This window comes from Kogia breviceps, chromosome 5 (genome assembly GCF_026419965.1).
Source record: "Kogia breviceps isolate mKogBre1 chromosome 5, mKogBre1 haplotype 1, whole genome shotgun sequence".
Lineage (NCBI taxonomy): Eukaryota > Metazoa > Chordata > Mammalia > Artiodactyla > Physeteridae > Kogia > Kogia breviceps.
Genome location: NC_081314.1, coordinates 67128784 through 67262145, shown reverse-complemented (window position 1 = coordinate 67262145; position 133362 = coordinate 67128784). Strand labels below are relative to the sequence as shown.

General features: G+C 51.7%; 10 protein-coding genes, 2 long non-coding RNA genes and 2 other non-coding genes across 51 annotated transcripts in view; 5 read left to right on the top strand and 9 right to left on the bottom strand.

The window, feature by feature from the left end:
• Positions 1-3711, top strand: part of THPO (thrombopoietin) — an 8150-nt gene extending 4439 nt beyond the window's left edge. For 2 of the 3 annotated variants that reach the window (XM_067034151.1, XM_059063757.2), the window contains one exon: positions 1-2404. This exon is cut by the window's left edge. Coding sequence is in view for 1 of the 3 variants with exons in the window: in XM_059063758.2 (XP_058919741.1) it covers positions 3248-3370 (123 nt within the window). In the remaining 2 variants the exon portion in view is untranslated. Of the gene's footprint in view, positions 2405-3247 lie in introns of those variants that run through there. The other variant, XM_059063758.2, reaches the window with a different exon arrangement.
• Positions 3162-8942, bottom strand: POLR2H (RNA polymerase II, I and III subunit H). 2 transcript variants are annotated; one of them, XM_059063774.2, is made up of 5 exons: positions 8572-8942; positions 5499-5582; positions 5321-5414; positions 4440-4523; positions 3162-3527 (listed from the first exon to the last, which is right to left on the bottom strand). In XM_059063774.2, the coding sequence occupies exons 2-5, from the start codon at positions 5545-5547 to the stop codon at positions 3410-3412; spliced, it is 345 nt and encodes a 114-aa protein (XP_058919757.1). In that variant the 5' UTR covers positions 5548-5582; positions 8572-8942; the 3' UTR covers positions 3162-3409. The 2 variants fall into 2 exon arrangements, with proteins under 2 accessions (XP_058919757.1, XP_058919754.1); XM_059063771.2 differs by lacking the exon at positions 8572-8942 and adding an exon at positions 7057-7847.
• A 121-nt stretch (positions 8943-9063) lies between these two features.
• CLCN2 (chloride voltage-gated channel 2) lies at positions 9064-23014 on the top strand. 7 transcript variants are annotated; one of them, XM_059063712.2, is made up of 24 exons: positions 9070-9272; positions 11518-11674; positions 11821-11952; positions 12296-12424; positions 12511-12644; positions 12750-12827; positions 12917-12995; positions 13098-13223; positions 13321-13405; positions 13487-13588; positions 14457-14541; positions 14679-14834; positions 15219-15288; positions 15528-15638; positions 15844-16057; positions 16370-16503; positions 16734-16906; positions 17033-17147; positions 17365-17438; positions 17671-17730; positions 17873-17911; positions 18084-18188; positions 22202-22288; positions 22420-23014. In XM_059063712.2, exons 1-24 carry the CDS (start codon positions 9198-9200, stop codon positions 22612-22614), a joined length of 2715 nt encoding a protein of 904 aa, XP_058919695.1. In that variant the 5' UTR covers positions 9070-9197; the 3' UTR covers positions 22615-23014. The 7 variants fall into 7 exon arrangements, 6 of the variants coding, with proteins under 6 accessions (XP_066890245.1, XP_058919695.1, XP_066890241.1 ...); XM_067034140.1 differs by having other exon boundaries at positions 9072-9272; positions 12917-13007; XM_067034142.1 differs by lacking the exons at positions 22202-22288; positions 22420-23014 and adding an exon at positions 18868-19015 and having other exon boundaries at positions 9113-9272; positions 12917-13007.
• A 603-nt stretch (positions 23015-23617) lies between these two features.
• On the bottom strand, positions 23618-31620 carry FAM131A (family with sequence similarity 131 member A). Of its 5 annotated transcripts, XM_059063750.2 has the most exons (7): positions 31384-31620; positions 30110-30170; positions 28959-29101; positions 26682-26775; positions 26265-26447; positions 25989-26105; positions 23618-24687 (listed from the first exon to the last, which is right to left on the bottom strand). In XM_059063750.2, the coding sequence occupies exons 4-7, from the start codon at positions 26749-26751 to the stop codon at positions 24212-24214; spliced, it is 846 nt and encodes a 281-aa protein (XP_058919733.1). In that variant the 5' UTR covers positions 26752-26775; positions 28959-29101; positions 30110-30170; positions 31384-31620; the 3' UTR covers positions 23618-24211. The 5 variants fall into 5 exon arrangements, with proteins under 5 accessions (XP_058919733.1, XP_058919731.1, XP_058919737.1 ...); XM_059063748.2 differs by lacking the exon at positions 30110-30170 and having other exon boundaries at positions 31384-31576; XM_059063754.2 differs by lacking the exons at positions 30110-30170; positions 31384-31620 and adding an exon at positions 29763-30077.
• Positions 31621-32216: 596 nt separating this feature from the next.
• On the bottom strand, positions 32217-50490 carry EIF4G1 (eukaryotic translation initiation factor 4 gamma 1). 16 transcript variants are annotated; one of them, XM_067034128.1, is made up of 34 exons: positions 50320-50470; positions 49443-49499; positions 49127-49220; positions 48749-48835; positions 48209-48229; positions 47451-47627; positions 47122-47221; positions 45932-46044; positions 45031-45123; positions 44766-44832; positions 43646-44467; positions 43302-43390; positions 43023-43209; positions 42797-42930; positions 42513-42668; positions 42176-42364; positions 41791-41988; positions 41435-41581; positions 40986-41222; positions 40673-40777; positions 40398-40557; positions 40094-40194; positions 39362-39464; positions 39021-39123; positions 38573-38796; positions 38311-38429; positions 38013-38185; positions 37582-37707; positions 37343-37424; positions 35688-35786; positions 35441-35575; positions 35234-35315; positions 34956-35096; positions 32217-32845 (listed from the first exon to the last, which is right to left on the bottom strand). In XM_067034128.1, the coding sequence occupies exons 3-34, from the start codon at positions 49184-49186 to the stop codon at positions 32661-32663; spliced, it is 4815 nt and encodes a 1604-aa protein (XP_066890229.1). In that variant the 5' UTR covers positions 49187-49220; positions 49443-49499; positions 50320-50470; the 3' UTR covers positions 32217-32660. The 16 variants fall into 16 exon arrangements, with proteins under 16 accessions (XP_066890229.1, XP_066890230.1, XP_058920290.1 ...); XM_067034129.1 differs by having other exon boundaries at positions 42176-42361; XM_059064307.2 differs by lacking the exon at positions 48209-48229 and having other exon boundaries at positions 42176-42361; positions 50320-50490.
• On the bottom strand, positions 40274-40349 carry LOC131757880 (small nucleolar RNA SNORD66). Its single transcript, XR_009336030.1, has one exon. It is a non-coding gene; the product is annotated as a small nucleolar RNA SNORD66 (small nucleolar RNA).
• On the bottom strand, positions 43514-43593 carry LOC131757881 (small nucleolar RNA SNORD66). The gene has a single exon (XR_009336031.1). It is a non-coding gene; the product is annotated as a small nucleolar RNA SNORD66 (small nucleolar RNA).
• A 4023-nt stretch (positions 50491-54513) lies between the features above and the next one.
• Positions 54514-63499, bottom strand: PSMD2 (proteasome 26S subunit ubiquitin receptor, non-ATPase 2). The gene is made up of 21 exons (XM_059064257.2): positions 63176-63499; positions 62671-62727; positions 62127-62291; positions 60870-60991; positions 60480-60704; positions 60042-60200; positions 59744-59888; positions 59502-59562; positions 59104-59250; positions 58835-58941; positions 58510-58637; positions 58203-58290; positions 57555-57717; positions 57326-57427; positions 57015-57160; positions 56691-56774; positions 56310-56478; positions 56123-56217; positions 55767-55893; positions 55004-55122; positions 54514-54855 (listed from the first exon to the last, which is right to left on the bottom strand). Exons 1-21 carry the CDS (start codon positions 63308-63310, stop codon positions 54673-54675), a joined length of 2727 nt encoding a protein of 908 aa, XP_058920240.1. The 5' UTR covers positions 63311-63499; the 3' UTR covers positions 54514-54672.
• LOC136794249 (uncharacterized) lies at positions 62696-66307 on the top strand. The gene is made up of 3 exons (XR_010840705.1): positions 62696-62837; positions 64451-64610; positions 65661-66307. It is a non-coding gene; the product is annotated as an uncharacterized lncRNA (long non-coding RNA).
• Positions 66308-69061: 2754 nt separating this feature from the next.
• On the bottom strand, positions 69062-101463 carry ECE2 (endothelin converting enzyme 2). Of its 5 annotated transcripts, XM_059064268.2 has the most exons (20): positions 100029-100275; positions 95569-95852; positions 82448-82534; positions 81965-82100; positions 81543-81758; positions 80965-81089; positions 80700-80846; positions 80480-80545; positions 76494-76682; positions 75645-75787; positions 75247-75361; positions 73863-73973; positions 72825-72923; positions 72628-72705; positions 71782-71885; positions 71493-71603; positions 71300-71367; positions 70928-71118; positions 70726-70821; positions 69062-70015 (listed from the first exon to the last, which is right to left on the bottom strand). In XM_059064268.2, exons 1-20 carry the CDS (start codon positions 100222-100224, stop codon positions 69839-69841), a joined length of 2739 nt encoding a protein of 912 aa, XP_058920251.1. In that variant the 5' UTR covers positions 100225-100275; the 3' UTR covers positions 69062-69838. The 5 variants fall into 5 exon arrangements, with proteins under 5 accessions (XP_058920251.1, XP_058920241.1, XP_058920246.1 ...); XM_059064258.2 differs by lacking the exons at positions 95569-95852; positions 100029-100275 and adding an exon at positions 82804-82964 and having other exon boundaries at positions 82310-82534; XM_059064263.2 differs by lacking the exons at positions 95569-95852; positions 100029-100275 and adding an exon at positions 82804-82964.
• Positions 91774-93193, top strand: CAMK2N2 (calcium/calmodulin dependent protein kinase II inhibitor 2). Its single transcript, XM_059064269.2, has 2 exons — positions 91774-92154; positions 93048-93193. Exons 1-2 carry the CDS (start codon positions 91986-91988, stop codon positions 93116-93118), a joined length of 240 nt encoding a protein of 79 aa, XP_058920252.1. The 5' UTR covers positions 91774-91985; the 3' UTR covers positions 93119-93193.
• Positions 100851-106043, top strand: ALG3 (ALG3 alpha-1,3- mannosyltransferase). Of its 4 annotated transcripts, none has more exons than XR_010840704.1 (9): positions 100851-101193; positions 102843-102942; positions 103040-103187; positions 103297-103457; positions 103949-104069; positions 104493-104698; positions 104839-104936; positions 105509-105651; positions 105795-106043. XR_010840704.1 is itself a non-coding variant. In XM_067034127.1 (9 exons), exons 1-9 carry the CDS (start codon positions 100851-100853, stop codon positions 105955-105957), a joined length of 1464 nt encoding a protein of 487 aa, XP_066890228.1. In that variant the 3' UTR covers positions 105958-106043. The 4 variants fall into 4 exon arrangements, 3 of the variants coding, with proteins under 3 accessions (XP_066890228.1, XP_058920027.1, XP_058920026.1); XM_067034127.1 differs by having other exon boundaries at positions 104839-104916; positions 105508-105651; XM_059064043.2 differs by having other exon boundaries at positions 101018-101230; positions 104839-104916; positions 105508-105651.
• Positions 106044-106119: 76 nt separating this feature from the next.
• Positions 106120-118299, bottom strand: VWA5B2 (von Willebrand factor A domain containing 5B2). Of its 3 annotated transcripts, XM_067034126.1 has the most exons (21): positions 118169-118299; positions 117972-118053; positions 117148-117293; positions 116893-117063; positions 114786-115005; positions 114449-114606; positions 113793-113924; positions 113434-113558; positions 112881-113036; positions 112350-112460; positions 112061-112269; positions 111860-111971; positions 111225-111410; positions 110182-110353; positions 109785-110098; positions 109078-109267; positions 108620-108976; positions 107539-107676; positions 107355-107438; positions 107037-107257; positions 106120-106950 (listed from the first exon to the last, which is right to left on the bottom strand). In XM_067034126.1, the coding sequence occupies exons 3-21, from the start codon at positions 117284-117286 to the stop codon at positions 106402-106404; spliced, it is 3744 nt and encodes a 1247-aa protein (XP_066890227.1). In that variant the 5' UTR covers positions 117287-117293; positions 117972-118053; positions 118169-118299; the 3' UTR covers positions 106120-106401. The 3 variants fall into 3 exon arrangements, with proteins under 3 accessions (XP_066890227.1, XP_066890226.1, XP_066890225.1); XM_067034125.1 differs by lacking the exon at positions 117972-118053 and having other exon boundaries at positions 117148-117357; positions 118169-118281; XM_067034124.1 differs by lacking the exons at positions 117972-118053; positions 118169-118299 and having other exon boundaries at positions 114774-115005; positions 117148-117380.
• An 11942-nt stretch (positions 118300-130241) lies between these two features.
• On the bottom strand, positions 130242-131177 carry LOC136794248 (uncharacterized). The gene is made up of 3 exons (XR_010840703.1): positions 131098-131177; positions 130923-130959; positions 130242-130326 (listed from the first exon to the last, which is right to left on the bottom strand). It is a non-coding gene; the product is annotated as an uncharacterized lncRNA (long non-coding RNA).
• Between the last annotated feature and the right edge of the window lie 2185 nt (positions 131178-133362).

Sequence of the window (133362 nt, the reverse complement as noted above, 5' to 3'; positions counted from 1 at the left end):
AGTCTCTCAGAAAAGCAGTTCCTATGCAATAGACAAAACTGAGACTGTATAAAGACAGAATAAACGAGAGGACCCAAAAGCTACCTGCAAAGCGAGGGGAAGATGTTCTTCTCATGGGCAAAAGATCCCCCCTCCCTGAGAAAAAGCTAACAGGAAGCTTTGGAGAGCCTTACACCCCAGGTAAGGCTGTGCAGACGGGTCAGTCAGACAAGATGAGACCTGGATGTGACAGCTGAGCAAACAGCCAGCACTTCAGCAGCTCAGCAGGAAGCTTCACCAGGCGTGGGTTCCTGCCTCCCTCCTGTGGAGGTCAGGGGGAAATGCAGGAAGTGGCTTGAGTCAGTCTCCTAGAGCTCACACAGCAGGAGGGACAAGCATAAGTCAAGTGCAAGTTGAAGGCTCATTTCCCAATTCCCAGAAGTGTATAGTATCTAAAAATCAACCCTGTGTGACACCATAAACTCTGCCAGGGGATCTCTAGAAAAGAAGCCAGGCTGATGGGGCTTTCTGAATAAATGCCACCATGGTGCTTGGGAAGCAGAGGTTTATATTGCCCCAAGCACTCCATTGCAAAGGTCAACAATACCTCCAGAGGTGTCTGTAGGAAAACTAATGGAAGCTCTTTCCTCTCCCACCTCAACTCCCCGAAGGACAGGAAAAGTTAGCGTGTAGGTAGAGGAGCCAGAAAGCTAGGGTTCCAAACACTACCACAAAGCCCCAGGATCATTAAAGGCATTCCAAAACAGTAGAATGAAAGCCAGTATGTAAGGAAACTTATGCACATTATCTTTTTTAACACTCACACATCCTCTATAAGGTAGGTATTATCATCTCTGCTTTACGGATGAGGAAACAGGCTCAGAGAAGCCCGGCAAGTTCCCAATGGTTTCACAGCCTGTGAACAGGAAAAGAAACACCCTAGGATGACTTAGTCTGCAGCCCATACATTCCCCAGTGTGTTGCACTGTCCAGTATATCAGTCAGTGACTCTACTTATTGGAAAAAATTTCCAAGTCCTTAGAGAGTACACATCAATAGTTAAAGAGTTCTGAGTAGAAAACCAAAGCTCTTGGTGGGGTGACCAATTTAGGCATCTCCAGGTGTCTCCCTCCCACCACCCCATGGACAGAACAGTTGCCATGGAGAAAAAGTCAACAAACGCACAAAGCTCAGAAGTGCCATCCAAATCTCAGACGGTGTCAGTTTCCGCACGGGAGAAAATCAGTTCATCCACACTACAAATTCCAGCATGGAGTCAAGAGAATAGTAAGTGGAAATTTTAACTTTCTGAAATATTAAAGTAGGTTAAAGTTAATGATCAAATGAAATATTTTACGGCACATGAAAGCCAGCACCCAGTACAAGAGGTGCCAAAGGGACCAGAGACCAAGAATGAAGGGTTTTCAGACAGCTGAGAGACAAAGATGGCAAAACTGCAAGAAGTATGTAGCCAGAAAGTTCCAGGCATCCAGTACTGGCATTTGACTTACCCTGGGGCAAACGTAAACAACCCATGGGCTTCAGTGGGAACTAACTTGCCTCTACTGAGCATCTAACCCATTCCCAAATCATTCTATCTGGCTGATTCAGTCCCTTCTTCCCTTTACAGAAAAGACAAAAAACTGTTACAACGAGGACGCTCTTATGTCTATTCAACTGTACACCAGTTCTCTTTCTTCTGCCACCCCAGGGCAGCTAGGACAGTCTGCTACACTACCCCGCAAACTATTAGCTACCCTGCAAACTGTTATCGGTAATTAGGTTCTCCCTCTCCAAACTAAACCCATCCTTCTCCAACCCCTACAAAAAAAATTGACTGCACGGAAGAGGTTCTAGGATTTTATAAAAATTCATTGCAACTCCCACTTCATCTCCTAGTTCCCTCTCCCCTCACCCCCACCCCACAGTAAAGCAAAAGAAACACCTTTTCCTCCCCCCTGCAGAGGCCATTCATTTTCAACCCATTTCCCTAAATACTATTACTAACACCTCCTGTGAAGACCTGAAAATGATGGGGAAGGAAATACCCCAGGCATCCCAGCAGGAGGACCAACTCCCATGGCAAAACCGGGAGATCAAAAGAGACAACTACTTAATACACACTTATGATCCTTCTGGATTGTTACCCTGAACTTCCCAGGGGAAATCAGAGTCCCATGTACTGTCTGAGACCTCAAATGTCAGGCTGAAGACCCAGCTCGATGCTGGAGTCCTTGTAAGCATCACCATTTCCTCAACTTTGTTCTTCCCCCACTGATAAATTAGTGACTGCAGTCAGACTGCTGTATTGTCCCAGGCACTGGCACTGAACTGCCAAACCTCATTGGTATTGCTGCCCTGTCTACTTCACTGGTCTGTGAGGCAGCTCCCTGTTCAGTGTCACTGGTAAAAACCACCACCACTTACCCTCCCTCCAGGTCACCGCTAGAATGTAAAGCAGAGAGCTAACTCCTCCACCTGCTTCCACAACCACCAAATCGTTCTTCCTCTCATCTTCAGAGTTGTGTCCCATGCATGTGTTGAAAAGTGTCACCTCAACGCTTCCATAAAAATGACGAACATTTCCAGGCTATGCAAGCAACTCATTCAAGTCAACGTGATCTGACTTCCTGAGAAACTGAAAGTGTTGGAAGAACACAAGCAGAGCTCCTTGCCTATTCAGGATTCTATGCCAAATGGGTGGTGCCCTCAGGAGCCGAAAGCACAACACTCTCTCTCTCAGACAGAAAATCACATTGGAGGATAAATATTGGGGTAGTCAGTCAGGAGACAGAAATAACCCTGAACCCAGATACCAAAATGTTGGGATAGATCCTACATTGACATGTGATCATCTGGCTGTGGGCCAGAAACATAATATACCATAGGCAAACTGGACAAAATGATTTTAAAATAAATGGAAAAAACTTTGTTAAAAAAGAGGGGAGGGCTTCCCTGGTGGCGCAGTGGTTGAGAGTCCGCCTGCCGATGCGGGAGACACGGGTTCGTGCCCTGGTCCAGGAAGATCCCACATGCCGCGGAGCAACTGAGCCCGTGAGCCATGGCCGCTGGGCCTGCGCGTCCGGAGCCTGTGCTCCGCAACGGGAGAGGCCACAGCAGTGAGAGGCCCGCATACCGCAAAAAAAAAAAAAAAAAAAAAAAAAAAAGAGGGGAAAAGGGTTTGAAAAAGTAAAGTTTAATTTAAAAAAATCATATACATAAAACAACTTCTGATTCATTTTAAGCTCTCCCACTGGGTCTTTTGCAGGCAAGTCAGTTTCCCATTGAGTCCAGACCTCCTAAAGATGCACCCACAGTGGACAGAGAGCCAGCCCCTCCTGAACAGGTGAACAACAGCAACTGCTACTCGGGCTTGAACGAACGTCCATGATCTGCATGACTAAGCAGCAAGGCTGGCTCCCTGGGTGGTTCAGAAGGCCAGTTTCTTCATCAGCAGATAAACTCGGGAATCCACTTCAAATCCATGCAGATTGTTGGCATCACCCTGCAGCCTCATGAGCAGGCCCCCATAGGACACGTAGGCAGAGCTGAAACAGAAGACCCAGTCCCATGAGTCTGAGCTCCAGAGCAACTGTTACTCAGCAGCTCTCCAACCCAACCTAAGAAAAAAAAGGCATCCTTCTAGAGTTTTGTCATCAGGAACCAAACTGTTCTTTATATCGGCAAAGGTGGAAAATACTTCATGCCCAGAATAAAGGAAATGGTCAAATCAATTAAGATATGTCCACTTACTGAAATGTTACATAGCTATTAAAATGCTTAGGAATAGCTTAAAATTGACATGGGGAAACATGTTTTACATAACATTAAGCAAACAGAACAGAACAAAACATTGTAATAAACAACATGAGTTCAAAGAAAAAAGTACACAGAAAAAAAAAAAACCCTAGAACATTCAAGAATGTTTATGTAAAAGATTCCCTCTGGTTATAGAATTATAGGTGACTTTTTTCCTTCTTCACGTTACTTCTCTGCTTTTCAAATTTCTTAACAAAGGCACATGTTGTTTTAATAAGATTTTAAAGAAAAGAAAAAAATAGTTGGGCAGAGAAACCAAAGAACTAGGGATTGGATTGCAGAGTAGCAAAACACACACACACACACACACACACACACACACACACACACACACACACACACACAAAGGCCTAGCAGTTTAATCACTTATGCTGCATTTAGTTCTTGGAGAAGTAACCTTCCTTGGCATTTCACACAGCTAGATTACCAGGCCCTGAGGTCCTGACAGAGGGCAAAGTGAGCAATCTACATTTCAGACTGAAAACTGTTGCCAAAACAGTTTCTTTCCGGGTCCCACCTAGGTCTGAGGTGCGTGGGGAAAGAAACCCAGGAAGCCTGAGCATAGTCCAAATTTTCAGAGCACAGTCCAAATTCTCACAAAAGGGAGGCGGCGAGGGCTCTCACAAGAAAGTGGAACTTACAGGCGTGTTGCTGCTTCAGTAGAAGTTTCATCTCCCTCAATCCTGTACACTTTCCCATACATTACATACTCAAATTGGTCAGCCCTGTGGAACAATAGTGGCAGTTATTCTTAAATGTAGTTAACAACAATAAGAGGCCCTTTAAAAATGGTAACTGGTAACTAAGTGCCAGCATCATAACAGGCACTTTGCAAACATAATGTCATTTAGTCCTCAGAGTAACCCTGTGAGCTGGGAATGACCATCGATATTTTACTGATGAGAAAACAAAAGTTGAAAGAGGTTAAGATTGGACTTCCCTGGTGGCGCAGTGGTTAAGGATCCCCCTGCCAATGCAAGGGACACAGGTTTGATCCCTGGTCCAGGAAGATCCCACATGCTGCGGAGCAACGAAGTCCCATGCACCACAAGTACTGAGCCTGTGCTCTAGTGCCCACATGCTGCAACTACTGAGCCCCCGCTCCCTGCAACTAGAGAAAGCCCAGGAGCAGCAACAGAGACCCAACGCAGCCAAAAAGAAAAAAGAAAAAAAGAAAGAGGTTAAGGTTATTCAACAAATAAGTGGTAGCGCTGAGTTGTGAACTGAGTGGGGCTCGAAAGCCTTTCCATCACACCAAACTCCCTCCCAAGACACAAGGCCAACAGAGCCTAGGTCATTCAGTGGTCATTTCCTCTGTCATCAAAAAGCCACAACTCACACTGTAATCACTGCTTTGGATAAACACCTGAATGTCTGAATTCTTAAGTGCAGCAATTTCCTTAAGGTTACATACATTCTGCCGATAATCATTTATTTTATGAATTAAGTAAGGGTCTTTCTATACCACTTATCTACTTAGTCCTCAGGCATATTTCAAGTACTCCCTGCTCCACTCCCTCACCTGGAAGGCCTATCATCTGTAGGGTTGTATTCACCATCATCCAGAGTACCATCTTCATACAAAGTACTGGCTATGACCAACCGGAACTTGTCACCTGAAAAATAACAGCAGCATCAGAGGGTGAAGAACAGCTGAAATGGCAAAAAGCCTCCTGCTGTTGTTTATGTTCAATACTTACCCAAGTCTACAGGGTAAATCTGAATGTTTACATCTAATATGAGGTCCATCTTGAAAGATTCACTCTCACAATGCAGTCGAGACACTGGAGGGAAATAGGGAAAGAGTGGCAGAGGTCATTGCCTGGCCCAGGGCAGACCCTACAGTGCAGGGCAGACTCCTACTTTGTGGGGGATGGATGCAATAGAATACTCAATCTAACCCAACCTGTATCCACTGGTCTCTCATAGACGTGCAGGCTCAATCAGAACCACAAATGCAGGGACTTCCCTGGTGGTGCAGTGGTTAAGAATCCGCCTGCTAATGGAGGGGACACGGGTTTGAGTCCTGGTCTGGGAAGATCCCACATGCCACAGAACAACTAAGCCCGTGCACCACAACTACTGAGCCTGTGCTCTAGAGCCCACAAGCTACAACTACTGAGCCCACATGCCACAACTACTGAGCCCTCGCACCTAGAGCCCATGCTCCGCAATGAGAAGCCACCGCAATGAGAAGCCCGCGTGCAGCAAGGAAGACCCAACACAGCCAAAAATAAATAATTTTTGTTTAAAAGAACCACAGGGCTTCCCTGGTGGCGCAATGGTTGAGAGTCCACCTGCCGATGCAGGGGACACGGGTTCGTGCCCCGGTCCGGGAAGATCCCACATGCCGCGGAGCGGCTAGGCCCGTGAGCCATGGCCGCTGAGCCTGCGCGTCCGGAGCCTGTGCTCCGCAACGGGAGAGGCCACAACAGTGGGAGGCCCGCGTACCGCAAAAACAAAAACAAACAAACAAACAAAAAGAACCACATATGTACGAAGGAAAGGGGACACAACCTATAGCAAGCAGATAGAATCCCCAAAAAAGAATCAAAGATCCTCTGGCAACAAATAATATTCAGGTTCTAGGCCTACCTAGGTGGTTAAGAAACAACCTGATTTGGGGCAAGTTATTCATTCATCCAAAGGTTTTGTCTTTCTGTGCCAGGTGCTCTGCTAGGGGGATTATCAACTTGTGTAAGAACTGGGTTTTGTCCCAAAAAACATCCCAGTCTCTAGGGAAAAGAAGAGACACCAAGGACAATTATTGATCAATGACAGAATAAAGAGTTGTCCACCAAGCAGTCAACTCTAACTCCGAGAGGATTTCACAAAGAGCTAAAGACTGAGGGCAATGGGCTCTGAGGTCGGATTATTCGCGGTACAGCCTTGGGTGGGTTGCTTAGTCTCTCAGAGCAAAATGGGTAAGACACCACCTACCTCATGGAGGCTCTTGAAAGGAATAAGTAAGATAAAGTGTGTGTAAGGTGCACAGTACAGCGCCTAGCACAGAGTGGGTAGCGATTAGAAAGATGCCCGGAGAAAAGGCCATCCAGGCACCGGGCACAGCTTGTGTGAAGCCAGGGAGAGCGAGGAGTCTCCGTTTCCTCATCAGTAAAATGTTTCCTGAGAAAGGTCCCTACACCAAGACCTGCCGGTAGGGGTAGGCTACGTGAAATGGGTGGACTAGAGGCCCAGGGGCGTGTCCCCGAGGAGATTAGCCCCTTCCCCCAAACAGCCCCTCCAAATTTTACTTACCTCGGTCAAACTTTTTGCCCTCCGGGTCAATGTCTTTTACATCAAAAATATCCTCAAACAGTATGCCCGCCATGGTGAGGGGGCCACGAAAATAGGGTAGGGGCTGAGCGCGCGACCACGACGACTAGGGGTACGCGAACCCCCTCGCGTGGAGGAAAAGAGAGGAGAAAGGAAAAGGCAGCGCTTGAAGAGCGGCGGCTAAGAAATAGAACAACGCGTGCGCACGGACAAGCAGGAACGCGGCCACTTCCGCCACATAGCTCTCGGGGCTCCTTAACTTCCGCCCCGAACGATTCTTTCTGAGAGGCAGCAGTATTAAGGGCGGGTCTCAGGTCCAAATAACTCCGCCCCGGGCGGCAACACGATAGGTCCCACCTCCGGCCGAGGCGGCGTCTTGCCGGCTCTCTCCAGTGGCTCTACTGCGCCCTCTTCAGAAGCCAGGTCAGGAAGACTGGAATGCTTGGGGGCCTACCCCAGCCCGGGACCTTGATCCTTGGCCCAGAGAAGCCTGGCCCGAGCCCTACCGTGCAGGTCCGCGTGCCCGCCGAGGGCACAGTCCGTGCGAAGGGCGAGCGAAGCAGAACCCCGCCCCCAGGGCGCTGGCCCGGCAGGGCTCAGGACCCAGCCCCTCCAGCTGGCACCTAGGCCGGCCCGGGCCGGCTCGGCCCAGATGGCTGTCACCTGAGCCAGGTCCGTCCAGTTTGGGAATTTGCCATGATGTCACACCATGGGAAAGAGGAAAGCCTGCACCGTCCCCACCTCTACTCTCTTCCCTCACACTGCCCCTTCAGCAGGCGTTAACCCCCACCCACTGCCCTCCTTGTGCACTGCCCCTTAAGCTCGGTTCTGCCCTTTCCCCCCCGCCACGACCCTCTCCTGGACAAGCTCTCCTATGTGCTCCTTCATCCTGACACTATCCTCTCCTACGGATACCACCTCTTCCTTTACATTGCCCCTTCCTCTAGGGTGCCGGCTCTCACACTGCCCCCTTCCTGGACACTGCTCCCTCCTCCTGGGAACCCCCGCTGCTCCCACGTGCCCCTTCACCCAGGTGCTGCCTCCTCCGGCACACTGCCTGTTTCCTGGGCACTGGCCTTTCCCCTGATACTATCTCTGACACTGCCCATCCACCTGTGCTCACCCCACCCTCTGCTCTATCCTTCTTCGGACCCTTACAGAGAACGCAGAGCGCCAGCAGGCCGTTCCCCCTTGGCGGCTAGACGTCAGCAGCTACTCGGATTTCTCCTTGGACCCTGCCAGGGAGAAGCGACCTCTGTCCCCCCACGCCCGACTCCCAGGCACCTAGACCTCCCTTCCCTCTGGCCTCACCCCTTCCCGTTCCCTCCCCACCTCCACCCACGCACCAGCCGAAGGCCAAGTTGCTCCAAGTGCACCTCCCTCGGGGAGCAGCGAAGAAGGCAATGAGAAAGGAAGGGAATGAGAGAGACCGAGGGTCCCAGTTCCAAGCACCCCCACTAGCGTCCCCCTCCGAGTCCCCCCAGCTTTTTTTCTCACCCTCGACGGAGTGGAGGGGCCCTGCCAGGCCGGTCTGAACCCTTGGCCCCTGCGGAAAAGCAAGAGAGGACGCCGCTCCTGAGAGATTGGGCCTGAAAGTCTGATTTAGACGGCTTGGCAGCCCCCGGCCCCAGGCCCTACAGAGTCCCGGCGAGTCCGGCCCCTGACGGCCGGACGCGGAGAGCCACAGACCCCGCCCAGCCCCTCCACGTGCCAGTGGACCCGTCCCCGCCCTGGCCCGGGCGCCGCTCTCAGCCACCCGCCTCGGCAGAGACTGGGCCCGGGCTCGCGCGTTCCAAGCGCCCCCTGCCGCCTCTCCCGAGCCCGGGAGGCGGCCCCAACGCGGACCCCGGCCGCGCTGGGCCGGCTCCCTTAGATGGGCCGGCTCCCTTAGATGGGCCGGCGGGCGGAGCAGCTCGGAGGGCACCGCCCTCGGCCCGCCCGCCGAGGAGGGGACGCGAGCGGGAGGCTGCGCCAGCGGCGCCCGCCCGCGGCCCGCCGCACTCTGCACTCGGCCGCCCGGGCTACGGGGACGGGACGGGTGTGGGCGTGGGCTCTTTGGGCCGGGAGGCGAGTACGGGCCAGAGCCCGAGCCGCGGCGGGAGGCCAGAGGGCTGTGAGCGGAGATGGCGGCGGCGGCGGGGACGGCGGCGGCGGAGGAAGGGATGGAGCCACGGGCGCTGCAGTACGAGCAGACTCTGGTAAGTGAAGCCAGCAGAGCCCTGAGGAGTGTGCTCCCGGACCGCGCTGCTCCTGGTTACCCGTGGAAGCGCGAGGACGGGGCCGGGGGCCGGGGGGGGGGACCTACACTAACCCCGCCCCAGCCCTCTGAGCTGGGGAAACTGAGGCTCGAGGGCCTGAGAGCCTGGAGTGCTAAAGGGTGGAACGCTGCATGCAGGTTTCTGGCTGAGGCTGGGGACCTGCAGACGACAAGGACTTCAGGTGCCTGTTCCAGGTGTCCTTCCCTTTACTCCCCCAACCAGCGTTTTCTTTGCTCCTCCCCACTGCCACTTGGGTCCAAGTCTCAGCCCCTACTACCCCTTCCCAGCACCACTCACATGCTTGAACTTTCTCTCTCTGCACTGTATCTCCACCATCTGAGACATTCCTTCTGTCTCCACTATGTGCATGGCACTGCTAGGATGATCAGACGCAAACCCAGCCCCGGCCCTTACCCCTAGGAGCTGGCAATCCAGCACTGGCAGGAACCCCTCAGTGGATTCTCTGGAAAAATGTGGCCTGCCACCCTGGGGCACAGGAGCCTTACGGGAGGATGGGTCAAGCAGGAGTTGGGACCTTTGCTCATCTGACTCTGGGTGTCCAGCCCCACCACCACTCCAGGGCTGTCTTTCAGCGTCATTAGAAACAGGGGTCCTGGGGATCTGCGCCGACTCACAGCCACCACTGCAACTTAGTGTTTGAGAAACCTTTTGCCTCTGCTTGTGTCACTGGGGTGGGGGACCCAAACTCTAGGGAAGGGAGTGGGCCTTGTAACTCTTTTTTATCAGCGTGGGCCGGAATTTGCCCAGGAAGAAGGCAGGGAAGGAACTTCTCCAGGAGAAGGGGGCCCGGACTGTATCTGAGGCTGGGAGGGGCCCAGTTACAAGAAAGAGTGACTGGATGAAACAGGATGACAGGAAGAGGTGGCAAAGGTGAGGGTGGAGCGAGGGTAGAGGGGTAAGCCTCTGCACAGGGTGGGATGTGTCTGTCAATCTGCGTGGGGCACTGGTCTAGCAAGCCAGGCACCAGCTACGTCTCCATCTCCTTCGCCCCCGGTCTCTATCTCTGGAATGAGTTCTCAGGGTCAAGCTCTCTCTCCCTGGCACTCTCTGCTCCAGCCTCTCCCGCTTGTCCTTCCGATCCCTTTGTCTTTCTCTCACTCACTCACCTCCCCCTTCTGCCCTGTCTGCCTCTTTATACTCTAGTCTCTCTCTTTTCCTCCTCCCTTCTTCCCCTCTGGTTTCCTTCTCTCTCTTCTCTGCCCTTTCCCCTGGACTCTCTTTTCCCCCTCTTTCTCCTCTCCCTGGTTCCCTCTCGTCCCTTTCCTGTGCTCGCGCTCTCTCTCTCCCTCTCTCTCTCTCTTTCCCTCCCTCCACCGCCCCCCCAGCCCCAACAGGAGCCCTTTGTGTCCCGAAGCTCTGCGGGTGGCAGCCGGAACCTACTCCTCCCTGCCCCCCAACACACACCCAGCTTGGCAGGTCTAGCCACTGCTCGGCCACTCTCCGATCCCATCACCCCAGCATTCACGGTCACAGTCCAGCCATCAATTTCTGCTATCCCCCAACCCACCACTGGTCTCAGGGCAGCTCCAGAATGGGGCTGAGGCCACCAAGCACTCTTTCCCCACCCAGAGAGGCTTTCCACTCCCAGCTGGGCTGGCAGGCTGGTGCGGGGTGGGTGTGGAGAATGGGGACAAGGGGATTAGGGTGGGTGGGAGGGTGCAGCTGAGTCGGTTCCAGGCCAGAGGCCCAGCAGGAATGTGATAAGGATTGGGGCCCGCCTGTTCCTAGGCCCAACGCAGCTGCCCCCGGTTCCATGAGGCCCTTATTGTTACCCATATGCCCTTGACCATCCCCTATTCTCTGACCTTCCCTCCTCCCACTTGCAGACTGCCGTAGGTTTTTCCATCTTTTCCTCCTCTGGGGCCTTCCCTCCCACTCCTCCTCAGTGCTCTGCACCTCCCCAGGCTTGTGAGAAGGGGACCGATTATTCTGCCACCCCCAGAGCTGTGTCCCTGTACCTTGGCTGTCCCCATCACTCCAGCCAGGACAGCCCCCACGATCTGCAGTGTGCATTGTTCCCACACCCCAAGCCCAAGTGAGAAGTGTGGGTTCAAGAAGGGGTATATAATGTGGGGACTGGGAGAAGGGGAGTTGAGGCCCCAGGAGCCCTCCCTGCATCCCCACTCGGCCCATGTCTGCTGACCCCCATTTCCCTATTGCTCAGATGTATGGCCGGTATACTCAGGACCTTGGGGCCTTTGCCAAAGAGGAAGCTGCTCGGATCCGTCTGGGAGGGCCTGAGCCCTGGAGGGGTCCACCTTCCCCTCGGGCTGCCCCAGAGCTTCTGGAATACGGACAGAGCCGTTGCACCCGATGCCGTAGTGAGACCTGGGTTGGGGCAGGGGACTTGGCTATGCTGTGCTGAGGGGGTCCGAGACCATTAGTGCTGCCTGGGGCGGGGTCGGGGGGGGACAGGGGTAGGAGCACTTTGGTGCCAGCCTCCCCTTCTTCCCTTCCCTGCTGCCAGTCTGTACTGTACACTGCCATAAGTTCCTAGTGTCCAGGGTTGGTGAAGACTGGATCTTCCTGGTCCTGCTGGGGCTCCTCATGGCACTGGTCAGCTGGGCCATGGACTATGCCATCGCTGCCTGCCTGCAGGGTGAGGACAAGGGCTGGTGGGGAAGGGCTAGGGAGAACCAACCTGCCTCCTCTATGCCACACTTGTCCATTGACCACTTCCCCTGGCCAGCCTGACTGCCCCATCTTCAGGCATAATCACTGCCACTCCCATAGGCCACAACTTGCTGCCACCCCTGTCCAACTGACCCTCTTACCTATAGTGATCTTTGTCTCCGTGCATGCCCTCTAGTCCCCTCCCTACCCCTTGTGCCTGTGCTCTGTGTGATATTCCCTGGGACACCTTGTCACACAAGTATGTCCAGTGGCCAGGCGGGGACTGGGTGTGCACTTCAGAGCTCCAATGGCACATCCTCTCCCCACAGCTCAGCAGTGGATGTCCCGGGGCTTGAACACTAACCTCTTACTCCAGTATCTGGCCTGGGTCACCTACCCTGTCGTCCTCATCACTTTCTCTGCCGGATTCACACAGATCCTGGCTCCTCAGGCTGTCGGTACAATAGAAGAGAAAGAGAGGGCGGAGATGGGACCTCCTGAAACCGGCACATCAAATGACTCTCCTGGGATTGTGCCCTTCCAGGGTCTGGCATCCCCGAGATGAAGACCATCTTGCGGGGAGTGGTGCTCAAGGAATACCTCACCCTCAAGACCTTCGTAGCTAAGGTTATCGGGCTGACCTGTGCCCTCGGCAGTGGGATGCCCCTTGGCAAAGAGGTAAGTGCAGGTTGGGGAATAAAGGAGTCCATCAAGTGGAGGAAGAAGCCAGGCCAAGGTCAGGGTGTGCCCCGCGCCCATTCACCACCTGCCCCCACCTCCCAGGGCCCTTTTGTGCATATCGCAAGCATGTGTGCTGCTCTCCTCAGCAAGTTCCTCTCCCTGTTCGGGGGCATCTATGAGGTAAGGGGGACCTTGGGGGAAGGCAGAGGGGAGGGATGGGCTGCTGAGCCCACACTGACACCAACTCCCCTTTCCGCCACTCTCGCTAGAACGAATCCCGGAACACAGAGATGCTGGCCGCCGCCTGTGCCGTGGGAGTGGGCTGCTGCTTTGCGGCACCCATTGGAGGTGGGCAGTCAGGTCAGCCCCAGCTCTGCCCTTGGGTCTGAGACAATAGGCCAGGCCCAGGCCTCAACGGGCGCTCTCCTTGCCCACACCCCGCCCCCGCAGGTGTGCTCTTCAGCATCGAGGTCACCTCTACCTTCTTCGCTGTGCGGAACTACTGGCGGGGCTTCTTTGCTGCCACCTTCAGTGCCTTCATCTTCCGGGTCTTGGCAGTCTGGAACCGCGATGAAGGTGGGGGGACCTGGGGCGTGAGAGGAGCCCTGAAATGGCTCAGGTGGGGGCCTCTGAGGCTACAGCCACTTCGCTCTGTTACTCTGCTCCCCTTCAGAGACCATTACGGCTCTCTTCAAAACCCGGTTCCGGCTTGACTTCCCCTTCGACCTCCAGGAGCTGCCGGCCTTTGCTGTCATTGGGTGAGGAGCTGAGGTGGGTCAGAGAGGAGGAGGTAAGAGAGGGGAGACCTCCTTTCACCCAGGTGCCTGTTCCCTCTCCAGTATTGCAAGTGGCTTCGGGGGAGCGCTCTTTGTCTACCTGAACCGGAAGATTGTCCAGGTGATGAGGAAGCAGAAGACCATCAACCGTTTCCTCATGAAGAAGTGAGTTGATTCTGGGGCACTTTGGGTTGTGTGAGGGTCATGGCCTGGGGGAAGGGGGGTGACAGGTGAGATGGCAGATAGTGGCCCAGTCAAAAATAGGCACTCAATGGCGTTTTCCAGACTGACTGAACAGTTTGACTTTTATTTGAATTACCGGAAAATTGGCACTTTGGGATTTTTAGTCAGTGGCAGGGGGCATTTTGGATCAAAGGCTAAGGCTTCCTGTAGGCCCTTGGCCTGGCCCAGATAGCAGTGCTCCCTGGAGAATGTTTGAGTCTTAGTTCTTTCCTCATGGAGCACAGCTCTCTCAGTTGTGAGCCTGAGGATTGGGAGTGGGGAGGCCTGAGACGTGACTTCTGTTGGGACTGACGTCCTTCACGGAAGGGGCAACCAGCTGAACTTGCTCCCTTTGGCACCTTTGGTCAACTTCATGAGTGACCGCGGCTTCCCCCAACACCGACCTTCACTCTTTTTTTTTTTTTTTTAACCTTTTTATTGGAGTATATGTTGTGTGACCTTCACTGTTAAGTCACCTCAGAGAAACAGAGGCAGAAGAAGCTTGAGCGTAAGGGGAGGCATCACGGTTCAGAGGTGTCCAAAGAGGGCTGGGGGGGATTTCTGCTGGTGCTATGCACTTAGGGAGTCAGGAGCCCACAGAAAGGCATTTGGGTTCATTGTAACCCTGGATGGCCATCACCCTCAGAGACATCGTATCATGAACGGCAAAGGGGGCCTTCTTTCAGAACTGTGTGCTTTTATGTAAGAGCCAAGGCCCTTCTGTGACCTCAGCGCTGAGGTATGTGAGGGCACCCAAGCCTATCACCGGTCTGTAGTAAGTATTTGATGCTATGACATCTACATCTCTTAGACGCCTGCTCTTCCCGGCTCTGGTGACCCTGCTCATCTCTACTCTGACCTTCCCCCCTGGCTTTGGACAGTTCATGGCTGGACAGGTAACCCCAGGCAGAACAGGAACTTGTACTTTCCCTTGGGATGCATCCCTTCTAAAGCCAACAGTCCCTGCTCTCCTGTGGGCCCCTTCCCTTCATCCTGTCTGTCCCCCAGCCTGAGGCACCCTGTTCACCTACAGCTCTCACAGAAAGAGACACTGGTCACCCTGTTTGACAACCGGACATGGGTCCGCCAGGGCCTGATGGAGGAGCTTGAGCCACCTGGAACCTCACAGGCCTGGAACCCGCCACGCTCCAATGTCTTCCTCACCCTGGTCATTTTTATTCTCATGAAGGTGGGGCTCCTTACATATGTACAGCCGACATAGACTTACTAGGTGTGGGGCACTGTTCTGTGCGCTTTCCGTATGTTAACTCCTTTAAGCCTCACAACAATGCTGTGTGAAAGGTACTATTAGTACCCCTGTTTTAAAGATGGGAAGTTAAGGCACAAAGAGGTTAAGTAACTGGCCCAAAGTCACACAGCTAGATGGCAGGGTGAGGATTTGAACCCAAGCCACCTGGTTCCTGAGTACTCCTTTCCTTCACCTCTGTGGGATTCCAAGATAGCTGGGAAGTTTGTGCCTGACTGATAAGCAAGGTAGGCTTCTGGGGTGGAGCTGGGAGCTGCCTGGGGCCAGGAGGCGCCTCTACCTGTTTGAACGACCTCCTGCCTGCAGTTCTGGATGTCTGCACTGGCCACCACCATTCCAGTGCCCTGTGGGGCCTTCATGCCTGTCTTTGTCATTGGTGAGTCCTCAGCTGCGGTTCTCCCAGCCTGCACCCTCTGGCTGCCCCCTGGCTGTCCCCTGTCTGCCTGGGAGCGGGTTTTGGTCCAGCCCCTCCTCCCCAGCCCCCGCCCCTGCAGGGCAGTCCCCTGCACTGAATAACCCACCGGCCCCCTCCCCTACCTTCTAACCCTCTCTCTTCCTAGTGTCCCTGCCCACCCCCTCCACTACCTGTTTCAATTCCCACCCCCCTCCCTGAAGGAGCAGCATTTGGGCGTCTGGTGGGCGAAAGCATGGCTGCCTGGTTCCCAGACGGGATTCACACGGACGGCAGCACTTACCGGATCGTGCCTGGAGGCTATGCAGTGGTGGGTGAGTGCTGTCTTGGAAAACCCCTGGCTGGGCCTCAGGGCCAGAGGCTCTGGCGCCCCCTGCTGGCAGAAAGCAGGCTTCTCCCGGCTGCAGAAGCCCACTCCCCAGGATTGTACTAGGCAGCCCAGAGGGTCCCTACAGGACTGGGGGGTGGGGTCATCTGGGGCCTGGGCACCCTGAGGAGACTGAGGGTGGCTGTCCCCAGGAGCGGCTGCGCTGGCAGGAGCAGTGACACACACAGTGTCCACGGCCGTGATCGTGTTTGAGCTCACAGGCCAGATCGCCCACATCCTGCCTGTTATGATCGCCGTCATCCTGGCCAACGCCGTTGCCCAGAGCCTACAGCCCTCGCTCTATGACAGCATCATCCGAATCAAGAAACTGCCCTATCTGCCTGAGCTGGGCTGGGGCCGCCACCAGTATGGAGGACTGGGTGACGAGGGGGGAGCGGTTGAGGGGCAGAAGGCACTCTAGGACTCCCTCCCACCCACCTCCAGCAAGGTCTTCAGCCAGTGAGGCTGGGAGACCAGCCACCCTGCTCCCTCCTGGCCAGAGCTGCCCTTGTCCACTCCCTGGGGGAGCTGTGGCTGACCCACCCCATCAGAACGAAGGCAGTAGGTACACCTCGGCCCTTAGCCCTTGTCCCCATAGGCTCTGGGGCCTGGGATAGTAGTGCTCCGGGCTACCCTCCCCATGCTGACAGCAAACCACGTGCCTCTCTCTGCCCTTAGGCAGTACCGGGTGCGAGTGGAGGACATCATGGTGCGGGATGTTCCCCACGTGGCCCTCAGCTGCACCTTCCGGGACCTGCGGTTGGCACTGCACAGGACCAAGGGCCGCGTGCTGGCCCTAGTAGAGTCCCCTGGTGAGACCAGGAGTGGGCCCAGGTGCTAGGGTCATCTGCCTGGGTCGCTGCTCAGAAAGGGGGAGGGGCAGGAGCTCAGGACCAGTTTCCTTGGTTCCAAAGGCAGTCAGCTAGCAAACCCAGCCAGGGTTTCCCTCGGGAGTGTGGTCTGTGTCTGGGTGTGAGAGAAGGTCAGAGGGGTAGGAGGGCCTCACCCCCAGCTCCTGAGTCCTCCCACCTGCTCTATCCAGAGTCCATGATCCTCCTGGGCTCCATCGAGTGCTCACAGGTGGTGGCATTGCTGGGGGCTCAGCTGAGCCCAGCCCGCCGGCGGCAGTACATACAGGAGCATCGGGCTGCCCGGACCTCTTCACCCTCCGATCAGGAGAGTCCCCCCAGCCCTGAGACCTCCCTCCTCTTCCAGGTGAGGGGAAAAGCCCCATGGCAGGGGCACCCAGACTTCCTAAATGTCATTGTGTAGACTGTTTGGGAGGGCGACTTAGAGGTGGTCCGAGGCCATGGGCTCCCCAACCCCTTCCTGCCTGTGCAGGTGAACACAGAAGACTCGGGCTTCCCTGCAGCACGGGGGGAGACTCACAAGCCCCTGAAGCCTGCTCTCAAGAGGGGGCCCAGCAACACCATGAACCTCAAGGAGAGTCCCACAGGTGAGCCCATCTGCTAGCACGATGGAGCCAGAGACCAGCCCCGGAGACACACTAGGGTCCCTGCCCAACCTTTTTACTGGAGCACATCCCAGCTAAGAGGCTGCCCAGTGGGGCCAGGAGTGGAACCAGGACGCCTCTCCCCTTGCCCTCCTCACCTCTCCTGGTCCTCTCCAGCAAGGATGACATTGCCCTCAGGGCCTTGTGTTTGGGAACACAGGGAACATGGAGCAGACAGGCATTGCCCTCAGAAGCCTCTTCTGTGGCAGTCCGTCCCCCGAGCCTGCTTCAGAGGTGAGTGGTTAGAGCCTCTCCATCTGGCTCTTTCTCTCCAGCTCTCTCTCTGACGCTGAGACCACCTGTCCGTTAACCCTGCAGTGCCTGCCTCCACTCTCCCTGCCCTTCTGCCCTCCTGGATATCATCTGTCCCTGTATTGTGCCCTTCCTCCCAGCCTCACCACTTTCCCTCACCTCCCTCCTCCCTATAACATCAACTCCTCTTCTCTCTGGTTTGGTGCTAACAAAGTTGGAGAAGTCGGAAAAATGTGACAAACGCAAGCCGAAGCGGGTCCGAATTTCCTTGGCGGTAAGTGCTCCCTTTCTTCCTGCAGCTCAGGAGCACTAGACAGGGGGGGCCGGGGTCTAGGCAGGGTAAGCTTCCCCTGAGCTGGTGAGATACACCACCTCCCCCAAGTCCCTAGCTGTCAACCTTCCTTCCTCTCTCCTAGAGTGACTCGGACCTGGAAGGCGAGATGACCCCTGAGGAGGTAAGGTGTGACTGGACTCTGGACTCTTCTTCCTGAGTGTGTTCAGTCATCATATTGGCTGCTGTCCCCATGGGAGGGACCATGGGGTAGGAAAAAGGGCAGGCCAACTTTCAAGGAGGTGAGAGCAGCTGTTGGCACTTTCTCCCTAACCCTCCTAGTCTTGTCCCCTCAGATTCTGGAGTGGGAAGAGCAGCAACTAGATGAACCTGTCAACTTCAGTGACTGCAAAATTGACCCTGCCCCCTTCCAGCTGGTGGAACGGACCTCTTTGCACAAGGTAGGGCCAGAGGCCCAGGGCCGCCTTGGCTCTCAGGAGCACAGGGTGGGGAGCTAAGTTCTCCCACAAGTTTGGACTCAAGCCAGTGGGGAAAAAAGAGACAGCAGAGAGTGGGCTCTGTGCTGAGATGTTTTTCAAACACATTGCTTCAAACGATGGGAGGCCAGGAGCAGGGCCCCTTAGCTTCTTCCTGCCTATGGTGAAGCCAAGCATCATTTTTCTTCAGCTCAGCCTTGCCCCCAGGGAACTCTGGACCAAAGCGGCAACAAAGACAGGGCTGGAGCTGGGTGGAAGCCAGAAGGCCTCTGACCCTCTAGAGTCAGAGCTAGGCAGGAGGCTGCCAGCGCCTGACAAGGCTGATACACCCACGCTGAAAAAAATGGGTGAGAAATAGGCAGGATAAGAAAATCTAATAAACAAGCGAACAAACATCCAAGTAGGATTGGGGACACTGCAGAGAAGAGATAAACAAAGATGAGAAGTGCCTAGTGGGGGGCTTGGAATGTCAGACCCCAGAAAGCCTGACTCAGTGTAGGCCAAAGGAAAACTGGTAGAGACACAGGAAGATAGCTCAGCAGAAGGGCACAATGGCCTGCATAAATGCAGAGAAAACTGTAGTGCAGACAGGTTGGCGGTGGGTGAGGCTGGCGCTAACGGAGGGCGGGGGCTCTCTTTGCAGGACTGCCTCAGCGCCCCCCCAGAATGGCGCAGCCTGCATCATTGGGCATCTTCAGGCCTCTAAGCGAAGGCAGGGAGTACAGGCACACCCAGCAGGCTGCCTGGGCAAAAACCAGGAGGGTTTAGCTAAATTGTTGACAGATTTAACGTGCAAGCCTCTGAGCACATTAGACAGGGGAAGGGGAGGAATTTTCCCAAGGTCTGCGGCTTCGGCAGCTAGCTTAGACACAAACTGTGCCCAAGAGCCAGCCTAGTGCACACAAGCAGGGCAGGAAGAATGGGGGACAAAAACAAAAAAGCAAAAGGTAATAAAGGAACATATAAGCCTTTGGGTAAAGACATCGGATCAAAATGAGTGGGGAACTGCAGTGCAATTGCAAGAAAAGAAGAATAAGGCCTGTGAATAATACATTTGGCTTTTATTTAAAGCCTTTCTTCCTAAGACCTCTAAAGCGTTTCCATCACCTTACTTAATCCTCAGATATCACACGATGATGATGATAATACTGACACGTTTTTTCTAGTGCCTGCTACATGCCAGGCAGTGGGCTAAGCTCTTCACATGTTTAATTTAATCCTCACAACCACCCTGTAAGATGGGTATTGTAATATTCTAGTTTTTCTGTTCTAGTTTCTCTGAGGACATTGAGATTCAGAGAGGTTAAGCAGGTTGCCCAAGGTCACACAGCTAGTAAGTAGCAGAACTAGGCCTGGAATCCAAGATGGTCTGACCCAAAAGCCTGTGGATTTAACCGTTTTAATACACAGGGAAGCTGAGGCAGTGAGGAGGTTACTTGCCCGAGTCAATATAGCAGAGTCAGGCCCAGAGGCCAGATTTCCTGGCCCCAATCCCAGGATTCTTTCGGAAGGTGAAACTGACCCTCTCCCTGTCAATTCACTGTTCCCAAGCCCAAGAAGTATGGGCCCTCCGATGGGCTCCCTGGTGTCTAATTAAATGAAAATGAAAAAGAACAAAGTAGGTGTTTGTTGCAAACTTAAAAATCAGAGGAAGAAATGAAGCCTTTGAGGAACCAACTAACAAAAATACAAAGAACTGAAAGTGATAAGAACATATAAGATGAGAATTCAGAATGTCCTTGTAGGCCTCGGGAGTCAGCAAGTAGTAGCCCAGTGAAGTCCAGGAAAGGAACACGCAGAGGGAAGAGGAATATACTGGAGACTATTTAGGAACCTATGCAACTGGACGTCCCCGTACCATCAGAGTGCCTCATTCATTCAGGACCGCCTGCAGAGCAGCAGTGGGTGGAGGGGGGAAGCTAGAGTGCCAGCGGGCTGAACCCGAAACCTTGTCACATTTCTTAGCCTCTGTGCCTCACTCTCCTTCTCTGTAAAATGGGATCGTTGTGCCAACATAGGTTTTTCTGAGGATTAAAGTTAATAACATGTGAAGCACTTAGAACAGTGCCCAGCACATAGTAAGTATTCAATATGTTAAGAATTACTGCTACTACTTATACTGAGAGGTGAACAACAGGAGACTTTTAAAAGATGGTGTCGTGAGGGAAGGGCTGAAGCGTGGAAGAAATGGATGTTCTCAGAAAAGAATGTGATTATCTGAGGCTGGAAGCTGGGGTGCCTGGCAGCATCTGAGGCTGGAAAGACAGGCTGAGGCGAGTTTGGGAAGGGTCTTAATGGGCCATTCTGGGGAGTCTGGGGTCTAACTCAAGTTTGGGAAAGCTCTTAGGATGGCAGAGCCAAGTTGGAGGGAAGGGAGGCAGAAAGCAGAACCCATTAGGATGTTGCAGCCCTGTCTGGTGAGGATGGTGAGGAGGTTTGGGGGAATGGCCAGGATGTTCAGAAAGTCAATCAGTAAGGCTTAGTGGGACAAGTGGTTTGCAAATCTAAAAAGCATATAGTCTGCCAGAAGCTTACGCTGATTAGGATGGTGGAGAATAGAAAATCAAGCGGAACTATTTAATAGGATCCTTGGGAGAAGCTGAGAGGGATTATTAAATGATAAGAAGGCAAGGCTAAGGGATTATTGAAACAGGAAGTATAACGATATGTTTCCCTCCGAAGTCTTGTGAAGAAATTAAAGATAACTTGTAGCACATAGGATTCAAGTTAGATATGAGGAGGAACTTGCTAACCACATAACAGTTAAGACATAGGCATGGAATGAGCACAGAAAAGTGTATTTTAAAACTGAACTTTTATCTCCTTTTATAATGACTGTCATGTCTTAGATGGAGAATTTAGCACTGTATAATAAAACATTTTTAAAGTGTTAAGATGATAACAGTGAGTTCTGAGTAAGTGATACTCAGGAAGCTGGGTTATTAATGCCCATTTTGATTCAAATATTAAGCCAAAAGGCTTACAAGTAAACTCAAAACAGTGCGATAAATGATGGGCCAAAAATTCCAGGAACTGCTGAGTCAGTAGAGTGTTTTTCAAGACATCTGGCCCAAGAAAATCCACTTAGAGCACAAGAGGAACTGCCTGACAATTTCTGAACCCTTGGTGATTACATTCGAAAGCCTGGGGGGAGGGCCCAAAGCAAGAAAAACATGGGGGGATGGGCGTGAGTGTTGTCCCCCTGGACTGCAAGCTACATCTCAAAAGGACCCGGGGTGCTACTTGGGCCCCAGAAAAGGCAAACTGTTTGAGAGATGTAGAGTGCTGCAGGCCAAGATTGGAGGGGTACCAAAACCGGCCAGCCAACTGAGAGCCAATGGGAAGCGTGTATCAGCCACAGAGGTGAGTTAGAGGCAGAGGATTCAGGGCCAATACCCCTAAGGGGGAGTGGGGTGCGTGTGGAACTCTGGCCCATGACTAATTGGACAGCTGCATGGGACGACTGGGGCTGTGCTTCCTCCTTCTATAATGTGATGAAAAGTGAGCTGGGCCTGCAAGGCCACTTCTTCCTGATGACCTTGAGCGAGTCACTTCAGCTCTGACCCTCATGTTGCCTCTCCTGTAGAATGGGTATCATACTTACTTCTCAGGACACTACTGAAGTTAAATGTTAATGTAGGAAAGACCTAGCCCGGTGCCTGGCCAATCATCTGATGTCGTATTTCAACAGTTGTTCTCTCCTCTGTCCTCCTTTCTAACGTGGCACAAAGAAGCCTTCCTCTGTCCCTTGCTCCATCAATGTAAGCAACATAAAGATTCCCACTATCAAGTTTCTGAGGGCTGGTTACAGAAACATTCTATGGTTCTTTTTCCTCCAGTGGTTCTGTCCCCTTCCTTACCATCCATCCTCACCCCTTCTACTGCCCCCGACCACCTTGTTCTGGGTCCCTCTGGCCTGTAATCTAGAGCTGTCCCCTCACACATCAAGTCCAATGTGTTTTCTCCCCACCCCGCAGACTCACACCATCTTCTCACTGCTGGGAGTGGACCATGCTTATGTCACCAGTATTGGCAGACTCATTGGAATTGTCACCCTAAAGGAGGTGAGATGATAGTGACCACTTCCACTTCCAAAAAGGCTCAGAGGCTTATGTCCAGCCACCTGGGGAAGTGCTGGGGAGGAGTCTGAGCAGGGAGCTCCAAGTCCACACATCTGATCCTCTCACCTTTCCAGCTCCGGAAGGCTATCGAGGGCTCTGTCACAGCACAGGGTGTGAAAGTCCGGCCACCCCTTGCCAGCTTCCGAGACAGTGCCACCAGCAGCAGTGACACAGAGACCACCGAGGTGCATGCACTCTGGGGGCCCCGCTCCCGCCACGGCCTCCCCCGGGAGGGCAGCCCTTCTGACAGTGACGACAAGTGCCAGTGATCCCCTTAAAGGGTGGCCTGGGATGGCAGTGGCCATGGCTGTCGGCCCAGATCCTGCAGCTCTCCTGTTCCTTCTGCCTTGGGAAAACAGGAGCTCCAGCCCCGCTTCCAGACCTGGGGTGCTAGCTTCTCCTGGCTCATCCTACCTGAAATCTGACCCAGTGCCCACCTGCAGCAAGTGTTCCAAGGGCAGGAAGGTCGGTACTGCCCTGACAGGGTGGGGGTGGGTTCACTTGACCCCTGCTCCCCCTTTGAGGGAAGGGGTAGAACTAATATGGGTTTATACTGGAACCTCCTGTGACCAGATGTATATAGAGATTTACAAAGATTTTTATATTAATTTAATAAAACAAATTCTTAAATAGAACAAAATAAACACCTAATGAGCCACTTCTATGCAGAATGCCTGTGCCCACCGGCTCTTGTTCTTACCTTGGGCCCTCTCACCTGCCAAAGCCTACAAGGCTCCAGATTCAGCAGCCACCCACCCCCTGACAGCCATAAAACTCCAGAGCCTGCTGTCCGTGGAATGCAGGGTCTGCAGAGGCCACCACCACCGCTTGCTGATCAACACACTGGTTGGGGCGCAGTCCCCCAGTAAGGTAGCTTTGACCTTTTGTTCAGCCAAGAAAGGCACTACCCCCTTTCGTCCCCAAGGAGAGACGCTCCCTCAAGACTGTCACTCGTTGGCACCATTCCTGCTGACAGCTGCCCGGCCACCCGTGTGGCCCCCTTGTGGCCCTCTCTGGAAAAACACCCAAATCATGGCTCCGTGGCAACCAGAGCCATCCCTTCTTCCAGCTCCACCCTGAAGAGAACTCTGGAGTGAATGGGGCAGCCCCCGGGCTGAGAGTCACCAGGACCCTGCCCATGTGTCCTACAAGTAGCTGGGAAAGGGCCCAGACCCCGCCAGGGAGGGCAGGGAAAGGGCCGAGAGTACAGGCTTTCATCATTCCAGTGCCTCCCAGAGAAGATCCGACTGAAAGAACAGACCAAGACCCCTCTTTAGGAAAAAGAAGATTTAGAGACGATGGACAGGTGAAGCACAGCATGAGCCCAGCTGGGCGAGGGGCCCTGGGGGGGGACAGCTCAATCCAGAGGCTCCAGGAGGGTCAGAGCCAGCCCCCCACCCCGGGCAGGGGCAGTTCTGTCAAGCACTACACATGGACTTGGAGGTGAGGAGAGAAGCAGAGGAGAGGCAGGGGGAGGGGTGGGGAGGCAAGGCTCCCTCCCGCTCCACCCCACACAGCCCAGTCACAGCTGCCCCCGTAGGGATTCACATCACCCGAGGGGGAAATGTGCACGTGGTGGTTTTGATTTAAGAACAGGAACATCACTGTCTGCCACAGCTGTAGCCATGCCCCAGGGGCCCCGGGCAACCCCCGGCAAACCCCAGGAGTGGGGGCAGAACATGCGCCCCCAGCCTGGCCCCTGCCTCCTCTGAACACTTTCATGCAAACACACAATGGAGGAGTGAGTGCTCCCAGGAGCCCTCCAGGCTTTGGAGCTCTGCTGGAAGCCTCGCCCGTGCTTGGGCACAGAGGCTCTGCCCCCAGCAGCGGCCAGGGGACACATGCCACCACCGGGCATGATTTGGGTCACTGTTCCTCTGGCTCCACCTCATCCTCGTCTAAGGACACCACCCCAGAAGAAGCTACGTCAGAGGCTTGCCGCTGCCGTTCCCAGCTGCTCGCTGGCGGCAGGCAGAGCGGCTGGCAGTCCTTGCAGGGGGCTGGCTCCTCCTCAGCGGGAGAAAGGCAGGACTCTGTGAGGGGCGAGTTGTAGAGCGAGTCCTGGGCCTCCAATAGGCCCAGGCTGCGGAAGGCACTTTCCCGGCTGTGGGGCAGTTTGGCGAGGAGCAGCTCGTCGCCCAGCAGCTGGGAAGCCAGGCGGGCGGGGGAGCCCAACAACCCATCCTCCAGGCTGCACAGACTAGAGCACAGGGTCTCTGGGGACACGGTCTGCGAGCAGTCGCTCTCGGGTTCCACGGAGCCCTGGCGCATAGGCCGGGAGAATCGGTGGCCGGTGAAGAGGTCCTGGAGGTGCGGCCCCAGGGGCAGCTGCCCAGCCATGTCTGCAGGGGAAGAGAAAGAAGACAGCCCTGCTAGACCCACTTCAATTGGCCAACCTGGAATGGAAGCCGCATCCTCTCAGCTCCACCCTCACAGGAGCTGAGTAACTTGTAGCAAGTCACTTAACCTCTCAGTGCCTCGATTCCCTTAATGGTGAATTGGGGGTTATAAATTTACAGGGTTCTTAAGAGAACAACAGACTCTGGTACACGGTATGAAACAAAATATGCAGGGATACCATACATGGTGCAGGTTGTTCACTGCACAAGGGGAGCCTGTCCAAGGCAGTGAGTGAGGGCTGAAATTCAGCCCTCTCTCTACCCACCAAGCAACATGCCCTAGCATGGGTCTGTGCCCACCAGATAAAGACATGCCTTTTTCTAATTTGCACAAAGATTCCACATAGGCTAGTAGTGGCCTTGGATAAATGTTAGTTATTATCATTATACCAGGAGTCAAAGCAGGCCTGGAACTCAATTAAACAAAAACGCTTGTGGTTCAGGCATCCAAATCAGTCCCCTCTAGACCACAGCAGCAGTCTCCAATCTGCTCTAATGTATTGCCCACCTTGGAGAACTTGTTAATTAGCTGGAGGGGTCGGGGTGGGTGGAGGCAATCTTCAAAGGCAAAGAGGTGGGGGGGGGGGTGGCTGTGAGGTTTGAGCCCAGAAGCTACAGAGAAAGTCAGCCATGTGGTTCAGAGAATGGAAGATGAAAGGAGGGCCTCTGCACAGCTGCACGGCCCCCCACAGGGTCCCCTCTGCATGCCCTGGCCCAGAGAAAGGTCCACAGGCAGGCCTTGGCTGGAAGGCAAGGATGCTGAGCTGGAGCCAACGGCCCTGTGGGCAGTCCAGGCCCAGCAAGGCTTCCTGTTTGCCTGGGGCCCCAGCCCGGTGAGGAGCTGTGCTGCTGCACTGCAGCTCCTCTGCGCTGCCACAGCCAGCCAGAAGCAGACCCTCTCAGAGAGCAGCTGCAGAGAACGTATCAGTGAGGTCTCTGGGCCTTTTTTTTTTTTCAGGACTGCAAAGCCCAACTGCACAGACAGGCAGAGAAGGCTCAGCACCTGTGGAAGAGGAACCACCCTATTTCCAACTGCTGACTACCCAACCACAAGCATAGATAGCCCTCCTACCCCTTGAATGTCAAGGACTGCCTGGACAGAGTCTGTCCCTCTCCTGTCCCCTTCCACAGCTTGAGGACATTCTGGATCTCCCCTTCCAAAACAAAGGCCAAGCTCTGAATCACAAGGCCTATCAGGCAGTTCCACCCCAGCTGGCAGCACTAGCAATGGGATGTCCCCTCACCTGAGTCAGTTCCCCCAGCAAAGTCCTCATCATAGGATTCATCGGTGGAGTCCTCACCATCCACTGATGACCATGCCCGGAGCTTGGCTTCTGCAATGGCGAATTGCTCGGCCACTCCTGAGAGGAAGGACACAGAATTTGTTTAGCAGAGAGGATGAACTAAGACTAGGACTCAGCTTGGACACAGAAGAGGGCAGACACAGGGGGTGTAGAAAGACTCCAACCCCCACATCAGGCCCAAGGAGAGGCACACGAGCATCCCTACGCTAAACCCACCTGCTGCAAAGCGAGCCTCTTGTTCACCCTCACTGAGGTCTGAGTAGGAGGAAAAGGCTGATTCTAGGGCAGCGGGCGAGTCACTTGGCTTGCTCCAGCCCTTCCACTCAATGAGGTGAGCCACTCGGCCCTGGGCCATGGCAGTGGGCTTGGTCACGTGGTCCTTCACTACCTGGGAAATACCTGAAGGTGGGGCAGAGTGAGGAAAGCTGGTAAGGGGAAAGACCAGGGAGCATCTGGGAGGGAAGTGGTAGGGTCCACATGTGCCCTTGGGTGGGAGGAGGGGGCTGGGATTCATCTGAGAAAGAGAGGAAAAGGGAGATCCCAGCAAGAGCTCACAGGATACAGTCCCCAAGGGCATGTGCAAAAGGGCAAAGAAGGGACCAAATGGCCAGAGGCACGGGAGGGGGTGCATACCATGCAGGGAGGATCTGGCCAGCGCAGCGATCTCCTGGATAGTTAGGGCTCTTCGGGACTTGGGCAGCATCGCGACTGTGTCTCCAACATTCACCTTGGGTGACAGCATCAGAGGGTGAGTGCCCCTCTGACAGCAGTGTCCCCCAGATGCCCAAACTCCACCCAAGGCATCAAGCGGATGTGGGAGCCGAGAAGAGATGCCAGCGCATCTCAGATGTCCCAGTGGCTGCTGGGATATGTAAGAGGGTAAGAAGCCAGGATCAGCAAACTGTGTCCTCCCAGGGAGCAACAGAGACTCCAGCAGGACCAAAGAAGCAGAACTGCAGCTAACCCTCCACCGTCCCAGCTTGCAGAGGGGAGGGAAGCAGGTTGGCAAGTAAACGGAGTGGGGCCTTTAAGAAGAGCAAAGAGGAGGGGACGAGGGTATGGGAAGAGGAACTTCCTTCAGGTCCTCTCCCCCTTGCCCCTCTCCTCCTCTGTCTTCTGACCCCCATTCTAGCCGTTTCTATAGCCTATAAGGGCCACAAATTCAGCATGACCAAATCCAAGCCCAACACCTTCTCCCCATATCTGGCCCTGCTTCCAGACTGCCTGACTTTGCATCACCCCACCATTTGCCCATTCAGCCTGGCTCCAAAACTCAGCTCTCCCCTAAGACTTGCTTACCTGTATCTGTCATTAAGACCTAATGATTCCATCACCAAACCGTCTCTTATACTACCCTCAACCTTTCCACCCCCACTGCCACTGCCCTTCCTCAAGGGCAAGCCCTCAGTGCCCTTTGCCCAGATTAGCACAAGTGGTGGTCCCCCCACGTTCCGACTCACGCTGAGACTTGGAACACGCTGTTGTCTCAGCCCGGGATGTTGTGTATGTAAGTGTTCCCCTCCCCACTTCCCATGACTGTCTGGCTCTTTCTCATCTTTGGGGTCTTGGCTGAAATATTACTCTCTCAGAGAGCCTTCCTGGCCACCCTACCAGTAGTCCATCCTCCCTCTGTAGTCTGTAACAAGTCACCATCCTCAATCAACGTACCCTGTGTGTGTCATTATGGTCTATTTCCTGTGTTTCCTTATTTCTTGTTGATCTTTAGCTCTTTGAGGAATTTGGCCTCTCTTGGTCACTGCTGCACCCTTGTGTTTAACACGGTGCCTGGTACACAGTAATCTCTCAAAATACATAGGCTGAATGAATGAGGCAAAGTATAAATGTAAACAAGTAATTTTCCTGGAGTGCAACTGGTCACAATATGTCCCTATTTAAAATCTTTCCTGGACTCCTCCAAGGCCCAGTGAAGCGCAAGCTTCACAGTCAGGCACTGAAGGAACCCACTCCGTGAGGCCCTGGCCTCCTTCCAGGCCTGCTTGGAATCCACCACTGATCTCCTCTGCCCAGGAAAAGTCCACTTCCCCACCTTCCCTCCAGGCAAAGGAACGCAGCTTTCCCCTGGGCGAAGAATGCCGTCCTTGCCTGACAAAATGCTCCCTACCATTTAAGGCCTGACCCTCAAGTGCCACCTCCCATTATGTTTTCAGTCCAGTTTCTCTCTCTGTCCTCTTGGATGCCTGCAGCCCCACCTCAGCGATGCCCTTGCATCTCTCCTGAGGGATCTTGGGATGGCAAAAGCCTAAGTCTGATTCACCTGGGTTCCTACCTGCACTCTACCCCTGGCTCAGCGCTCCTTGGCAGCCCAGGGAAACGTTTCCCTCAATGAATGAATGAAGTCAGAGGCACACGCCCCCTCCTCGGCATTGCCTAGCTCTCCTCTGCTATGTTCCCACCCCTCAGAAGAGGGACTCCACCTGCCCCTTGACCTCAGGCCCACCCTGTCCCTCCCCTTCAGTACCTGGCTTACAGGGCCCCCAGGGTGGTGCCGGCAGCTTCTGGCCAGGACTGGGGGGAGGAGCACCTGGTGGGTGTTTCCTGGCTCGCCCCCCTCCCACCCATCGCTCCCCCCAGCCACCGCCATCCTTGCCTGCGCTCGCGCAGCTGCGGCCCAGGCCCAGAGAAAAGGTGTATGTCTCCCTGGCAACCCATCACCATGCAACAGGGTCTCCAGGGATACGGCCCGGGATGCGCTGACGTCAGGGCCCAAGGCGCAAGCAAGCCCGCCCGCTGGCACAGCGCCAAGAAGAGCAGACCGGCATGGGGGCGGCCTTGGGGCCCCGCCGGCCGGATAGCGCCTCCGCTCGCTCGCAGGAAAGGGGAGCCAGGAGTAGGCTGGCAAAGCGGGGGTGGGGCACACTCTCCCCACTACCAACACCGGGGGCCCAGCACCTCTGGCAAGTCCTGGCTGTCCACTGAGGAAGGGCGGGAGGACCGGCTCCAGCCTCGGAGGGTCCGAGCAGATCCCAAGGAAGATAGAGAGAGGCCCCGAGGAAGTTCGATCCACTCCACAGCCCACGCCGGATCCGAGGCCACTGAGGGGTGGGGGGAAGGCTTTTCAGGGGGGCTCCCACTTCTGCCGAGATCCCCATTTTCATCCGGGGTTGCCGTTCCATTTCTCCATACCACCTCCCCCACCTCCCAGAATATAAGCATCCACCTGGAGCGCTCTGCAAGTCTGAAAGCCCCCATCCCACAGCCCTGAACTTCAAGCCTCCGGGGGCCCTTTTGTGGCAGCCACTCCCCACCATCCTCCTCAAGGTATATCGTGCCATCAAAGCCCTAGGTATGAAACCTAAACTTTGATAAATTCGGAATCTTTTCAGGTTTCTCAGCCTACCCATGCCTCTTGGAAAGCACACCAGTCTTCCACCACCATCACCACCACCACCACCACCACCACCACCACCAACTTGGACCCTTTACAGGCTTGCTCTGGTTCCTTCCTCTCGCCACAAGGCACAGCTTGTGCACAGCCCTTTACTCTTCTTTTCTGACAAACCCGTGATTTTTTCTGACTTTCGCCCCAGTCCCCTAAGGCTTTTTCCTAATGCCCTGTCTGGCCCCAACTTGGTTGCTCCTATTTCAGCCTGGTTCCCAAAATCTAAGCCAGAGTAATTTTCCTCTTGCCACATAAGCATCCTACTCCTCAGCTTCTCATCACCTCCCAAATCACATCTGCGTCCCTGATCTCACCTCTGCGACTTGTCTGACAAGTCCATCGTCCTCCAGGCCCTTCACGCTGCCACAGAAACATTTTGCCCAGCACAGAAATCATAGGCATGCTGGCTGTGTTGATGCAGAGAACCAAAAGCCCAGAACTGCTCCAGGCTCAGCTCCCAGTTCTATTCCTATTTTGGCTCCGGATGCTGAGCCAGTCCCCTCCCCACTTGGAACCTGTGCCTAGTCACATAAGGAGAACACTTCTGCCTCATGGCTTTGAGGAGGTGGGAGTGCCAGGGCCCAGCTGAGCTCTCTGGAGCTCAGGGAGATGAGGCTCATCCCCTAGACAGTGCCAACAGGCAATGTACATAACAACTGACCTTTAGCTGGAGCAGCCGTCTCTGTCCCTGAGCCTCAGCCAGCTGGTGGTCCCCAGAAATGCTACCAACCAGAAGGAAGACACAAGGTTACAGGCCATCCCTGGCCGCCAGCTGTTACCTAATCAGGGCTCTTGAGGCTAGTCATGAGGTCAGCCAAACTCTCCTGACTAAAGGAGGGATGACTTCCTGAACTCTAAGCCTTAGCAGGGCCAGAGGAATCACAGCAGCCTGCTGCTTCTCAGCTTCAAAAGTCATGAGATTAATTTAGGACTACAAATCCCAGAATTCCTCACGGGAACCCAAGTAAAGTACAAATCTCAGCTAGAGTCTTAGCTCCAAAGAACCTCAAGTACCACACATACTAAGGCCTGTGTGACTGACCGCCTGCCCTGAAAGCCCAGGACCCATTCCAAACCCAGCCCTCAATGTCACAAGCTCCTGCCTGGCCTAAGGCGTGGAGAAATCCATGACACTGGAGTTAAGTAGGCTGGCCCACCTCAGACACTAGAACTAAGGCCAGGCCCCAGTGTGCACCACCATTTGTGGGAACCAAGGCCCAAGCAGGGATCAGCAGTTGTGGGAAGGATGCCCTGATAGCCTCCCTTGGGCTCCTGTTTCCCTCCACAGGGTAGGGTGATTTTTGTTTCCGTTGGGAGTCGGGTAAGGGAACTAAAACAGTTTTAAGAGGTGAGAGGTGATCAGGTGCTCACAGGTGCCCCCAAATGGGGCCTCAGTCCGCTTCATCAACCTACAGACTCTAAAGCGGGTAATAAGTTTAGTCAAAAACTCCGTGGTAGGGAGCATGGCCAGCGTTTCCAGACTACCTCCTGAAGGGGGTTGGGACACAGCTCGGAGAAGCAGGTTCCCAGCACAGGCCCACTCCCAGGACAGTGAGAGGAGAGATGTAGGCAGAAGGGGGTGATCGTGAGTGGGCGTGCAAGGCCAGTCGCCACGGGCTGGAGAGGGTTGACCAGCCCCTCTCTAGGCTGTGAGCCTCCTGCCACCCCTCAGCGGTGGGGAGGCAGGCGGAAAGACCACGAGTCCACCCCGCAAAGCCCAGAGACAAGCAGCAGGCCTTTAGGAGCGAGCCCGAGTCGGCTTAGCCCCCTCACGGCTCGGCCCGCTCCCTCCTCTTGCCGGGCCCGCCTCCCCAGTGCAGGCTCCTCCCTCTCCCAACACCAGCCCCCTCCTCAAGGCCCCCACCCCCCCCGCGGCCCGCGCGCCGGGCAGCCGCAGCCAGACTCCCCAACACCGGCCCGGCCTCCGCCTCTTACCCTGACCCGCCGGGCTCCGAGAGCCGATACAGCCCATGGCCGGGCACCCAGGCACGCTAGCCCGCGCTCGGGGCCCGGGCCATCGCCTTGCAGAGGGTCGGGCCGCGGCCGCCACCGGGGAGGGGAGAGCCCGTGAGAGGGGAGGGGGTGGGAGCCGCGCGTCCGCCAACGCTCCCGGGAGAGGGAACCGGGCTGGTGACGTAAGCGCGGGGGCGTGCCCACCCCCGCGTCACCACCCAAAGCGGGCGGGGCAAAGCGGACGTCACAGCCACACAGAGGGGGTCTGAGGCCGGGTCTGGGGCCGAGTCCGGGGCCGAGTCCGGGGAGAAAAGCTCGTCCTCTGCTCCCAGACCCGACTGCGGAGTGACTTGAAGGCAGGAGGGGTGGGGACCGAAGGAACGGGGCACGAAGACTGACTGGGCCCGTGCTACCGGTCATACTGCATGGGGACAGAAAACCTCATTGTGTCCAAGGTTCTCATCTTTTCAAGATGAGACCTTGAAGCCATAGGTTTCAGCTATAGACGGCCTGAAACCCAGGGCCTTCACACACAGGCGTCTGCATCACACTCTTGTAGAAGCGGAGACAGGCAAGTGTGTTCTATGAAGTACCCCACAGCTGTGTTCCCCTTCTCCCCTCCTAATCAACAGTGAGCCTTACCATGTCCACTGTGAGGGCCAACCCTCCAGGAAAGAGACTCCCTAGGGAAGAGTCAAGAGGGGTGCCAAGTTACAGGGAACAGTGCTACAGTGTCAGCTCTGGAAAGGAGGCTGCCCATCTACCCAGACCCCTTCTCCAGAGGGAGCAGGCCATAAAGCAGAGAGGCAGTGAGCTTAATTGAATTCATGTTTAATAATTACAGGCACCGTGCCCCCCCTTCCCCCTGCCCAGGCAGCAGCAGGGGTGGTGCAGGGGCTGGGGCGTATGCCCCCAGCAGCGAGGACGGCAGTCCCAAGAGTGATTTTTCAGAAAATAAAAAAGGACCAGGGGCAGGCGGTAGTGCCCCCCCCCCCAAGACACACCAAATTTCAAGACTTTATATATAATATATCTCTGTGCCCCAGGGGGAGGAGAGGGACACCTGGCAGCATCCTGGAGGGGAGCCCCACGCAGCCCCAAGCCATCCTGCCTCTTCAGCCACTTTATTAGCTCAGACAACATCGCACTACAGGCACCCACTGTCGCCGCCGCTGCTGCCGGCCCCCCTTGCAGTCCAGGCGGCTGGCTTAGCCATCCGAGTGTCCATGGGGCTCCAAAGACCCCGGCCCCACCCACCCTCAGTTGTGGTCAGACTCCTCCTCCTCCGCCTCACGAAGCCACTTGAAGAAAGCTGTGACAGATTTAAGGGCCACACCCTTGCCCTGCTGTTCAGCGGGGTCCTTGCTACTCTCCCAACTATAGAAGGCGTCCTCCTTCACCACGTCCTCATCGTACAGCGCATCAAAGAACATCCGAAGCAGGTCTGCAAGCAGGCAGGACAGCAGTTACAGGCACACTGCCCACAACCACTCCAACCCCCTCCCAGGGATCCCTCCCCTAAGCTCCACTGCTGAGATAAGGCCCTGACCCACCATGCTGACATTTGTGTGTCTGGCCATTCCAGAGTGACTAGGTCTCTGACAGGATGCTTATCTCATGATCTAAGAGACTGATGTGCAAGAGTGAGTCACTTGGCCAAAACTTAGAAACCTGCACACACACACCCTCAGATCCACAACTACTGCCTACGGACAGCCTCCCACCCCCATCCCACAGCAATGGCAGCAACAGATCATTTATCTCAAGCTTGTTCTCCAAATCCCATGCACACCCATCCCAGGGACCCTATACAATAATCCACTCTGCCCTGTATTTTCAAGCCCAAGTTTCTCCCATCTAAACACAAAAGGCCTCCTTTACAACTGCTATCTCTTTACAGCCCAAAAGATCTGTCTTTTGACAAGAGATTAGTTGAATTCAAAGATTTTTGTCTACACTTGCTGTTTTCTTTTCCTCCTGATTCAGGTATTACTCTGTCCTTTCCAATCCAGATCCTGCCCCTGCTGTACCAAATACTGTTTCTGCCAGGGTGGCCTCCATGTTTTCACACTCCAGAGACCCTAATTTTCAGATCTGCTCCTATGGAATCCGGGCGCATCTAGCATTACTGACCACTTCCCTCTCCTAAAATCACTCTGTCCTTTGTTCATAGGGTCCTATCCTCCTTTGATCTCTACCTGTGGGACCTCTACCTCCTCAAGGCTGTATCCCTTGGGCAATCCTATACCCTCTTGTGACTTCGTGTTGCCCTGTGCCAGCAGTTCAAGAGATGGGCCTCCAGCCCTCACCTCTTCCTCTCCAAATGAAATCAGATACCCAGCTGTCTACCTGACTGACATCTCTGATAGCCCCCACCAGAACCACAAACTCAACGTGACCAAACTCAACTTGACCCAGTGTTCCCTACTGCCCAGTGAATGGCACCCCTCACTATCACCTCACCTGCTGAAACTATCCTGGGAGTCATATATGACTTCCAATCTCTCATCACCTGTCCCCCAGGTCAGTGTGTGTCTTTAATCTGCCCACTCCTCTCCCATCTCCATTGCCACCAGTGAGGCTGAGTCACTACCAACACACCCCTGATCTGCTGATCCCGCCACATTCACATTCACCCCACTCCAAACCACTCTTCCCACTAATGGCCAGGATGATCTAAAAACTAAAAAAGAATGTTTTAAATCCTTGCTTAAAATCCCATAAAGGCCTTTTCCTGTCCTTAGATTATAGCCCAAAACTCATCCCAAGGCTTACACAGCCCTGCATGACCTGGCCACATCCATCTCTCCACCCAACTTGCCTCACATACAACTGGTTGCTGTGCTCTCCCACACTGGTATTCCTTCAACAGTTTTTACCTTGTGTCATGTTTTCTACCTCAGGGCTTCCCTTAACACACAGTCCCTTCTTGTCACGTCTCCCCCTCCCATTTGTCATTTAGCTCCCATGTGTCAATTCCCACTCATTCTCTGACTAGGTAAATTCTCCCAGAGAGTACCCTTGCAGGACCCATTTTCCAACATTCATCTTGACTCCAGGCCAACATGGGAACTATGCTTGACTTAATCACTGCTAATATCCCAATGTCCTGGCACATACTTGTTTGCTAAATGCATTAACCTGAGGCATGTTAACCTAAGCCTCAGTCTCCCAATATGGAAAAGGGGGGAACACCATCTACCCTAAACAATAGTTGTGAGGATTAACTGAGGCAAAGAAAAGCAGCTCAGCCCTGTACCAGGCAGAGGGAGCACAGGATACTTGGAAAACATTACCATTTATCACCTCTGCTCTCCTGGCATCTAACAGTTGGCTAGGCACAAAACAGGTTCTCAATTAACCTTCAAGGCCGAGTCTTGCACTTGTAGGTAAGGAAACAAACAAATGTTTGTTGCAGGGGAAAGGACTCAACCATCAGGATATTTTGCTCTCCAGTGACCACTCACTTCTCCTGGATTGAGACCCTTTCCACAACTGCCCCTACTACCTAGCAGTCCCTCCAGTCCACCCCATCCCTGTGGCCTGGCTCTTACTGGGGGGCTGTTCTAAGGTCACTACAAGGGCCTGGAGGGCATAGAGCGCCTGCAGCTCCGTCTGCTCATCACACAGGTACTTCTGTAGCAGTTTCGCTCGCGCTTTCAGCACCGCAACATCCACTCGGAGAGGAGTCTCAACTACAGGGAGGAAAACAGGGATAAGTGGAATAATGCACCCTCAGCCTAGTTCAGAACTGGAGACAAAGACCAAAACCTCCCTCCCTCCATATCTGTTGGGCCCACCCTTGCCCCACCAACTCCCTGGCTCCTCTTACAGATAATTGCAGAGTAGCAGACTGTTGTCATGAGAGCTCGAACTAATGTGTTGGATGCTACCTGCTCCTCATTCACGTTGGCCTGTGCAAAAGAAAGACAAATGACCCATAAGTTCTGAATTATGCCTGGAAGGCTCCATTCTTGCTGCCCTCACTTGCACTACCTTCTCCTTTACCTCTCTCCCCCAATATCCAGGAGAAATATACCTCTATCCAGTCAAACACCCGCTGGTTACTGCTGCCCTCCTTCAGCAGCTTCTCCAGCTGCTTGTTCAGCTCCTCAGAGGACAGCAACCTCTGGCCAAGGGCTTCTGACTCCTCTCCCAAGGTATACTCCACCTTCTGCAAGCAAAAAGGCCCACAGTTGGGAAGTAAGCATGTCATGTGAGATGAGGGAAGAGGAAAGGACTGGCTGACCCCAACTGCTAGAGTTAACTTAAGTCCAGCTGCAAACCTGTGCAGTGACAAAGGCACCGACATCCTGGCCTTCAGGTAAAAATTCCTTCCAGCTGAGTCCAGCCTCTCGCCACAGCGTCCCCACCTTCTTGGGACCCTGGAAAACATAAGACCAACTTAGCGACTCTCTTTCTCTCCAAGAAGCTAACAGCTCCACAAATGTCATCCAACCAATGCCTACTGAAAGCCCACTAGGTGCCTGCTAGCAGCTCAGGATGCTACCGAGGTACTGAATGGAAACAGTGCTTCTACGCCTACGGTCTAGTAACGGGCACAAACATCAGTCAAATAATCACCCCAAGTCACAAGAACTCACCCACCACCATGCTATGAGAGCTGGGGGATGGCCTGAGACCTCTAGGAAAATGTCAATTAGCTGTCACAGGATTCTCAAAGAATTACTGGACCACAAAAGGTAAACAACCAAATGCAAATATCTCATCCTAGCCTTCCACACGCATCTACATTTTTTCTAAAATACCTTAGTTTTTCATTATTGCAAGTAACAAATGCTTATGGGAGAGAAAAACTTCTAACAAGTGTGCCTATTTGGTTCGCAAGTCCAGAAAATTTTTAAAGCAGATGTTAAGTCCCCACCCCCAACCCAACACAAATCAGAAATCTTCACGTAAACGGCAGTTTGAGTTCATTTTCTGTAAAGGGCAAGAGATTCTGAAGCCATCACTGTTTTACAATAACAGATATTCAGGATGACGCCATCAACCCTTGACAAAATTACTGTACTTCATGGATTTTAAAAACGCCCATTTTAACACCACTAAAACTGAGTTATCTCACAGTTGGCATATTACCACATTTAAAAAATACGACCAAGTCTTTTCTTTCTCAGCAGTGCATAGATAAGATGTTGTAGAATCTATGGCACCTTAGAGTCAATGAAATACATAAACAGTTCCATATGCTTTTTCTTTTAAATTATTATTTTACATTTCTCAGAAACTATCCTGGTACATATTTCTACCTAAAACAAGTAATATAATGCTGAAAGAATTCCTCTTGATTCAAAGACTTACTCCTCTAAGTTCCAGATAGCTGACCTCTTTTAAAAAACTGCACTTCCCAACATCTCATCACTACTAAGTACCACACCCAACTTGCCTTTCCCATCATTTCACCTTTCTCCTTGCTAATCAAAATTAGTTTTAACAAAGCGGTTTCTGTCATGAACGTTACCAAATAGACACCCCTTTGCAACTTCTTAAGGCACTCTTAAGGCAACTTCTTAAGGCACTCCATTTCAGCTATTTTATTTCACACTTTACTTCACACTGTTGTTGTCATTAAGCTATCATTTTTCTTTTCCAACTTGTTTCCTGTGTTTTTATTCACTGCTGTGTTCCCAGTGCCTAGTATACAGTAAATGTTCTAAAAGATGCTAGATGAATGAATGAGTGAATCAATCAAGGGCCTAGGGCCTTAGATTCTCATTCTCCTCCAGCTTTGGCCAGAACCTACAACAGGCACTGGTCTGAGGGAGAGTACCAGCCTCGACATTTCCTCTCCCAGGTACCCACACAGTACTACCATCCCACCAAAGGACTATGAGGCTTCAGAGTCACTGCCAGCACCCAAAACCACATGGTGGGAAGAAAAGTTTTCAACACACTACCTCTGAAAGGCTCTCTCACTCACCATGCTTTTGCATAGGAGTCCCAGGATCTCCAGCAACAGGGAAGCAGCTTTGCCCAGGGGTCTCAGAGGTTTTGTAATCTCCCTACAAGAGAAAAATCCAGTGTTGATAGCCTTCCACGCCCTCTCAACACACTATCCCATCCCTCCTTAAATCCGGGGGTCTAACTTGCCATACCTCCCCTCCCTCTCCCCTCTTCTTCTGCTTTTACTTCCCCTGAATTCCACCAAAGGGGACTAACCTGAACAGCTCCCCCATGGGCATCCCACCTTCATGCAGAATGGGCGTTACCAGTTCTGCTAGGTAGAGCCACACATGAGGGATGTCAATTTCCATGTCTTCAGCCAATTCCAGGATTTCATATAGCCTACAAAGAGAATTCAAAGTCATCTAGGAGAGACAAGCTGCACTCCTACCCTCCTGCTGGGGCAACAAAGGCACGGCTAAAGGATCAACCGTGGAGCACTTCAGGAACATTTCCTAAACATGGGGCAATTATCTCAAATTAAGGCCATCTTCTTATCCTTAGATGGCTCACCCCCAACCCCGCCAAAAGTTATGTTGACCAGGATGGCTGAGGAGCCTACATTCTTATCTAAGGTTCCACAGGTCCTACAAAGGAGGGAAATTTGTGGGTATGTAAAAGTGGGAGGCCCACCAAGTCAGTCATACCCTTGGTAGTACTGAGCAGTGGAGAGGTGCCCGGCACAGAGCAGCTGGTGCAGCAGTCGTCCCATGTGCTCACGGGCAATGGCGCTGCGCTCCAGCGTGGACTCGATGCCGTGCCGCACAAAGATGAAGAGCAGCGAGGGCGAGGCCAGCTCCTGCACGCACTGAACCGCCTCCTGCAGGGGCGCAGCACATAGAAGAGAGACCAGTCACTGTTTGGCCCAGACCCTACACCCATGCCTGTCGGCACAGGCCCCTTCCCGCCCACCCTGCCGTCACTCAGACCACTCCCACTGCTTACCTTCATGTCATTGAGATGGAGGTACTCCTCAATAATGGCCCTGGATTTCTTCTCCAGCTCCTCTTCAGAGAGCGCAGCCTTCGGGGGACTCACAGCGGGCAGGGCGGCTTCTCGCTTCACTGAGCGAAGAAAAACAGATCAGACATTCTTCAGTTCCAGTCTTCCTAGCAAACAGGGTCTGGAGCCCTGAAGACACTGTCTGGGTACTAACTAGTCCCAAACCAGCCCACACCCTTCCCTTCCCCACCCCACAGCCCCTTACCAGCATCCCGCCCGCGGTCCCGATCCTCCGTGAGGCTAGCTGCCTTGCGCAGTCCCTCAGGCTGAGAGGGCCGCTCTCTACTCCGTTCCTCCACTTCCTTGCTGAAGCTCCGCTTGGTGGCGGGTGTCCGTGCACGATCAAGCCGGTCACCTCCCCGTTCACTCCGCTCTAGGCGGTCTCCCCGGTCCCCAGCTTTCTCACCTCGTTCCCGGCTCAAGCTACTCCTGGAGGAAAGACCGGCACATCGACTCTCACCTGTACTGCCCACATGCGCTCATTTAACTATCCAACATGCTGAGCAACTGTCAGGCCTTGTTCTTGTCATCAGGTATATGCCCCAATCTCAGCCAAGAGCTCTGAGCATTACAGGTGTAAGGATTCCTATAGCAGCAGTCAAAACCCAATCAGTACTCCCAGTGTGAAAACAAAGACACCGAGACAACCTCACCTCTGTACCACACGTCTGTTATCTGTGCTTTCTGTAGGTACTGCTTGTTGAAGGGCTGAGAAGCGATTCAAGGTACTAGTAGCTGGACGAGCAGCTTCTGATGCTGGGGAGGGAAAAAACCCAGATTAAAACCTATTTCCGTACATCCTATCTCCTACTCGCCAATTTAGGATGCTTGGTCCTAGTCCTGACACTAGAGTAGTTCAGTCCCTAGTGCCAAGTACACACTGCCTGTATTACCTAACTAACCACTCTGTAATGAAAGCCCCCGGTACAGAGAAGAAGCTGCCCTCAAGAGAGCTGATTCCTAACCACCCAGCTCTTTACAGTGGCCTCCATACCTGCATCGGAGGGCTTGGCTCCTGAGCCTCCACTGCTACCCTTGCCCCAGCTCAATCGCCCTCCAGGTGCAAACAGCTGGTTGTTAGAATCAATGGAGCCAGGCTGAAGAAGGAAAGGGAGTGAGAGTCACAGGTCTGATCCAGCCAAAGCCCCCGCCAGCCCTCACCACACACAGCCGTAAGGGGCCCAGACCAGGGGCCAGGCAAACTTTCCCTGTAAAGGGCCAGACAGTAAATAGTCACTACAGACCAGGCAGTTTGAACTATTCAACTCTGCCGCTGTAGCACAAGAGCAGTCACAGACAATACTTAAAAGGGATGAGTGTGGTTATATTCCAATAAAACTATGCACACTGAAATTTAAACTTCATATAATTCCTATCACAAAGTATCACTCACTTTTTGGTTCTTTTTCAACCATTAAACAATGTAGAAAACTCCCATTCTTAGCTGTGGGCTGTATAGAAGGAGGGAATGGCTGGATTTGGTGTGCATGTCAGGGTGCTGACCACTAGTCCAGACCAATGTGAATACATCCCCTAGAGTTGGCAGTCCTGTCTCTAGCAACCTAACCAGCTAGTCTAAGGGGGAAAATTGAGCTGTCACCTTCCCAACTTCAGATTTAATCCCCTCAGTGAGAGGATTAAGATCCAAACCTGTGCTTAAGGCCCATCTGACCCCTCTTTATCCTCCCATCACTGACATCAGCCCTTCCAACACACATACCCCTACCTTCGTGATCTTAGTGAGTCGTGAGGTGTCAATAGGGCGGCTGCCCTTGCTGATGGGCACTGTGTTCCAGCCACCATCATCCACAAGTGGAAGTCCACGACCTGGGACAAAAAGGAAAGCATACTGGAATGACGGGTAAGTCCCAAGAACCCTGTTCCCGAGGGCTGCCCCCAGCCTCCCTTCCTCAGATCCTCAGTTCCATCATGGGGTCTCAGTGGCCCAGACACGTGGCACTAACAAGAAGTCATCAGTGGAAAGCACAACCCCTCACACTGTCCCTCCTCAGTCCCAGCCTCAAACTCACTGATGGGTGGGCCTGGAGGGCCACCCCGACGCTTGTCGCTGCCCTTGGCCATTAACTGCTGCACTTTTATGTGCTCCCGATGCTCCTCCATCTCAGCTTCCTTGTGGATTTGGTCAATCGTCTTGGGACCCTGGTCCCCTCGACGCGGCACCCAATTGCTCTGTGGGGACAGGCCAGTCACGAGGTAATTACATCAGACAGGGCCAGACTAAAGTGTCAGGAACTGGGACTGTGGGGTCAGAGGCAGCAAACAGTGGGAAAGAGGGGACACACACCCGTCGCAGATCCAGCACGTCTTGCAGCATAAAGCGGATTCGGGATGAAGTCTTCTTTTCCTTAATGATTTTTTCCATCTGGTTGAAATATTGATCCATCCGGGGCTAACAAGAAGCAAAGGGATCAACTTCAGGAACTTCTAAAACTTCACCTCCAACTACAGGCCATGCCCCTCCTCAGGCCTTCAGCTCCGCCACTGTAGCTCAGTGGCACACAGTGCCACCCAGACACAACAGCTGGGAAGGGTGTGTCAGTGGACCACAGACCCCACGCGCTTCAGCCTGTCCTCTCCCATACCCCAGGACCCCCTACCTTGGCCTTTTCAAAGTCCAGGTCTTTGCCAATGGTGGTGAGCAGACGGCAAAGGCATTCGAGGGACTCTTCATCATGGTTCTTAAGTAGTTTAACCACACAGTCGTGCATGATTGCCTCTGTTAACATCTTCAGCTTGAACAACTCCCCGATAAACTTGATATTCCCTAAAGAGCGCCGCCGGGCTATGTCTCGAGCCTCTTCCAGCTCTTCCTTCAGGCGTCCCCGTTCCTCTGCCTACCAGTCATGGGACAGGGACCACATCAAAAAGACAGCCAGCCACTCAGCTAAAACTGTTCTCTCTTCCACTATCTAGATTCCTAAACTTAGCAGCAAGCACTCACGTTCTAAGGCAGAGAAACCCCCAAAACACCAATATCCCCACCCCCACTTCTGCAGCTGAGCAGCATCTGGGTGAGCAGTGGAACTGGGAATGGAGTTTCTCTCACCGTAGCAGCTTCATCCATCTCTTTTTGCTTCTTCTCAAAAACCTCATCGTCATCTTTGTCTTTTTCAAACTCCTTCTGACATCGGTTTAACAACAGTTTTCGGAAGTTCACAGTCACTGCTGGCTTTTCTGTAGTGGGCACTTTCAGCTGTATGTCAAAGAGAACGCCACATTCAGACCGGTCCAGGGCAGGGAAAACCCTCCAAAAGTCTTCAACTACCTGACCCAGGAAGACCTCTGGCCCTGGTTCTGCCACCAACAGCACAGGATAGAGGAGAACCAAGAAGCTGGACTCAGAATCTTAGGAAGAGAAGTGGGAAGCTAAACCACAAGGTTTAGAAAACAGCGGAAACTAACCGCCATGAGGCAGCGGCACATGTTGGCATAGGCCACGGAGAAGTTGGGTTCTGAAATGGCCTTCTCGAAGATGAGGTCAATGACCCCTTTGAGGCGTTCCTCGGTGTCGATGGCTAGCTGCGTCACCTGCTTCATCAGCTGCTGGAACATCTGGGGTGTCAGCTTATTCAGGATGGAGCGCACCCTGCGGAACAGGTCCTGGAGAGGAGAGGGGACAGAGAAGACATAGAATCCAGTGAAGTTTTCAGAAGAACAGGGGCTGCTGGGAGGGATGGAGAAAGTAGATACTAGTGATGAGAATGGACAGAGGCAAAGAGGGCAAGGCTGGCTCAGGGGGCAGACCTTGCAAAGAAGGAATGGAGACCAAACCACGACTTGCAGGTACCTGGGTTTTGCTGCCATCAGTGTCCTCCTCCCCTCGGTCCTTATCAGCCGCTGTCCGCTTGCTACTGGGTTTCCAGGCCTTCTCTGCTTTGTTCAGCTTTATATCTTCAGTCATTGACACCGTGGCAATGATCTTGCGTGGTTCCTTTCGGGAGCCCTGCTGAGATCGCCGGGGTCCCAGACCAGCCTGCTAAGCAAGGAGCGGGGACAAGAGAAGCCACGGAACTAGTCAGCACGACCTACTACCACTACCGCACATCTCCAGGGCAGACTTCTCCCCACCCCCAGTGAGAAACAGGAAGCCAACACCCCCAACTCCCCTTGCCAGTCCCACTCACCGGCCCTCGGGGCAGCTCCCCACCTGGCCCACCCCTCGGGGGCCCGCGGCTAAGGGCTGGTCGGCCAAGGTTGGCAAAGGATGGGGTGAAGTCTGGGCCACAATTTATGCCTTGAAGTCTAGCGGGATCCAGTGGCCGCAATGGTGTTTTATTGGCCTGCGAAAAGGACAGGGAAGGTATGAGAAACAGGCTAGGGCTAGCTACTGACCACTCTTTCAAGACCTCTGGCTCCTCCCCAGCCAGCCAACCTGCCCAAACTTACCCTCTCCCTTAAGCCCACCAACCTTATCCAACACCACATCACTGATATGGGGCAATCCCTCTGGCTTCTGCATACTGGCAAAGATGAACTGAAAGCCAAGCAGGAACTCACGGTCATAACGCTTTTTCTCCTCAAGGTTTAGAGGCTTCCACTGATCTGCAAGGAAAACAGGATGAACCAATCACACTGCTTTCTCCTGGGGCCCTGATAAGCATACTCAACCCTTCTCAACCCTTCCTTCTGCATACCTGACTTATATTCATACTTCTGTTCCCCCGGCTGGATGTTCTCAGCATTTTGAATCTTGTCTTCCTTTGAGTCCCAGGTCTCGTCTGCTTCCTCAGGTCGCGGGGGCACACTGCTGCCCTCAGGCTCTGGGCTGGGATTGTTGCCTACAGGAGGCTGATTTTCTACCTCTGGTACTCCTGGGTTCACCTGTAACCATTGGACATTCCATTTTGGTTGCAGTGTGACCACTGTTCCATACCCAAACTTTGCCCTTCTTCCTCCGCTTTCTGCTCCCTTACCTCCTTGAAGGCATCTAGAAGGTCTCCTACAGTCTCCTTCTTATTGAGCTCCTTAATTTTCCGTCTCCTCTTTGGCACAGATACTGCCACTATTTGGGGGGTGGGGGGAGGAGTGAAAATAACTTAAGTAGTACCCCCAACCCCTCGGAAAAATAAAAAGCAGCCACTGTACGATAATCCCTTTTTTCATCACACCCTCTCTTGACTTAGAATTCCTTAATCTAACCCTTAAGAATTCCATTACAGGGCTTCTATGACCCAGACACAATGGCACAAGAGGTCATCAATGAAGAAAAAGAACCACACCCAGCGTGCCCCACCTCTACCATCCAGCCACACCTTACCTTGGGTGGCTGATGCCACCTCCAAATTCTGGGACAGGTGGGCTGGGACAGGGGTGCTCTCTAGGGGGAGCGGTTCCTCTCCTCCCTTCTCACCCTCAGCTTCTCCTTCCTCTTCCTCTTCTTCCTCTTCCTCCATGTCCTCCTCCTGAGCAGGGGAAGCAGCTGGAGAAACCACAGCTGGAGTGGCAGAAAGGACGGTGGGGGGAGCCACCGATGCTGTAGCCTCCTTGGCCTGCTCCTCTGGTTCACTGACTGGGCTTAAGTCCACAGCTGGTGGCGAGGGGGCTCCGTTGAGCAGTTCCTCAGGTTGGGCAGTTGGAGCAATGGGCATGGGGGATTCAGAGGGACAAGCCGGGGGAGGGAGAGGGGCAAGCTCTGGGCTCGACTCCAACTCTGGTTCCAAATTCTCAGATAGGACCGTGCCATTAGGCTCAGGAAGAATTTCCACCTTGTGAGATGCCAGGGGGGTGGGAACCTGGAGAGGACTGGAAGAGAACTCAGATTCTGGAACTGGTTTGCTAAGTGTCACTTCTACTTCCAGTATGGGTTCAGCGAGGGGAGTGGGTTCTGGAGAGAGGCAATATGGCTCCCCAGTTTCAGGGGGCACGGGGGTTGATTCTTCTACAGACGTCTGTATCATCCCCGTTGTCATAGTGTCCCCAGGAATAGGGAGGACTGTGAGATTAGGCTCAGACCCGGGTTCCAAGACTGGCGGTGGTGATGGGGTCGGAGAAGGTGACGAAGGCTGGGATTCTGAAGGGCTGTGCTCTGGGCCAGGCAGCCCTGGCCGCTCCCCAATGATTGCTCCCTGCGACCGGTCATCTGCACCATAGGAAGAACGAGTAATTAGAGGCAATCCTTCACTGCTATTGCTCTTCCTCCTCCCAGCCAAGCATTCCCAACCTAACAGCCCCCTATACACACACCAGTCTTCTCCCACCTAGGTCTTTTCCATTCTCACTCAAAATCCCATCTACCCTAAAATCCGACTACCTGACACCTAAGTCATTTTTCTCTGGCATTTCGACCAAGAAACAGTTCAAGTCACTCCACTTCCTTGGCATTTTAAATGTTCACACTCCTTTTCCCCATAAAGGCTCTGCCCCACCTGCTTACTTACCTGGCCGGACAACAACAGCAACCTGGGGTGTCTCCCCATTAGCCTGAGGCTCCAGACCACCTCCCGTCTGCAGGACACAAAGGGTTACCAAGTTTGCCCTGAAGAGTCCCACAACCCTTCTTTACTAGAGCCATTTCTACTTTAGCCGCCTAGAAATCCAGGAAAGCAGGGAAATAAATCCCTTAGTTGAAGAAAAAGATCCAGGGACCTAGGAGTCCAGGCCAGAACAGCCATCCCAGCCAGAGCATCACTCAAGGAACAGTACCTGGGGAGGGGTGGGTGTGGAGGCAGTGCGGGCCCCAGACATGATCTCCTCCGTGATATCCTTCCCTCCTTGATTTGGGTCTCGAATTCGGATCTGGGGTAAAAAAAGCTACAGGATGAGTGGGAAGCAGGAGGAACCCACCTCTCCACCCTGCCCTACTCCTAGGACTCCAGGCCAACCCCCCACCCCTCACTGGGAAGCAGGCAGGTGGGTGCCAGAAACCCCATGGCTTAAGGGTTCTACTGTCAAACCATCAGCTGCTCTTGTAGTCTCGTCTTGGCCCCCACCCCTAAGACACCCTTGAGCTCACAGAGCAGCCACGTACATCACAATGCCCCTCCCTCCCTCATCCCTGCCCAACCAGAAGTCCCCAAGAAGTGGCTGCATGCCCTGGGGCCCAGGACCCCCATCTAGCACCCATCCAGCTCACTTGTGGCTAGTCTGCTTGATCTCTGGGGGCAGGGACCAGATCCAGTGGGTGGAGCCAGGGTGACTCAGCGGCTTCCCCAGCCCTGGCACCCTATTCTGGGCACCACGCCCAGGGCTTGAGGACTGAGCAGAGGCGGAGGCCTCAAGAGCTTCCAGGACTGGGGGGGTGGGGCCACAGAAAGCAAACCATTTCCAAAGCAAGCCACCAGAAACCCAAAACCAAACTTAGATGTTATGGACCTAGGACCCAGGTCTCTAAGGAATTTCCCCACCAGACACTCCAATCTTCCAGTAAGCTTCTTCTACACGGAAACCTTAGCACCTTACAAAGAACCTAAGCACTTCGCAGATCCCCATTCTCTGCCTACTCTCAGCTGAAGACCTCCCTCAATTTCCTGCTCCCTGACCCACAACGTGCCTGACCTTGATTCTCCCTTTCCCAGATATCCTAGAGCCCCCTGCTGCTACTCACCGTCTTCCGCTCCCTCTTGGGAGCAATCTGGGGTGGCTGGTTCATCAAAACCGGCGGGGGAGCCACACCAGTGGGAAATTGCTGCACACCCTGGGCTGGGTAGTAGGCGCCAGCTTGGGGGGCGGGAGGGACACGGAAAGGAAGAACAGTGGCAGGGTCAGAGCCCAACCACATACAAATGCCTGCTTGAACACCTCCCACCCCCTGGAGAACCTCTCATCACCCACAGCTGGCCCCTCACCCTGCCCCACCCTCCTCCCCAAGGGAATGAGGTATCTATCAAAGCTGGGGAACCAGTCTGAACTGCGTTTACAAGAATTCCTAACACTAACACACACACCCCTTGTAGGCAGGCACTTCTTCCCCACCACACACCAGCTACCAGGACTATGTCTGCTCCTCTTCTACCCCGTAAGGTAACACGTATGCACCCCACCCCCAGCAAAACACACACATACACTCTGAGAGAGCAGCAACTACTTAACCTGAAACAGAATCAGGTCTTTGGCTGGGAATGATAAAAACAGATTTGCCAACCCTGTTCCATTCAACCTGAGTCCAATTCCAGTCTCCAGCCCTTTGCTAAGGGGCAAGGAAACAAAAAGTAACATTATGAACCAGGCCCAGGATGAGAAAAATTCCTTAAAGCAATGGTCTCCAAAATGGGATACATTCTTTAATATCATCCATAACCTCCACTTGTTTCTGACAAGCAACATTAAGTGCTATTTGTCTAAATTATGCATACGTATAACAAACAAAAACATACATTAAAAGTACATACTCAAAATTTTTCCTGATGGTCAAAAAATTTTGGAAACCACTGCCATAAAGAACAGACTAATCCTTTCCTAGAACATAAATGAAAAACAGCTACAGAAACCTCTCAGATCCATGTTACATGGGCTCCCCCCAACCACGGAACGAGTGTCATAGGGAATATTTACTAACAGGCCTTCAAACTAGTGCTTAAACTGTATTCCTTGACGTGGGGAGGACTCCAACTCTCAGCAACAGTATAAGATCCTCTCCGCACCACCCCCCAACACCAGTTACATATTAAGCAGCAATCCCTGCTACCCCTATCATTTTTAGACCAAGAAACAAGCCTGGGAAGGGTCTTAGCAATTAGTAGGTGAGTTTAGATGCTCCCTGGGACTCACTCTCATCTGACTCCCTCCCCTGCTTACCGTAGGTCCCAAACTCTGTAGGGCTTGCACCCGGATAGAAGCTTGGGGCTCCCGGCTGCACAGGATACTGCTGTGTCGGGACAACATATGTGGAACGCCCCTGGTGGAGGGGAAGGGGGAGAAGGAGGGGAGAGGAGTTGACGGAGCTACGAATACCATATCAGACTACAAAGAGAATATAAGGCAAGACAAGACAAGCCAACTCTAGGCAATGACCAGAAGAAAGTCCCACCTCTGGAGGAGATGGGACTGGGGGGGGTCAGGGTAAGGAAAGTGGGGGATGGGGTACAAGGTTGTGTGGCCTCCAGCCCCCAAGCCTCCAGCCTCACCTGTCCAGGGATGTAGTAGGCCCCCTGGGAGGCTGGGTAGGAGATCTGGGAAGGGATCATCATTACTTGGGATCCAGCAGGGTAGACATGGGCAGCTGGGCCAGGGCGGGCGGGGGCTGCACTCTGCACTCGGGAGGCTGCACTGCTCGGGGGCTGGGCCCGGCTAGGGTAGAAGTGCTGTCAGGAGGGAGGAAGGCAGTTGGCACTGGGAAGGGGAGGAAGTGGACAGCAAAATGGCCATTCTGCTATGTCTCTAGTCTGGAGAGAAGTGCCAGGGGCTTTGGAGCATGGGGACCAACACTTCCAAGATTCACCTGACCAACTGATGTTTAAGTGGTCTCTTGTACTCACAATGTGCCCTCCTAACTCAGATACACACTTTGCACTCTGCATATTTACTCCCTCTCTGCCATGCATACTCATGTCACCTCCTCCAGTCTATCCTTCAGCAGAGGCTTCCTAACACCCAGATGCATCATGCCTAAGTAAAGCCTTTTTCAGCAACATACTCCCCAGCATGCAGTGCTCCACCCTAAGGTACTGAGGAGCTAACCGCTAACATGCAAGTCTCCCAGTTCCCAGATACGCGCTATGCAAGATTTAGCCCCTAACATGCATTGGTCAGCCTTAGAATGAGGACCTGGACAGCAAACAAGTCCCCACCCTGAGGAACCCCAGTCCTTGTCTCTAGCCCCTGACTAGGGTGGAGGGTAACGGTGAGACCAGGAGAGAGTCCAGGATTAGCAAAGGGGTATTACCTGCAGAGACCTGAATCCTCCCTGAGAGCACATGGGGACAGGAAAGAAGAGAATTATCCCCAAGGTGAGGGGAAAAGATTAAGGAAAAAAGGAAGGACGCAGGACAAGAATGCTCTCCCACTTAGTGAGGAAGAATTTAGGGAATACAGAAAGGCAAGAACCAGCTGGAGTGTTTATCTTCCCACAGTCCAAAGAGAAAGAAGGGATGGGGAATGGAGCTATGGCAATCTCCCAGTAGAAGGAGGAAATAGGAAAGCAGGGCCCAAAGAGTTGGCAGCAGGGCCCAACACTGCCCCCAATTCTTAAGGCACCAGGACCCCTAGTAATGCCATCCCCACCGACTACATACTAACCGAGGGGCCAGCCACCGTTAAGTAATCAACAGTGCGAAGTGCAGAGCCCCATGAAAGAACACATAGCAACTGTCAGGAAACTGGGGCAGGTACAGGTCCTCCGTAGTTTCCATCCTAGGCCCAAACTGGCCTAAGCTTTACGTGGCTCCCACCCATGCCCCCTACTCCCCTCCCCACAGCCCCTCACCTGGCGGGGCTGAGAAGGCGTGTTCATTTGTGTCGCTTGAGGCGTACTGAACACCACCGGTGCTGTCTGCCCCGGGGGAAACGCTGGCTGAAGGGGGGAGACCAGATTTCAGCAAGAGGGGAAACCCAGGTGGGGCAGAAACTCAAGCTGGTGAAGGGGGCAGATCTGTGGCAAGAGCCTCAACGGTCCACATATACCCTCCCCATTACAGCCCCTGGGAACAGCCCAGGGGCCGTGTCTCAATTTGGCAGCAGGAAGCTGCACTTTGCCCTGACACAGAAAGGGGTGGGAAAATCCAGAGGCTGGAACCTGTTCCTGACCCGGCTGCCTGGTCTCCCCAACCTGCACCCCAGTCACTGCTAATTCCTCCCTAATTACCTGTGGGAGTCCAGGGGATGGGGCAGGTGGGGGGCCTGTGGGCTGTGGAGCTTTGTTCATTTCATTTGGTGCCACATCAGGGTCCCCCCAGCACCTGTTGGGAAAGAGAGGAGCTCAGACAGGGGAAGGGACCCAAGCTGAAGGCAAATGGAGTGGGGGAAGGGCTGAAGCAAGGCCTGGGGCCCACAGCGAGCCCCGGAGGCGCCAAGCGGGTGAAGGAGCATTAAAGACCCAGCTTATGTCCCCACCAACACCCTGTCAAACCCACACCGCCTCCAACCACCCCCCTGACCTGCTGAAACAGACCCTCACTCACCCCCTCGGTTAAGAATAAATCCACGGTGCGGCCTACAGGTTCTGGGCATCCGAGGGCCTGGGGTTGGGAGGTGAGGGGTATCAACCTGGCTCCACGGGGCCCAAGACCAACCAGACCGGAAATTCCAGGTCTCGCTGGCACCAGGCTCCCGGATCACAAACGGAGCTAGCAGCTTCGGCCGTGGTGTCCCCACCCCCCACCCGGGGACACCGGGTTCGCGGCCTGGCCCGGGGGCACACGAGGCACGCCTGCCGCGGGTGACCGCGGGGGCACCCGCGCGGGGCCAGAGACGAGGCCTGCCGCTGCCCAGGAGTGGAGGCCAGGAAGGGCGGCAGTCGGGCCGTAAAAGGCCAGGCGGGCGGCGGCCGAAGAGGAGCCGGTTTGAAGCAAGTGAGGGTCGGCCCGGAGGGCGGGCGGGGCCGGGGGCTCCTCCCTGCCCGCCGCCGCCGCCTCCTTCCCCTGCGCCCTCCCAGCGCAGCGCCGGCCAGTGCCAAAGAACAACGTGTCACTTCCCGGCGGCCGGGCCGCAAAGGGGGGAGGGGGCGGCGGGCCGGGAGCCGCGGTGCCTGCGCCCGCGGGGCCTCCTCGGGTCAGACCGAGGTGGCACTTAGCGGCCGGGAAACCCGGCGCCCTCCCAGCCCGCGGGGACCGCATATTCCGGCCCCGCGCTCCCCCACCCCCACCCAGCAGCCAGGCCGGCCCAGGCCGGGCACACGTGGGCCAGGGATCAGGCCCTGGCGGGCCGAGGCCCGGGCTTGGGCCACGGGGCCAGGGCGCCGGGGCGGCGGCGCAGGGTAGCCGGTCCGGGCCCGGATGGCGGCGGATGCGGGGGGAGGGGGTGGGGGGGCCGGGTCGGGCCCGGACATGGCGGCTTTACCTTCAGTCTCCTTCAGTCCGCGCGGCCGAGCCCCACGCAGCCGCACAGACGTAGTCCACAACCATTTCCGGCTCCCCGCACGGATCCCGCTCGGCGGCCACCGCTTCTCCGCAGGCGCAGCCGGCGACCCCACGTGACCGGCGCAGAGGGTGGAGCTTCGCCCGGCGCCGCGGAGCACATGGGATTTGCCCCGCCTCGTCATGTGACAGCCACTGCCTGCCCAGTGTCCCCTCCCGAACTTTGGAACTTCCCAGACCGAGTCCCCTCTGCGTCTCTGTTCTGCGGTTCTTTAGTTCATTCATACTTCGAGCAAACATTTATTGACTGCATACTGTGTGCTAGGCGAAGTGCTGGCTGAGGGCTGAGAACACTGAAATTAAAGACTCAGTCCTGCGGAAGTAAATCATGGACAAATACGGAAAGAAATACGAATTAGGCAGCTTTGAAACAATGTAAATTAGATCATTGAAAGACCTATTAAACTGAATGTTACACTAAAAGGATTGAAACATTCTAAGTAGGGAATTAGTATATTTGTTTCTTATAGAGATCGGCCACTCCCAGGGAGGGACTAAAACCAATCACGGAAAGTTCAAATAGTGATGGAAGAAGTAATCCAAGACCTCTCCCTGCCCGATAGCCAAGATTTTGAACCGCCAGAAGGGACACACTAGAGCCACATCTAGTTACTCAGAGTCAGCCTGGATTTTTATCCAAACTCTGCCATTTAACTCCCCTGGCCATGTACCTACTATCTACTTACTTAATACCTGTTGTAAAATGGGGATATTTGAAACGAGGCAGTCTGGCTCAGTTCTGGGCTTTTACCCACCGTGCTTTCACGCTATTGGATTGTGAGGATTAAAGGAATTAATTTTTGTGAAAGTGCTTAAAACTGTGCCTAGGTATCTAGCTCTGTTTTCCTCTCTCTCCTCCCCACCCCCCTCTCTATATACAAACACATATAATCTCAAAAGAAAACATTTTCTTTGCACCAATGATGAACTGGTCACTCAATATATGACCTTTGTGATCTCACTTAATCCTCACAATTTCCTACAGAAAGGGTTGTATTATTATTCCCATTGTATCTGAGTAACTGAAACTCCAAAGAAAGGAGAGCAAAATAGACACACAAAGGAGGAACCAAAAGGAGAATGAAAATGCAGATCTAGCGTGTTCTGTTACACTCTTCACTTGACTTCTGTGACTTTATCATGTATGGCTGGCTCCCTTCTCTACTCTTCTCATTTCTCTTTCTCCCTAAGCAAACTAATAAATAAAAATCCGTTACTTCCTGCATGCCAATTCGTTCCTAGCGCAGAAATCACTCTCGAATTCCAGTCAGAACAAGGTATTACCTAAAAGACATCTTCACTTAGTCACCCCACAGGCATCTTAAATTGTGTATGCCCAGATAGAAATGTTTCATCTCTCCCCACTGGATAGAGTCCTCCTTTTGCCCCCAAGCATGTTTTGCTCATATATTCTTTTTTATGAATAAGTGCCTAACCAGAAAATTTGGGATTCATCCTACTTTCCCTCCCATCCACATGTCTCATCAGACATCAGGTCCTATTGGTGTTTGAATCAAAATCAAGTCCTGTTGATTTTATCTTTAAAAACACTTCTGCCCTTCCCCCCTCCCCATTTCTACTGCCATAATTCAGTTCATTTCCCTTGCCTGGTCTCCAGGCCTCCATGGTGAGCTTTCTCACCCAGATAGCTAGCTGACCATGACACTTTCCTGCTCTCATTCATTGGTCCCCATTGAGAGACACTGTCAATTTCTTCACACAACAAAGCTCTTCTAAACCTCATCAGCCTGTGTCTCTATCTCCTACCACAGTTTCCCGTAGTTCTATACACAGCCAAACCAAACTATCCATGGTTTCTGAAAACAAATAGCTTGTCTGCCTCTTGCTTTTCCTACTCCTTTAGTTATATCCTGCCTTCTTTTCCTCTGGATAAACTCATCTTTCTCCAAGAATCAGTTTCCTCAAAAATCTCCCCTCACTTACCCAGGCACTTAGGCCCTATTTCAGTGATCCTAGAATAACTTGTTCACACTCCAGTACAACACAATTGTTTTCTTTTTCATTATATAAGCTTTGTGAGGATTTGTTTTTCTATATTTGCATATCCACAAACTTAAATAATGTCCAATGCAGAATAAGTAAGTCTCCATTGATATTTATTGCTGTGACATTAAATGTGAAAGGTTTAAGAGCCACTGTGAAATTTTCTTACTCTAAAGTACAATCACTGACTTGGATAGAGAATTATCCTTTTATGTTTTTCAGTTTACAATCACTTTCTTTGTTTCATGTTTTAAAACTTTATTTAGGTATGTTATAAACTGCACATGTTTAAAATGTACATGGAATTCCCTGGCAGTCCAGCGGTTAGGACTCTGTGCTCTCACTGCTGAGGGCCTGGGTTCAATCCCTGGCTGGGGAACTAAGATCCCACAAGCCACACAGCCCAAAAAAAAAAAGAAAAAGTACAAGTTGATGAGTTTTGACACATATATTGACTATCATCACCACTACTACCACAATCAAGATACTGACCAATTCCATCACTCTCAAAAGTTTTCTTCCTTTGGAATCATCTTTCTCTTCACTCCAATCCACAGATAACCACTGATCTGCTTTGTGTCACTAGAATTGTATATAAATGAACTGATAGAATATGTACTCTGTGTTTTTATTTTTGTACTTTAAAAAAATCTGGATTCTTTCATGCAAAATAATAAATTTGACATTCATTCATGTTTGTTGTGTCACTTTTTTTTTGGCTGCCCTGGGCGGCTTGTGGGATTTTATTTCCCCCGACCAGGGATTGAACCTGGGCCTTCAGCAATGAGAGCACAGAGTCCTAACCACTGGACCACCATGGAATTTGCTTTGTGTCACTTTTTCTTGAGGAATGTTCCACTGGATGGAAATCACTTTCTAATTTCTTAACATCACCACCATTAGAAATCAGGTAAGACAATTACTATATCCCCGATGTAGAGATAACAGAGGCTTATCACACTGATTTGCTTAAGACAGTTCCCATTAAAGGGGCTTTACAGGTCTGCTGACTCCCAAGTCCAGCATTTCCACCTTCTATACAGGTTTTACACAGGCTGCTAAATGAGACTAGAGAGAAGACTATGGAGATACTCCATCCAAAGTTGCTGCTTCTCCAGCCTAGCCAAGAGCTTGGACTACCATGGGGTCCACAAGTCTCCAGAACTACAGAGACTGATTAACAGTGAAAAGGGCATGGGCCTTGGAGTCAGATGGACTTAGATTCCAATCCTGGCTCTACTACTTACTATGTGATCTTGAACAAGTTACTGAACCTCTCTGAACTTTACATTCCTCACCAAAACACAGGGATAATACCTACCTCCCAAAGTTGTTGTGAGGTATGTAGAGCAATTATTCTTTCAACATTTATTGATGATCTATTAGGTGATCCTCCACTGCATCCACAGGGGTCTAGGCCCCCACCAGCAGTGTAGCTATACTCATACCAGTCCCACCAGGAAGGAGCACTACAGAATCAAGAGTGATTACAGTCCAGGAAGGAGGCCATTTCTTTCCCATTGCTCTACTAAGAGGAAGGTCAGGATCAAGCTTTCTTGCACCGTTCCCGCAAGGACAGCCTAGGGGTAGATGTTAACACGATCATATCTCTCAAATAGCAGCCTCTGCAAACGGACAAGCGGGTCATACGAGGTAAAGATGTCCATTTCATTCAGTAGCACAGAAGTCAAGTTAGGAAGAGTGGAACTAACTCTGCTGCCTCTTAAGAGAAGGGATCCTTAGTCCAAAGCCAGGGAATGATGGGCTTGAGGTGGGTGTGCGTTGGCAGGTGGGAATAGGGGGGATGTTTGGGATCTACAAACCCCTTGGAAAGTTATTTGTATAAGTAAAAATTTGTGTACATACATCTCTTAGAAAGAAGATCCATTACATGTATCAGCTTCTCAACAGTTCATGCCTCTAAAGATGAACCACTGTTCTAAGATGATTAGGAAGGAGGGGAGAAGGAAAAGGGGCTTAGTTTTTTCCATTCTTGGCAGCCTCCCTGCTAGCCCAGGCTCAGAGTTGCTACAAACAATACCCTCTCACATCCACTCCCCACCCCAGTCTGGCCTCCAGCCACAATACCCCAGAAAAGAGACACAGAGGGACCTCGGGGATAAAGGTCTTTATTCAACAAAGTTGTCTCACTCAGTAACAAAAGAACAGGAGGTAACAATTCCCCCAAAGGTTTGGAGCAGTGTCCACCGCTGACGGAAAGAAGCATGACCCGCTGACATATCAGCTGCAGCTCAGAGCCTCTGGTGACCACTTAGAGATCATAGTTCGGGTTCTTCCGAAGGATAACAAAACCTTCTAGAATAGGGGTGACGGGAAGGAACTCCTCAGTGGCCAATTCTGCCCGCTCCCCGTGAGCCAACAATACTGGGGTTGTGTGTGTCTGGAACCCTGTGATGGTCTTGGGCTTGCCGGCCTGGCCCACCACATCCACTGCCTGTGGGATGAGAAGACTGAGATGAAGGGACTCTGGATAGGAGTACAGCAGCAACCCAGTGCCCGTTCAAGTTTCAGAGAAATGGTACCTCTGCATTCTACAAGCTCTAGAATACAGCCTGAGCCCTCCCCTCTGCTCAGCCTCTCACCTGGCCCACACGGACAGACACTGGCAATGGCCGCAGCTCCTCATCGAATGTGACCAGCATTCGGGGCTGCATGGCAGCCACCAGCCCATATAATACATAGTGCGACTTGCCTAAGATGACTGAGGGAAGAGCACAAGACAAATATAGTTAGTGGCATGCCTGAACCTTGGGACCCCACTCCAGCCCTGACTCTTTAACCCCTCAGTTATATAACTGAACCCACAATCCTCCCCTCATACATCCTACGACAAGCTGAAGATGCCACCCCCATACTCTGCCTACAGGTTGCAGACTTGATCATCACTTTCCCCCAGTCACTCAGAGGCAAAAACTGGGCTCAGTTCTTCATCTTCAAAAGAAAATCTTTTTGGGTCAGATCAAAAGTGTGGGATAGGGCTTCCCTGGTGGCGCAGTGGTTGAGAGCCCGCCTGCCGATGCAGGGGACACGGGTTCGTGCCCCGGTCTAGGAAGATCCCACATGCCGCGGAGCGGCTGGGCCCGTGAGCCACGGCCGCTGAGCCTGCGCGTCCGGAGCCTGTGCTCCGCAATGGGAGAGGCCACAACAGTGAGAGGCCCGCGTACCGCAAAAAAAAAAAAAAAAAAAGTGTGGGAGATGAAAGTCTCAATGAGGCCCAAAGAACCTCAGGAACCCAGAGCAGCAGAGTTAACTCAGAGTCTTGCTCCTAAATTACCAAGAAGGCCCTGGTAGGGGTGCGGAGAGGGCACCATGTGCCACCATGTAAGATTCCTGACAGGGACTCACTGTTGCGGACATCCAGGAAAGAGACAAGCACGGTGAGCAGCCCAGCCACGGCCACTTGACTCATAAGCTGCCGGTCACTGTGGTAGGGGCAGAGGGTGAGTGTGCCCTTCCCTAAATGGGTCAGGCCCTGGGGAAAAGAAAACAAAACAAAATGGAGAGAAGTGGACCTGGGGAGTCAAAAGTCACATCTAAGGAGAAATCACCTAACCCGGCCACACAGAAACCTCACAGCTCGTTCACACCCTCCTTTCCAGGCTGAACTCAAGGTCCCCTTCACGAAGCGTCACATCTCCCTTCCATCACACAGACACTTCCTTTGGCACACTCACTCTAAGGAGAAGAGTTCTATTCTCTACCTGTGCCAAGCGCACCATGAAGAGGTTGTTGGGGTCCTTGGCATGATACTGGGCTAACTGGCGCAGCATCGCAGCCAGACGGGCATTATTGGTACCTGGAAATGTTAAGCATTACAAAGGCTTGAAAAAAGGGCCTCAACAACCCTTCCCCAAAGATGCTTATGATCTCTTTCTGACCAATACTCACCACTGCCCACCATGCCCATGGCAAAGATGGAGTTATAGGAAACTTCTGGGTCAGCATCATGAGAGAATTTACTTAGAGTATCCAAGATGTTGAGTCGTGGATTTGAAACAGAGATTAAGGCCAGTGCTAAAGGCACAGCCCTTCGGAGTGTAGGCTCCCCATATCTCAACTGGTGATAAAAGAAAATAACAAGGGTATCACAGAAAGCAGAAAGAATAAGCTTGGTTACAGGAACAGATGGGTGGATGGGGTCTTAACTTTTGTAGAAAGGGTACAGCAAAAAGACCATTTCTCCACCAAGAAAACCCATCAGGGAAATCTCCTGGGGAAATCCCAGGCATCAAAACTAATATACTTCAATCTTCTCCATGGGATACTCACCAGGTGGCCAAAGGTTCGTAGAGCCATCTCTGCACCAATCTCCTCCCCCATAGCAATAAGGGCAATCCCCAGCACAGCTACTCCCTGCAATTGAAGAGGCAGCAGAGCCCAATAAGCTCAGAGAACAAAAAACTCACCCCTGACTCAAGTCCCATGTAAGAAAAAAAAGCCATCCTGTGGGGCACACCCTGACCCCTCATGTATGAAACGCAGTCTCATGCTATTTCAATACACAGTGATACCCAGAGAGGCACTAAAACAAACAAACCCACAGTTATCTTTTCTCAGAGCTTCCCTTGGAGTATGCCCAGCTGCCCACAGAACCTGATGTGCTCCCATGTCGGCAGGGGCTTCCTTCTTGTCCTTGTCCTTCTTTTCCTTTTTGTCTTTGTCTTCCTCCTTTTCCTTGGAGTCAAAGTGTTCACTGCAAATGTGGAGCAGCTGTTGCACCTTCAGTACATTCCCAGAGCCTGGGGCAGGGTGGTAAGGGAGAGAAAGGGTAGAAATGAGAAGACACCAAGGAAAAGCTTGCTCTAGGAACAGAAGCTGAAGAATCTAAGGCAATTCACAATGGCTTAAGAAAGGAGGTCCAAGAGAGAAGTGAAGAGTCACTGAGGAAGAACAAAGACACAGACCTGCATAAGCACACACATCCACCAGTGTGTTGGCAAAACTGCGGAATGGCTCTGACACAACCTCTAGCGCGGCCAGGATGGCCTCAATGGCCTCTCCCTTCCCTAAAGGAGAGATTTGAGGGGTCAGAGGACATGTATACTCCCTTCCAGCACAGCCTGACTCATAAACTCTCCCTGTTGTATCCAGTTACTACCAGCCTTTTGCCCAAATAGAGAGACATCCCCTCACCCAGGTGGTTGAGGCCCAGTCCAAGAGGAAGCCAACGGGCATAAGTGTCCTTGAGCTCAGTCTCTGACTTCTCCATGATGGTCTGAAGGATAGTGGAAGTGACATCACCATTGCAGGATCCCACTGCTATCATTCCACAGGCTAGAGCTGTCACACCTGCCACCTAGCAACAGGAAAATCGACATCAAGGTATTAAAATAGTTGTTTACCTATCTTGATTCAAGATAGCCAATTCCTACAGTCCACTGAAACCACATGATGTAATAACCCCTTTCTGATGGTAGGTCAAAATAACAGTAGCATCAACCATTCACTGAATACTTACTACGCTGGAGTAAGTTACTCCTCACTCTAGTCTGGTACTTCCTCATGGATCCCAAGGGGACTCAATACTAAAATGTTATCTCTTTAGCCTCAATATATCCTGAGGCTTAGAAGCCCAATTCCAAGCAGTTTCACTGAAATGATACATCTCTTTCTCTCTCTCTCTCTCTCTCTCTCTCTCTCTCTCTCTCACACACACACACACACACACACACACACACACACACACACACACACACATTTTTTCACCATTTATCAGAGACGGGCAAGACTCAGAGCACCTTCCCTACTATCTCCCCTAAGTGATCAACAAACTCTACTCACCTCCATACTGGACTTGGAATCTCCCATCACAGGTAGCAGCAGTGTTAGAACATCTTCGCGATTGGAGCCAGCATAGGCCAAGCCAAGCCTGCAAAAGCCAGGGAGAGGCAGTCCCCGACACACACCCGAGGATACGACAAGGAAGAAACAAAAAGAGGATTGGTCATTTCAACAAATAGTCACCAAGAGCCAAATACTCAACAGGCACAGTGGTACTCTTTGGCAATACAAAGGTGAAAGGGCGTGATTCTGTTTTCACAGAGCTTACAGGCTAAGTACTACCAAAAGGAGAAGCAAGAAGCCTTACCCAAAGATGGAACCAAGTCTCATTGTGTTACTGTTGTGGAGGACATAGTCTGAGAGGAGTGCCAGAGCAGGGTCACACTCATTTCGGACACCAGAGTTCACGATGCCACATGCCAGGAGGGCTCCTGACTGCAAAATGCAAATAGATTCTTCACTCGGGCTACTCTACCTTCCTCACCACAAAGGACACAACATGAACCTTATTATAGCACCCGCCTTAACTGGAGTTAAAAACAGGGTAGACCTTACCAGTGAAAGGGAGGTCCTGAGAGGGCCCTAGAACATGGAAGGGGATGTCTGCATTAGTGGGTTGTACCCAAACCAACCTTGATATAGTCCTCAGAAGAGTACAGGTACTTGTCAATCTGGGTAAGGCCACCATCCACATCCCACAGCAGAATCATGCCAAGGGATGCAGCTGCACTCAACATTCCTATACCAAGGAAAAATCTATCAGTCTTAAAATGGCCCTGCCCTGAGAAAACTGTTATAAAGACCTCTCCAAAGAACTGCCTTGGGGATCTGCCGTTATAACACATGAACCCAGGAGGACAACAAGATTGACCAAAATTACAGAGTAGGAACAGAATTATACCATGATCCTTGTTCTTGTAAAGCCATTTGTTGCCATCATCAGTCAGCAGCTTGTCCTGGCCAAAGGCTGCATTCACAAAGCCGTTCACAAAAGAGGAGGCCAGGTTCATGCGGGCAGAGTCCACCTGAGAGCCACTGCCCCCAAACCCTGCAAAGGAGGGAAGGAGGAAATGAAGGTTTAGAGTAGGACAAGAAAGGAACACAGTATGGCAGCTGGTCTCTGATTCCTGAGCTGGCCCCTTGGAATCCTCTATCTATAACCCCAACAGTGACCTAGGGAAAAAGTATGTGGGAATTCTGAGCTCTACAGGATAAGTATGTTGGGCCAAGCCATCACTCTCAATACAAGGGGCATAATTAACAATCCTCCAATCCCCACACATGGAGATGTTTACTCACTGTTGTTCTCTAGGTGGGTTTTATAGATGTCATCAGGCACCTTGGGTTCCATGATGTCCAGCTGAAGAGAAGTCAGAGGATCACAACTGCTCCCCCAGTCCTCCCCTAGTTGTCCCTTCTGTTACCCCAATGAATGGCAATTCTAACCAAGGAGAGTCTAGTCAGAGGCAGAATCAGGGAGGTGAAATGCCAGATATAATCACAACCAAAAAACCTTGCTGGAAAAGGGCAAAGAATCTCACCTCCCGAGCTAAAGCCAAGAAGTTGCTGTTGAGCTGCACATTGGACATGATCTCTGTCAGGTCCTCATACTCCTCCACATCTTCACTCAGCTCCAAAAACACCCCATGTCGGCCCAGCATGAATGCCATTTGCTTCTGTACAACCCTGTGGGAAAGAGCCATCACATCTGCTCAGCCCCCATCCACTAAGGGCACAGAAAAGCCCTTCAAGCCCTAACCAGAAACTACATGTCCCAGCACTTCATGCAAATGTCCCACCCATGAGCTTATCGCTGTGCCAACTTTTTCCTTTACATACACATCCTTGCAGGAGGTGAAAATATCTTCTACCAGCTCCATGTCATTGAGCATCAATGCCAATCTCAGTGCTTCAGGGAAGCGACTGAACTTTCGGAACACACCGAGGGCACAACGCAGTAGGGCGGAGTTCTCAGGCTCGGGCACGTAATTCACACAACTACAAAGGTAAAAATAATAAAGCTATCAGGCATTCATTTATCCCGTTTAATTCATTTACCCAATACTGAACGCCTACTACATACCAGGCAGTATGCTAGTTATTGGGACTACTAAGGAGACATGCCGTCTCTGAACTCAAGAAGTTCACAGATGTTAACAAATTCACTACAGCTTCATTGCAACCTTTGAAGCAGATACTCTTGGAGAATAAAGGAGTCACAGCTGAGAAGTGCTGGGGAGGGCAGGCCTGTCACCATTCCCCACCCTGCTCACTCACCTGGTGAGATAGAGGCAGACCTTTGCATATGCATTCTCATCAATGTCTTTCTCCAGCATATCCACCTGCTCAATTTCCATAAGCAGGTCGCAGGCCTCATGCTCTGCATTGTGGGCCATGTTGTAGGGGACAATCTCCTTCACCAGGGTCAGCAGTGGCTCCCGCTGCGTCTTCTCTGCATCATCCAGCTCCTGCCACTCCTTAGCCACCTCTCCTGCCAGATGCCTATGGACAGGCCCAGACTATGAGAGGAGCAGAGCTTCATGGGAATCACTTCCCTGTGGGTCACAGAATTCACTATCTGGGAAACTCAATATACTGGTACTCCAAGACAGGACTCAGAACTATATCTCAGAACCCCTTCAGATTCCCAAGAAGCAAAGGTCTTACCTGACATACTCATGACCCCATGATGCCAATTCCTCCTGGGAGCCCACTAGACGATATTTGAGGCACTCACGCTCCCCGCTCATGGTCATGGCCAAAACAGAGATGATGTCAGCGGCAAAACGCTATAAAGAAACCAGTCCTTTGAAGTCAAATCCAGGGTAAGGGGAATGTTACATTATGGAATCAAGATCACTGTCACTACCCCCAAAATTAAATGTTAATTATATCACCAGCCTCCACACTAAAAACTTAAAACATGTTGTATCAGCTAAGCCTTATAATAATCCTAAGGTTAGTGTTGCAATCTTCCTTCTGAACCAACATGACTGAAGGGTGATAACAAGTGGAGAGTGGAGAAAAATGTAAACTCTGAATTTTATTCCAATTATAATAATAAACTATTAAAAGGTTTTAAGCAAAAAAGACTCACACTCTAGAAAAGATCACTATGGCTGCTGTATGAAAGACAAACTGTGTAGGAGGTCACAGACAAAAGGAAGAGGGTCAGTTAGGAGGTTGCTGCAGTAGTTCCGGTGAGAACTGAAAACTTGTGCCAATAAGCAGGAAAGTTACTGAACTGAGAATATAGTTTAGAGATAAAACAAATGAAGGTGCATGTGATACAGAGAAACGAAAAAAATTAAGATTAAAAGTAAGTTAATAATAAATCATGATAATAAAATCCCAAGGTCCAACATAAATGACAGAAACACTGTCCTTTCTGAAGACAATCTTCCTGTCAGCTCTTATGTGACCATTTCGATTACAATGAGCCCTGTTTTTCTGTTTTTTAAAAAAAATTTTAAATTTAATTTTATTTGTTTATTTTTGGTTGCATTGGGTCTTTGTTGCTGCACATGGGCTTTCTCTAGTTGTGGCCAGCAGGGGCTACTCTTTGTTGTGGTGTGTGGGTTTCTCATTGCGGTGGCTTCTCTTGTTGTGGAGCACGGGCTCTAGGCGTGCAGGCTTCAGTAGTTGTGGCACGTGGGCTCTAGGTGCGCGGGCTTCAGTAGTTGTGGCGCACAGGCTTAGTTGCTCCGTGGCATGTGAGATCTTCCCAGACCAGGGCTCAAACCCCTGTCCCCTGCACTGGCAGGCGGATTCTTAACCACTGTGCCACCAGAAAAATCCCGGGCACTGTTCAACTAGCTCAGATCTTAGGCCTAGCAGGCTTCCTGAGATTCACCATGAGCCCGATGGTCTAGACGAAAAGGAATTCTTAAACTAGGCCTCCACCAGCTTCTGCAATAGTTTTACCTTATTCTCCCCAGGGGTCATGCTCTCATAGATCTCCTTCAGTTTGCCATAGTGTGGACGCAGAAATTTGAGAGGTTTGGGCACTGAAGTCATGGAAGTTGTAGAAGAACGAATCTGCCTCCGCAGTTCCTCCAGGGCTGGTCGGTACAGGGACGTGTCCTTCTCCTGATCAGGAGATGTTAGGGCTCAGACATAAGGAGTCTCATACCTTAAGTCATGATACAGAAGTGTTCAACAACCTCCTAGAAAAGTAACTGTGTCTTATCCACCTGTGACTGCCCAACTCCCTGCACACACACTGCCTGACACAAAAACAAATGTTCCAGATTAAGAGTTCAAGAACTGCTTCTCCCACAAAACAAAGCTACAAAATCTTTCAATTATCTTTTTTTACTCCCCTCCCTCACCACATGGTTGTAATATGACTCCAACATACAGTCTGTTTCCCTATACCTCATATAGGAGTTGTTGCCCCAAGTGGAATAAAGCAAACAAGTGGGAAAGATCCATATATGCACCGGCTCTTATTAACATCATGACTCACCCCCAGTCGTTCCACGAGCATCTCCAGTTCATCCTGAAGTTGTTTGTCCTCCTCAGACTGGAGGGTTGGGGGAAGAAGCTCATCAAGACAAGGAATCTCAAACACATCCTCCTCCCATTCACCCTGGGGCAGGTGGAGAGTGAGCCTGCCTCCTTAGGAAGGACCAGGTGAGACAAGGAAAGAGAGAGGGAATGGGAAGCCCTGGTGGGAAGGCAACCTGGCTTCTGGGCCAGGCTCTGCTTGAACGCCGTTCTGAAAAACGAGGGTGACAATGACCCGCCGGGCCCACCTCACGAGTTGGTGGTGAGGACTGGTAGGGGCGGCGGCGGTGACAGCGCGGAATGGAGTTTGAGGGGCAGAGAGGCGGGTGCCGGGAGCCCCGAGGGTCGCCCCATCCGCCCTCTCCCGGGCGCGGCGGGGCCGTTGGGAGTCGGGCCCGAGGCCTGCGGAGCCGCCGTGACTCAGCCCTCGGCCTCCTCCGCCGGCTCCCGGGGCCGCGCCTCACCAGCTCCTGCTCTTTGTCCTTGTCTCCGGCATCCCGCCGCTCCTTGACGCTCGGCTTCTCATCCCCGCCGCCGGGGGACGTCGCTGGGGCCTGCTGGGGCTGCAGCGGTACCTTCTCGCGGCCACCCTCCTCCATCGCCGCCGCCACTGCCGGCCCGCTGCGCGCGCACCGCCCCGTTTCCCAGATGTCCTCGCGCGCGTGGCCCACGGCGCCCCTCCTTCTCCAGAGCCCGCCTGCGACCGGAAACGTCGCGGCAACCCACCCACCCCCGCTGCCTGGGAGTTCCAGCCCTCGGACCTCGCCCTCCGAAACCGCACGAAAACTCCAATTCCCAGCTTCCCGCGCGCCATAAGCACCTCCCCGGTTCGGACCTGGAGTTTCCTGAACGCCGTCTGGGGTCCGGGGGCGCCAGCTGCAGTAGGAGTTTAGCTAGCTGCGAGCCGAGACCGCCCCTCGGTTCCCCCAAAGCACTGTGAATAGTACACTCCAGCGACACACCCCGTTAGCCGCGTGGTGGGACAAACGGAAGAGATTCTTGAAATCCAGGACGCTTGATTGCCATCTTTGTGAAGCCTGTGTAATCTGTTTAGCCCCACACTACTATTGGCATAGTCATCTCCCCAGCTGAAGAATAGTGCTCTACTATTACCATAAGTATGTGGATACCATCTTAAATCCACCTGCGGAGCCAGATGTTGTAGAAATGAATACATCAAGCCCTATACCCTAATGCGAAGTTCTGGAGCTAAAAACGGGACAAGATAAGGTCTTTGTCCTCAGTGTGTCTTTTGGTCTTCCTCTCCCTCTTATGACTTAGAGGGGATGTGACCGACACTTTATGTCAGGACTTATTTTAAATGATATATATTGTTCGCACAACATTTTGAGTTTGGTAGGATTGTGTCCATTTTACAGCGGAAATCATATAGTAAGTAGAATCAGGATATGAATCTCGATCTTTGAGTCTCCCAAGTTCTTGAGTGTTTCAGGTAAACCTCAAAGTTCTTCTGATCAGGCTATGTGTATATATCTAGAAGATGAGAAAAGAGGAAGTAATTCTTCTCCCCTTCATGTGGTGGGAACACTCACCATTTGGCCTGGAGTCTTATTTTATGGGTCCTGAGGCATTAGAGAATGCAGAAAATGTTTGTTTAAAAAAACAAACCACCTGTCACAGCACAGTTAGCATTGAATGAATGTTGGCTAAACATTTGTATAGGTATTGATGTAAGGGTCTGATGCCCATTTAAAAATTTGTTGCTCTTTTCCACTCAGGGTTTGGATTCTGGGGATGACCTTCCACCGCAATCACCAGTGATGGCCCCAGCCCTAGTCTACTGACAGAAATTGGATGGTCCATAGCTGGTCTGCCTACTCCGTTTTCTGGCTTTGAGATGTCCATACTTTGTCATGCTTTCTTCAGTCATCTGTAGAGGTACTTCTCCTAAATCTCTCCTATTTCCATTACTTCTTTCTATCCAATCTCAGATTTTGTCTTTTATACCTGTCACATCCCCACCAGTACCTTAGAGGAGATGGGGTGATGTTGTGATATAAAGCACAGGCTATTAACAGCTGGTGGCTCCAGGTGAAGAGTAAACGAAGGTCTGTGTACTATGTTTCAACTATTTTGTAGGTTTAAAATACAAAGTTGGCAAAGTTTGTAAAATAAAAAGTTGGGGGTGGGTGGGAGAACATAAGCTTTAGATAGGACAGACCCAGTTTTTAAAACCAAATTCTGCCCTTCACCAGCTGTGATATTTGGGCAAGCTTCCTAACCTCTCTCAGATTGGTTTCTTCTTCTATGAAATTAGAGTAATAAAGTATCTCCCTCAGAAGTTTTTATGAGAATAAAGTAAGACAGTGTATATAAAGTGCTTAGCTAGGTGCCTGGCAACTGGAGAGGAGGCAGTTAGCATTTTCCAGCTTCCTCAAATTTGCAGGGCTGCCCCTTGCTCCCTGCCTCCAAACACTCAAGCCCCAAACCTCTCTGGCCAAATGCAGATGTCTGGCAATTATTCTCAAGGCCTTATGATAACATTGATTTCCTGCCTCAAGCTTCATTTCAGTCAAATTGCTCTCCCAGAAGCACGCCTTCCTACCATTTGGCCAGACTCCCAGCCTTGTGACCAAGTTGCTCTCCAATCAGGGGACAGCCCATCACCTGTCCCTTCCTACCACCTTCCTTCAAATTGCACCCACTGGCCAGCCATGCTTCCCCCAAACGTATGGCCTGAGCTAAAGAGCTACACATTTTATGGATGGCTCTACTCATCTGAGAATCATTCGACCCAAAGCGTCACTTATGTAATACCAGAAATGCCTCAGGCCGGACACAACATTGCACTGTTTCCACTGGATTGCTACTTTCTTTGTGTGATATTTTTCAAAATCAGATTGCATTGTGGCCCTTTTACTGTTAATTCCCAGGACTGAAAACAGTTGTTACAATCCCCCCCCACCTTTTTTTTTTTTTTTTTTGCAGTACACAGGCCTCTCACTGTTGTGGCCTCTCCCGTTGTGGAGCACAGGCTCCGGACGCGCAGGCTCAACGGCCATGGCTCAGGGGCCCAGCCGCTCCGCAGCATGTGGAATCTTCCTGGACCGGGGTACGAACCCGCATCCCCTGCATCAGCAGGTGGACTCTCAACCACTGCGCCACCAGGGAAGTCCTACAATCCCCTTTTTTATAACTACTGTTACAACTTCCCTTCTTCAGGCTCTCACCTCTCATTATGCCCCCTTTCATCTACCTCCTTCTGATCACCCTAAACATTTCACCATTTCTGAACATGCCCTGCCCCTTCAAGCTGGATCAGTCTTTTCCTGTTGCTGTTCTTTCTGTATGGAATGCCCTTCACTGTTTTTGGCTAGAAAATTCTCCCATCCTCTGTACTCCAGCTCAGTATCACCTGTGTAGGAAGCCTTTCCTATTCTGTCTTTCAAGTTATTAATTTCTTCCCTGTGCTCCTACAATGCTTGATACATACCTCGACCTCCCTCCACTCTGCACTCTTAGAGGACAGGAACTGTGTCTTATTCAACTTTGTGCCCCTAGCACCCAATCTAATACCTGGCTTGTGGTAGGCCTTGACAAATATTTGTTGAATAAATGAATGAATGAATGGCTTTACATTCAAGTTCAGGTCATCTTTGTTTATAATAATGGCCCATTGGGAGCTCTCTTTGGAGCCCAGAGCTCAGCATTGGGAAACTGTCTGGAGTCTCCATTTGTGACTCGTGATAGGTCTACTGAAACTGTGCTTACTTTATGGAGATTCTCTTCCAACTTGACATTTCGAGCACTTCCAAGTGTGAAATCATATTGTTTGGCATATGTTACTGTATTGTGCATGGGAATTAGTCAAACTTCCAATGGAATAGTGTAGGGTATGGCCTAGCACCTTACTAATAACTGCTCTCATGTGTCCAGCCAGGAGCACCATCCATTATTCCCCCTTCTGCTTTAACACATCAGAGCATATTGCAGATGCATATTTATCAGCTTGGCAGGCTACTAAGGGTGAAGGTTACATCTGTCACTTGATGTTCACCTTGCCTTGCCCGTGGAACCAAGCACCTGCAGAGTGCTCAACAAACAGTGCCACCTGGCTTAATTTCAGGTCAACATGTGCTTAGGTTTCCTGCAGCTGCATGGTTGTCACATGTACCTGGCCTGGGTGAGATGGGGGGCATGAAAGTGCACCTGCTGGTAATGGCCTCACTTGGAAGCATGACAAAATTGCCCAGAAGGCAGATGTATATGCTTGAGTCCAAATTCTGCCATGACTTAGCAGACTAAATGGTGGTGATTAAGAACATCTGAATTCCAAATCTGAGGATCTGAGTTCCAAATTTGACTTTAATGCAGTCTGTCTTAGCTGACACTGGAAGTTATGTCATCTTTTTCCTTAGTTTCGCCACTTGTAAGATACAGACAATGATAGAACCTCCTTGTAAGTTGTTGTGGGAATTTAATGAGGTGATGTTTTTAAAGTGCTTAGCACAGGCTTAAGCAAAAAAAAAAAAAAAAGGGGGACTTGGTAAACGAGGGCTGCTCATTATCATTATCATCATCATCATCATCATCATCATCATCATTATTTGACACTTGGACCTTTGCAAATATGGAGTTTTAATGCCACAATGGCCAGCTGGTCAGTATCCCGAGCTGGCCTCTGAAATCAGGTGTCAAGGGAAGGGCAAGACTTTGTGATACCAAGCCTATCTCCTCTATCATTACACTGACATTATAAATCTCATACTCTGTGCAACACCCAAACTTCACAAGCCATTTCTTAATATTTCTTTGGGTTCTGGAACTTGCTAATCCCATGAATTCACTTCTTAAAACATTAAAGATGATCTAGTCCTCAGAGATCATCTCATCCAACCCACTTATTTTACAGACTGCTAAGGTTACTGAGATCTGAAAAGGGGATAAGCCATGCCTGGTGTCACAGCCGGGGGGTGGCAGAACTGGAGCCAGAACCAGATTTCCAGACATGATGGCCCTCCTCTTTCCAATACACTTTGCCACCCCTCCTAGAGTTTTGCTCTCAGAGCAGAGACTCAAGCCATGCTTTCCCTTGGTCTTAGAGTTCCCAAGGCTACTTTTCCTTTTTCTTAGTAGCCAGCAATTTCCTTCCCTTGGTGAGCAGCCACAGTTCCAAGTAACTTGACAGAGAATCACATACAGCTCTTTATGGGGACAGTCTGATGCTGGGACAGGATACAGACTGTGGGACATGTGCTGGTGCCATCACCCAGGAACCAGTGACCCGAGCAGCAATCACTGACAAAGCTTCACTCTTACCCCTCCAAACTTAATAAACCCACACCTACTTACACCTTGGGGAACACTGCATTTTAAAGAGAACTGAGACTGGACTCTTTCCACTGCTTTGCTCTGGTTCTCATTTTACAGATAAAGAAACTGAGGCTCATAGAGGTTAGGGTACTGGCTCAAGCTCACACAGCTGTCAGAGCTTCAATTTCAATCCAGGTCTCTGCAGTGAAGTGTTTACAGTTAGACCTGTAAAATGGAAACTGGAGCACTTATAAAATATGTTGCTGCGAGGATCGGGCAAGCTTATGAAGGTGAAAGTGCCAACAGAAGAAGAGTCACCTGAGCGAGGGAATCATCTTATTCCTCTTTCCGTCACCAGTGCCTGGCACATTATTGGTAATCAATATACTTATTAAAATAAATCTATGAATATATAAATTTAAAAATAAATGAATGAAGAAAGAAATGAGCCACCTAGCAGAAGTGTCTGGAACACAGAGGTATTCAATAAATGCTCTGTTTCCCTTGCTTGTTCTGGAGGGTGGCAGCCAAACCTGCAGTCTCTGTGCCTGGAACTTGGTAGGCCTCAGTGAGCGTGTGTAGGTGGGATAAGTGGCTCTCAGGAGCGCTAAGCCTTTGAGAACATGGGGAAACGCATGTCTTCTCAGCCACAAGCAGAGGCTGGTGCTCCAAGCTCCAGGGAGTGAAATGCTACCTTGGCCAGGGCTGCCCTCCACTGCAGGGTAAGGGCCACCCATCTTCCAAGCCGACCCTGGCCAAGTAGTTACCCAGACTCAGTACCAGACCCAGCTGCATGCACCCGTGGAGGGCCGTGGCAAACGCTTCCAGCTATAGAACAGCCAGTGATGGAACATGGCCACCAGTGAGCGGAGGATGTACTCCACTTGCCAGACTCAATTTCATGCCATTCTTCCATCCTGCCTCTTTCTTTGTCTTCTTGGGACTTCAAATTTCAGTCCCCTGTGTCTGATGAGTGAGTAAATGAGTGCCTATAAGAGTACCTGGCATACAGCAGGTACTCAATAAATACTGGTGGAATGAGTAAATGAAAACAGGACTGAAGGAAGAGACAGGCTGACTGATGCGTGTCTGTTTATTGGCGCAGGGTCCTACAGGGCCAAGACCACTCCTTCCCCACCCTCTTTCCTGTAAAAATAAACTCTACCCTTCCCTCTCCCTGCTCTGTCTGCTTTCCTGCTCGGCCCAGGGAGAATCAGTCATCCCCTAAGACTTGTATGCCAAGACACAGGGACCAGCATTCCCCACATGTACACTCTTCCCCTCTGAGCCCAGGGAACCTGGGAGGCAGCAGGAAGGTTCGTAAAGGCTTCCACTAAGAACTGAGCACAGGTGGTCTGTCAGCGAGGGCTGGCGGCAGTATTAGGAGCAGCGGCAGGAGGAACACGGGGTGGGGGCCACCCGAGGGTGGGGCTGAAAGGAGCTCCGTCTACCTTGGGGAGAAGTGTGGGAGGCACACCAGCCAGGCCCTGCGTGGTCAGCGTGTGGCAGCCACAGCAGGCCCCGTGGCCACCAAGCCCAGGGAGCTTGGGACCAGAAGAGGTGGACTCCTTTCTGTGGGAGCTGGTGCCCCCTGCCCAGGCCTCCTCCAGGCAGGGTGACACGGAAGAATGTCACAGTGAATGGTGGGGGCTCTGCTGGAGGCAGGGACACCCCCAAAGCAGAGGCACGATGTGGTGGTCGAGGAGGGACTAGGACTCACGTCATCTGTGGTGTGGAGGGGCCGGACCCAGCCCAGCTGGCATTTGCCTTCTCCAAACCGCAGAGCAGACAGCCTCGCTGGGCAAGCTGCCCCAGGCCCTGGCAACAGCTGGCCATTTCTCCCCGACCCAGGTCTACCACACCTCACAAAGCAGCCCTGAGTTCATGGGGGAGCCGACAGGGCAGCCGAAGTGCCGCAGGAAGTCACGGGAGTTGGCGAGCGTGCCCAGCACGCGGAAGCGGGCAGGGCTGTGGGGGTCCGTCACCAGCCCCTCGTGAGAGCTCTCGGGTGTGCGGACCGAGCACCACACCTGCAGGCCAGGACAGACACGGGGACACAGGGTGTGTCTAGTGCAGGCAAGGCCACTGCCCCAGCTGCAGGAGAGCCATCCAGGGGACACACAGCACCACCGCCCCTGGCCCTGGGCTCCGGGGGCCTTAGGGATGTAGGAGAGGGCTTAGCCGGGCATCTTAGCCCTGACCCCTTGCCATCGGCACCAAGGCAGGAGAAAGCGCCCTCCCTCCCAAATTCCTTAAGGGCCTTTCAAAGCTGCCTGGACAATGGGTTGCCCAGATGGATGTGTCCCAGGGGAAGAAACCCAGCCCCCTGAGGCTGCCTGCTGTAGTGCAAAGTACCTGGAGGAGACCCTGCTGAGTCTGCCACTTACTTTATTCCTGGGTAGCCCTGGGCGAGTCACTTTGCCCCGTGCTTCCTCCTCCACAGTCTCCTCACAGGAGCATCATGAAGATCAATCCTGCTCCCCACCCCTTGCCCCATCAGGCAGGGCAGCCCTGCCCTTCGAGATCTGCAAAAGCCTCCTGAAGCCTTCTCCCTCCTCAGCCCTCCTCACATGCTTTTGTGGACCCCGCCAAAAGGCTTCACGAGGCCTTCCCAAACCACTTTCCACACTGCAACTTCGGCCCCATTTCCCAGTCCCTTCTGCATGCCCCAGACTTCTAATGACATGCCCAGGAGGTTGTAGGAGAAGGGCAGACCCCCGGCCTCCCAGGAGGGCAATACCTGGGCAAATCCCACAAAGAAGAGCTGGTGGTTGGTGAGCCCCACGGCTGGTAGCTGCTGCTCCTTTCCATGCTTTCTTAGCCATGCTTGGTAAGCCTGGGGTTGGGAACGGATGGCAAGTCTGTTGGGGCCTGCCCACCAGCTCCACCCAGTGCCCCAACCCCTCAGGGCAGGTGAGCCTCAGCCACCAGGGGCCACTCACGTTGTAGGCAGCCTTAAGCCCTCCGTTGTCAGCGATGTTCTCCCCCAGCGTCTGGCGGCCATTGAGCTTCTCCCCGTTGACCTGGTACTGGCTATACTGCTCCTCCATGCAGGCCGTGTGATTCCGGAAGGCTGCCAGCGACTCATTCTGCCACCATGGCCGCAGGTTCCCTTCCTTGTCATACTCGCGCCCTGAGGAAAACTAACCTTTGCACCCCACCGAGACCAGCACTCGACCCTTGGGGGCACAAATGCCCCCACCAGCCCTAGTCCACAGACCCCGGGGTCCATGGGGCCTGCTTCCAACATCCCAAGGTTTTGCAGGAGCCACTAGGAATTCTAGGCTGGAGGAGACAACTACGTGGACCTCTACCTTGGTCATCAAAGGCATGTGTCAACTCGTGGCCCATCACCACGCCGATGCCACCAAAGTTCAGGGCCCTGGTAGGTGAGGAATGTTGAGTGAGGACATGGTGGGGAGACTTCTAGATCCCACCTCCAGCCCTGCTCCCAGCTCACCCGCAGGCCCAGGCCCCAGCACCCAGCCCCTCCTGCCTCAGACACACTTGGGGTGGTTGCGGGCGTAGAAGGGGGCCTGCAGGATGCCGGCGGGGAAGACGATTTCATTCTTGGTTGGAAGGTAGTAGGCATTCACTGTCTGGGGGGTCATGCTCCACCTGGGGGAGGGAGATGCTGAGGTGGAGCCTGACTCTCTCGATGCCCAGCAGCCCTGACCTACATTCTAGAAGAACCTCATGCCTCATTTGGGATCCATCTTGCCATCCCCTTCCCTCAGCCCTGGAAACCTCCCCTATGTCTCCTGCTGCCCCAAGTGTCTGCAGCCCCCATTCTTACTGGTCCCGGCTGGGAGGCTTGCGGAGTTGGTCAGCCATCACCTTAGCAGAGAAGTTGTACAAATTCAACATGTTCTGGAAGAAGGAATCTTCAGACACTTCATACTGTGGGAATGGTAAGAAGTAGAAAGCCAGTGAGAGAACACGTTGGAGAAGATAATAGTCCCAGTTTGGCTACTAATTAGCGCTCTTCTGAGCCTCAGTTTCTTCAACTGTAAAATGGGTGTAAAATAACTAATAAATAATAGTTGCCAATATTATGTTGCAGCTGCTTTATTTTTTTTAATACTATCTCTCTTTTTTTTTTGCGGTACGTGGGCCTCTCACTGTTGTGGCCTCTCCCGTTGCGGGGCACAGGCTCCGGACGTGCAGGCTCAGTGGCCATGGCTCACGGGCCTAGCCGCTCCACGGCACGTGGGATCCTCCCGGACCAGGACATGAACCCGTGTCCCCTGCATCAGCAGGCGGACTCTCAACCATGGCGCCACCAGGGAAGCCCCTATACTATCTCCTTTTATTCTCACAACAATCCTATCAGGTAAGTGCTAATAGGACTCCCTTTTACAGATGAAGAAACTGAGGCCCAGAGAGGTTATATAACTTGTCCAAGGTTACAGTTAGGTAAAAACAGGTTTGACTACAAATCCCTGCTTGTGAACACTGCATTCTACTGCTGTCCGGCCCGCAGCCTGGCACACAGCCAGCACTTGAGCAATGCTGGCTGCCTGCGCTCGCCTCTGAAAGGCACCAACAAGTTTCTCCTTCCCTCTCAGTGCTTAAGCTCCCATTCCTGAGCCCTGTGCCCCCCACAGGGCTAAGGTTCAGTACTGATGGGCAGGGTACTCACCCCATCATAAACATCATCCAGCTCTTTGGGCTCTAGGATGAAGTCTGGGAAACCAATCATATCATAGATGGCATCTGCCTAAAGAGAGCAGGTTAAGGGTTTCCCTCCCCAGGCTCCCCGCCCACCCCCAACTGCCCACAAAACTGTATTCTCCATCCTCACCTCAAGATGGCACCCCAACCCTGGCCACTGCTCACTTTCTCCTTGGCTGCCTGGCGGGTCTTCTCATCCATCCAAACCAACTGTCCCAGGGCCTCCTCGAAGGCAGTCCGGATCTCGCTGATCATCCCCTCTGCCTGGGAGGGAGGGTGCACAAGTCTGCCTCCCACTCGCATTAAAGCATCCTTTCTCCCTGTCTATCCTAGTGCCCCATCCCCCCTAGTGCCCCATCCCTGTCCTTCCAGGGGAGCACATGGGAGTACCCAGACTCTTGAAATAAGGCTAAGCATCTGGGCAGGATGAGAAGGAAACGTGACTTATGAAGGTACTGGGACTGTGGTGGCTTTTTTTCTACTTAATCAAAAAACTGACAATAAGTTAACTGAATTAACATTATAATTTAATGTAGTGCGTTGATTTTTATCCGACTATGAAAAGAAGGCATGAATAGCAGAAAATGTGGAAAATTGAGAAGAGTTGAAGAAGAAAATAGACCATTTAAAATCTTATCCCTCACAGATAACTCCTTTCAACATTTTGACTACCTATGTCTAGTGTCTTCTCCTGCTGGAATATTCATACATATATATATATTTACACACATATACATATAATATGGAATTATGTTGTGCAACATATATACATTTAATAACCTACTTTCTTTTCACTTAACAATCATCAATTTTAAGGCTGCCTCATAATCCAGCCTAATCACAATTTGTTTTTCCAGTCCCCTATGCTGGACATTTAAGCTGTTGTCATTTTCACCTATTATAAACAACGCTGCCATTTACATCCTTATAGGTAATATTTTAAGCTCAAACGTAATTTCCTAAAAAATCAACATTATTTTTCTAATTATATAGGTAACATTAACTCATTGTAGAAAACTTGGAAAACACAGAAAACTTTAAAAGAAAAAAAAAAAAAAACCCATAATCCCAACCACCCAAAGTAATCACCGTTAATTTGTCGATGAATTTCCTCCAAATTTTTTCCCTGTAGGTACATACAAATATGAATGGTGAATTTTAACTAAAACAAGGGGCAGTGTTGGAAGGACCTTGAAGACTCACAATTTCCTTACTCTGCCGGTCAAACGTGGCCTTCACAAAGAGGGAGCCCAGAGCGAAGCCAAGGGCGTCGTCCGTGTTGGAGATGCAGGTCTGCCACCTTGGCGTGCAGGACTGGAAGGGGTAAAGAGCCAGGCCTCCTGGAGATGGCTCTGCCCTCCAGTCTGAGGGTCTCTCTCTGTCTCTAGGGCCAACCCCCCTCAGCTCTGCACATAGGGGGCCTGGGTTTGGGGTGCCATCTCTCCTTCAGACTCCAGGGGAAATGAAGGGCAATATCGAAACCTCAGGAGGGACATGTGTGCTGCTCACTCTATTCACAGCACTCTCCTCCTCTTATGTTTCTCAGAGGCCCACTGGGGTCCAGACGTTTCTTTGCTCAGCTGCACATCTCAGTCTTATATCCAGTCAGTCCCCCATGCCAGAAACCTGGGAGTCACCAGCTTCCTCCATCTCCCTACCCTCAGGTTCAATCTATCACCAGATTCTAATACTAACTCTGCTTCTTAATCGTCTCCTCCGTCCACGCCGTTGCCACTTCCCTGTCCTATAACAGTGTCATCTCTTGCCTGAAGATTGCAGTGGCCTCCTAACTAGACACTCGACTCCATTCTCATCCCCCTCCCGTCACCCCCTCCATCCATCTTCCATTTAGCTGCAGAAAGATGATCTAATACATAAATCCAACTAGGTTATACCTCTGCTTAAAACCATCCCAGGTTCTCCATCCCTGAATCAAGGCGCCCTTGTCCTCAAAGTCATGTCAGAACACATGCAAAACTACCACGCTCCTTCTGGCCTCTGGGAATTTACACATAGTATTCCTTCAGCCTGGAATCCCTTTTTCCTTGCTTTCTTGATGAACTCATTCTTCAAATGTCACCTCTTCAGAGAAGCCTTTCCTAATATCCCCCATCCCCCAAGTAAAATGTGCTGTCTCCACCTCTGTCCTACAACACAAAGGTTTGTCACTCAGTGTGAGCACTTATCACCCCAAAATATAATGTTTGCTTACATGTCTCCTTCCCCCACTTAATAGGGCTTCTTGAAACTAAGAACTGCATTTATTCATTCTCTCCTTCAACATCATCATCAAAGTTGAGTGCCTACACATAGCATGCATTGGGTAGGTGCTTCACTTACGTGAACTGAGTCCTCATAACAACCCCACAAGAAATTCCTGTTTTACAGACCAAGAAATGGAGAGTCAGAGAGGTGGGGGGATATGCTCAAGGTCCCATAGGCCAAGAAATAGAGGAGTTAGGAATGGAACCCAAGTCAGCCTGACTCCTAATCCTATGCTCCATGTGCAAATGGTGCCTGACACACAGTGGGTGTGAAGTGTCAGCTTGACTGGATTGGAAGGTGGGAGCAGAGTCAGAAAGCCCACCTTCTTGGTGCCATAGAGGGTCTCCAGCAGCTTCTCTTGTGCAGACTCAAAGCGGCGGTCCAGGCTTGATGTTGTCTTCTGTACCAGGTTCCAGATCAGGTAATTGTTCAGGACACTGGCATTCAGGTAGCCAGAACATAAGGTAAAGGCAAGTAACATTTCCACCCCAAACCAGCTCTACCAGCATGCAGACAGCAGGAGTCCCGAGAGGCACATGTGGGAGCTGTCCCATAATCCCTCTCTCTTTCCCTGGGACCACACACCTGCCTGTAAAAGTCAGGTTGGAGCTAGGTGCGTAAATAGAGACCACAAGTGGGTCCCCTAAAGCCCCGGCCTAGGGGAAGAGCCTGCACAGAGCCCTGAGCCCCACCCCTGACACCTTGGGCTCCACCCCCCACCTTGGCTCTGTGCGGTTGATGAGCTCTGACACCTGCTGCAAATAATCCATCCCATACACCACCACAGGCTCAGAATCACCCAGCTCCAGCGGTGACAGCAAGAAGGACAGGAACTCCAGCCAGTCCATGGAGGGCGCCAGGGCCTGTGAGCAAAAAAATCTCAAGGGTCCCTGCCCCCGTGGCTTTCAGCAGACCACTCCCCCATTGATACACTGGAGCTGGGAGCCCTTTCCATTGTCATAGCAACAGCTACTAGCTGCTCGGAGGCCCCTTCCTATAATTCCGTTTTCAGGCCTAAGTGCTCTTCAATCAGGGAACCCAATCACATATCATACAAGGAAAACCACCATGTGTGATATATAGTTAGACTGAAGATATTCAAATATCTTTCAGACAGTTAACAAACTCCCCAGATACCACCCAGGGTCTCTACATACCTGGCCTCTCCTCCAGAACCCCCCCTTACCCAACTTTTCCATAATCTAACGTCTAAGAGGCTGATGCCTGGCACGGTAAGGGCCCTCCAGGAGATGCTTCCATTTCTCTTCTGATTGTTTTGTGGACATCTTGTAAAAGTTGTCATGGATTTTTAACATAATCCCTCTATGCATCCCCAGGCAATACGAAAGGGACCAAGGGATGGCCCAGTGGGGCTGCCCTAAAATGGACACCTTCCAGGATAGCAACAGTTTTCCTTCCAGGATAGCAACAGTTCAGCTGGGAAGCTCAGAGAAAGCAAGGAAATGAGGAGAGGCTTGGCTGCCTCAGACAGATGGCATGAAGGGAAGCTGGGTAGCCTGTGCCGGGGCTGCCCCCCCGCCAGCTGTCTCTATTCCCTGCCTGCCCCACCTGCAGCTCTGCGATGCTCATCTTGTGGTAGATCTTCTCCTCATCCCGCCGCTGGTCCTGGGGCACCGTGATGTTGGCCAGTTGTATCTCCAGCTCCAGCACCTGCTGCATCTGCTCCCGCGTGGAGGCTGGAGGTCCTCCCAGCAGCATCCCCAGCTCCTCCATGTAGTCCAGGTAGGCGGTAAGCACCTGTCAAGGCCCCAAGTCATCCTCAGAGCCCAGCAACAAGTCCTGCCCAAGGCTAAGACGACTATTCTGGCTGCTACCCCTGCTTACCATCTCTTCTGCAGACCCTCCTCACTGTCTTGTCTGCAGACCCTCCTCGTAGAAGCTTTCCTAGATGACCCTCATCATTTCTCATACTGCTTATCACCATCTGCTAGGATCTTTTTTTATTTATTTGTGTTTATTTGTGTATTTAATCTGTTCATCTGTTTCCCCAAGGAGAAGGTAAGTTCCAGGAGAGCACTGTTCCAAGTTACAGTGGCTAATTCACCACTGTATCTCAAGGGACTGGAATAGGGCCTAGCACAGAATAGGAGCCCTGTAAATATTTGTCCAGTGGATGGATCTGCTTCCCATACTGCTCTGCCTTCTCATTTCCTAAAGCCCTTCTACTTTTCCCAGCCCATCAGTGACCATGTGCCCTCACTTAAGAGCTGAGTGGACCCCAGTGGGGAATTTGGTCCACAGTGGCTTCAATTTCCTTCTACCTCCCATCCTGCCAGGCCTCAAACTTGCTGCCTTCCCCCTCTCGTCTTCAAGGTGGAGAAAAGCACAAAAAAGAAATATTTAGTGACTACATGTATATACATGTATCAAATTCTCTACTTGTGTTTTACATGTAATATATCTGCCCCCTGACCCCGCACCCACCACAGCAACTCCATACAGTTCCATCTTACATATGAAGCTTGGCAAGATTACATGATTTGACTCATACTACAAACTAGCAGATGGCAGAACTGAAATGTTGCCTAGGCCTGATGACTCCAGGGCCACAATCCCAGCACTGCCTGGGCTCAGAACAAACCCATGTCGCCTCAGCGCCTGCTGGCACTCGAGCTGCATGGGGGCAGGGGCTGTTTGTTCTGTTCTGCACTGTAGTCTCAGGCTCTAGCACAGCATCTGGCACATAGTAGGTGCTCAATAAATATATGTTGACTGATGGATGAAAACCTGTGCACAGACAGACCCTCAGCCCTGCTCAGCACTGACTTCCTGTGGCCCTCCTCCCAGGGACCACTCTCACTCTTGCCCTGAAGCCCCACCCAGGGCTCCTTTAATTGCCAAAGGCCATCTCCTCTTCCACTTTACTGAGAAGTTTTAGATCCCTTAATACCCATTCTCTGCAAAATATTCAAAATATTCAAATATCAAGATATTCAAAATATCTCCTTTTTCCCACCTCCCCTCTTTCTTGCTGCTGCTGTCAGAAGAAGAGGTTTGCATACCAATTCCAGTCATCCCAGCTCCTGAAGTGGATGGTTGGTTCAACCAGTGATCTTGCCTTGCCCCCCAACTCACTTACCCCTCTCTCCCTATTTCCTTGCCTTCAGCTTAAGACTTGCCTTTTTTTAAAATATGGTTTTTTTTTTGTTGTTTTTGGCCATGACACTCAGCTTGCGGGATCTTAGTTTCCTGACCAGGGATTGAATCCGGGCCCCTGGCATTGGAAGTGTGGAGTCCTAACCACTGGACTGCCAGAGAATTCCCAAGACTTCCTTTGGCACTACAGCTTCCCCTATATGCTGGCACAGGAGACTTCCTACCCAAGACAACTGGTGACACACTGAGAGCTGAATCGAGGCTTCTCCTGCCCTTTCCTGGGGGTCAGACCATGTGGTTCTCTCCTGAATTCTCAAAATTCCTCCCCTGACTCAGGTGATATCAAAACCACACATCTGTTCATAACACTCCCCACTTTTGAGATTCCTATTCCATTTCTTTTGGGATAAATGCTAAACTTGACCCATAGTGTTTAGGTATAACATGACTCCACCTACCTGTCCAGAAGGACTTTGCCCACTCTCCCCTCCCACTCCCCTCTCTGATCTGTCAACAAGTCATACCCCTTCCCACCTCAGAGCCTTTGCATCAGCTGTTCCCTCTGCCTAGAACCCTCTCCCTTCCCACAGCCTACCCTCACCCTAGGACCAGGCTGGCTCCCTGTTACTGGACTCTCGGAATGCGATGTCCCTCGTCTTACAACAGTCCCAGCAACTGTACACAAGATAACTGCGCTTGGCCATTTCATGCCTTCTCCCCCACTGAGTGGCGGTGTCTTGTTCACCACATGGTAGCAGAAGGTCTGGCTGACGGATGCTTGGTAAGTGTTTGGGGGCAAATGGGAGAAGGACAAACCCCCACTCCTGGTTGTCCTTCCCCACAGAAGTCTCTCTTTCTCCCACTGCCCTTGAAATACAAGGATCTCCTCCTTCTTCTTTTAAAAAAAATATTTATTTATTTGGTTGCACCGGGTCTTACTTGCGGCACGCGGGTTCCTTAGTTGTGGCATGCAAACTCTTAGTTGCGGCATGCATGTGGGATCCAGTTACCGGACCAGGGATTAAACCCGGGCCGCCTGCATTGGGAGCACAGAGTCTTATCCACTGTGCCACCAGGGAAGTCCCAAGGATCTCCTCGTTTTCCTTCTCTAGTCTTGCCCTTTCTCTCACTTCTCCTAAGCCTTTATCTAGGCTTTTAAGAAGATGCCCCTCAAGCCTTTGGCTCCCTCCAGGCCCATGCACTCTCCTGGACCCCACCAGCTTTCACAGCTGTCTGCTGACCTCTGTACAGAGATGGTACCCAGGTCCCTCACACTCACACGTCTGAAACGAGCAGCTCCCACTCCCTAAGGGTCTGCCACATGAAGAAGTGTAAACTTGCATCCTCCTCCTGCCTCCAAGCACTATATGAGGTAGATGCTGTGATCCCCATTTTTCAGATGAAGAAACAGCCTCAGAGAGCTTAATCAACTTGCACCAAGCTGCCAAGCTGGGATTAAAATCAAGGTCTGACTTCAAAGTCTGCCTTTTTCCTGTGATATCACCACCTCCCCAATGTGCTTGAAGCTGGTTCTCCCTGTAGGCACCCCGAATTCTCTAAGGACCCCTCCATTCCAGCATCATTCAGGGGCACAGCCTCAACTATCTTTACCTGTTCCTCCTCCTACCCTCTCTTCTAACATCCAGGCATCAACAGTTCATGATTTGGACTTGACTATGTCACTTGCATCCTCCCCTTCCTGACTTTCCTTCTGCCACTTCCCCCATTTGGGTCCTCACAGACTCAGAGCCTGGAGTAGTGCAGACACTCTTAACTGATCTCCAGTCTCCCTCTCTTGCATCTACTTTTTACATCCAGCCATACTGCCTTCCCAAGCTAGTTCCTACCCACCTTTCCACCCTCTCATCTGTTTTGAGCTCTACACTTTGCCAAACTGGACCCCTTCCTGCGGTCCAAACATGCCTTAGCTTTCCCTTCTTCAACACTTTTGTTTAAAATCTGAGCATGCCCTCACCCAGTCCTAGATATTCTACAGGGCCTGGCTCAAATGCAACCTCCTTAGGAAAACTTCTCTGGCTGCTGGGTCTCTCCTGAGTCCCAGAGGCCCTCTTCTGAGCCGTGTTCTCAGCTATCTCGGTCTGTGAACCCATCTACACTGAAAGCTTCCTATGACAGTGGCTCTGAAATGTACGTCTCACAGTAGGTGCCTGTAAAATGTTTTCCTGGAAGAGTAAGAGAAAGGAAGGAAGGAAAGAAGGGAAGAGGAAGGGAGAAAGGAAAGGGAAGAGAAGAAAGGATGGAGAGAAGAATGCAGGGAGGGGAGAATGATGAGAGAAAGAAGGAATGGTAGTCGGCTCACTAGGTGACAGGATAGGCTCACCTTGGCTACTCTGACCCTGGGTAAAGGGAAAAGTAAACAAGGATCAGCCCAGATCAACAGGGGGGGTCGGGGTGGATATTCTGAGGATGCTCCTTACTTTCTCATTGGCAGTCCTGTTTAGGTAGTAATCTCGAGAGGGCAGAAAGAGCCCAGACTGGTCCACCTGCAATAGCAAGGTGAGGAGTGAGTCCTCCTCCCCATGAAATCTGGACTCTTGTGTGTGGGGGAGCCATCCCAGCCAGCCCAGCACAGGGGAGGGGAGTCTGGTCTCAGCACATAGTCTGTAAGTCCCTCCCCACCCTTCCCCTGACCAGTACCTGGATAACATTGCTGTTGGAACTCTTAGAGTCGGCGCTGATGTAGACAGTGAAGAAGGGGGTGGCCCTGTAGGTCCCTGCTACTGCCTTCAGCACCTCCATGAAGTTGTCCTGGTCCCAGGGCCCCGTAACGTTCCAACCACCAATCTGAGCAGAGACCATGGTGGCACCTCTGGAACAGGGGCCCCTAAGGCTTTCTGGGGACACATCCTCTCCCAAGGCCTGTGCTGCTCCCCAACCTGCAGCCCACCCCGGGGGGGCCTACCTTGTCAATGAGGTCTCGCAGAGGCTGGGCTCCCAGCTCTTCAATGCGCTCCACCTGTAGGCAGGAGAGGTAGAAGCGCTGTGTCTTCCGCTCAGCTTCACTGCTGGAGTTGAAGGTGGTGTTTTCTGTTGAATAGAACACACGTCTGGGTGGCAACCATGCTAACTGCTAAGAGGGGTCCTGGACCCTTGCTTGATCCCTCTCCTTGCCTTCTCAAGGGGGGAGTCCTCCTAATGTAGACCCAGGAAGACTGTCTGCCACAGCAAACAGTAGCTCCCTCTCCCCTGTCCAGGGAGAAGATCTCTAAGTACTATGGACTCCCTGGTGCCTACCACACCTCAGCAGTGTTCCAGAGTGCAGAGAGCAGTCCCTTCATTAACCTCAGAGGTCTGCCCCCTCAAACTCACCCCCACCCCTCAGGAGCCCGCTGCTCTCTGCATCCCCTACGCCAGGAGTGGTGGCAGTCATCCACTTATTCATTCATTCATGGACATCTCTTGAGTACCTACTAAGTGCCGAGCCCTGTGCTGGGAACGAGGCATGTACTTGGCTCAGTGCCTCCTGGACAGGCCCATTACCGAGCAGGTGCTTCAGCATGGCCTGGTTCTGGTCCCAGAGGCTGTTGAAGGTGTTCCAGCGAGAACGCCCATCAGGCAGAGGGTTTCTCCGAATCCAGCCTCCGCAGGAGAACTGGTAAAAGTCCTCACAGGGGCTCACTCCACGGTCCAGAGACTCCAAGATTTTTCCAGCCACTCGAATGCAGGCCTCTGTGAGGCAAGTGCTGTGGGATGGGTCTGTGGCAGGGGACACGGTGGGTAGGGGACTGTCAGTCAGTCTGGGAGAGGCAAATGCTTTGGGAGGGGCCGTGACAGCAGGAAGGTTGGGAGGAGGGAGAACAGCTGGGGGAAGGCTGGCCCCACCCAGGGAGAACCTTAGCAGCCCCTTCTGCCTCCAGAGCCCCCAAGCTAAGAGGGCTGATGACAGGAGTGGGCCCACCTACCTCTGTGGTATTGGACCCACAGGGCCACCAAGCAACCCAGAAGCAGTGCAGCCAGCAGTAGAGACACACCAGCCAAGACCAGCTCCAGCTGGGTGTGCGAGCCCAAGAGGTGTCTTGTCCTCTTCCGGAATCCCACCTGGGGAACAGAGGAGGACCTGGAGCTAGCAAGCTGCAAGTGGGCGACCCAATCACAGAAGTCCTCCCAGAGGGTGAAGGCACAGGCAGTTTCCAGAGCCATGAAGCAAAGACGCTAACGGGGTTAACTTGGGGCACAGGGGCAATGAAGCAAGCTGAGTTGATCCCTCAGCATGTTTTGTGCAACGTCATGACTTCGAATCGCCTCACCATAGTCCTAGCGCAGAGGCCAGAGATGGAGCGGAGGCGGGGGCAGGTGACCCTCCAGGGCAACCCAGAGCTCCCGGGTGTGCCGGCCGTCATGCCAGGGCGGGGGCCTGGTGAGACAGGGATGACCCCCTTGCCCACCTCCACGGCGTCCGGGGAGGCCCCGCCCTCTACGGGGGTCTCGGGTGCGTCTTCATCCCGCAGCGTGGCGCGTTTGTACTCCACCATCTGCCAGACAGTCGGGGCGCCAACCCAGGTCAGGCAGAGAGAGCTGCGCGCCCACGGCCCTGCCCCGGCGCCCCTTGCCCGGCCGGGCCCCTCCTGCATGAAGTGCGGGCTCCTTCCCTCCGGCCCGCCGGGCTCTCCGGCCTGGGTCCCTCCGACCCCCGCCCGTCAAGTTCGCAGCCCCTTCTCCGCGGGCCGGAGCCCCTTCCCGACGCCGCCTGCCCCTCTGCCTCCCCCCAACCCCGGTCCTTTCCCCCGGGGCCCCCACTCACTTTGCCGCCGCCGCCCATCTCCTGCAGCGCGACGCTCATGGTGGAGTCGGGGCCGGCGGCACCTTAGGGCTCCCGGCGGCTGGCCCTCGCCCGGGCCGTGGCCTCGGCCCCCGGCGCGGCCGCGCCACCTCCTTTCATCGCAGCAGTCGCCGTAGCCTCTTGCTCCGCTGCCGCTGCCGCCGCCGCCACCGCCACCGCCACCGCCTGCCTGCGCCCCCCTCCCCCCGCCCCCCGCGGCGCCGCGCCAGGGGTGGGGGAGACGTGGGGGAGGGGAAGGAGCGCGCCTGCCGCGCCCCGCCGTCCGCCCGGCGCCCGGTCCTCGTTCTGGGTGCCCGCGGCCCGCCCCGCAGAGCTGCACCCAGTCTGCCGCCCCAGCCGGAGTGAGCCGCCCTGCAGAAACGCCGGAGACTCCCTCTCCGCTTCGTGGTCAGCACCCATCCCAGCAACACCCTCTTGCAAGCCTCCCAGAATTTACATTCCTTTGACCCAGGCCCAAACCCTGCTGATACTTGTTGGCCCAACTCTCCAGATTGCAGACCCTCCCCATTCCCTTTAAACACTTTTGAGAGATTATGCTCTCATGGAGAATGTCTTCCCCCAGCTGTCCGCACTGCCCCTCTTCAGCCAGCACATACAGAGCAGCACGGAGGAGGTGACCCACATTCAGGATGTCAGCACGAAATCTATACAGGGAGCACAAAGACCCAAAGTACACAGGCAAGCACTCAGCCTGACATACGGTCCACACACACACACACACACACACACACACACACACATTCACCACTCACAGAATGCACACACTGCATATTCACACAAAATGTATACACGCACCAGGCACCCAGAGCCAACATATGTTCTATACTGAGGTTCTGGACACACACACACAACACACATACAACACACACAAAGTGCTCGGGCATCATGTACACACAGCCCACACTCTGAGTCCACACTTACATGTTGTTTCAAGACTGCACTTTTACTCTCCAAGATAATTGTTGTCATCAGATCATCTCACAAAGGAAGGGTTACAGATGGTAACAAATCGGCAGGGAAAAAAACAGCTATGCACAGATATTTAAAGGAAAGACGAGCTAACACTTCTAACTTGAGGAAAGCAAATCACTTTATTTGGGAGGTTTACAAGAAAAAAAAATAACCCACACACCAAGCAATAGTTAACTGAAAGGCAATAGTGTGGCATCTATGCATCTGCCATCTGCCTTCCATATTGTCATTCCTTAATCAGGCCTGGTGGTGTTGCAGTCTGCTTCACTGAAGAGTGCCTAGTTTTTTGTTTTGTTTGTTTTTTTACCACAAATTTTTAAAAAGTGCCTCATCCTCATCCCGCCTCTCTTTTGCAAAAGAGTATATGGATATGACCTGAGAAGGCTTGGAATGGTAGCAAATCCACCACCCATTTCTTGACTCTCACCTCAGTTCTCAAACCTCTTGCTGTGAGTAGTTCTAACATGGGATGCTCTTGTGGCTGAGAGAGGGTAGGTGATGAATGGATCAGGCTGAGAAATGTTGGACTGCTGTCTTTTGGCATTTTCCACCCCAGAATTGCATGTTCTCAAACAAGAGACAGTACAGTGTCATAGTTAGGATGAAAGATTCTAGATTCAGACTCAATTTCCTCTCTTGTAAAATGGAAATAAGAATAGTACCTATTTCAAAGGATGGTTGTGAGAATTAAATGAAACAATACTTGTAAAATGCTTAGGACAATGTGTGGTGTGTAATGAGTACTCTAGCTGCTATTATTATTGTTGTGGTGGTTGTTATTAAAATCCTATAGGTAGAAATGAGAATTGTATGGCTGGAGGAAGCCTGTTCTGTTTCCCAGATGGTAGAGTAGGCACATGGGTTCTAGGTTAATCAGGGGTTCCCTGAGCAAGGAACTTTCACATCCAGCCACACTGTGGTCTGCAGCAGCACGACCTTGGGATATCCACGTAGGACAAGTCTCTGGAGTTGTTCATGTTCAGTCTGATGACAATGTGGCATCACATCACTCACCTCTTTCCCCTCTCCCCCAAGCCTGGATGAAGCGAAACATGGCAGCAGGGTCAGTCCTGCCACATGGAAAATTCCACCAGGACATGGCCATGTGAGTATAAGCAAAGCCACTTTGTAAGGACTTTCTGGCAACAGGTTCATTAGAATAGTCCTGTGGCTGCTGCAATGACGTGCTGTAAGTAGCCAGCTTATACAGCACTGTACCATGGCCAGCCACTGCTCTAGGTGCTTTACTTCAATGTACTCATTTATCTTCATGGCACTTATGAAGCCATTTTACAGATGAGGAAACTGAGGCATAGAGAGGCTGAGTCACACAGCTAGTAAGCAGTAGAGCTGGAATTCAAACCCAGGCAATCTGACAGCCCTCTGAAGAGCAGGTTGGCAATATGAATCAAAAGGACGATATACTTCCTCCCAGCATTAGTTGATAGTCTTCTGCCACATCTCTGGAAGAGTAAGGGGGAGCACATAGTTTTCAAGCCAGACAGACCTGGACTCAAATCTGGGCTCAACACTTTATCAGGTGTATAATCTATATTAATTTATTTGAAAGCTCTGACCTTTCACTTTTCTTCATCTGTAAGGTGGGAACAATCATCCCTATCTCAGAGTATTGTTGTAAGAATTAAATGCAACCACATAAGAAAGAGGCTGGCACCTGCTTTTACAGTGTTCCCAGTTTCACTAGGTTTGGCCTAAATGGACATTTCCTTTCCATGCCTCTTTGATGACCCAAATCATTTATTAGGTTCACAGCTATTCCTGAATGCATGTTAAATACCCTATGTATAAAAAGGCTTGGAGGTTTCGCTATTCTTTTTTTCTCTTTTGGTTGTGCTGGGTTTTTATTGCAGCGGCACCTGGGCTTAGTTGCCCCGAGGCATGTAGGATCTTAATTCCCCCGACCAGGGATCAAACCCACGTCCCCTGCATCGGAAGGCAGATTCTTAACCATTGGACCACTAGGGAAGTCCCTGCTGCATTCTATATTTCTATTTTTTTTTCCTCTGTGTTTATAACCTTTGACTCTGTTTTATTCTCTCACTATGATTTTCTCTCTCTTTTCTGCTCTTCTTTTCCTATAAGAGTAAGTTTTGGGGGTCTATTTTTCTCTAAATTGACTGTGAATTGAGAAGGAATGGAAAATGTTTATGTGTTAACTTACAAGAACAGTATAGTCATGAAGATAACAACACACATTAATGTCCAGTGTTGACAAAGATGGGGAATGTGGGCACTGTCATATACTGCTGGTGGCTTATAAACTGATACAGTCTTTTTGGCAATATGAATCAAAAGGTATGTGTACATATTTTCTGACCCAGAAAGTTGAATTCTAGGAAATTGTTCTAGGAAATAATCATTACCTACAGCATGTTTGTATCAATTAGCTTTGGCTGCATAACAAACCTCCCCAAACTTCATGGATTAAAATAGCAAACAGGGCTTCCCTGGTGGCGCAGTGGTTGAGAATCCGCCTGCCGATGCAGGGGACATGGGTTTGTGCCCCGGTCCGGGAAGATCCCACATGCCGCGGAGCGGCTGGGCCCGTGAGCCATGGCCGCTGATCCTGCGCGTCCGGAGCCTGTGCTCCGCAACGGGAGAGGCCACGACAGTGAGAGGCCCGCGTACCGCAAAAAAAAATAAAATAGCAAACATTTATTACTTTTCATGTTCAGTAGATTGATTGGGTGGTTCTTCAGGTCTGGGTTAGCTCACCAGGAGCTGAAAGGTGTAGCTGAATGACCTCATTTACATGCTTGGGCCTCAGCTGGGATGGCTGGGCCCAGTCTCTATGTGGTCTCTCCTTCCCCAGGAGGCTAGCCCAGGCTTCTTTATATGGTGATCTCAGGATTCCCAGCAACAAAAAACAGGGCAAGCCTAGTACATAAACACTTTTCAAGCCTCTGCTTGCATCACATTTGCTAATGTCCCTATTGAGCAAAGCAAGTCAGGTGGTCAAGCCCAGATTCAATGATGGAGAAATAGATTCTACTTTTTTTAAAATATTTATTTATTTGGCTTGCAGGGTCTTAGTTGCGGCACGTGGGATCTTCACTGTGGCATGAGGGATCTAGTTCCCTGACCAGGGATCGAACCCTGTTCCCCTACATTGGGAGTGTGGAGTCTTAACCACTGGACCACCAGGGAAGTCCCAGATTCTACTTCTTGATTGGAAGAACTATTAAATATTTGGGCCACTTTTCTCCTACAACAAATGTTCATGTCAGCACTGTCTATAATAACAAAAAAAATGGGAGGGGATTCAATGTCTGAGAGTAGAGGACTTGTTAAATAAATCAAACATCCATACAATGGGATACAATGCAACATTTACAAATGATAGAAAAGAAGAGTTAATACTATCGGGAAATGTTCTCCATATAGAGTTAAGTGGAGGAGAAAAAGAATTATAAAATCTCATTTTATTGAAGTAAAAAAGCACAGGTTAAAAAAAGATTGGAAGGACATGCAACAAAATGTGAATCTGAATATATCTAATGATGAGGTTACTTTTAACTTCTTCTTTATGCTTTTCTGTATAATAGCTAACAATTCTATTGTCTAGCACTTACCTAAGCATTTTATGTATGTTAACTTATTTAATCCTCACAATGACCCAATGAAATAGACTCTACCAATATCACTGTCCAGATGAGGAACGTACAACACAGGGAAGCTTAATAACATACCTAAAAGTCACACATCAGGGAGAAGGCAGATCCTTGATTTGAATCTAAACTCCATGCTGTTAACTACTAATCTCCTTTCTAAGTCAACTGATTTGTCTAGGGTCAGAGTGTGATGTTTGATAAATGGACTATATCATGGGTTTTAAACCTTTTTTTAAAAAAATCACTAAAACCTTTTTATTGCAAATATAATATACTCCAGAGGTATATAGAATAAAAGATGAACTTCATTCTGCCAGGATCCCAGTACCATCCTCAGAGATAAACATTATTAGCAATTGGGTATGTATCCTTCCTGCTCTTTCTTTTATATGCATTTATATACCTAAATTCACTGTTGTGTGTGTGTGGGTAAGTGTGCATACATATGTTTACACAGATATAAAATCATACTCTACACTTGTTATTTGGTGATATTTTGGCAGGCCTTGGAGATCTTACTATGTCAATCCACACAGATGTGCTTCATTCTTTTTTGTGATTTATCAGCTTCTGCTAAATAGAAGAGTCCCAGAAATACCTTCATGGTGTAGGCTTCCCTTGAGTGGACAGGGTGGGAGCAAAGGGTCCGGGGAGAGCTTAAGGAAGCAGAAACATGATCATGAGAGATGTGAAAAGATGACCCCAAAATACTTGTAACTGATTGTATTTGTTTCCTAGGACTGCTGTAACAAAGTACCATGAACTGGGTGGCTTAAAACAGAAACTTATAATGAACTCCCTGGCCAGTTGTTAGGATGGTTAGGATGATGGACTTCCACTGCAGGAGCCGTGGGTTTGATCCCTGGTTGGGGAACTAATGCCGCGTGGTGCAGCCAAAAAAAAAAAAAAACAAACCCAGAAACTTATTCTCTTACAGTTCCAGAAGTGAGAAGTCCAAAATCTAGACAGGGCCATGTTCTCTCAGAAGGCCCTAGGGAAGAATCCTTCTTTGCCTCTTCCATCTTCTTGTGGCTCCCAGCAACACTATGTGTTCCTTGGCTCGCAGCCACATCACTCCTATCTCTGCTTCTTCATGAGGCCTTCTCATGTGTGTATATGTCTTGTTCACTTGTCCTCTTCTTACAAAGACACCAGTGATTGAATATAGGGCCCACCCTAATCCAGTATGACCTTAGCTTAATTTGGCTAATTAACATCTGCAAAGACCTTATTTCCAAATAAGGTCTATTCTGAAGTTGAAGGTAGACATGAATTTTAGGGGGGGACCCTGTTCAACCCACTACACAGGCCTACAGTTTCCACTTGAATAAAAATGTCATTTGGGCTTCCCTGGTGGCGCAGTGGTTGAGAGTCCGCCTGCCGATGCAGGGGACATGGGTTTGTGCCCTGGTCTGGGAGGATCCCACATGCCGCAGAGCGGCTGGGCCCGTGAGCTATGGCCGCTGAGCCTGCGCGTCCGGAGCCTGTGCTCCGCAACAGGAGAGACCACAACAGTGAGAAGCCCTCATACCACTAAAAAAAAAAAAAAAAAGTGTCATTAATACTCAATTGTCAAAAGGCATATTATTCTTCTGAGAATGTATGGATTAATCCCACTAGGTTTTGAGGGGCTTTCAAAAGAAATTCAATGCATTTTCACAAAAGTCCAAGCAAACTTTACTTCATTTTAGCTGTGAAAATGAATTTTCATCTCATGGTCAGGGATGCAGAACATCAGAATTTAAGTGAAGGAGCATAATTTAAAGAACTCTCTCCAGGGCTTCCCTGGCGGTGCAGTGGTTAAGAATCTGCCTGCCAATGCAGGGGACACGGGTTCAAGCCCTGCTCCGGGAAGCTCCCACATGCTGCGGAGCAACTAAGCCTGTGTTCCACAACTACTGAGCCTGTGCTCTAGAGCCCACGAGCCACAACTACTGAGCCCACAAGCCGCATCTACTGAAGCCCGCACTCTAGAGCCTGTGCTCTGCAACGAGAAGCCCACGCACCACAATGAACAGTAGCCCCTGCTTGTCGCAAATAGAGAAACCCTGCACGCAGCAACGAAGACCCAACGCAGCCAAAAATAATAAATAAATAAAAATAATTTATAAAAAAAACTCCCTCCAAATTTTCACAACATAGCTGAAACATATATTACTATATCTTTACAATTATTCACTTATGTCTTTTGCTTTAATCACAATCCAGCATGTAACTTACAGGACTAAGATTATTTAAGAAGGATCTCCAAGTTAAATTGTTGTTCCTCCAGTCTCCCTCATTCTGAGGGGAGAAACGAGAAATATTTCAGTTCCTCACCCAGTGCTCTCATCCTTTTCTTGGCAAGAACCTGGATGGCCCCTTTAGCATTTTTGGTAGGGGCAGCTCATTACCTCCTGAGACAAACCACTTCACCTCATGACAAGTTCATCTACAAAACTGTCATTATGTAGGCTCTATCATCTCTAGGCTTCACACTAGAACATGGAGGCTCAGAGAGGTATGCATATTTTGCAAATACATAAGAAAAAGATGGGAAGGATATATATGAAAGGTTTTGTGTGATTTTCCATATTTCCCTAAAAGGTTACAAATGAACTAATTTTTTAAAACTAATTGTGGGGCCATCAGTTCAAGGCCACACAGAAAGTGGCAGAGGCTGGATTGGAACCCATTGCTGGACAACCCCCCGCGGGGATGGAATTTTCTGGACTCTCTCCTAGTTACCCTGAGCTCCAGCTTCTCCTGTCCTTCCAGGTCTGGAGGCTCCTCTCACTCCAGCTGGGCCTCCACCTCCAGCTTCAGCCCTCATTCCAGAGACTAGGACACCGCAGAGGAGTGTTTGATAGGGATAGGATTGTGGTCTTGAGTGAGGCCTGTACAGAGGCAACTCTGGGACTTCCCAACCTCGTCCTGAGGGCAGCCACCATGGCATTCACTTTGTGTCCCCAGGACTAACACGTGGTGAGGAGTTGCTGGAGGAGGGAGAGTCAGCGCTAGTAGCTAAGTGATTTAGAGGGCGGGAGGAAAAGCGCTTCAGGGACGGTGGAGAACTCTCCGCCTCAAATATGGACTGAATGTCCGGATCATAATTACCCTTATCAGCGCTGTCGTCACTGTCACCGAATGTGAGACGCCCCCCTCCGCCAAGGCCAGAGACTGCGCCAGAGCCTCAGCGCGCTAGCGAGCAGGCGACGAAGCCGCTGACGGCCAGAGCTGCGGGGGGTGGGGGGGAGAAGAGGGTGCGTTACAGTCCTTGAGGCGAGAGCTGTTACGCTATGCACCGCACCCGGGGCGGAGGTGTCCTCTATCCCTCCCCCTCTACCTCCGGACACAAACTCGCGCGCGCGACGCGTCCTCAGGCGCTCCGGGCTTCCCCGCGTCACCTGCAGCCAGGGCGCCCCCCGCGACGCCGTCATTCATTCCTCCTACACTGCAAGCGCAGCGCGGGCCTCGGGGGCTAGGAGAACCGCAGGCGCAACGGGCGCTTTGAGCCCGAGTTTCGGCGGCGGCTGCAACAGCGCTGGGGGTGGAGGGCTGCCCTGGTGAGCGCGCGTCGGCCCAGTTACCGAGACTCCTCCAAGAAGAGGCCGAGAACCCCAGCTCTGTTGCAGGCGCCGAAACTCGGGCTCAAAGCGCCCGCCGCGCCCTGCGGTTCTCCCAGACCCAAAGGCCCCCATGTGTTACTACGGCACATAGAGGCCAAGAATGGAGACAGATACGGAAGAGCAGAGACACTTAAGAGATAGACGTAGACAGAGCCCATGACACAAAGAGATATGGGGCACTGAGACAGACACAGGCTGACACATGGAGATAGACTGACATATAAATAGGCACAGACAGAAACAGAGGGCAGTCAGAGAAACACAGGCTCCAGATGAACAGTTTAAGACCCGTAAAGCAACCCTGTAAAAGAGCGCGCCAGACCCGAAGAGCAACCCTATACAAGAGGGCGCCAACGGCGGGGGCACCACCTATTGGCCTGAGCTATTCCCGCGTCCTGCGGGTTCCCGCACATCTCCGCCGTACCGACCCCCGCCTCGCAGCGCTTCCGGTGTCCGCCTCCTGCACCCGTTGGCCGGTACCATTCGCCCAGCAGCCAGTCCCGCCAATGGCAGGACCCTGCCATTTTCGCTCCTTTTCCTCAGCAGAGAGCTGGGCCCGCTCCTGTCCGCACACCACCCCACCCCCGCGGCCGGCCTCCCTCCCTGCCCTGGCCGGTGTCTTCCCCACCTCCACTGCGCCCCGCCCGCCGCGCTCTGCGGCAGTCGGGCGCTCATCGTCATTCCGCTCTCGCCGCCGCCGCCCCCCCCGCCCCCAGCGCACCGCCCCCGCCCGGTCTCCGCCGCCGCCGCCGCCGCCTGCCCAGCGGCCCGGGAGGCGGAGGCGCGGGGGAGGAGGCCCCGCTTGGCTTCGCAGCCCCGGATGCTGCATGACTTCATCTTTCCGCCGGCTCCCCTGCTGAGCTAGGGCCGGTCCGGCAGCTAGCCCGCCGCCCGCGCCCCGCCGCAGTCCCGCGCCCACCCCGCACCCGCCATGTCCGAGATCCTGCCCTACAGTGAGGACAAGATGGGCCGCTTCGGCGCCGACCCCGAGGGCTCTGACCTCTCCTTCAGCTGCCGCCTGCAGGACACCAACTCCTTCTTCGCGGGCAACCAAGCCAAGCGACCCCCCAAGCTGGGCCAGATCGGCCGAGCCAAGAGAGGTACGCGGCCAGGGCCCGGAGTCGTCGCTTGACCCAGAAACCTTCCGCCGGGCGCCCCCCGGCTGCAGTTCCCCGCCAAGCGCCAGCAGCTCTTGCCGCAGACCAGCGCAGCCAGCCGCTCGCCGGCCGGGGTTGGAGGCGGGGGGGGTCCCTGCTGCAGTGTTGTGTCCCCCTCTTCCCCTATCCTGGGAAGGCAGTGCCCCGGATTCGATGCTCGCCACCTCTGGAAGTAGAGCCTTGGCACCCGGGCGAAGGGGAGGGGCCGGCCGGGGCATTTGGGGCTGCCTTAAGTGGGAACATGGGGCGACGGGCCGCTTCTTCGGGATCAAACGCTAAGTCGGTGTATGCTACGGAAGAACCTTCGGGTGGGGAGGGATGTCTGACTGGAGAATGGGCAGGGGGCCGGGGGTTCGCTTGTCCTGGTTGTTTGCATGGGGAAGGAGGGGGTCTGTTGGTGCCAATATCGAAAGAGGGGTTCTAGCCGCAAGAAGGTTAGGTTGGGGAGAGGGCTGGAATAGATGGAGATTCGGTTTGAGGAGGGAATTCTGTTGAAGTGAGGGTGGAAGAGGGGGATCCCATGAGCAAAAAGCTTTCCGATCAGCTCGGATGGAGGAGAGCTCAGACGGCGGGAGGGTTTGGACTGGAAGGTTGAACGGCTGGAGTCTTTGGAAGAGGGGCGTTCCTCCACAAGGAGAGGCGTTGGTCTGTGGGAGCTGGGGTCAGCAGTGGGTTGAGTCGGCAGGAGAGTTCGGACGGGGAGGTCACTGTAGCACGGAGGTCCGAGGGGCGTCTCTGGGCCACGGGCAGTAGCTGAGCGGGGCGCGAGGACCAGGGCCCCATTCTCGCCTCTGCCCCCCGAGGCCGCGCGGCTGACGCGCTTTCTCCCTGCGCAGTGGTGATCGAGGATGACCGGATAGACGACGTGCTGAAAGGGATGGGGGAGAAGCCGCCGTCCGGAGTGTAGACGCGCCGGCTCAGGCGGCGGGCTCCGGGCCCAGCCCCGCGGCGGCCAGGACCGCGGGCCGGCGATGCGGCTGCCGGCGCCCCCAGCCCCGGCCCAGGCGCCCGCGGGCGGGGGCTGCAGGGCCGCGCCGCTTTCGGGTCATAGTTGCTGCCGCCGCCGTCAGGCACTCCGGAGCTGTCCGCTTCAGCACCACGGCGGCGGCGATAGCTGCGGCGCGGACCGGCCCGGAGCCCGCCGCCGCGCACATGCACTTTAGAACCTCGGGCCGCAGCCCCACCCCGCACACCGGAACGGACAGAGACCCGCGGCCCTCAGCCCCGGCCCGTCCCCTCCCGCACGGCTCCCCTGCCCCGCCCCTCTCAGGCAGGTCTGGTCCGCAGACCGGCTGCCTGCCGGTGTCGGACCTCGCACGCGGCCAGGGATGTTTGGCTGCACATTTGCATGAGCTTCCCACCCACCTGAGCCCAGCCCTCCAGGCCGCTCCTCACCCTCCACCCCTGTCTGGCGTGACCCCAGCCTCAGCCTCTTTCTAAGGGACTTCCTCAGCACATTTGTATTTTTATATCCGACTCTTTGTTTACTGATTCCCCTCGTGGTTCATGCCCTCCCCTCACGGTCTCGGCCACGCTCTTCTGCGCCTGGCAGATAGGATGGGTGTTGAGGCTGGGATGGGACAAGCCCCCAACATGGTAACCAACCATATGACCAGTCTGCCCATGCCTGACCCCAGGCGGCTCTCTGGCAGACCCCTCCCCTCAAGGTATCAGCTTCCAAGGGCCCAGGTCTGATTTTACCTTGGACCCCTGCGTCCTGCCCCTGGGAATCCAAATGGGGGCTGCATTGCATCTTTGGATGACACCTGTAGCCCCAGCCCTGGAGATATTCTCAACCCCAGGGATGTCCTTTGTAAATGTTCCTCCATCCTCACTGTACCAGGAGTGTGTGAATAAACACAGACCCCCCCCCCCCCCCCCGTGTGTGCGTGTGTATGTAGCTGCTGCTTTGGTTTGCTATAGGAGCCAGCCCAAAATGGCTCCAATTCTTTTTGGGGAGGGGAGCAGATACTTGGGAATCTCAGGTGCATGTAACTGACAGAGAAGCATTGCCAAGTAAACACAGGCAGGTCAGCCTGGCCTGGGAACATCATTACAGCATGGCCTCCTTGGGTAAATAATACAACCTGAGCAGGATAGGTCACCAGAGTTGGGGCTGGAGCTGGGGTCAGAAGCAATCTAGATTCAGTCTGCAGCCTCCTATGAATAAATCCAGGTTGAATGGGGGTCAATAACAGGCCCCAGGGATGCAAGTCTCCAAGTCTGGCTGGCATGCACAGGGGTTGTACTGAGATTTGCGCCTGGGGATGAATCACTGATGGTTCAGTATGGTGGGGGAGGAAGTTGGGAATCCAGGAGAGATCTGAGGAGCCTAAGAAGGAAGTCAGAAACCTGAGATTTGGGATCTAGTTTGACCTAGCCTGTATTTTTTTCATGTGGGGCTGCTCCCATCAGCTCTGTCTTAGTTAGGCATGAGGCCCCTGGGATGTGGGCACTTTGGACCTGACCTTAAGCCCTGAGTCAGGAATTCCAAATACTTGAGCCTGGGGCAGAAAGGCAGGAGGCCATGCTTCTGGCCTCACAGCTCAATGGCACTGAGGAAGTCCTCATGATCTGAGTCCTGGAGGAAGCAGGGTGGGGTGGGAGGTCTAGGAGGTGAGAGGATCTGGGCCCCAAGGGCCAGCTGGGCCACAGTGAGCTCTTTGCCCTTCTGCATGAGGTAGAAATGGAAGTGGAAACCATTGCCATAGGTTGCATGCCTCAAGGACCAGCCGTAATGAGCTTGGGCATAGTGTCTTGTCCGAAAGTGGGGGGCAGCAGAGGTCATTGAGATGAACTGGCCCCCAGGGACCAGTACTCGGCTCACCTGAAAGGCAAATAGAGAAGCCATTGGTGAGAAGCCCATCTCCAGGTTCTCAAAGGTCAGTATGGCCCCAGATGCCCTCCCAGCGAAATCTCAGGTACTACCCTCCATCCAGTAGCTCAGGGCTCAGGGTTTTACATGGCAAAAGAGTGAGGCTTCATCTCTGCCCATGGTTGTTCCATGGGGGTAGGGCTATATTTTAAACAGGTAGGAGCATGGGAGTGATGTCAGGTGCAGGGGGCACTGCCTTCCTGTCAGCTGCTTACCTTCCCTACCTGGAACCTGACCGCTACCTCATCTCTATGGCAACACAGTATTCAATCCTCAGCCTCTGTGAGCCTGGCCACTCCAGCCCCCTACAATCTTGATCCAGCTTAACACCCCCTTCCTTCAGGTAACCATAGTCCTGAAGGGACCCACTACTTGTTCCAAAACATGCCTCCTTCTGGCTTCTGAGTTTTTCTAGTCTCCTAAAACCTTAACCCCTCATCTGCACCTCTTGATCAGCCGTCTTTCCCTTGGTGCTCCCTCACCTCACTCAGCACCTGGTCCACAGTGTGGATACCTTCAGAGGAGACATTCCAGGGATCCTGTTCTCCAGTCAACAGGGCATCCAGCGTGCCCTTCTCGAGTACCACGTCAAAGGAGCCACTGGGGAAGCCCAGTGCCCGCACGTCCATGGTCTCCCAGCGCAGCTTGGGCACATGGGAATATCGAGCCCGCATGGCAGCCACCACTACTGATGAGTAGTCCACACTGGTCACATCAGGGAAGCCCCCAAGGAATAGTTCGTAGCTCAGGGCACTGTTTCCACAGCCTGGGGTGAGAAGGGGTGGATGACAAAAGGTCGAGGTTAGCTTTGGTTCTCACCTCCCCAATTATCCATCCACTCTTGGCCTGTTTTCTCTCAGCTCAAACCCTCCCGTACTGAGGGAGAAGCAGCATGGTACAAGAGCATGAACCTTAGAGTCATACAGATCTGGGCACATATCCTGGCTCTACCATTCCTGGCTGTGTGGACTAAAGCAAGTCGTTTACATACTAGGAACTTGGATTTCCTAGTCAGAAAAATGAAGATAACAATACCTAGCCTACATGTAGGATGTGATGTTCTAAATTTAAAAACTAAACAGCTGAAGAGTAGGAACTTTGAACTTAGGAGTTCAAAGATTTGGGTTCTGATATCTCTCGTCATACAGCCACGGCAAGTCATTCAACTCAGCCTCAGTTTCCTCAGACTCAAAATGGGGATAATATTGGCATCATAATATTATTAATAGGATAATGCTAGTATTATCCTAATTCCTAACTTCTCAGAGATCCTTTGATGATATCAGCCCTGGGAAGACTTCATGTTATTAGGGGTTTTTATCTTAATTCTCTTTCCAAGGCAGAATTAACAAGTGAAGGGGAAACTAAGTGGGGACACACAGTGGAGATGATTCCTTGTAATTTCTTCATGTATGATTGAGCGCCACATATTGGGTTCTGCTGATGAATAAAGCGCTTCTGCCCTCAAGGAGCTGATGCTCTGGTGAGAGGAACAGATGTGTAGTCAGGCAACTGCCACATAATGCAATGAGAGTTTCAATAGGGACAGGCTGCAGGAGCACATAGGAGAGTCCCTGTCCCCACCTTAGATGGGTGGGCCAACAGGATCAGGGGAACTGACAACCAGTCAGAGTCTTGAAGAATCATAACACTCTGGTGGGAAGTGCCCGGAAAGCAGTCCCAAAGTGGTGGAGGGTGGAGGTTAGAGGAGTGGATGTGGACCTACTGCCTAGTGGTCATGGCTTCCTTCAAAGATCTGTTGGCCTCTTCCAGGCACTCTTGTGGTATCAGCCCAAGAACAGGCCTGGATGACAGTTCTTGGTGGCCTCACATGGGGATCCCCAGATCTTGGGATTAGATTGCCTTTAATCCCAATTTGCCTCCCTAAGAGGATCACAGAATCAGATGCTGGGATAGCCCTAATCTAGCAGGCAGAGCTTGGCACCTGGACAGGTGCCAGAGACTGCTGGCTGGTCCTCGGCTGCCCCTTCTTGTGTTCCTCCTCAGGCTCTGGGGCTCAGGAAGAGTACAATCTTACCTGGGAAAACCCAATGTGTGCGTCCCAACACTGGAACCACAAGAGGCTCTTGGACGGGAGGTGAGAGTTGCTGATTAGGAGACTCTAACCCAGTTCAGCCTGAAATCCCACTGGGTTCTCTGACCACAGTGCCTTCATCACCCAACACCTGACCTCATATGCCTGCAGAGCTCTGCCTAACTGTGGACAAACCCAAATTTCCTTCCTTTGTTCCCTTTGGTACAGGAATGGTATCTCCCAAAACAACTTTATTAAAGATGAAGGGAAAATAAAACTTGACCACAGGGCCAGTTATGCCTACAAAGCAGTGATTTGGGGCTAACAACTACAATGAGGCTTGGAACCGCCACTGCTTCCCTAGGTGGGGCCTTAGGGAAGGAGAGCTTTGGAGAATTGAGCCAGATCCAAGAACCCATCATATGGGAGCCCAGAGCCATGTGGATGCTATCCCAACACCAAGAGACTGAAGTGTAAACCAGAATACCAATTCGCTTATTTATAATAGGAAAAAATAGCCATCATGGGGTCTGGACAGTCAATCCTCTGGTCAGTCCCTTGTGTCTCTATAAGAAATACAAATTGAAGCCAAATTATAATCAGAAGATTCTACAGATCACGGAGTCAAGGAAGAAGAGAGAATCAGAGAAGTATAATGACAGCAAAACTGGGACGGCCACATGAACTCATCTGTAATGAGGAATCTAGCCATAGGGACCAAACACACAAGTCTTCAGGCAAGGCACTTTTTCTCCAAGCAGTCCTGGAGAAAGTGCCTCTCTGACTCCCATTTTCAATAATAATAATGATAGCTAACAGTTTTTGAACACTGGGTTCCATGCTAAGTACTTTATAAGGATTATCTCAGTTTATTTTTCCAGTAGCTCTATACTGAAGATTCTATTATAACAAACATCGCCATTTTCTAGTTGTGACACCAACTGTATAGCCTGAAAGGCCTAAAATATTTACTATTTGGCCATTTTTCAGAAAAAGTTTACTGAACCCTAACCCAGTAGTTCTCATAATATTTATCACTAACCTCTAGGGGTTGCCATGAGGATTAAATAAGTTAGAAAGGGTTCACCACATTCCCTAGCACCTACCAGGTGTTCAATTTGTTTGTTTAAGTGGAATGTAACATAGGGTACCCCCCAAGCTGTGGGTCCTGTTATTAGATCTTGGGAATCCTGTCTGGAAAGTTTTTCTTTTTTCTTTTTCTTTTTTTTAATTTTTTGCAGTACGCGGGCCTCTCTCACTGTTGTGGCCTCTCCCGTTGCGGAGCACAGGCTCCGGATGCGCAGGCTCAGAGGCCGTGACTCACGGGCCCAGCCGCTCCGCGGCATGTGGGATCTTCCCGGACCGGGACACGAACCCGTGTCCCCTGCATCGGCAGGCGGACACTCAACCACTGCGCCACCAGGGAAGCCCTCTTTTTGATTTTTAGACTTTTCCCTCCTCTATCCAGAAAAGGATATCTCCCAGTCGGGCAGAATTTAAGGCAGTGTTACTCTGCCAATTACCAGCATGAGAATCAGCCTGTGCGCTTGTTGAAAATACAGGCCCTAGGACCCGCCTTAGACCATCCCTGGAATTATATACTCAGAGTGGGGTCCAGTTTTCCAGGTTATTACACTAAAGCTTGAAAAACAAAAATCTATGGTAAATCTGTAAATAAACACAATGGTTTAAAGCCACAAAATTCAAGAGAGGTTTTACCTCTAGGGGGAAAAGGTTTGGGGGACCACACAGAAAACCTTGGATATACAAGGCTTTTTATTTTGTCAGGCTTTTTTCTCGTTATCTTTCATACTCACTCAATCATCTTAAAAACCTGATAATTAAGTACGTACTCTTATTTTTTTTTTTTTAAGGCTGAGAAAATGGAGGCACAGAAATTTAAGTATTTTGCCCATGATTCCACAGCTAAGATGACATGTGCTGAGATCCCTACATAATTAGCTGCCTCTAGGGTTCAAGTTCTTAAGCACTTTCTAGTCCTAGGAATGCTGTATTTCTCAAACCGAGTAGGGTATACACACACATTCAAGTTATTATTTATACCTTACATATATACTGTATTATAAATGTCTCATATATGTGAAATATTTCACTTAATACATGGTTTTTAAAATAGCAAAATAAAAACTATAATTGGAAGGAAATCCGTTGTTTAATCAAACTTCACTGGAGCCCCCAAGGCTGGCAGTGGAAGAGAACCCCAAGGGGGGCAAGTGGACCTCTCAGAGCCTCACCTGAAACCCCAGTACTTGTTCCTTCTGGGGAGTCACACCAATCTCGGCTGCAATCTCCCCTCAGAGAGAGCTGTCCTCATCCTCACTGCACACGGTGGGAAGGGGATGGGGTGGAGGGGTGGGGACGACGACGACATGGGACCAAGTTTCAGTTATAGCTTGGAGAGTCAAGAGATAACTCTCTAGACGACAATGGCTCATGGTGCCCAGTGGCGCACACAGAAAAGCGCTAGGCATTGCGCTCGAGGTGCCTGCACGTTCCTTATCCTACTTGATTTCGCAGTTCCATTTCTAGAAGTGAATCCGGGGCTCAGAACAGGTTCCTAATTTGTCCTAAGTCCTACAGTCAACTAGCGCTGGGACTTGAACTAGTTACTGTGAACTCTCCAGTGCTCGAGGCTGCCTCCCCAGGGTCCGGAAAGGGGTCATGGGTCACCTACCACACTCAGACTCGGAGAGACTCTTTCTCCTGCGGGTCCCCGGACTAAGAATCTCTTGGCTCCTGTTTGCCCTGGCTAAATACTGCCGAGATTCTAAAGGTACTGGATCCTGACTTCTGACTAGGGAGTCCTCTGAGAGGGGCAGGCAGGAGCGAGGGGCGGGGCCAGTCCAACCAGCTCCACCTGGGCTGGGCAGCCCCCGGACTACCCACCTAGCACGAGGATACGGTCCTCCGGCCTCAGCTCCGGCTCTAAGAGGTCACGGAAGGAAGAGAAGTCCCCGAACCACTCGTAGGGAGCAGAGTCGGCAGCGCCCCGGTAGCGCTGGTCCCAGTACTGGACCTCGCGGTACCCACAGTTCTTCTCTGGTAACTCCGGCAGCGGCGCCCAGGCCCCAGGACAGGCCATGATCGCGGCTGCCGGGCCTTGAAGGCAACTGGCCCCCACCTCTAGGCGGGGCTTGACCCCTTATGTAGCCAATTGGAATGGCTGCATATAGGAGGCGGGACTTTTGTGTCTCCGCCCAGCACCAGCAGTTGCTCAACATAAACACGTGGAGCTTCCGTCCTCTGCTAAGCGCTCTTGGAAGAATCCTCCGGGTGGGAAAATAATATCGTCCAGACCCCGAATCCTCTGGATTCGCTGCTCACTAACTTCTGAGAGCCACACAGTCATGGTGTCAGACTCACTCCGGCTCGTCATTGCCCCTCTCGTATCTTCAGTTTGGCTCCTTCCATAAAGAAGTCTGAAAATTAATGAAACATTCATTTCTTCCTAGTTTTGAGCACCCGAAAGGCTCTGGGGGTTGGCGGGAGTAGCGCGGACAGAGGTCTTGCTCTCCAGGAAAGACTGGCATGAACGCAGATATTACCAACATAGGCGAAGTTTTATGCTAGGCGGGGAAGGTGCGGAGGAGAGTGGGGAGACATGGCGTGGGCAGGAATGTTACTTTTCCGGGCAAACGTTCGATCCACATTAGCTCCTGTGTGCCCAGGGCTAAGAATGTACTGGGGAGTAAGACTATTCCTGCTCGTATGGAGCATGCAGTCCATCAGGGGAGACATGTGGAAGAAGTAGATATTACTGGAGTAAATAAGGACTCCGGCAACTCCAGTCAGCCCTTGGTCCGTTGGGGCACGCGGCGCGGGAAGCGGAACCTAAGTACCAAAGGGTCGGGCTTCCGGGGTAGCGGTCCCGCAAGTGCGGCGCACCTACAAGATGGCGGCAGGCCTGAGGAAGCGCGGCCGGGCAAGTCTCGCAGCTCGGCCGGTGGGACTGTGCGGGCAGTGGCTGCGGCGCGCCTGGCAAGAGCGGCGCCTAGTGCTGCTGGAACCGCGCTACACGCTGCTCGTGGCCACCTGCCTCTGCCTGGCGGAGGTGGGCATCACCTTCTGGGTCATTCACAGGGTGGCATGTGAGTGCGCCGAGTGGGAGAGGAGGGTGGGAAGGGGGACCGAACCCCCGACCAAAACTGGGACCCACGTTCGGAGCTCAGACTTAGACCCCTGATCCACTCAGTCATCAGTGGCAGACCCGTACCTTTTACCCAAATCCCAAGCCTGCTCCGCGGAGAGCCAAACCCGATCTTCATCCCTCCCAGAAAACCTGGGTCCAAGTTAATGGCTGCTGCTGCTGCTGCTTGTCTCTGTGGCTTTGAACACGTCACTTCCCTTGCTGTTTCTCACTCAATCTTCTCATCTGTTCAATTCTGAGGTCTGGAAGTCTCAGTGATGGCATTTTGTGACCGTTTGAGTCCGTTTGGCATTATTGGTGACTCCTCTCCAGGCTGAAAACACTGGATTTAAGGCTTACTTGCTAAAGACCATTAATTCAATACATATTTATTGAGTGCTTATTATATGGCTTACAGTATGCTAGGTACCAAGGGTATAGCGGTGAAAAAGATAGACATTTCCTACTTGCATGCGTGGGCCTGGACAAAGATAACAGAAAATTACAACACATCATATTCATCATGATGGTAGTAGACAGGGTGCTATAAAGGACATAGGAGGGCACTTAATGCAGACTTGAAGCAGAGAAGGCTTCCGAGAGTCCTCCTCGAAAGATAAGAGCTAGTTCCTTGAGGAAAGAGACAAAAGGGGTGTGTGGGGGGGAAGAGTACTCTAGGCAGAGAGAATCCTGTATCAAAGAGCTCCTATCAAAAGAGAAAGTCTATTTCCTTTGAGGAACTGAAAGAATTTTTTTAGAGCTGGAACACAGAAATCAGGTGAGGGTAGTACTAAGAGATGAGATTGCAGAAGTCGAGACAAGATCATGAAGGAATCTGTAAGCTGTGTTAGGGAGATAGTTAGCATGGTGGTTAAGAATTTAGAGCTCCATGTGTTCCAATCTCAGCTTTACCCTTCCTAGCTCACTGTTCTTGAGCTAGTCACTTAACCTTATTAATTCATAATTTCATCTTCTAAAAATGGGAAGAATAGAATTTGGTCTTTATCTTAAGAGCCTTGGGGAATCATTGAAGTGTTTTAAGCAGAGAAATGTGATATGATTTCTATTATAGGATGAGCTCTCTGGTTGCAGGGTGGAAAATATATTGTAGTGGGGTGAAAGTGGAAGCTGAGAGCCTAGTTAGGGAGCTCTTGCACCATTGTGGCTAGAGATTATGTTAAGCCCAAATTTGAGTGCATGATAGCAGAGAAAGATGAGATAGTAGAGATATTTAGGATAAAGAATAGGCAGGACTTGGTGACTTGGGGTTGGAAATGAAAGAGAAGGAAGTATCAAAGGTGTTTGCCAGGTTTGTGACTTGAGCAGCTGAGAGGTTAATGGTACCATTCATGGAACCCAGGAAGGGGAGCAGATTTGGAGTGGAAGGTTATGAGTTCCATTACAGACATGTTTGAGTTTGAGATACATGGGTTCACCCAGAGAACGTCAGATAGGCCTTTAGAGAAGGGGTTGTGATAGAAGTCCCGAGGATGAGCTGGAACCCTGTGCTTTGATGGGCTGAGGCAGAGAAATTCTGAACCTGGAAGTAACCAAACCATCCTGTCCTTTTCCAGATACAGAGATTGATTGGAAAGCCTACATGGCTGAGGTGGAGGGCGTCATCAATGGCACCTATGACTATACTCAACTGCGGGGTGACACTGGACCTCTTGTGTGAGTGGGGATAGGTGGTTCAGTGAGGATGGGAGGGGCTGACTGGATGCCAGGCCGGATAGCTTGACCCAGACTCACGTTCTTTCTCCTCTTCCAGATACCCAGCCGGCTTTGTGTACATCTTTATGGGGCTATACTATGCCACTGGCCGGGGCACTGACATCCGGATGGCCCAGCACATCTTCGCTGTGCTCTACCTGGCCACTTTGCTGCTTGTCTTCTTGATTTACCACCAGACCTGCAAGGTGAGTCCTCACTACCAGGAACAGGGGGCCCCAAACTGGGAGGGCTGGGGAGTGGGGATGGTTCAGTGTTGGTGAGCTGACCTTTTTCCCCACTGTGCCCACCTCTCAGGTACCTCCCTTCGTCTTTTTCTTCATGTGCTGTGCCTCTTACCGTGTCCACTCCATCTTTGTGCTGCGGCTCTTCAATGATCCAGTGGCCATGGTGCTGCTCTTCCTCAGTATCAACCTCCTGCTGGCCCAGCGCTGGAGCTGGGGCTGCTGGTGTTTCAGGTCAACACCCCTCCCTTCTGGCCCCCTCTTTCATTTTCTGTATTCCATCACTTTCTCCCCAGTTTTCTGCAGCAGAGGAAGTAAGGGAGTGGCCAGACAGTGTAGGTCAGTTAGGGCCATACTAGGTGAGTCCAGGATGTGTAGAAAGTCTTCACCCCCAGGCCCCCTACACACACACCCTCTTCCCATCCTCTGTTCCCTCCAGACAGCATCTGCTGTTGGGGTTGGTCATTGCACTTTCTAAATACTCAGTATATATTTGCTCACTCAGTCTGAGTGTACAGACAAGGTATCAGCACCCTCCTCCCAGCCTCCTCCCAGGCTTCCTTATCCTTCCTCCAGCAGTTCTGAGCATGAGTGCTCACCCTCTGCCTGGAGCTTGCTGGCAGGGGAGGGGAGGAGTTGCTGTGGTGATGGTGGGCTGTACATCTTTGGGTGGGGTGCATGGCCCTGGAGCTGATCTCCACTCTCCTCTCCTCTATCCACTGCAGCCTGGCAGTCTCTGTGAAGATGAATGTGCTGCTCTTCGCCCCTGGGTTACTATTCCTTCTACTCACGCAATTTGGCCTCCGTGGGGCCCTCCCCAAGCTGGGCATCTGTGCTGTCCTTCAGGTATTCCCTCCTTACCCTTTCCCTTTTCTAATGAAGCAGAGGCCACTCTGTCTGGCCTCCTTTCATCCTTGAGACTTCCTCAAAGCCAAGAGACAGAGTTTTGGAGTTGATTCTGATCTGGGCAGCCACCACCTCTAGGCTTTGGTTTCTTTAGCTGTCGAACAAGGGTGTTGAACTACATGGTCTCTGAGAGCCTTTCTAACTCTGCGCATTTATGACTTGGTGAATCCAAACTTAAAGCACTGTTATTACCTGCTTCTTTGGCCCAAGGCTCTTGTCTGGTGGGTGGGCTGGCTTTCTTGCTATTCCTAGTGGGAGTTAGGGAACCTCTGAGACCTATACCCTGTTCACCCTCCTCTCAGTGATTAGCATGAGGCTGAGGGTGAGCCTGGGCAGCTCTGTTGACATCACACCCATCCTCAGGTGGTGCTGGGGCTACCCTTCCTGCTGGAGAACCCCGTCGGCTATGTATCCCGCTCCTTTGACCTTAGCCGCCAGTTTCTCTTCCGCTGGACAGTGAACTGGCGATTCCTCCCCGAGGCCCTCTTCCTGCATCATGCCTTCCACCTGGCACTTTTGACTGCCCACCTCACCCTGCTCTTGCTCTTTGCCCTCTGCAGGTGGCACAGGTGAGAAAGGGGAGCAATTTCATGAGCAGACATGGGGGAAGGAGTGAAGGGCCTAGGCCTTAGGGGCTGCATGGGGAGATGTTGAGCTCCGCTTGGCCCACATTGGGGGCTTGATAAGTATCTCAATGGCTTCTCCCCAGGACAGGGGAAAGTATCCTGTCACTGCTGAAGGATCCCTCCAAAAGGAAGGTTCCACCCCAGCCTCTCACACCCAACCATATCCTTTAAACATGGGAAGGTAAGTCTTGCCCTCTCCAGCTGAAGTTGGGGTCCTGGTCAACTAGCTCTGCATGGCTGGTGACCTGGGAGAGGGAAAAGGAGGTAGCAGTAATAGCTACAGGGCCCATTCATAGGGCTCTTACCAATACTGTGCTGAGCACTTTACATATTTAAGCATTTTTTATTCTTTATTCTAAATATTTTGAGTTACCATTATGAGTGCTCACTCTCTGCCTGGTGCTGTCCTAAGAGATTTACATACATTCTAACATTTAAAGCTCACAAGAGACTCTGTTTTATCCTCATTTTACAGATTTTAAAATTAGGAAAATTAGGGCTTTAAGAAGTTAAGTAATTTGCCAAGGTCACTTAGCTAGTAAGTGACGACTCATTAGGCGTTAGGGCTCTAGATATTACTGCCTCCACATCAGACTGAGGAATAGGTCCAGAAAGGTTAAGAAACTTGCCCAGAGGTATGCATCTAGGAACAGCAGAGCCAAGGGGCTATCTGACCCCAAAACTTTTGTCCCTCTGCTTTGAAAACTCCCTACCCCTTCTGCTCCTGTCCTTGGCCTTGACCACCGCGTACAGATTGTTTCTGCCCTCTTCACCTCCAACTTCATTGGCATCTGCTTCAGCCGCTCCCTTCACTACCAGTTCTACGTCTGGTATTTCCACACATTGCCCTACCTCCTGTGGGCCATGCCTGCACGCTGGCTCACACACCTGCTCAGGTACCAGCTGGGATAACCTGGGGGCTTGGGAAGGGGTAGGGAGCTCCTCATCCCAAGACTGTGACCACGGAGGGGCAGGGGGTAAGCTGAAGTGCCACAGGCCTAGAATCTGGACAGACCTGGAGCTTATTTCTCATCTCCAGGTTGCTGGTGCTGGGGCTCATTGAGCTCTCCTGGAACACATACCCATCCACGTCCTGCAGCTCTGGTGCCCTGCACATGTGCCATGCTATCATCCTGCTACAGCTCTGGCTGGGCCCCCAGCCTTTCCCCAAGGCCATCCAGCGCAGCAAGAAAGCCCACTGAGATCCATCTCTTCCCCTCCAGTCTATTCTCAGGACCCTGGATGGGGATGGACTGTGTGCCCTTCCCAATAAACTTTACGAAGTCCACTTCTGTGCAGCCTACGTGGAGGTGCCTGGACCAAGCTGTGAGGGACAGGCACGCGGCAGATAAAGAACTCATTCAGACAGTCCTAAGAGGCACTTTATTGCATAGGATTTAGGGACTGTGGCTCTCTCCCCTTCTACTGCACTGCACAGAGCTCAGAGGGGAAGGGGCGTGGGGTGGGAGGAGCAGGAGAGAGCACAGGCAGGCACTTTCAGTGGGGCAAGAGGATTTTGTGAAGGGAATAAAAAGCAGTAGGGGCGGACTGTCACCAGCCCACCCCTTCCCAGCACCAAGAGGCCGGCTCTGGGTGGCAGTGACTTGAGTTTGTTGGGGGGTGCCAGCCAGAGCAACCGGTGACCCTCACATGTTTGCTGGGCTGTAGCACAGCAGGTGCAGCTGCAGGTTCTTGTCCCAGTGGCGCAGCAGCAGGAAGAGACCCCGGGCTGCGGCCTTGAGGTTGGCCAGGTCGAGGCCGTCGGGCAGGTGCTGGGCCCGCAGCCAACAGTCAGCCTTAGCTGCTGCCAGTTCCCACTCACCAAAGGCCGCAGCACAGCGGTGTTCCAGCCACGCAAGCGCCACAGCGGTGGCCCAAGTCCGGCCCCGCAGGTCGGCACCACCAGGCCCTTCCGCCCCCTCCGAGGCCTCGGTGTCTGAGCCCCGGCCACTGTCCACCTGGCCTGGACCCTCGGAGCCCGAGCTGGGGGACGGGCTGCAAGAGGCCGTGGCACTGTCACCCTGGCCAGCACCATGGCCTAGAAGTGCCCAGGGAGAGGAGGCCGAGGTGGGGCTGAGGCTGGTGCGATGCGCAGCGAAGGGCGAGGCTCGGCACAGGCGCTCCAGCGAGATGCGCACCGCTGCACAGAAGGGCGCGTCTAGGCGGAAGGAGCCGGGCGCCTCCTGCAAGCGCACCTGAGGAGAGAGGAGGTGGGGGGAGAATCGAGCTGAGACAGCGCCCTGGCCCTGGCAGCGCCACCCTCCACCTCCCGAGTCCTCACCAAGGGCAGGTAGTCATGGTTGCTGCCTTCACTGTTGCTGTCACTGGCTTGGCCCGTGTTGGGGCTGCAGAGTCTATGGCTGTCTGGGCCTCTGGCCTTCCGACGGCCCAGGCTGAGCCAAGAGGGAGGCTTGGGGGGCAGACGATGGGGACCTCCGATGGGGGCTGCGCGGTCCCCCAAAGCAGAACTGGAGTTGCCAATTTGGTCCGGCTCCCTGCCGCCTGCCAGAGAGCCTCCCTTAAGTCCTGAACTGGAGCCATTCAGTGGTGGTCCCTAAGCCTGGTTTGTCCCTACCATTTACCCAAATTTGAGTGTTACCTTTAGAGTGGACGACTGTGGGCAGAGGAGCTGCATCTACACGACCTTGAGAGGCAGGAGGGGTGCCTGGGGGTTCAGCTGGCTCTGCAGGGGCACAGAAGACAGGGGTGAGGTATGTCTTGGAGGGTGGCCAGCGAGATGGGAACCGGCACCTGGGAGGTCACCTGGAAGGGACCTTACCTACCTGAGCTCTGCACCTGCAGGGCTGAAGGTAGGACCTCTCTAGTGGTAGCATCCACAGCTACAGGGCAGGTGAAGAAGGAAGGGGCAGAGCTGACCTTGCTTGTTTGAAGGGCTCGGAGCCAGGACCTCCGGGCATGACCTGCAAAACCAAGGAGCCACATGCTGGCTGGGAGGGGGGTGTTCTCCCAGCACTCACTCTCTACAAAGGGCTTCACAGAAAAAAATCTCAGTGCTCCCATAGCTTCTCCCTCTGTACACGTTTTTTTTTTTTTTGGCTGTGCCTCCAGGCTTGCGGGATCTTAGTAGTTCCCCAACCAGGGATTGAACCTGGGCCCTGGCAGTGAAAGCTCCAAGTCCTAACCACTGACCGCCCGGGAGTTCCCAGCCTTCTGTCCACTTTTGAACAGAGGGGAGTTCCTTCTCGGGGTCAGCTCAGACTCCTCAGCTTTGACAAGAAGTGGTTAGGCTGAACACTCAACCACATTGTAGAAAGACTAGGCCCCCGGCCACCCACAAATTCAACATTCTGGATACAGCCCAGAGGAGGCATTGACTGTGGTACCTTTTCCATCCACTCATTTCAGCACTGCCCAACAGAACTTCCTGCAATGATGGAAATGTTCTACATCTGCATGATCCAGTATAGTAGCCACTAGTCCCATGTGACTATTAAGCACTTGAAGTGTGGCTAGTGCAACTGAAGAACTGACATTTTAACTTTTTTAATAATCTTCCTAAATGACAGATTTGTTTTTATGTTATGGGCACTGTGAATCATTACAAGATGAAATTCCCTCTCTGTTGGCTGCTAGGAAGCTTGCCAGTTTGGAGTCCCATGCTTGCAAGGGCACAAAACCTCACGGTGTGCATCTTTGATATAATCTCATTCTCTGCTTCCTTTTATTATCCCCTTTTCCCCCGTTGCCCTGCTTAATTTTTTTTTCTTGACAATGTGGGTGAGCCGCCTCAAATCACTTGTGAGCAAGGTGAGGTATAGCGAGTGATCCCACAGACCTATGCCTCTGCCACTCTCCGCCCCATACAGGCTCCTTGAGCCCCGACTGGAGCCACCAGCAACTCACCCCGGTCAGCCCTGGTCTCACCCTGTCCTCGGAGAGCCAGCTGCTCATTGTCCCGGACCACGGAAGCCGCTGTCAGTCGATGGAGTGCTTGGTCCCAAGCATTTTCTCTTTCAGGGGCTGACGGAGGCAGTGAGCCAGCATCCCTAGGCCCCCACAGCATCTCCAGCCCAACTCCCACCTCCCAACTCATAGGCTGCTCCCCGCACAGGGCCCGGATCACCACATGGCAGCGCGGAGGCTGGGGAAGCAGTGGTATTGCTGGAGGGGCCGACTCCCCACTGTGGGGAACAGCCGTGAACAAGAAGGGTGGTTCCATCAACATGTCCCAGTCCATGGGGGCTGGGGAGAGCAGGTTTCCTGGGAAGAGACGATGGTAGGAGCAGGGGCAGTGGGGTGCCCTGGGCTCCACCTCCCCAAGGTCTACTTGGTGTCAGAACCCGGCTCCCCATAACCCTTACCTGAGTCATCCAGGCCCTGTCCCAGCAGCTGCCCTGGCTCAGGGCCTGGCCCATCTGGTGCTACACCCAGAGAGGGGTGGCGGAGATGGCCAGGGACTGAGTTCACCCGGCCTGGGGGGGATGACAGGCTTCGGCCAGTTAGAGCCGCTCTGCGTCGACAGCTTAGCACCTCAGCACTCAAGGCCCCAGTCTGCATGTGAGAAGGGGTGGGGGGGTCCAATGGTCAAGGAATGCAGAGCTGCTGGCCATCAGACATACATACACAGCTGGCCACATGCCCCTTTGTCTGAAACCCTGGATGGCTGCCCACCACCCTTAGGGGTGGGCAGACTCCTTCTGGCCCCTGACCCCCTTCCCATCGTCATCTCACTCCATGCCTATGTCTCAGTTGAGGTTATTGCTTGTCTGTTTTTATTCATGTCTTCTCCCATTTTGCCTAGCTAACTTCTTATTCTTCCAGAGGTGGCTCTTGCTTTCCTGACTCCCTCAGACAGGGTTAATCACCTTGACTCTGAACCCCCATAAAGCCACATCCCCGTGCACATCAGTGTATGTTGCATGGTATCATCATGATACATTATACCATCGTTACCCATCTATTTCTTCAGGTAGACTTAATAGTAACCACTGCACAATTTATGGCATACAGCCAATGGTCAATAAATATTTGCTGGATACATGGTAGATGGATGTGGATTGAATCTCACCTTGACTGGAGCCGGTGGGGGTGGAGGCAGGGGGCAGGAGTGGGAGCCAGCAGATTCCCCCCAGGCCAGGCTGCGACAGCCCTGCTGAGAAGGGAGATCCAGGGGAGCACTGCCTTTGGGCGACCCAGGGCCCTGGGAGACGGGGGACTCGCTGCTGCCTTTGGAGCCTGGGCCTGGCTCTGGGCTGGCAGAGCAGTGGGTAAGCACATACTGCTCCCGGATGTACGAGGACTGGAAGATGCGGCGCCATATGGCTGTGTCAGAAGAGGGGTTAGGTCCAGGGTCCGTGACTGGGTCTGTCAGAGCATCAGTACCTATTGGGAGGCAGGAGAATAGGCCCCAACCCTGGCCCCTCGCACTGCCCACTCCTCCAACACACATACACTCAGCCACTCACTCGGATCTGAGTCCCCAGCAGCCCACGGGCTGGACAGCTCTGCTGACACTGTGCCTGTTCCCAGTGGCTCTGAGGTGCCAGTGGGCTCGGTGCCAGGGCTGGTGGCAGATGGTGCTTCCTCTGGGGATGGGAACACGGAGCTGCCCAAGCTCTGCCAGCCAGGCTCTTGGCCCTGGAGAGGGATAGACGTTGGGGGAAAAAAACAACAACTGATTATAGTTATATACTACCTCTTTCCAAACAGGATTTAAGATGGCTCACTGCAAGAGGCAATAAAGATAATAAACCAGAAGTGAAAGCCCAGTACTAAGGAAAGAGGAAGCATACATGCTGACCATAGGGTTACTAGGGCTGCTGTGGCTGAGCTTCAGGTTTGGCCCTGAGCTTCCTGGCAGCCAGGGAAAAAGACAAACAGTCCATTATACAGCTCTCCTAATCAAAAAGGAGGAAGCCTGCTTGGTTCTTCTAGAGAGATAAAGCTTTTCATAATAAAAATAACAATCATTTTTCCAACTCCTCCTATGTGTCAAGTATCCTACCAAGAGCACACATGTTATGACTTCTAATTACAACCTTATGAAAAAAATCAGTACAAGGAAATGGGCTCAGAGAGGTTAAGTGACTTGCCCCAAATCAAATGGTTAGTATATGGCAGAGTTGGGATCTGAGATTTCATCTAGACAATGCTCTGTCTGTCCCTGAATGTTACAGGAAATAATCCAGATGGTGCTTTTTGCAGGCACTGTGTGAAGTAATGAGCAAGTTTTGACAAAAACCTTGAAACTAATACTGGCGCTGTTCTCTGTAACGGTGCACTTTAGTGACCAAGGGTAGCACTTTACAGGACAGCTCAGTGTAAGACCTTATGAGGGAGGCAGGCTGCAGTCCTTTGAGGGACCCAGTATGGTCTCTAAGGAGGTCTAGTGGGTATAGCAGTAGGAGCGTTTGGCAGAGAGAGGCACAGGGACTAGGAAATGGGTTTTGCAGAGATGCAGGGGCTTCAGCCATCCCAGGCCCACCTCCCACACCCAGCCCAGGCTTACCCCTAGGGGGCGGGACCGGAAGCCGTCCACCCTGAAGAGCGAGCAGTAACCAAGCAGCTGGTCCCCAGGATAGAGCGCTGGGATCTCCCGGGGCGTCAGCAGTGCCTCCACCGCATCAGGCACAAACCAGTCCACAGAGATGTCGCTCAACGCGGGCTCCAGTGCCTTCCGCAGGGCCTGCACCAGCTGTGAGGAGTGACCAGAGGGAGGCCATGGGAGAGAAAGAGGTGCCACACAGCCAACAGAGTGGGAAGGCTGCCCTTCTGCTGATGCCATCTACCCAGCCCCTGGCTGAGGGGACCAGGGTCCGGCTGCGGTTGGGGGAAGGAATGGGGGTAGGAACAAGCAAGGGGATTGAGTGTTCAGTGCTCAGGGCTCGGTGCTTCTCCTGACCTGAACTGTGCCACGTGGATAAGGCAAGACTTTTCAAAGATATGGCTTAGTACCCAGACAAAACTGAGAGCAAGATTTGGGGAGCAGTCAGAGGCCATGTCCCCCACACCTCTGGCCTCCTGCAGCACCCCACAGCAGGGTGCCTGGAGACCCCACGACCTGACCAGGTTCTGTTTCAGACTCAGTGCAACTTGGGAGGAGGACTTAGACGAATAGGGAACAGGGCCCAGGCTCTAGCTCACCATGGGCTGCAGCCTTTCTCCAGGTCTCAGGAAGTAGGCCTGGCCCCTGCTGAGAGCAGACAGACCCTGCAGCAGCCGGCGGCAGGCAGGCCCCAGCCCAAAGGAGAAGCACCTGAGAAGAGAAGGGGGAGCAGCCGTGACCTGCCGGAGCCTCTTTGGGAGGCCAGTCTCAGGAGCCTGGCTCTGACCACTCCATCCTACCTGGCTGCCCCCCTGTGCCACCTCATGAGCTCCAGGGTTTGGTGGGTCGCAGCAGCCATGGGGGAGGCAGCGGTGATCAGGAACAGCTGCCGAGGGTGGGCCCTGTGCTGGGGCTGCCCCAGGGCCCAGTCCAGCGCAGACCTCACATCCGGGGGGCCGCCCGCAGCCTGCAGCATCTCAGTGCTCTTGCAGATCAGCTGCACAGCTTCCTGGAGGAAAAGGACATGGGCTGGGCCACACTGGCTGAGATGCCTCTGTCTAGGCCCCCAAAGCCCTGGGCCACACTCACGTCACTGCAAGGCCGGCTCTCTGGGAAGAGGGGCTGCACCAATGTGCCAAACGTGGCCAGGTTGATGAGTGTCTGGGGTGGGAGTGACTTCACAGCCAAAATGATGGCATCCTGGGGAGAGCCAGGGAGGGCAGGGTGAGGCAGGCCCCACTGGCACCGGTAGAGAACAAGGGATGCCAGATTGCTTGCTTTCTCCAGGTCGTGTGTAAAATGAGGGGTAATCTGGGTGAGGCCCTGTGTGTGTGAAACTGTAAGTGAGACCCTGGCATGTGAGGGAGACTCTGTGAGACACGATTGTGCATGTGACCCTGGAGGTGTATGTGAATCCTTGGGTTTGAGATTCGGTGTGACTGAATGTAACTTTACATATTAAAGAGGCTCTTGGAATCTGGGAGAAATGCATGTATGTATGAGCATGAGAAGGAGAGAGAGGTGTGTGTGTATGTGTGTCCTCGGGAGGCTGCCCCCAGCCCACCTCAGACCCACTGCTGCACCTGACCCCAGGCCTGCCCACACCGTGCTCCCACAGGCCTTGTGTGCCATGCTGCTGCCATCCAACAGGAAGAGGAGCTCCCGGGTGGCTGTGCCCAGGTGTCCAGGCTTGGAGCTCAGGTCCGGGCAGAAGCTCAGCACCAGCACGGGGTTCAGCAGGATGTCCTTGTGGAAGCGTCGCTGCAGGAACCACACCTGAGCACGGGAGCCCCAAGTCATCCTGGGCCAGGCAGAGTGCAACTCCGACCTAGGCTGGCAGCAGGACCTAGCCCCAGAGACTTTTTCAATCCAGTCCACCCAGAGGGGGCACCCTTTTGTAGTCATCTGAATAAAAGCGAGGGCAGAGACAAGTGGCTGTCCTCTGCCTAGGTCAGTCCTACCCCCAGTCCTCCGAGACACATTCCAGGGACACTTGAGTGGGCTCTCCTGTGAAAATACTCATCAGTCCTCTGGGAGGGTGGTGGCAGCTACTGAGAGCTCCTGCTGAGAGCAGAAGCCCCCTGCCCATCCCAACGTAAGCCTGCTCCTCCTGCACTAACACAGCCAGAAGTGGTGGGACCAGGGGCCAGGCCAGGACCCCAGGCAGCCATACCTGCCGGTCCCCCGCACTGTCTCTTCGCTGCAGCCTCTGGAAATCCCGGCGGGCCCTCACCTGGGCCTCATATTCTGCTGAGCTCAGGCTGCCGGCCTCCAGCATCAGGTGTGGCTGGTGGGGCTCTGGGGAGAAGGGGACCCAGCTCTGTGAGGGAAGTCCCTGTCTCTAGACCCCAACTGCTCAGGCCCACTGTCCCGGGAGAACTTTGCCGGTCCGGCCTCCCTGTACCACCAGACCCACCCTCACAAATGACTCAGTTGTCCGGCTTAGGGTCCAGAAATCTACACTTGAAAAATGCTACCCAGGTGGTCCTGAAGCAGGTCAGAGCTGGCCTACTGTGTGTCCCAGTCTCTCACCACTGGGGTGCAGCAGGATCTCCAAGGCCCGGTCGCAGTGGTGGCCCTCTGCCAGTGTGACACAGATGGTGGCTGCAGAGCTGGCATGAGGGGGGGCATCTGCCCGCAGAGCATGAGAGGGGCTCTCCAGGCCTGAGGGATGTGGAGACAGGGAGAGGTGATGATTGCCCCACCCCAAGCCAGTACTAAGAGCACAATTATCACCTTCCCAGGCAATAGTGGTGGGGGTCAGGATCATGACTGATTCAGCTCAGCTCTCAGAGTCCAAGCTATGGAGTGGACAAGGGAGGATTTACCTGCTTTCATGGACTGGGAGAATTCCCAGGTGCATTCCTGCCTGGCCAAACAGTTCTATATCAACCAACTGCTGACTTAACATCCTGGTCCACCTCATGCACAAGAAAACTCAACTTCATCACTTGGACCGGTCTCATTGTAAGCATCTCTCTTCTCATTGGTGAGTGGAGTGGGATATAAATAAATGACGCTGACAAACCTAGGGGTGTGTTTGTTGTGTGGAAGTGGCCAGGGGGTGATCCCACTGTAAGACTAGAGGTTCCTAAGGCTTAGGTCCCTGTCTTCTTTTTGTCCTGTGTTCCTCCCATCCCTGAGCCTTCAGATATGTCCCAGGCAGCTACGCTAGGAGGGGCACCCACCTGCCAGCAGGCATGGCCCAGTCACCAGCATCTCGAAGGAGAAGGTGTACGGGGCCGGGCAACGGGCAGGGCCTGAGAACACGTCCCGAGGGGCAGCTGGCTCCTCCCAGGCCGGCCCATTCCCCTCAGGGCTGCCCATTCCGAAGCAGCTGGTGGGGCTGGAAAGGAACACAAGGAGGGTCACTGGGCCACTACCAGGGCCCCTAGCCCCTCTGGCTGACTGGCCTCAGCCCTTCCCCACCTGCCCATCCCCCGGGGCACCCTGCCAAAGCCCCCTCACCCGCACTAGACCCAGAGAAGCCGAGGGAGGGACGAAGAGAATCACCATAGGCCCAACCTGTCGTCACAGAGCCCCGGAGGCCTGGGGGGCCCCAGCGGGCCTGACGGGGCCAGAGGGGTGAGCACGGAGGGCAGGGCCACGCGCAGCACCCCGTCAGGCCTGGAGGGCAGCTCCCGGCTGCTGCGCAGGGTCACTGTCATGGTGCCGGCTGCGGCAATGAGGCCTGTGGGCAGCACCAGTGTGGACCGGGCCTGGGCCAGATCCAAGACAAGATGACCTATGAGGAGTGAGGAGAGGGGTCAGAGGGGGCTGGAAGCAGACGAGATGGGGGAACCTGGGGGTGGGAGCAGGCACGGAGTCAGGGGAGCTTGGGCAAGGGGGATTTTGTGAGGTTGGAGGGATGCTGGGCTAATGCACCGGTGATGCAGGATGGAGGCATGAGATGAACGATGGTTGAAGGAGAGGCAGGTTGATGGTAGAAGGAACTGGCTGTCATTAGGAAAGGCAGCAGTGACATCACTGCTAACAGAGGGCTGAGGAGGAGAAGGGGGCATGTCCACACCACCCCCAAGGTCCTGGGGGACCCATACCCTCCACCTCTCTTTCTCTACCTGCTCCAGGCTGTTCAACCCTTGGGCCTCATCTTCCTAAAGAACCCTCGCTGACATCTCCCATAGCCTGGTATCCACCTGCTCACAAATTCCCTGCTCATGAACAGTCAGGGGCTCCCCACTGCCCACTAGGTGTGGCTCCAGAATTTTCTACCCAAGAGGAATTCAGGAACTGTAATCCATTTGGAAGCTAGCTAGAGGACATTTACATACCAAGCACATCATTTTCCTTAGATCGCGGTTTGTTTGGGGACGGTGGAGTCATGGGCATCACCATTACTGCTAAAGGGAAAATGGCCAGGTGTATACAGTGATGGTCAAGGCCCTACATGCCCCAACCTACCTTTACAGCCCTACTTCACCTCATTTCCCCACAATAATCATTCACCCTTTCTTTTGAAAAAAATACTTGCTGAATAAATGAAGGGAAGAAAAAAATGGAAGGAAAAAAAGGAAAGGAAGAAGGAAGAAAGGGGCCTCCATCCTAGGCAGCTGAGTCTTGGGACAGTCTGATACAGTGAAGAGAGCACAGTGTCAGGTTTTGAGTCTCCACTCTGTGATTCCTAACTCTATCCTTTGGTAACTCTCTTATTTAGAGGAGCCTTGGTTTCCTCATTTAAAAAATGGGGGTCATAATTATATGTCAAGGACTGTGGTGAGGAATGAATGAGATGATATACGCGAAGCATCCAACGTTTAAGAGACTGTTGCTGTTACTTTCGTCACCTATAAAAGGGGGAAGGAGAAGGACACTTGCATTACATACCTCTCTGGATTCAAATGAGGTGACATCAGTGACTGGGCTTTGTCAACTGTGAATCACTATAAACATGAGGTATTTTATTACCATCACCCAGTATAACTTACTTCGAAACCTTTGCTTACATGATGGTGCCTGCCTGGAGTGCCTTTCCTCTCCTCTCCATATCACTACATCCCACCCTTCCTTTCAGTCAAATGCTGGCTCCACTTCCTTCTGGAATTTTCCTGAGGCCTCAGCCCAGAGCTCACTCTAGCCTCTAACTACCTGCTGGGTTTGTGTCAACTCTCAACACCACTGAATTCTGTCCCTCTTCTCACCCAGATGGTAAATCCCATGTGCAGGAATCAAGTGAATGTACAAATAAATAAAGGAATGAAGTGCAAGCCAGAAAACCTAGCAGAGGGGTGGGCTTCCATCCCCTCACCCAGCACTCACGGATCCTCTTTGTGCCACATTTTGTGCCAGATGCTGAGATTCTGGACTCCGAGATGACCAAAACCCTGTCCCAGGCTCAGGAGCTAAAGCTCCAGAGGGAGAGAGAGACGTGTGGACTGCCTGCCTTGTCTATCTACCTGGCTGCAAACCTCGGGTCAGACCTGGGTCACATTCCCCCAGCACCTGGCCCATGTCAGGGGCCCAGTCCTCGACTGTGGAATAAAGGGATGAATCAATGAATGAAAAAAAACAGTGGCTGGAGGCGGGGACAGGGAGGGGCGGGATGCAGAGCGGGTGCAGGAACTAAAGTGCGGCTGCTTTCAGTGAGATGGGGCGGGGAGCGCCCTGGACTCACCCTGCGCACAGCGGCGGGGTGTTGAGGCCCCCAGCGCGGGGCCCACGGCGCGGCAGCAGGCGGCCTGCGAGCGGCGCCGGCTCTGCAGCTGGAAGGAGACGCGCCGTCCGGCAGCCTCCGCCTCGAAGCCCGAAACCACTTCGGCCTCGGCCAGCGGGTACACAAACACGCCTGGGGCGGGATGAGCGCACAGGCGATGTCAGACCTTGCTAGGCTTGCGCTGGCCACCACCCTGCGCCCCCGCCCGGGCCTCACCGTCCACAGGCTGCGGCTGTGGGTTGTGGTAAGTGAGCCGGGCCCGCAGGCTGAGGCAGGGTCCATTGGCGCAGGCCCGAACCCAGGAGTCCGTGAGGGGCAGCGGCGTCCAGCTGGAGGGGCAGTACAGGCCGGGCATGGTGCCTCTGGTGGAGGGGGTGCTCGATGAGGGGTGCGCAGCGTGAGTTCAGGGCGCTCCGCCACACCCTGCTGAAAGCAGGCGGCGAGGCTCTAACTCCGGCGCTGGGACGCGGACCTGCAGGGGGCGCGAGGCTGAGCCCGGCCCCGCGGACAGGTGGCGAGGGGAGGGAGGCAGCGGGGGTGGCGGGATGGGCATCCTCGCCGGTTACCTGGGAAGCCGGGGCGGAGCGCAGCTCCAGGCAGCACGGGGACCCGGGGAGTGGAGGGTTAATGTTTAACTGGAGCTACGGGCGCCCAGCAGTCCCGCCGCCGGCTCCTCTAGGGGCGGGCGGGGGGTAGTGTCGCAGCTGTTCCATCACACCCTCCCGGGCCTCACCGCCACCCCAGTACCTGCCGGGCCCCCGGGGCCCCAGGCGGCTGCCAGATGTTGGAAGTGGCGCGGGTGGAGAGATGGAAGATGCTCTGGGTGGGGAGCAAGGGTTTAAAGGGCCAGCATCCTTCTGGGTGTCCCCAGCCCAGCAAGGGATAGCAGGGGCTGGGTGGGACGGGGAGTCGAAGGGCCGCAGTCCCCCTCTCTCTCTCGGGCTCCTCAACTGACAGGGGCACTGAGACGGGCTGCAGGCCGGAGTGGAGGGGACTGGGTTGGGAAGAACGAGATGGGAAGCGAAAGGAGGGGGTCTTACGGAGGCAAGACGCGGAGAGGTGTTGGGCAGACGGACTCGTCGGGATCCGTCGGGCACCTCCCCCCAGCCTGGCAGAAGTGATCTGGGAATGGGAAGGGGGGCTGCAGCCGCCGCCGCCCGCACAGCCGAACTGTCTAGGGATGCTGCGGGCGGGGTCTGGGGATCGTCCCCCTCCCCTTAGGCAGCCCCAGCCTCACCGTCGCGTCCTCTGCGGAGTTCTGGGCGCCAAGACGGGACCAGGATAGGTGGTGCCGCCTCTGCGACCAGGGCCACATTCAGTCTGGACACCTGCCGGGCGCCCGCCGCGACCGCTCTGAGTCCGCCCAGGGGCGTCGGCCCGGTGGGTGCCGGTTCCGCCCCCGCTCGGAAGGCGGCCCCTCCAGCTGGCCTCGGCCCCGCCTGTCGCTGCGGCGGGGCGGCTGCTCCCCGCCCCCTTCGGGCGAGGTACCGCCTCCGCGCTAGCGCCGGCCGCTCCAGCCAGACCAGGCGCCGCAGTGCAGGAACCGCGCGCGTCCTCGCCCCGCGCAGCCCCCCATCAATGCGGGGCGGAGGCCTTCGAGACCCCACCCTTTCCGTTCTTCAGGAAGTGAGGGGCTCTGCAAGTGCAGCAGAGGGGCTCGATTTTCAGTCCCCCACCCCAGCACTGCAGCAACCCCAGCTATCCCGATATTACCTCACCCCTGCCCCCTCACCCCTCACCCCCACAACGGCTCAGCTTTTCATCACTGCAGCGAACCCCAGGGCCCCATCACCGTAGGAACCCCGAGCCCCCAAGAAGCCCGACCCTTTCCTGTGCAAAGCGCAACTTCACTGCAGAAGCCTCCCCCTCCCCCATCCCTGCAGGTGTCTTCAGCTAGAGTGATCACTTCCGTGGCCACTCACTCCAAGCAGGGATCCGCATCACTGAAGGAGTTCTCCCCTCTCCAACAGCCAGCCTTCCCACCACTGCTGTGCCATCTCCCCACTTTTTCTGGGGGTGGGGAGGGTAGGCAGGATCGCCCTCTCAGGCTATAACTTCTGGGTACCTTCAGTTGCCCACCACCTTGGAGTGAGGCCTTTCGGCCTGCAGAGCTTTCTGGTGGCTGCAGACTGCCCCCATCGTAGCAGTGACCCCTCACCCCATCACTGAAGCACCTGTAGGAGATAACATCCCTGCCTGTTATCAGGTTCCTTTGCTACTGGCTGAAATTTCGTGCACTTGACAGTGTTATGCTGCAAAAGATTAGGGAAGTCTGTAAAATCTTCCCCAGGATCCCTGAGGGAGAGTCTGGGAGCCCTGGGAAAGTGACCGTGTTGGGGGTCACCCATGCACGCTTTCTTGGAGAGGCCACACTCAGATTCTGCCAAGAGAGCTTGAGGAGAGCTGGGAGTGGGGGGCAGCCAGTAGGGAGTGGGCTTCAAGTCAGGCTCAGGGTTCTCACCCCTCCCCCTTTACTGTATCCTGATTCCAGTCACTATCTCCATGCTGGTCCCAGGGGGAATCCCCTGCTTCCTTGAGCACCTGAACCCTCCACTCCAGCCCTTTCCCTTGCTCAAACCACTTAGCATGGTGGAGATAGCTTGGCTTTTTCCCAGGGAACTTCATGGGTGGAAATGCACAGGGATGATACAGGAGACATAGCCACCATTACAATGATCCATCTCACGGGGAGCTCTAGCTAAGTCCCAGCCTGTTCTCTTTTTTTTCTAATTAAAAAAATTTTTTTTAATTTATTTTTAATATTTTTGGCTGCGTTGGGTCTGTGTTGCTGCACGCGGGCTTTCTCTAGTTGTGGCGACCAGGGTCTACTCCGTTATGGTATGCTGGCTTCTCATTGCGATGGCTCCTCTTGTTGCGGAGCACAGGCTCTAGGCACACGGGCTTCAGTAGTTGTGGCTCACGGGCTTAGTTGCTCTGTGGCACGTGGGATCTTCCTGGAGCAGGGATCAAACCCGTGTTCCCTGCATTGGCAGGCAGATTCTTAACCACTGTGTCACCAGGGAAGTCCCCAGCTCTGTTTTTTTCACTCTATCTGAGCCCTGGTTCCATTGACCCCCTCTCCTCCCTTCTCTGCTGAGCCCTCTCCCAGCCTCATTCAGAGTGAACATTCCTAGAGCTAGAGCTAGAGGGACCAAGAAAAGGCTAAGTAGGTGTGCATTTGTTTTTTTCTCTTAGTTAATATTTGTCAAGCACTTACTATTGGCCAGGCGCTGCACTAAGCATGCATCACCTCCTTTAATGATTAAAATAGCCCAAGAGACAAGTACTATTATTATCTTACAGATGAGGAAACCAAAGCCCAGACAAGGTAAGTAACTTGCTCATGATAAGCTAGTAAAGTGGTAGAGCCAGGATGCTGAACTCAGATGATCTACCCTCAGAACCCTTGAACCTTTGTTTTTAAACTACTACCGTAGACAATAAAATTTCCTTAATGTTTATTTCCTGGTTTATTTCTCTTTGATTTTCCCTAAATCTCTTTTTTTTTCTGAATTTTTTTAAAAATTGAGGGACTTTCCTGGTGGTCCAGTGGTTAAGACTCCACGCTTCCACTGCAGCAGCCACAGGTTCGATCCCTGGTTGGGGAACTTAGATCCTGCAAACTACACAGCACAGCCATGAAAAAAAAATTTATAAATAAATAAATAGAGATATAATTGACATATACCAATATATTAGTTTCAGGTGTACAACATAATGATTTGATATATGTATATATTGTGAAATGATTACCACAGTAAGTTTAGCTAATATCCAATTAAATTTCCTAAATCTCTTAATATACCTCCTTTTGAAAATTCCCATCAGCCTTGGCTGACCTCAAAAAAAAGGGACAGGTGGAGAAACAAGTGTAGAATGTGAGACCTAGTGCCAAGCCAGCAGGCAAAGGTGGGAGCTGGTGGGGCCCAGGCAGGGAATGGGACAGGACAGGTGGTTGAGTCTATAGCCCACCTTTACCTCTTGAGCCAGTGAGAGCCCCTGGGAGTGACTCTCTCTATCTATCACAGGCCCTGGCACGCAGTAGGTGCCCAATAAATGTTGGCTGACTCAGTTACAGGGATGATGTGAGAAAACTCACTGGCTCTGTTACTGGAATTGACCCTATTTTCTAATATCTGTGTGGAGCAGACCGCTGGGCCACTGAGGTCCCTGTCCAGGATACCTCTCACCTTGGCCACCACCAACCTAGCCTGTAGGTTGCTTCTCCTCTGATCTGGCCCAGGAGGGAGGATTGAACTTGTCCCCCCCAGGTCAGCAGAACACTGTCCAGGTCAGGGCCAAAAATGTCAACAACCTTTATCAAGGGTGGTGGTATAGGAGTGGGGACAGGGTAAATCTAAAAGGAAAGGGCCTCAGAAAATGACATTCAGCTGTGTCACTTGTTGCAAAACACAACTCAGTTATCTTCTGCTTGTGGGCTGCCTCCCTTCCTTCGGGACCAGTGGTTGTGTTTCCCCAAGCCTCAGAAGCATCTACACTCTCATATTTGAGCTCCAGGAGAATAGGCCTAGAGAAAGAGTTTTACCTCCTGCCTGTCTCAAGCTCAGTATACAAAATTCTCAGCCCCATGTGAAGCCCAAATTGGAAGATGGCTTAGTTCATTAGTATTCAGTCAATAAATATTTCCTGTTGTATGTGCTGGGTGGAAGCCACAGCAGGAAACAAGACAGTGGCAGATCCTTCCTCTCATGAAAGACATCAAACATACATTAACATACAATTAATTTGTAAACTTCTGATTCAGAAATAATTTCAAAACGTGTACAAAAATTGGAAGATTAGCATTTTTTAAAACTAATTTGTTGTTCTGAACCATAGATTGTTCACATAGTACCTCTTTACCCGTAAATACTTCAATGTATGTTTCTTAAGAATAGGGACAAGGGACTTCAGTGGTAGGCACAGTGGATAAGACTCCATGCTCCCAGTGCAGGGGGCCTGGGTTTGATCCCTGGTCAGGGAACTAGATCCCACAAGCATGCCGCAACTAAGAGTTCACATGCCACAACTAAGGAACCTGTGTGCTGCAACTAAGGAGCCTGCCTGCTGCAACTAAGGAGCCCACGTGCTGCAACTCAGGAGCCCGCCTGCACCAACTAAGACCTGGTGCAACCAAATAAATAAATAAATTTTTTTTAAAAAAACAAACAAACAAAAAACAAGGACATACTCTTACATAAACACAGCATAGTTGTCAAATTCTGGAAAATTAACATTGAAGCAATTCTATTATCTAAACCACAGTCAGTATGCCAATTTCACTAACTGTTGCAAAAATGTTCTTCATAAATACTCCCCCTCCCCATCCAATCCAGGATCACACATTGCATTTAGTTGATAGTTCATATCATGTGTCAACTTGAAGGGTGGGTTTGGATGAGATTAACATTTAAGTTAGTTAACTGTTAGTAAGCAGACTGCTCTCCATAATTTGGGTGCGCCTCATCCAATCAGTTGAAGGCCTGAATAGAATACAAAGACTGGTCTCTCCAGCAAGAGGGGATTCTCTAACAGACTGCCTTCAGATTTTGTCTGAACTATCACAGATAATGTTGCCAGATTTGTTCATTGAAATGCTACTATTTTTCTTTTTGTAATTAAATAAGTAAGTACTTTTGTAGAGATTGTTTGATTCTATGTAACTATCCTGATCTTCATCAAAATCTCACCTACAAGTTTTAGCCTCCATTAATGTCCCAGTTGATATTTTATGTCAGTTTTATTGATGTATAATTTACATTACCATTTTTATTGTGGTAGAATACGCATACATAAAATTTACCATTGCAGCTAGTGAAAGAATTCAGCAAGGTAGCCAGATATAAGATCAATCTTCAAAAATCAATAGCATATCTCTACACCAGCTGTAACCAAGTAGAAAATGAAATAAAAAAGATGCTTTCACAATGATGACAAAAACTATAAAGTATCTAAGAATCTACTTAATCAAGATCATATGAGACCTCTATGAAGGAAACTTTAAAGCTCAAAGGACACAGAAAACAATCAAAATAACTAGAAAGATACTCCATTGTTGTAGATGGAATGGCTAAAAAACTAACAATGTTAATTTTTCACAGTTAATCTGTACATTCAATGCAATCCCAATTAAAATCCATGAGGATTTTCTAAAGTATAATAAACTTACTCCACTATATATACAGAGACAGTTTCAAAATTAGCAAAGTCAAAATTCAAAGTTTCAAAATTAGCAAAATATATAAAAAGAAGGAAGAGTGGGGCTTACCTTATCAGATATCAAGACATGCTACAAGACTACAGTAATCAAAAGAGTATGGTAGTATTACAAGAACAAGTTGGGTACTCCCTGGTGGTCCAGTAGTTAGGACCTCGGCATGGGTTCCATCCCTCTTTTGGGAACTAAGATCCTGCAAGCCTTGCAGCATGGCCAAAACAAAACAAAACAAAAAAACAAACAAAGAAAAAGAACAAGTAGAGCAATAGAGAACCTGACTCATGTGTGATATGATATAAATGAGAACATAACATGCAACAAATGTGGCACCACCATCACTGAAAAAAGGATAGGTTGTTTGGTAGATAATGTTTAGAAAAACTGGTTCATTATGTAAAGAAAGGTGAAAAAACATATTCTTATACAACAACACATACATAGTGAATTCTAGAGGATTCAACCTAAATAAGAAAAACAAAACTATACAATGAATAGAGAAAACAATGTTTCAGAAAATCTCTGTTACCTAAGGGTGATGGGGAAGGACTCAAAACATTTTAAAAGAACAAATCACTGTAGCAAAACACTGATGACTTTGATATTATAAAAATTAAATATTTCTTCTCTACAAGATTCTTATTAATCACAAAGGGAAAAATAGCAATTTAAAGCATAGAAACCTGGCAGACACCACCTTAACCAAGTAATCAAAGTTAACATCACCAGTAATGGGACAAATTGACATCACATGCCTCCTGATAAGATGTACTGAGAAGGTACAGTCTCACTTCTGTGATATTCCTGCCCAAAATGCACAGCCTGAATCTAATCATGAGGAAACACCAGACTAACCCAAATTGAGGGACATTCTCAAAATGAATGTCCTGTACCCTTCCAAAATGCTAAGGTCACGAAAGATAAAGAAAGGTTGAAGAACTGCTCCAGATTAAAGAAGGCTAAAGAGACAGGACAGCTAAATGCAATGTGTGATCCTGAATCAAACATATTTTTTTCTTTTTATATAAAGGAAATTGCTGATACAATTGGCAAAATTTGAATAAACTCTATAGATTAGATAATATTACTGTATCAATGTTTATTTCCCAATTTTGATAATTATACTGTGGCTATGTAAGTAAAGTCCTTGTTTTTAGAAAACAGCATATTGGGTACTTAGAGATAAAGAAACATTATGTCTGCAACTTACTCTCAAATGGTTTAGGAAAAAATATACACACACACATACACATAACACTGAGAAGGATAAAAAGCAAATGTGGCAAAATGTTAACATTTAGGAATCTGGCTGAAGGAAAGAGCAGAATTCTTTGTAATATTTTGCAATATTTCTCCAAGTCTGAAGTTATTCTAAAATAAAATGTTACAAAACTTAAGGATTTCTGATTAATGAAAGATACTAAGGAGAGAGTTAATGGCTGCCATGGTGAGAGGTGTTTCCCTACATATAAATTTATAGGTTTATGTGTTCATATGAGTATAAAGTTTGGAAAGATATCTATGAAACTGGTAACAATAGTTTCTTTAGGGAAGAGGGAACTAGAATTGGGAGGGAGAGGAGTATATTAACTATTTGAATATACCACTGCATTCTTCAACTTGTTACAACTCATATATATATATATACTTTTTTTTTTTTTTTTTTGCGGTACACGGGCCTCTCACTGCTGTGGCCTCTCCCGTTGCGGAGCACAGGCTCCGGACGCGCAGGCTCAGCGGCCGTGGCTCACGGGCCCAGCCGCTCCGCGGCATGTGGGATCCTCCTGGACCGGGGCACGAACCCGTGTCCCCTGCATCGGCAGGCGGACTCTCAACCACTGCGCCACCAGGAGAGCTCATATATTATTTTTATATTTTTAAAATATATATTTTTAAAATTTGAAACAATCTCAAGCATACAGAAAATTTTAAGTACAGAACAAAGAACTTCCCACCATGAACCATTTATAAGTAAGTAGCCAATTTATGTCCCATCACTCTTAATATAGTGTGTAGTTTCTACAAACAAGGACATTCTCCTAAATAACTATGGCACAACTGTCAAAATCAGGGAATTAACATTGATACGCCTCTACCATCTAATCCTCAAACCCTGCTTCAGTTTTGCCTAGTGTCCTAATAATGTCCTTTATGATAATAATTTTAAAAATCCATTTCAGATCACGTGTTGCATTTTGTCATCTCTCTGGAATCTCTTCTTCACTCTGGAGCAGTTCCTCAGTCTTTTCTTGACTTTCATGACCTTGATATTTTGAAAGAGTACAGGATATTTATTTTGCAGAATGTCCTTTAATTTGGGTTTGTCTGATACTTTCTTATGATTAGATTCAGGTTACACATCTTTGGAGGGAAAATCACAGAAACTATGCTGTGTTCTTTTCTTAAAAATAATTTAGGGACTTCCCTGGTGGTCCAATGAATCTGCCTTCCAATGCAGGGGACATGGGTTCGATCCCTGGTTGGGGAACTAAGATCCCACGTGCTGCGGGGCAACTAAGTCCACACGCCTCAAAGAGAGAGCCTACATGCTGCAAACTACAGAGCCCATGCGCCCTGGAGCCTGCACACGCCACAACTGGAGAGAAGCCCGCCCGATGGCAACGAAAGATCCCGCGTGCTTAACAAAGATCCTGTGTGCCATAACTAAGACCCCACGCAGCTAAAAAAAAAAAAAAAAAAAAAAAAGGAAAATAAATAAATATTTTAAACCATTTTTAATTGAAGTATAGTTAATTTACAATGTTGTGTTAGTTTCAAGTGTACAGCAAAGTAATCTGAATATATATATATATATTCTTTTCCAGATTCTTTTCCTTTATAGGTCATTACCTAATACTATATTCAAGATATTGAATATCGTTGTCTGTGCTGTACAGTAGGTCCCCCTTTGGTAACCGTAAGTTTGTTTTCTATGTCTGTGAGTCTATTTGTTTTTAAATAAGTTCATTTGTATCATTTTTTAAGATTCCACATATAATTGATATCATATATTTGTCTTTGTTGGACTTACTTCACTTGATATGATAATCTCTAGGTCCATCCATGTTGCTGCAAATGACATTATTTCAGTCTTTTTTATGGCAGAGTGATATTCCATTGTATATATATATATACCACACTTTCTTTATCCATTCATCTGTTGATGGACATTTAGGTTGCTTCCATGTCTTGGCTATTGTAAATAGTGCTGCTATGAACATTGGGGTGCATGTATCTTTTTGAATTAGAGTTTTCTCCGGATATATGCCCAGGAGTGGGATTGCAGGATCATACGGCAACTCTATTTTTTGTTTTCTAAGGAACCTCCAGACTGTTTTCTGTAGTGGCTGCACCAATTTATATTCCCACCAAGAGTGTAGGAGAGTTCCTTTTTCTTCACACCCTTTCCAGCATTTATTATTTGTAGACATTTTAATGATGGCCATTCTGACTGGTGTGAGGTGATACCTCATTGTAGTTTTGGTTTGCATTTCTCTAATAATTAGTGACATTGAGCATATTTTCATGTGCCTGTTGGCCATTTGTATGTCTTCTTTGGAGAAATGTCTATTTAGGTCTTCTGCCCATTTTTTTTTTTGCCCATTTTTCAAATTAGGTTGTTTGGTTTTTTGCTTTTTTAAAAAAATAGTAAGCTGTATGAGCTGTTTGCATATTTTGGAAATTAATCCCTTGTTGGTAGCATTGTTTGCAAATATTTTCTCCCAGTCTGTAGGATCACATGTTGTTTTTGTTTTGTTTGTGGTTTCCTTTATTGTGAAAAAGCTTTTAAGTTTGTCTCACTTGTTAATTTTTGTTTTTATTTCCATTACTCTAGGAGACAGAACTAAAAAAATATTGCTGTGATTTATGTCAAAGAGTGTTCTGCCTATGTTTTCCTCTAGGAATTTTATAGTATTTGGTCTTACATTTAAGTCTTTAATCCATTTTGAGTTTATTTTTGTATATGGTGTTAGGGAATATTCTAATTTCATTCTTTTGCATGTAGCTGTCCAGTTTTCCCAGAACCATTTATTGAAGAGACTGTCTTTTCCCTATTGTATGAATATACAATAGGGAAACAATCTCAAGACTGTTTTTGCTGTTTGGGGTTTTTAGTGTTTTCAGACAAATTAAAAAATTTTTTTGTTCTAGTTCTGTGAAAAATGCCTTTGGTAGTTTGGTAGGGATTGCATTTAATCTGTAAATTGCCTTGGGTAGTATGGTCATTTTAACAATACTGATTCTTCCAATCCAAGGACACAATGTATCTTTCCATCTGTTTGTGTCCTCCTCAATTTCTTTCATCAACATCTTGTAGTTTTTAGAGTACAGGTCTTTTGCCTCCTTAGGTAGGTTTATTCCTAGGTAAGGCATTTTATTCTTTTTGACATGATTGTAAATGGGATTGTTTCCTTAATTTCTCTTTCTGATATTTTGTTGTTAGTGTATAGAAATGCAACAGATTTCTGACGCTGTGTTCTTCTGATTGCATCCTATTGGGTGGCACAAGATTTTGATTTTATATTACTGATGATGTTTCCTTTGATTACTTGATTAAAAGTGGTGTCTCTTAGGCTTCTCTATTGTAAAGTCACTCCTTTTCCCTTTACAATGAATAAATGTTTTGAGTGGAAACATTTTGAATATATGTATCTCATTCCTCATCCAACTTTTAATTTATTCATGTATTTATGTATACCAGTATGGATTCATGGTTTTCTACTTTATTCAGGGGTTACAATCTGTACCTATCATTATTTATATTGGTGCTCAAACTCTCCCTAATTCATCCAGTGGGAGCACTTCAAGCTGATTTTTGTGTCCTTTTCCCACGTCCCAATCATTCTTTCAGTACTTCTTTGCTTTCAAGTACAAGATTTTGAGGCTCATCTTGCATCTTTTCTCCTGCAGTCCTAGAATCAGCTATTTCACTAGGGAGCCCTTGTACCTTATAGTGAAGAATGATATTTAGATGCTAGGATTTGGGCCCTGGGTGTGCTTATTGCCATGGGGTAGAAGTGTCACTTCCCCAAGGCCCTATCAATAGCCAGAGGGACTTCCCTGGCTGTTCAGTGGTTAAGACTCCATGCTCCCAATGCAGGGGGCATGGGTTCAATCCCTGGTCAAGGAACTAAGATCCAGCATGCTGCGTGACATGGCCAAAAAAGAAAGAAAATAAAAAATAAAGACAAACTATTCTTAGTTTTAAAAAAATAGGGATTTCTCTGGTGGTCCAGTGGTAAAGAATCTGCCTTGCAATGCAGGGGACACAGATTCGATCCATGGTCAAGGAACTAAGATCCGACACACCGCAGGGCAACTAAGCCCGTGCACCACAGCTACTGAGCTTGCACGTCTCAACTAGAGCCCACGTGCTGCAAACCACAGAGCCCAAGCGCGCCGCAATCCACGTGCCACAACTATAGAGTCCATGCGCCCTGAAGCCTGCGTGCTGCAAGGAAAGATCCTGCGTGCCTCAATGAAGATCCCACATGCCGCAACTAAGACCCCACGCAGCCAAAAATAAATTAAAATATATAAATAGATAATAAATAAATAATCTTTTTTAAAAAATAGCCAGAGCTGGGACAGAGCTACATACACACTTAATTCTGTACTTATTTCTGTTGTCCATCTCTTTGTATTGAAAACCATGAGTTCATACTAATGTCTCCAGTTTTAATCCAGCATCGCAATGTTCATTTTTCTCCCTTCCTATATTTTTTTAAAGGATTTATTTATTTAGGCTGCGTCGGGTCGTAGTTGCTGCACGCAGAATCTTACTGAGGCATGTGGGATCTTTCATCGCAAGGGCTCTTGGTTGTGGCACGCGGGCTTCTCACTAGTTGTGGCATACGGGTTTTTTCTTCTCTAGTTGTGGTGTGTGAGCTCCAGAGCACGTAGGCTCTGTACTTTGCAGCACACGGGCTCTATGAAGCACTTGAGCTCAGTAGTTGTGGTGCGTGGGCTTAGTTGCCCTGTGGCATGTGGGATCTTATTTCCCTGACTAGGGATCGAACCCATGTCCCTGCATTGTAAGGTGGATTCTTTACGACTGGACCACCAGGGAAGTCCCTCCCTTCCTATATTTGTAATTTCCTTCTCCAGCTGTGAGAAACCTGGCTCCCATTTACCCGAATGTATTTATTCACATGATCAGTCCCCCATTGCCACTGCCCTCTTACACATTCAGATGCCCTTCTCACTCTTTGTCTCCAACACACTGAGTTGTGTTGCTGCCCCCTTCCCCCTCAGTGAGTGCCCTCCTCACCCCAACCTTGCTCAACACCCTGTCCTGGTCATCCCTTCCTCAGGAATGCCCCCCTCCCCCTGCTTGGGCTCTGAGTCTCCACACCAGGCTGCACTCCCGTCCCCATTGTTGCAGGTACACCATCGTCACTCTGTTGGGTCTCTGGTACCTGCAGCAGGCCATTCCCATGCATGGATGTCCTCACTTCACTTGGGCTCTGACACCTTACCCTGGGCAACCTTCCTACACAGATGCCCTCCTCACCCTGATCAATTTCTGACATCCTGCTCTGGGTCTCTGAGGGGGATCCCACTTTATTGTGGACAAGTACCTTGCTCTACCCCATCTAATGGCTTCAGGACTGAATTGTTCAGGGAGGGAAGGGAAGAAGAAGACTTTTTTAAGTTTTAGAAGTTTAAGAGCACTTTTAGGAAGATGAAACTACTCTGTATGATACTATAATGATGAATACATGTCATTATACATTGTACAGAATGTACAACACCTAAACTGTGGACTTTGGGTGATAATGATGTGTCAGTATAGGTTCATCAGTTCCAAGCTCCCACTCTAGCGGGGGATACTGACAATAGGGGAGGCTATGCAAGTGTGGGACAGGGGAATGTGGGAAATCTGTGTATCTTCCCCTCAGTTTTGCTGTGAACCTAAAACTGCTCTAAAAAATAGTCCCTTTTCAAAAAAAAATTATTTATTTATTTTTGGCTGGGTCTTTGTTTCTGTGCGAGGGCTTTCTCCAGTTGCGGCGAGCGGGGGCCACTCTTCATCGCGGTGCGCGGGCCTCTCACTGTCGTGGCCTCTCTTGTTGCGGGGCACAGGCTCCAGATGCGCAGGCTCAGTAGTTGTGGCTCACGGGCTTAGTTGCTCTGCGGCATGTGGGATCTTCCCAGACTAGGGCTCGAACCCGTGTCCCCTGCATTAGTAGGCAGATTCTCAACCACTGCGTCACCAGGGAAGCCCTAATCTGTCTCTTACGTCCCAAAGCTTTGCACCTCCACCTCTGCTGCTCTGACCCCATATCCTTAGGGCTGGGTCTCGGTCATGGCCTGCTTGTCTCCTGACCTCTGTGCTTTCCTTCTCCAATGTCATTCCCTACTTTTTCTCAAATAATTTCCCCCAAATATTCACTTCTCAAGCATTTTTACTGAGCAGCTCTTTATGTGCCAGGCACAGTAGTGGTTGCTGCGATGAGCTGTCGGGAATGAAGGACTTGCCGCGCTAGCTGCTGAGCACTGACTGATGGCAGCAGGTCCTCAGCTGTCACCACTTAGGGGTAACTGCCTCAGCTGAAGGAAACTTCCTCTCCCAATGTCCTCACAGCTCCTTCTGGTGGCAGCCAGCATCCAGAGACTGTTCAACTCAGTGGAATAAGGCCGGACCCATTGCCTCAACTCAGAAGATCCCTGCCAGCTCCAGAATGTGGGGTTGGCTGAGGCCTTCATTGGGCCTGCATCAGTACTCAACTTCACCCTCTGCTCAATCTGGATCACCTCCCCCCAGTAAACATACCAATCTCCTCTTCAAGCTGCTCCCCAGGAAACCCAACCTGTGACAGGGACAGAAGATAAAAAGATGAGCAAGCCATGGTCTGGCCTTCAAGGATATCAAGGCAAAGTGGGAACTACAACCCTAATAATGGCAAGCAGCTTACAGTGAGGGACACACAAAGTGCACTGAAGCCCACCTGGAGGGGGGCGGGGTGAAGGGAGTCCATCACTCCAGGTGGACCCTGTGGGATTTCCCAGACTCCGACATCCAGGCTGCACACCCAGGCTGGTGCCGAGCTGTGGTGCGCTGATGTTGACGTTGCTTGGTTTGCATCTGTGGGTGAGCCAGGCCCAGGCCTGGGGAGTGGCTCTTAGTAGGATGTTATGTTCTAAATGACAAACTAGACAGGGGCATGGCCAGTGAGGGTAAATAGCCCTTTCTTTACTTGGCTAAAATTTGCCTGGAAACCAGTGGGAACTTACCTAAATGTTGTCTACATCCGACGAATCTCAAGATGGTAATTCCACATTGAAATAAACAGTTCTCTGACTGGCACATTCAAGTGCCTTGTAGACGTCTATGGAGGAACCCATGACCCTTCTGCACCCCTGCACTCTTCCTCCCACAGGGGACCAGCCAGGTTGCCTGAAAAGGTGCTGGTGAGCGTGGTAAGGGCAGCAGAAGCAGGGACGGCAGGACTTCAATGAAGACCCTGCAGACAGGCCTTTTAACCTGGCCAGCTCCTGATTGGCTTTAAGGCTCCAGCAGAAGAAACAGCTTCCCAATGGCTGGGGTTGGGCAGGCTTTCCATAGTGTGGAAAGGGTAGCTTCCCCCACTGTGTGTCAGATTCCTCCCTTCTCTCTGCCCTGTGTTTTCTGGAGAGGACATGGCTGACACTGCCTTCATTTTCTACCCATCAGGACAACCAACTTCTCCCAACTCCCCACCTCTAATCCCCCAAAATTCACCTTACACACTTACTGTAGGGTCTTTCTCAACTGCTGCAGTTCATTCATCCCAACTTTCTGAAGGCCTGCAGTAGGCCTGTGTTATCATATATACAGGCTCTTACATAATGGAATCATAAAAGTGGGAGCCAGCTTAGAGGCCATAAGAGCCCCTCTCTAGAGCGCGGTGGGGCTAAACAGTCCCAGAGGCCAGGAACTATCAGAAGGCAGCCTGAACTATTAAGAAAGTTTTTCCTTCTTTTGAGCCCAAACTTGCCTACCTCTGGAGTCATTCAGAAAAAATTTACTACTTCTTCATATGATAGTCCTCCAAATCATAGAATGGTCACAGAGGAATCCATTTGAGTGCTTCTGTAGGTGCTGAGGAGAAGGTGTTCAAAAAGGCCAACTTGTTGTGGCTACCCAGCTAATATAGGTGACCCCTTCTACTACCAGTAATAGAGCTGGGATTTGATCACAGATTCAACTTCAGTGCTCTTCATACACAAAGCCACCTCCAAAGAAGCAGATTCTGCCACAGAACCATCAGCAGCACTTCCAGGGACTCTAAAAGAATTGGGAGAACTCAGATAGGGACCACAAGCTGGTAAGGGGTGAAAGGCCTGAGAGTCTGGCAAACAGGCAGGCACAGACCCTACACCAGCTAGCCCCAACTGGCCCATCTGCAAATCTGAGGTTGGAAGAGAGTGATGGAGCCTGTGAGAAGGCTCTCAGAACTGTGAGGGTGCACATGGCCACAGATGCGCCTGGAAGAACACCTCCTGAGGACTCCTGAGAGGAAAGCTGAGGAGGCGGGAAGATTAGTGACCCTTCCGCTGGCTTCACAGTCCATCAGTGCACAGCCTTCCTGGCTTTATTCTCCTTTCCCCATGAAGAGGTGTCTCCTCCCTGGCTACCTATACCACCATACCCTCAGCAGCTGGGCTAGGATTCCTTGGTTGAGCTTTGTGACGACAATTCTCCATGAAGCCAGAAAGTTCCTTCTGTTGATGCTGGTTTCTCCACTGTCTTTAGGAGCAAAGCAATGTCTCTATTCTAGTGTCTTCTGCAAAATTACATATAGCAGCTGCATACCCGGGAAACAGTATTTATAAATCATACTACTTCTGTTAAACAACTCCCCTCCCCATTTAAATACTGGTTAATTTGAAACCAAAGGGTTCTCTTTCTTCACCTCAGACCCCATTCTCAATTCCCTACTTCCCAGGCCCCTCCTACGTGGTTAGGGGAAAAATAAAGAACATGAAACCACCCAAGCAAAATGGGGACAAAGACAGTTTCTTAGTTTCTCTTTGGCCCTGAAGGGTCCAGATCAGAGAAGTGTGAGCCTGGGCCAGAGACCACTGGAGAAAGCAGTTGGCAAACCATGTTTGAGGCCAGGTTACAGAATCAGTTTACTCTCTCAAGCAGGGGGGTTAGAAACAGCAGAACCCAGACCCCTTCAGCTGAGGCTGAGCCTGGGCCAGAGGGAACAGCACCGCAGTGATATAAA

Bases quoted from the DNA above. Each gene is read 5' to 3' on its own strand.
- POLR2H (XM_059063771.2), bottom strand. From the start codon at position 7,129: ATGGCGGGCATACTGTTTGAGGATATTTTTGATGTAAAAGACATTGAC. The intron at 5,583-7,056 runs GTAAGTAAAATT...ATTTCCCTCCAG, and splicing joins GGGCAAAAAGTTTGACCGAG to TGTCTCGACTGCATTGTGAG. The intron at 5,415-5,498 runs GTAAGTATTGAA...GTTATTTTTCAG, and splicing joins GATTTACCCTGTAGACTTGG to GTGACAAGTTCCGGTTGGTC.
- CLCN2 (XM_067034140.1), top strand. From the start codon at position 9,198: ATGGCGGCGGCGGCGGGGACGGCGGCGGCGGAGGAAGGGATGGAGCCA. The intron at 13,406-13,486 runs GTGAGGAGCTGA...TTCCCTCTCCAG, and splicing joins CCGGCCTTTGCTGTCATTGG to TATTGCAAGTGGCTTCGGGG. The intron at 15,639-15,843 runs GTGAGTGCTGTC...GGCTGTCCCCAG, and splicing joins TGGAGGCTATGCAGTGGTGG to GAGCGGCTGCGCTGGCAGGA.
- FAM131A (XM_059063747.2), bottom strand. From the start codon at position 29,258: ATGGGGGCTTTCAGACTTGCAGAGCGCTCCAGGTGGATGCTTATATTC. The intron at 26,776-28,958 runs GTGCTGGGCCCC...CTGTCACCCAAG, and splicing joins ACAGCCAGGACTTGCCAGAG to GTGAATGTTGGAGACACAGT. The intron at 26,448-26,681 runs GTATGCACCCCC...CCCCACCTTCAG, and splicing joins GGCCAGATCCTCCCTGCATG to GTATTTCCCAGGTAGTGAAG.
- EIF4G1 (XM_067034128.1), bottom strand. From the start codon at position 49,186: ATGAACAAAGCTCCACAGCCCACAGGCCCCCCACCTGCCCCATCCCCT. The intron at 44,468-44,765 runs GTAAGTAAGCAG...CCTATGGTGCAG, and splicing joins TGCTGTTGTTGTCCGGCCAG to ATGACCGGTCGCAGGGAGCA. The intron at 37,708-38,012 runs GTATGACTGACT...TTCTCTTTGTAG, and splicing joins ACTGCTCAGTACTACCAAGG to GCTATATGAAATCCTGGAAT.
- PSMD2 (XM_059064257.2), bottom strand. From the start codon at position 63,310: ATGGAGGAGGGTGGCCGCGAGAAGGTACCGCTGCAGCCCCAGCAGGCC. The intron at 62,728-63,175 runs GTGAGGCGCGGC...CCAACCCTCCAG, and splicing joins AGGACAAAGAGCAGGAGCTG to TCTGAGGAGGACAAACAACT. The intron at 59,563-59,743 runs GTGAGATTCTTT...ACTTCTCTTCAG, and splicing joins TCTTGGCTTTAGCTCGGGAG to CTGGACATCATGGAACCCAA.
- CAMK2N2 (XM_059064269.2), top strand. From the start codon at position 91,986: ATGTCCGAGATCCTGCCCTACAGTGAGGACAAGATGGGCCGCTTCGGC. The intron at 92,155-93,047 runs GTACGCGGCCAG...CTCCCTGCGCAG, and splicing joins GATCGGCCGAGCCAAGAGAG to TGGTGATCGAGGATGACCGG.
- ECE2 (XM_059064268.2), bottom strand. From the start codon at position 100,224: ATGGCCTGTCCTGGGGCCTGGGCGCCGCTGCCGGAGTTACCAGAGAAG. The intron at 75,788-76,493 runs GTGGGGCAGGCA...TTTTGCTCACAG, and splicing joins TGAGCATCGCAGAGCTGCAG to GCCCTGGCGCCCTCCATGGA. The intron at 75,362-75,644 runs GTGGGGGGTGGA...CCTGAATGCCAG, and splicing joins ATCAACCGCACAGAGCCAAG to TGTCCTGAACAATTACCTGA.
- ALG3 (XM_067034127.1), top strand. From the start codon at position 100,851: ATGGAGCATGCAGTCCATCAGGGGAGACATGTGGAAGAAGTAGATATT. The intron at 104,699-104,838 runs GTGAGAAAGGGG...GCTTCTCCCCAG, and splicing joins GCCCTCTGCAGGTGGCACAG to GACAGGGGAAAGTATCCTGT. The intron at 104,917-105,507 runs TATCCTTTAAAC...CCACCGCGTACA, and splicing joins CAGCCTCTCACACCCAACCA to GATTGTTTCTGCCCTCTTCA.
- VWA5B2 (XM_067034124.1), bottom strand. From the start codon at position 117,286: ATGCCCGGCCTGTACTGCCCCTCCAGCTGGACGCCGCTGCCCCTCACG. The intron at 113,925-114,448 runs GTGGGTGCCCCT...CACATCCCTCAG, and splicing joins TGGGCCATGCCTGCTGGCAG to GCCTGGAGAGCCCCTCTCAT. The intron at 108,977-109,077 runs GTAAGGGTTATG...GTCTCTTCCCAG, and splicing joins ACAGGGCCTGGATGACTCAG to GAAACCTGCTCTCCCCAGCC.